This window comes from Meleagris gallopavo, chromosome Z (genome assembly GCF_905368555.1).
Source record: "Meleagris gallopavo chromosome Z, MGAL_WU_HG_1.1, whole genome shotgun sequence".
Classification (NCBI taxonomy): domain Eukaryota; kingdom Metazoa; phylum Chordata; class Aves; order Galliformes; family Phasianidae; genus Meleagris; species Meleagris gallopavo.
The window spans coordinates 24,247,660-24,387,117 of record NC_139435.1 but is presented as its reverse complement, the minus strand read 5'-3'; the positions used below and the strand labels follow the sequence as shown (position 1 = coordinate 24,387,117).

At 39.7% G+C, this 139,458-nt stretch overlaps 2 protein-coding genes and 1 long non-coding RNA gene across 8 annotated transcripts; 1 reads left to right on the top strand and 2 right to left on the bottom strand.

The window, feature by feature from the left end:
- Positions 1–59,619: 59,619 nt before the first annotated feature.
- Positions 59,620–77,483, bottom strand: GCNT4 (glucosaminyl (N-acetyl) transferase 4). Of its 4 annotated transcripts, XM_085213648.1 has the most exons (5): positions 77,352–77,483; positions 76,590–76,709; positions 63,227–63,386; positions 63,030–63,141; positions 59,620–62,733 (listed from the first exon to the last, which is right to left on the bottom strand). In XM_085213648.1, the coding sequence occupies exons 4-5, from the start codon at positions 63,083–63,085 to the stop codon at positions 61,365–61,367; spliced, it is 1,425 nt and encodes a 474-aa protein (XP_085069774.1). In that variant the 5' UTR covers positions 63,086–63,141; positions 63,227–63,386; positions 76,590–76,709; positions 77,352–77,483; the 3' UTR covers positions 59,620–61,364. The 4 variants fall into 4 exon arrangements, with proteins under 4 accessions (XP_085069774.1, XP_085069775.1, XP_003213540.2 ...); XM_085213649.1 differs by lacking the exon at positions 63,030–63,141; XM_003213492.4 differs by lacking the exon at positions 76,590–76,709 and having other exon boundaries at positions 77,352–77,462.
- Positions 77,480–92,936, top strand: LOC146542170 (uncharacterized). Its single transcript, XR_014880523.1, has 3 exons — positions 77,480–77,607; positions 85,394–85,553; positions 91,996–92,936. It is a non-coding gene; the product is annotated as an uncharacterized LOC146542170 (long non-coding RNA).
- Positions 79,865–135,098, bottom strand: ANKRD31 (ankyrin repeat domain 31). Of its 3 annotated transcripts, XM_085213635.1 has the most exons (24): positions 134,777–135,098; positions 134,194–134,240; positions 132,377–132,466; positions 131,705–131,760; positions 125,943–126,569; positions 123,293–123,564; positions 122,864–122,985; positions 120,282–120,461; positions 118,179–118,321; positions 115,745–115,889; positions 113,404–113,465; positions 111,506–111,965; positions 110,635–110,877; positions 106,470–106,604; positions 105,146–105,288; positions 102,711–102,870; positions 100,413–100,540; positions 99,589–99,670; positions 97,132–97,228; positions 94,277–95,201; positions 92,531–92,671; positions 91,580–91,676; positions 91,051–91,122; positions 79,865–81,428 (listed from the first exon to the last, which is right to left on the bottom strand). In XM_085213635.1, exons 2-24 carry the CDS (start codon positions 134,216–134,218, stop codon positions 81,277–81,279), a joined length of 4,557 nt encoding a protein of 1,518 aa, XP_085069761.1. In that variant the 5' UTR covers positions 134,219–134,240; positions 134,777–135,098; the 3' UTR covers positions 79,865–81,276. The 3 variants fall into 3 exon arrangements, with proteins under 3 accessions (XP_085069761.1, XP_085069762.1, XP_085069763.1); XM_085213636.1 differs by lacking the exon at positions 125,943–126,569 and having other exon boundaries at positions 134,194–135,096; XM_085213637.1 differs by lacking the exon at positions 125,943–126,569 and having other exon boundaries at positions 131,705–131,757; positions 134,194–135,096.
- Between the last annotated feature and the right edge of the window lie 4,360 nt (positions 135,099–139,458).

Below are 139,458 nucleotides of genomic sequence, written 5' to 3'. Positions count from 1 at the left end.
CACTGCTCTCAAAGAGCTGCTCTCTTCCATCTCCAAGGTTTACTGATGTTTGCTTTGTCTGAAGTCCTCTCTGCTGCTGCTGTATCTTCTGCTTATAAGAATCATTCACTAGTTTATAAGAACTTCTTCCTCAAATGCAGAGCAGATGCTTTTGGCATTGTGTTACTAGTAACACCTTTACAAACCATTTGCTAAATCAGCATAACAGTCTGGAAGTGTCTGAAGCTCAATGATAGATGTGTTGTCCTCAGGTACCCTATGCAGTTTTCTGAGAAGGCGGCACATCTCACAGGCAGGTAGAGTCTGTTTGTTCAGTGATACAGTTTTGAAAGTGACATCTTAAATTCTAGTCTCAAACTGATCTTCATGTTTGTTCTCTTTAAATTACACACATCTTTACATTTCCAAATATCAGACTGAGGTTTTTAACCTCTAAAATCAAATATTCAAGAGGATGAGGAAATGGATAATATCCTTAGGCTAATTCCTAAGGATATTTGTTCTGTAGTCAATATTCACAGCAAGCCAAAGAAAATCAACTTTCTTGATTACTAGGAGCAGGTAAAGATTTACTGTCTGTTTTTAGAGGGTTTTTTTATTGTTTACAGTGCGTAACAGTATGTAATTAAGTACTTGTGTACATTCCTGCAAGACCAGGTCTGGAATTAGAGACGGTTAGTGAGAGTCTTGGCCAGTTACAGGAGGAACTCAGATTTTGTTTATACATAGAGATATATTTCCCACCAGTAAATCCTCATATAGATCAGCCAGAGTATCATAGAATCTTCTAGGATAGAAAAGACCTTCTAAATCAAATCCAACCTTCAGCCTGACTTACCAAGTCCATCACTAAGTCATGTCCCTTACTGTCAGATACACAGACAACACCCAATGACCCACGTTCTTCTTTCTTCGTGCTCCTACCTGTCGGCCTGTGAGTCTGTCAATACACACTATCTTCTGAGTTGTGGTTCCCCACTACTTTTTCTCACTGCTTGCACAGGTCCAGCTGGATGGACATCTAGAAGCATCAAATTCGCTATTAAGCTGCTTTGTACAAAGGGCAACAGGATGAGGCCATTGGTGTGACTAGTGTTTGCCTATATGATGTCTTCCACATGTGTCCATCTGTGAGACCAACACTGTGTATATGTGTATGTCTGCATGTGTGCCAATGGGAATGGTATGCTCAATATTGCTCTGGATTGGACATGGGAACATGGAGCTACAGTGGCTTCACCTTTATATAGGACTATTAGATTTATTCTCTCCATTACAAATTTTTTATATCAAACGAGCAGTGTTTTTATTTTATTGCAAATAAAGAATTTTTAATTTATTTATAATAATAAACTATTGTCTCATTTTAATAAAGTTTTGAATGGGAGAGAAGTTGGCTTTTCATTGCTATTCAAAAAAAAGTCCAAATATGGAATTTTTAATGAGAAGAAATGTCTTAATGACGTGTATCTCCAAAAAGCTCTGACAATTCCAGAAAGGGTAAAAAAAAAAAAAAAAAGAAAACTAGAAAATTTGTATTTGTATAAACTTACTAGGCCATACTTGAGATCAAAAAGAATTGCCATAGTTTGAACAGTGCAATTGTGAACCAACCCACAAGGCAATAATGAAGTACTGGCATCCAAGTATCTGATCATTTCAAAAGGCCCAGGATGATCTGAGGAGAATATCCTCATTTTACCTCTGCCAGTCATGTTGCAATTGAAATGTTGTCCTAGTTCCACTGCAATTAAGACTCCGCTCACTAGATCCAGGGATGATTTCCCCTCTTACAACACCCCTTAAGTGCTACAATAAATGAGGAGTAAGCTGTTCTGATATCTCTGTTGACTGTGAACTGATAGACAGTGGAATGAATGTACAAAATCCTATTGCTGATGGAGCTGGGAGAGCAAGCCACTGTGACTGTAAGCAGCTGTTTAGGACAAAAAGAGGCTAACATCCTTGAACTGTAGGGCTAGGCAGAATTCAGCCATCCATAATTCTAGCAGAGTGGACCAGTTTAAAAAATAGAAAAAGCCTTCTTTTCTCCCCAGAAAAGTTGTGAGAACATCTACAGAACTTTCTTAAAGATTGAAAGGAAAAAAAAAAAAAACAGTAGTTTATTTCTACTTTTATATTTCAGATTTGTCTACAGGTTTCTTAGGGTTTCTGATATGCTATATGAATGCAGTTGTAAAGTACTAGTTAATTTTTTTTCCTTTTATACTATACCTAGAGCTCATCTGAAAGTAACAGTGGATTTTCTAAAGAGGCTGATTAGAGAAGATAATTACTGGTATCCTAACTAGGATAAAGTGTGCTACAAAACAATCTCTATCACTTTGTAAATGACAAATCTGTGACACCTTTAAATTTAAGCCATAAAGTTAGGTGTTAATGAAAATTAATTCCCCAAATCAAAATAAATTGTCAAATTCAGAACATGAAGTGTAAATATTAATACAAAATATTACTCTTGTGTAACTTCATGTCCAAATACAGTCTTTTAAAGTAAGATCAGTGCTATGCTAATTGGTATAGTAAAGTTGTCTTTAACATGACAAAATTAGATCTAAACTGAGGTTTTTGAATGCAAGTAAGTAAATCTGATGTAGTGCTTGTACAGTTTTGTTGATTACAGTCCTTCTTTGATCATGTGTTTGGACATGTGTACGTTTTGAAGACATATCGCCTTCTCCAAAAGCTCTGAAGGTGTTTGAAAGATGGTAACTGAGGCTGACTCGAGTGGGAGGACTTTGCCCCGGCTTCTGTTGATCAACAGCCCCAAGGATTTGGTCTTCCCTGAGAGCTGTCCCGACCTAGGTCTGGTTGGGTACTTTTACAGAGCAGTTCCCTTGGATGGTGAAATCTTCTGGTACTTACAACTAGCAGCACAAATACCAACACTTGCTGAACTCTCAAATTCTCTACTATCCCGTTAGCCATGATCCAGTACAGATGCACGAGGCTGTCAGGAGGTGAGTGACTCCATCACTGTTGTTGGGCAATAGGATGAGAAGCAGGAGTCAGATCCAATAAAGGATTGCCCCAATGCTCCAAACCGCTGCCCCTTACTACCCATGGGCAAGGATAGGCTAGGCAAGGGAAGAAATGTACTGGTTGTACTGGATCTCCACCTTTTGTTCAAGGAGAAAAATTGCACCAAGCAGCAAGAGGCCTGAGAGAAGGGGGAGAAAGTGGGAGGTGGGGGTCGCAGTGCTTCAACTGACACAGGCATTTTCCAAGGAATCAGAACACCAGACCTTCCACATAAGCCCAATTCAGAGTTTTGCCAAGGGGGGAGGAAGGAAGAAGTTTCAGTTTCAGCCTTGCAGATGGACGTCGTTCTGTGTTCACAGAAGTGCTTTGTGCCCTTGATACTGAAGGCAGCCACCCAGAGCTGGGGAATGGGTGCACAGCCCCTGAACTCTGACCAGCACAGAAATCAGGAGAAAATAATGCAGTCACTGCTGATTTTTACCGTTTTGACTCTGCTTTAAGACTCACTGCAAAGTTTCAGAAAAAGTGTCCCCCCAGAATAAGAAAGAAAAGGAGCAGGGTTGAAAAGGAATAGGGTTGGTTTTAATTGTTTTTTGTTGTTGTTGTTTGTTTTAAAATATACAATCTGACTATTGTGTTGCACTGTCAGTGGTCTCAGACAGTTCCAGAAGGAGCTCATCTGCATCCACAGTGTCCTCATCAATTTTTCCTTCCAGTTTTTCTTCTGTCATTCCAGCAATAACTTCTTGATGTCATCATCTTCTGAGATGAGTTCTTTCCCGGCCTTTTTGCAGCTCAGCTGGTGCACCTTATCTGCTTCTTGTGCAGCATGAGATGTTGTGTTTGAGACCTCCGACTGTACCACGGAGTCTGCCTCACTTCCTGGAAACAGTTCCAGACTTGGGAGGACAAGGAAGACAACAGTCAGTACACTTCTAACTGGAGATACGCCTTCAGCAAACCAGCTCTGAGATCAGTAGTTAACCCCTCCTGCATCTCACACTCACATAAGGAGGGCGATTCAGTTAACCTGAGGCTGCCTTTAGAGTGCAAGATACCAGCAGGTACATTTTTCATAGTGGGAATTGGTCTGTACAGATAGAGCAAACGGGGTCCAGGTTTTGTAGCAGAAACACACTGCAGCCTCATTATTTTGACTGTAAATATGTCAAGAAGTCATCCTCTGCAGAAACCTGTTTACTTAATGGATAAAGAGCACTGATGAAGAACAAATTGTGGTCACCATCTGCTTGGAAGTTTTAGGACTTCAACACTGACAGGGTGTATTCAGGAGAGATTGAAGCAAGAATTGCCTAGGAAGAAACAAGACAGTGTGTGTGAAGCACAGGTAAAAGATTCTTAAGTAGCTCTTTTTTCCCAGAGAAGTTGTGGATGCCCCATCCCTGGAGGCATTCAAGGCCAGGCTGGATGGGTTTCCAGGCAGTTGGATTTCGTGGCTGGCAACCCTGGCCATAGCAGGACAGGTGTAACACTAGATGATTTTTGAGGATTCCTCCTCCCTTCCCTGGGCACTGCTGAGCCTGAACCCAAATACAGAACCGTGGTGTTCCTGAAGAAAGCGTTCTCTTAAAGGTTACAAGTGAACATGGGTGTTTTTGACAGCACAGCATCAATGGACAAAATCCAGAATCACAGTCTTACATAATCATTGCTTTACATCTAATCAAAATAGAAAGTTTCCACAAGTACCCTGTGAGACATCTGCTGCCTTCAAAGGAAACAGAAGACCTGTAAAAATTTCTACCTTTTCTACAAGAGTAATGTTAATCTTCCATATGCACTACTACTTTTTGCTGCTGTTCTCACCATAGGTAGTTTTCTAGCTGGGGGCTCATCTGTGTCCTCAGCAGCAAATGGTTGCATCTATGTGTGGAGGGACATGGTTTAGTGGGAGCAATTGGTAATAGGTGAACGGTTGGACTGGATGATCTTTTAGGTCTTTTCCAACCTTGGTGATTCTGTGATTCTATGATTCTATGCTGATTTTTGTTTCCTTCTCTGCATTGAGGGGAAGGTGACTTTCCAATTAATAGGCCTCACACACACCTTGCGTCCATCTAAAGTAAAAGGAAGAGATTGCTGATATAGTCTTGCTGTGCCGCAAGAGAAATCCGCATTCTCTTATCATTCCCACAACCCTTCCAGGAAGTTAAATACATTTGACCAGCAGAATTACATTGCCATGTCCAGCATTCTCAGCAATGTTTTTCACACAGTCATCTTTGCCCAACAACGCATCAAAAGGAGCAAAGAAACCCAAGAACTGCAATCAGTAATAATCCAGGGCAAGGAAAATTCTGATACAGAGCAATGGTAAGTGACAGCATTATTTTTCTGAGGCACTGTAACAAGCTCCTTGTGCTCACCCTTAACTCTTTTCTTGCAAGGCAATTCCTTTGCTTTTCCTTTCTTCTCTTCAGAACGCTTGCATTTTCATGCAGCCAGGCCATGAGAGGAAGTTGGGATGTCAACTGCAGAGAACAGTCCTGGGAAAGAACAATCAGAAAATCTTAGAAAGACAGTGCATCAAACACAGATGCCTGTTTAGTATCCGTACCTCTCTTTGGTACAGATACTAACCTCTGTCTGGCTCCTCAGACTTTCTGCAAGGCCACTGTTCAGAGGAAGGACACTTGCGTCAGCTTCTGGCAGAAAGAAAACAAGAAATAAGTGAAGAGCATCTCTTTGGAGGAAGGTTTCAGCACAGTCAACCACAAGCTTCAAGTTTTCAAGCATAGTTTCTTACATTTGCCTTTCCGCTGCTCAAATGTTGTGCCATTTCTGTAGTCAACACAGACCTGCAAAATGCATTTACCTCTCTCCAGAATAAAAACACCAATATGCAGACAACCAAAACAGAAACTAATATTTCACTTATCATGACTCTTCCCTGCACTCCCTAATGAATGGCTACTTGATATCCTGCACCCGCTCAGAAGTAATATTCATAATTAAGTCTTTCACACTTCATGCCATCAGAAACTCACTTTTTCTTGGTGGTAAGGTCAGTCCATTCCCACCATGTTCCTTCAAATGAAGAAAAGCTCAGTGGGCTTTCTGGCAGCCTCCTGGCTGATTCTCCCAATTGCAGGGAATCTCACTGTACTTCTTTTGAGAAAGAAAGGAAGGGTCATGGAAACAGGCACATGAGGTTTGCAAAGAGATGCAGTGTTCCAGGTCGTGCCAGAGATAGGACTGTCACAGTGCTGAAACATCATTTATCACTAAAGGAAACATCTGGGAGCATATTCACAACATCTGCATACACTGTAAACACTTGGCATTTTTCGCTTTCTTATCCTTCAGGTAGAGCAGACAGGCACTCTCAGTTCAGGGGGTGAAACCAACGCACCTGCAAAATATTACTATTATTCAGGAGAAACAGTGTCTTCAAATGCTGTGGTTAAGTCCATCAGAAATGGCCGGGCAGAGCCTTAGCTCTTTACCATCATCTCTTACCCCACCTTTCACTACTCCAAGCAGCCAGAACAAACTGCTCTGAAGAAATCCAGGACACACAAAGCCTGAAAAACCACAACCAAACCCCACTGGCAGGAGGGCAGTGCCCGCTCTTTCCTACCACCTGCTCCAGCAGGTTTAGGAGGCTGAGCAATGCGGTCTTTTTGCATCTGGGGAGAAAATGCCTTTGGCACCTAATGCAAACATCTCTCACTAAGATATACATAAGGCATTCTCTTCCCTCTACCTCCTCCCAGTCCCCTCTAGAAACAGAAACCAGTAAGATTTTCCCAGCAAATTTATCTAGCCTGCTGATGTGCATTCAGCCCTCCTACAGCAATGAAAAGTGGTTTTGTAGACTACCTTGGAAAGCACGTCTTTAGTTAAATACTCACATAAATTCTCATGTGTCTGAACTTGCAGTCGCTCCTGAAACAGCAACCCTCCATCCGAGTCAGCAGACTTGTTCACTCCCCAAAGCCACTTCACAGTGATGGAAGGGACAGCTGTCTCCCTGCAAGCAAAAGGAAACCACACAGGAAAATAAGAGTACAGCCTGAAACATGTCTGTGCTGTTAGCCCAGGTTGTTAGCAGCGAGCGCAGTATACCACTGGTTATGAAGGTAATGCACAATCAGTAGGTCTCCCCCTCCTCCACCCCTTTCTCTTAAAAGTGAGGAAAAGGAAGAAAATCCAGGTAAAAGACACCCAATCTTACCTTAAAACAGACTGAGTAGAAATAGAAATAGCAGTCATCTCCCTGTTGAGACATGGGGAACTTCTTAGAGCAAGTTTGGGTTGTCTCCAAAGGAATTCCCCGCTCTTGAAAAGAGACGACTGCACTCTTGGACTGTTTGGACTCTTGGACAGGATCCCTACAGAAAGTATCAACAAGGGAAGAATCATGAGGAGTAAGCATTTTCCCAGCTTTCTTCTTTTATGCTGTGTAGATTCTTGAGGAGGGCAATGTCTCAGAAGCAGATGGTTGCAAGAATGGTGCCAACTCTAGATCCAACTTGTGTCTAACTACCATGACTTCTCCCAGCAAGTACTGTCCTGCATCTCATCAACAGTTGTATACATTGCAGCACACATTTTGTGTTCCTGTCATGAAAAAGACTCTATCTTCTCCTCTTGCTGCAACTGCAATGGATGCACTGGTACGACTCACGTGTTTGACAAACCAATGGCTTACCCAGGCACAGCTGCAGTCCTTCTCCCTTCCAGCTAATGGCTGAGCAACATCATCAGTGAGAGCAGGCAGCACTCGTCAGCCCCACCACTGTCACTGCCAGCCGAGGACGAGGGACGAGGGCTGACACAGCGTGTCCACACTCCTGCGCAGTGTTCACGGCTGTGGCACTCACTGGTGGCAGCCAGGCCCCAAGCACAGTGCTTGTAATGTCACCATGCTTGTGATGTCACCAGGTAGTCCATGTCCCCAGCTGAGCAGCTGGCTTTCCATCTTGACTTCAGCAGGGTTTTGTGTAAACACATGGGCAGCCTGGTCTAGCATTAGATATAGAGGTTGGCAGCTCTGCCTGCAGCAGGGGGATTGGAGCCTGATGATTCTTGAGGTCCCTTCCAAGCCAAGCCATTCTGTGATTCTGTGATTTCTGAGTTCATTTGGGCTCCCCAGAAAATGGTCAGAAGCATTGGGTTGTAGCCTTACTTGTACTGTGATAATCAATATGAAAGCATAATGTACTTACCTCCACTCCCTCAAAGTTATCAATATTTCAAATTACTGAAGTTTATATTTGTAAATTGATACACCTTATATTGAGGGAAAGAATAGTCCTGGGTGGGGTATGTAAAATGAAGGTTGGAACAGAAAGATTTGTGTCCCTATATCATCATACATTTTTTGTGCAATGTGAAGTCAGGGTATTCAGACATATTAGACATAGGCATGTGAAAAGGAGCTCAAATTTCCCATTGTTAATTCACCTTCCTGAAAACAGTCACATTACATTGTGTAATTGTCTGATGCTCTTTTTAGGTGACTGGAGTAGTGGAAATATAACCCTTGTTTTTAAAAAGTGGAACACCAGAGAACTACAGGCCAGTCAGCCATACCTCTGTGTCCATCAAGATCAATCACAGAGCAGACATTCCTGGAAAATATGCTAAGGAACATGAAGAACAAAGAAGTAGTTGGTGGCAGTCAACATGGTTTCATTAAGAGCATATCGTGCCTGCAAAATTTGATGGTACTCTGTGATGGGGCTGTAGCACTGATAAGTAAAGGAAAAGCAACTAACGCCATCCAGTTAGACTTGTACAAGGCATTTGACGCTGTCCAACATGACATCCTTGTCTCTGAACTGGAGTGATATGAGTTTGACGGATGGATGACTCAAAATTGGCACTCAAGAGTGGTGTTCCTCAGAAGTCAATATTGGGACAGGCACTACTGAACACCTTTGTTAAAGACAGAGACAGCAAGTTTTCAGATATCACCATGCTGTGCACTGTAGTTGATACACTGGAGGAAAAAGATCACAGCCAGAGGGATCTTGACAGGCTCAGGTGATGGGCCCATGTGAACCAAGATCAAGTACACTCAGGTCAGAGCACCCCCAAACATGAATACAGGCAGGATTGTATGTAGACAGAGAGAAGCCTTGCAGAGGATTTTGGGGTAAGGGTAGATGAAAAATTAGACATGAGCTGTCAATGAGCACATGCAGCCTAGAAAGCCAGTCATATCCAGGTGTGCATTAAAAAACATAGGGAAAGTAGATTGAGGACAGTGATTTTCCCTTTCTACTTGGCCATTTTGAGACCCTTTCTGGAGTACTGCGTTGAGATCTGGTGCTCACAGCACAACAAAGACACGGAGGTTCTGAAGCAAGGAGGTCCCAAAGATCATTAGAGAGATGGAGCACCTCTCCTATGAAGAAAAGCTGAGGGAGCTGGAATTGTTCAGCCTGAGAAGAGGGGGAAGAGCTTATTGCAGTCTTTCAGTATGTAATGGAGACTTATGAGAATGCTAGACATTTTTTGCAAGGGCCTGTAATAATAGAAGGGGTAATGGTTTTAATTGCCAGAGGGTAAATACAGATTATATGGAAGGAAGAAATTTTTCATGATGAGGATAGTGAGGAACTGAAACAGGTTGCCCAGGGAAGCTCTGGAAACCCCATCCCTGGCAATGTTCAGGACTAGATAGATGGTGCTTTGGGTGGCTGATATAGTAGCAGGGGGACTGAAGCAATGTTAGATCACTCCAAAACTAATGCCTCATTTATTTCCATGGAAACAATGGGTACAATAACTCTATTAGATCAAGAAAATTCTGAGTGAGCACAGAAGCGAATGTTTACAGTCTTCTCCACAATATTTAAAATATCACAATTCACATATTTATACATCATTTTCAGATAACAGTTGTTCAAAGCAGCATAGACTCTGAGATAGAAAATTGCTTTTCTGTTAAATAAGTAATATAATAATCACAATTATATGTTCAGTTGAATCAAATGTCTGTCACACTCCTTTAGTTGTAGGTTTATTTTAGGAGAGAATCTTTTACACCTCATGTATCATCTTAGGGCAGCAGCAGTGAGACAGGGATTGTGGGAGCACAGAACAATGCAGGGGGAAAGAGAGACAGATGCTGTTTTCCCTATGACTGTAAAATGTTCTGAAGAAAAATGAATAAACAAACATTATTTTTCTCTCCATCATCATTAAAGTCTCTCCCTCTCTACTGGCTCACTCACCAAACATCTTGTGTCCCTAACCAGTTTGGCTGACAGAGAGGAAGGATCCTGCTGTTAACACAATGCAAATCTGATCATTTTCACACAGGAACTGTTCATCAGCATCTTGAAAAGGTAGTAGTGGCCTGTGACTGCAACAGCATGGAAGTAAATAGGCAATGAATTGTGAACACCTCCAGAATCTAGATCGCTTTGGGGTCTGCAGGCTATTCTCACATTTCTTACTCCTCTCTCCCACTTGCCGCTGCACAGCAGATTTCCCCTTTCTTACCCATACTCTCCCAGAGCACATCCAATGTCACTCACAGCTCAGTTCTGGTAGCAACAAATCCCTGCTGGAGCAGCTGGAGCAGGCTCTGATCTGACATGGGGCAGTGCAGGGGTCTGCTCACAGAGGCCACTCCTGGAGACTTCTGCTGCCAAAACTTTGCCATGGAAAGGTAATACAATACAATATAACTAATGATGTACAGAGGGAAAGAGAAATCAAAAATACCAGAGAAATGAAGAAATTATTTTTTCACATTTCTCTGGCTCGTTGCTCCTTTCCCAACTCAGTAGGCAATGTGAATAAGGGCATGATCAGCTCACATTTCTCACTTGGCAGCCTTGTGGCTTTGCAATCTGTGGGACAGCCATGAAACACAAAGTACTGTTTGTCATTTACACCACCAGCATTGTCTGTGTGCTTGGACATCTGTTACAGAGAGCATCTTTCTCTGGGACTGCCTTTCATTACCCAAGAAACAACCTTGTTTTCCATATATCACCGAGACACTTATGTTTTGCAAGTGGCCTGAAGAGCAGTTACTTTCCTTCCCAGTCCACTGATTGAAGAAGGAAGGGAGTTCTAGGAGTGGTCCTACCTGTGTAGCACTCAGTTCACTTTGGTAAACTACCTTTCCTTATCGCTTACTAGAAGAATAGTTCTTTTCTCTCTACCTCTCCCAGCTCAAAGCAAGCAAGCCATACCTACTGCACAAGAGGATTAGTAAAGCTGAGAGAATTTAGAGTCCTAATTGGCCAGCATTAGTCATCACACTCTTCTGCTTGTGCATCATCTACTAATCTCTAACGTATTTCTGTCCATGCATTATCACTCACACTGAAAGGTCCCTAATTGTGTCCCTAATTGAGAAGAGACCATCCTAGCAGTCACTAATGAAAAATGATGGAAGAAGCTACCAATAACACGCAACACATGACAACACTTGTTAACTCTCTGAATATCTTGATATATGTTGAAGCCACTACTGTACCCATTTCAGGCTTCTCTAAGCCTGAAGAAGGACACACAGCTGTCAGGACACAGCAGAATGACAAATTCCACAGGAAGACATGCTGAGCAGACACTGTCAGAGGGACAGTTCTGTCCTCCAGGTGGCAAGGCACAGATATCACACAGTTCACTTCCTGCTACTTAACAGCAGTTCTGTAGCAATTACAGCAGTTTATATTCTGTTTCATTTGTGGGCTGTTTTTTTTGTTGGTTGTTTTTTTTTTTTTCTTTAACTATATATATATATTTTTAATAATAAGAACAATTATTTACTTACTAACTGTACATTACTAACTGTACATTACTAACTGTACATTTAATTTCCTCAAAGCAAAAAGGCAACCATATCCAGAAAGATTTTGGGCAAAGCACTTAGTACATCTCTTTTGAGCTGCCGGTGTTTCACCTACAATGAAACTGAGCTCAGTTCTGTGTCCTTGTACTGTACTTGTACTGTGTCTGGCTGGCAAGGAGTTTGCTTTCCCCACGGCAGATTATACAGTTCTGCACTCCACACCTGTGACCAGAGCAGTGTTGAAATCACACCAGTGTTTTGTCTGCAAGCAATGCTAACATAGCACCAAAGCCGCCTTGCCAAACTCCCAAGACCAGTTGGCTGGGGTGGGCAGGAGGTGGGATGTATTCAATAGGACATTGGCAGTGAACTGACCTGAGCTGATCTGACTGAGCTGATCCTGACTGAAGTGTTATTCTGTTAAAGCTGTTCCTCCCTTTCACGAAAGAGAACAAATAACGGTTTTGTTGAAATTCCTTTATTTGACCTCAATAATGTAACATTTTGTGGGAGAGATGTAAGGGAATACAGCAGAGATGCAAGTGTCCTGGGAAAGGGTCAGCCTGAGATTCACAGAATAAGAAGAACAAGAAACAGAAATAAGACAGTACTGGGGTATGAGCTGAGATCCCAAACGAACTGATACCCACTCACTGGTAGTAGTTCATGACAAAACGTTACGTTGGAAACTACACACTCTACTCTCACCTCTTTGAGAAGAAGCAAAATTGTTAACAGTGTCTTATTGATAAAACTTAAGACACAGATGGATTTTCTTTTTTCTCCAAGGGTTATGCAGATACCTGTGAGACCCCTAAAATGCCCACATGCAGACCTATGTGACTTTAAACAGCCTGGTTGAAGCATTAAAACTGACAAAGCAGAGGATCTTGCCCTGTCTCAGCAGCTAGCTGCTCTGTCTTGAATCTTGATTTTGTCTGTTGAGAACAAGATTCAGTAAACTCTCAAGCACTGAGTGTTGCTGTTGGAGTAAGGAATCATCTCCGACTCTAAGTGAAGATGTTAAGTAAAAATACTAAGGTATCTGCAAAAGAAAAGGTTGTAGCATTTCATTTTACCAGTAGTTAAATTACTTCTTAGTAGACAACTGAGTGTGTGTTCAACTGCAGTTCAACAAAAGCCACAAAACCACAAAAAGCATAATAAAATAGCCACCAAGGACAATGCAAGCAACTCTAGATTTCAATAGTAAAATCCACCAAATTGCCAAGTATAACACTTCCAACAGTATTATTCAAACTGTTCCCACAGATTTAATAATTAACTGGCTATCTGTCAAATTTGAAGATGTCTGTATATCTCAATATGATAAGGTTTGCATGATAGAGCACTGCTGTGACAAAGTTTGCCAGAGGCTTCATCTAAAAAATATGGTTATCCAGATTATGTTGTTTACTTTCATTTTTGTTCAAGTGAAATAGTCCTGATAAATAGTTCCTTAATAAAATCTCTTACAAGGATATAAACAGGCGCATTCATGTAGCTGTTTGAGAAGAAAAAGAAAATATACATTTTGACTGTATTTATGGTAAGAAATACTTTAACAGTATTCTAAATTGTTTCAAACAGGAAAAATGTACGATTTCCAACTTAGCTTCTGCCAAGACTCCTACAAACTATATAAAGTTATAATGTCTCTCCATGCAAGTGCAAACATACCAACTTTGTTATTTTCTGTAATCAATATTCTTAAGTTTTACCTCAGATTGAACTTTTTCGGTGTCATTAAAAGCTGTTAAGAGAAGAAATATGTTGTGTTCTGGATGTAATGTAGTAGCTATGCATTGACTATTGTGCTAGGCTGCAGCATGAGCAGCACATATAAGGAAGGTTCCTGTAGAAATTAAAAAATGAAAGAATAAAAGAAAAAGAAGATAAGAGAAAAAAAAAAAAACAAAAACAACACCCAACAACTTTTGTTCCAGTAACGTCTCTCTAAGTTTGATAAGCCTCAGTTTCATTCAAATAAAACCACTTTGCTTTGTCTGGTTTGAGAGTCATAATCATACTAAACAACCATGTTTTGCCAAACACAATACATAAGACTAACATCAGTCTAAATTTGTCTCACATTTTTTTCCAAATTCAGTAAATATTTATGGCAGGTTGGACCAAGGTTTGAGGTTTCTAATTGATTCCCTGACTATGTTGGGTCTCCTTTGATGGCTTGGTGCCAAGAGAAAGCACAGTTATGCTAAAATCTAGAAGGTGGTGACCATGAGAGGCGGATGCATTCCAGATCCAGAATTGCTTAACTCATAAAAATATCTCTATAAAAGTGTTCTACTGACAATTAGCCATACGCGTGGTCATAGAAGTTATGAATATTTTGATGGCATCTGAAAATCCAAATCCCCCACGTGGATGAGTTATGCTATTCAAGTCCTGAGTGGCACTGAGTAAAATTATGAAACCCTGGAAGTGGCTCTGGGCAGCCTGGTCTAGTGGCTGGTAACCCTGCCCATGACGAGAGGGTTGAAACTAGATGATCATTGTGGTCCTTTTCAACCCAGGCCATTCTATGACTCTATGATTCTATGATACTATGATTCTGTGATCCTATGATATCAACATATTGCAGACTAGGAGACACATCTGCTTTCTGAACAACAGTATTATTTGTTAATTTTAATTTTTTTATTTTTATAGTTTTTTTACTTTCAGAAAGATGATGAACTACATGATAAAGACTTTAGAGAAAATGTGAAAACTTATTCTGTTGCGTTGACCTTGGCTACCGGCCAACATAACACTGACCAAGCTGATCTCTCCCAGTCCTCAGCAAGACAAGGAGAAAAATATAATGAAAAAAAAAATCATTATTTCAGTTAAGAACATGAAAATCACATGAATTACCATGACAAGTAAATCAAACTTGGCTTGGGGAGGAGGAATTTTATTTATTGACAACTGAAAATATAGCAGGGCAGTGTGATCTGGAAAGAATAAGTAAGATAAAAACACTTTGCTTTCTCTGCTTCTTCCCAGGCTGAAATTCAGTCTCAATTCTTCTGCCTCCCCTCAAATGGCTCAGGGGAATGAGCAATGCGGGCAGCAGTCAGCTCATAACACTTAATCTCTGCCACTCCTTCATCCTCCCCCAGCCCAGGGCTGCTCCTGCAAGGACTTTTCATGATCTTTGGCCTCCTCCAGGTCACAGCCACTGCTGCACCATGTGCTCCTCCTTGGCTGCACAGAGACATGAGCTCTGTGTGATGCTCATCAGCTGCAAGAAGATAGCCTGCTCTCCATGGGCCTCTGTAGGGCTGCAGGGAGTTGCTGATCTGCCCATGGAGCAACTCCTGTCCTCCTGCACTGACCTTGGGGTCTATGGGCTGCAATTCTCACATTTCTTACTCCTCTCTCCCACTTGCTGCTGCACAGCAGATTTCCCCTTTCTTAACCACACTCCCCCAGAGCACACCCAATGTCACTTGCAGCTCAGCTCTGGCAGCAGCGGATCTCTGCTGGAGCAGCTGGAGCAGGCTCTGATCAGACATGATTCTATGATCCTATGATATGGGGCAGTGCTGGGCTCTGCTTGACAAAGACTGCTCCTGGAGTCCCCCTGTGCCAAAATCTCACCATGTAAAGCTAGTATTCAGTAGCAAGTTACTAGACAAAATGGTTTCAGCTAGCCTTCTGAGGCAAATAGCCTCTCTGAAGGAATTGTAGAATCATAAAATCACTCGGGTTGGAAAAGACCTTAAAGATCATCAAGTCCAACCACAACCTAGCCATACTACTGTAACTCTAACAACCCTCCACTAAATCATGTTCCTGAGTACCACATCCAAACAGTTTTTAAACACACCCAGGGATGATGACTCAACCACCTCCCTGGGGAGCCTATTCCAGTGCTTAACAACCCTTTCTGTAAAGAAGTGTTTCCTGATATCCAGCCCAAACTTACCCTGGCACAACTTGAGGCCATTTCCCCTCATCCTGTCACCTGTCACCAGTGAGAAGAGACCAACCCCACTCTCGCTGTAAGCACCTTTCAGATATTGGAAGAGAGCAATAAGGTCTCCCCTCAGCCTCCTTTTCCCCAGACTGAACAGCCCCAGCTTCTTCAGTCTCTCCTCATATGACATATTCTTCAAGCCCTTCAGCAGCCTTGTTGCCCTTCTCTGGACCTGCTCCAGCACCTCCTTTCTGTACTGAGGGGCCCAAAACTGAACACAATACTTGAGGTGAGGCCTCACCAGTGCCGAGCACAGGGGCAGGATGACTTCCCTAGTCCTGCTCACCACACCATTCCTGATACAAGCCAGGATGCCATCGGCCTTCTTGGCCACCTGGGCACACTGCTGGCTCATATTCAGCCGTCTGTCCATCAGAACACCAAGGTCCCTTTCCATCAGGCAGCTTTCCAGCCACTCCTCCCCAAGCCTGTAGGGTTGCCTGGGGTTGTTGTGACCAAAATGCAGGACCTGACACTTGGCCCTACTGAAACTCATACGGTTTGCCTTGGCCCATCAATCCAGTCTACCCAGGTCCCTCTGTAGTGCCCTTCTCCCCTCTGGCAGATCAACACTTCCTCCCAGCTTGGTGTCATAGAAGGACAGGACATAGAAGGTGTCAGAATAGAAGGCATGTCCTCAGTTTTTATGCTGATGTAGCTGCCCTGTGCATGGGTCACATTTGGTTCATGATTACATGGCATGCACTGGAAACAAACATGTGTGATGTGGAAAATGGCTAAAGCATGGGAATTCCACAACTAAAAACCAAGACTTTTGGTCACCATCAAAATGAATGACAGTAATTTTATGAAAAAAACGTGCATTTAAGAAACCTATAAAATCAAAGCGAAGCTATGTTCTCCCAAGTCTAATAAAGAGTCATTTCCAGGAGATGGCGCTGTTTACAAGTCTTTCGCAGCTTCTCTGGGAAACATCCATGTTTGCATCATATATCATTAAAATAACCCGTCCAAACATTTTTTCTGAATTATATGTCTGCATGTTGAAGAGCCCACACCCCCTAAATCCTCCAAAGAGATATCGTGTCTGCTCAAGCAGGAGACTTCATGAACCTACATGAAGGTAATCACAAGACTCAACACTCCAGAATTTTTTTCTTTGCTTTTCTTCCCCAGAGTCAAATCCTTGTGCCTTATTTTGAACAAGAAATGTAAGCCAAGGTCTTTAATGAGGGTGATGGCAACCAAGTGTCACTGCACCAAAGCTGTAACTAATCATTTCCATAGAGATTCTTCAGTGGGACTTAAATGCTATAGGAATTACATGCTTCTGACTGAAAAGCCCAACAGGCAGCATGTTGGATAGAGAGGTGCAAAAAGCAACCTGGAAGCTGATGCCATATGAAGAGATGAAATTTTGCACACACTGAACCTTCACAGCCTATACTGTGATCTTGGTCACTTCTGTGCCTCCAACACAGCTTTGAGATGCCCTGTCCTTCAACACCAAATAGCCAATACACAGGCTGAAGAAAACTTGGCTCCTGTTCTCTCTTTTGCCTGAGATTACTAAAACACTCATATCCCCCAAAAAAATCCAAGATACATACTATAGGCTGTTTTTCAAGATAGAGGCTGATTTCATGGGAAAAGTCTGGCCACTTGAGAGGAATGTAGGAACATTGTCAAGGCATACAGTGATGGAATGAAGAAGGCTAAAGCTCACCTGGATTTAAAATTGGCTAAGGAGATCAAGAATAGGTATAGCAATAGCAATAGGAAGATAAGGAAAATGTGAACCTGCTGCTGAATGAGGTGCTCTGGTAACAGAAAATGCTGTTTCTGTTGTAGAATTTTTTGATTTGTGAATTCCTTGTGGAATTATGAATGTCTTCTTTGCTTCAGCCTTTAATGCTAAGACTAGCCCTCAGGAATCCCAGATCCTGGAGGTAAGAGAATCTGGTGAAATAAAGCCTTCCCCTTGTTTGGGGAGCATCTGGTTAGAAATCACGTAGGCAAACTTGGTGCACATACATCTGTGGACACCTATGGGATGTACCCATGAGTACTGAGGGAGCTGGCAGAAGTGATTTATTTTTTTCTTATTTTTTTCAGTTCTCACTTCCCTGCTGGTTTTTTCAGTAAATAACCTTGAGAGGTTCAGCAAGGGCGAGCGTACAGTCTTACACCTGGGGAGGAACAACCACATGCATCAGTACAGGCTTGTAGGTGTCCAGACAAGTCTTGAATATCTCCAGAGAAGGAGACTCCACAGCCTTTCTGAGCAACTTGTTCCAATGCTTTATTGCCCTGACAGTAAAGAAGTTCTAAAAAAGTATTTCATTTTCATTCAAACAACAACTCCGATAAAAACTACTCTAAAATAGGTTAGATTAGTTAGCTGGAAGTAGCTTATTAAAAATGCAGAATCAGGACTTGAATCTTGGATTGCCATTCCACAGGATGATTCCAAGCCATATGACTGCTATCAGCCCACATCAAACCTTTACCTTATTTATTTTTTGCCCTTAGCAAGACTTCATGTGGAGAGCTAGGGCATTTTCCCCAAAGTGTACTTCAAACCAAAGAGCCTTTTGCTTGATGACTAGAGCAAAGTAGCTGGGAAAGTGAGAGAACTGAGATGAAATCTTCCATGTCAAGCCATAAGAAAGAAAAAGATGTTTTTCCTTATGCCTTGGTTTCAGCTGGGATAGAGTTATTTTTTTTTTCTAGCAGCTAGCATGGAGTTGTGTTTTGGGTTTAGTGTGAGAATAATGTAGATCACACACCAATTGATAACAACCACTAGTTGTTGATGAGCTGGTCTTACACAGAGCTCATGTGTTTCACCTTCTCTCACTGCCCTGCCTGTGAGGGAACTGGGGCTGTGCAAGAAGCTGGGAGTCAATAGAATCAAGACAGCTGACCCAAGCTGACCACAGGGATATTCCATACCATATGTCAACATGTTGACCCATAAAACTAGGGGCAGTTCACCAGGAGCAGGGAGGAAGCAGGTGTTGCTTCCCAGAGGCTGGCTGGGCATCAGACAGAGTGTGGTGAGCAACTGCTTTGTACATTGCTTATTTTGGAGGTTCTTTATCAGTGTTATTATTATTGTTTTTACTTTATTTTCCATCCTATATCTGAACTCTCTGTTCTATCTCTTTCCAGTTCTCTCCTGCACTGAGGGGAAGTGAACCCATAGTTGTGTCGTGCTGAACTGCCTGCTGTGTTAAACCACAACACTCAGCTTACTCCACAAGGAAGAAACTGCATTTTACTGGGAAAATAATGCAGCCTGTGTCTCTGTGCTCACATGAGAAATGTTCCTTAAAAAGGCTAGGGGAGGAAGCAGAAGTTATGTGAATGCTGACAGGTTTAGTCTTGATGTGCAAGCTGATCCATGCAGCAGTAGGAACCAAGTGCTTCTGGACATGCCTGGGAGAAATCTTTCAGGGGTCAGTGTAACTTGATTGTCAAAGTCTCAGTACTGACAGGCTCAGACAGCAAACAGAGGGTTTGCTAGATTTTTGATGTTGCTGCTGAAGCCTTCTGATTTCCCTCAAATGTGGGGGTTTTTATCTGTAAAAAAGGAAAGTGATTTTTATCTGAGTCTGCTGCAAGACATGCATGAATAATTCACCAATCCTACTGAGATCCATGAACTGCTTCAGTAAATGCAGTGACAGGACTGGATCTAGAACCTAGGCCATGAGGGAATCAGAGCCTCACGATTTTCTGTCAGCAGTATTCAGGCTTTGAAGGAAGGACTGTATGTAGTGTCAGCTAAACGTGAAAAGTCACAGGCTTTAGTTTTGTTTAAAGAAAACTAAAACTTTACATTTATGACTATTGAATACCAACAGTTTGTGGATATTTTTTATACAAAAAGTCTGAGAATTTTGGTTCACACCTGTGTTTAAAACAGCTAAAATCCTCATTTTTGTCCAGTGAGATTTTACCAGAGCTGAGCATTAGAAGAAGTTTTTGCAATAGACATCTGTATCTCATGGATGTTTAGTGACCTTGACAGCGCATTTTTGGATGAGATAAACAGATGGTCTGTTGTTCTTGTGGTCGCTTCTATGCTACTTGCATTGCATTTTCATTGCTCTTCGTTTTGTGTGTGTATTAGACGCTCTTGGCTGCTTTTCTCATAAGTTATGTGTTTCATTGCCCCTTAGCTAACAGCAATTGTAAGAAAGATCATTACCGGAGACTTGGTATACATTTGCCTGGGGACACTCAGGAAAACTTAAGCCAAAGAAAACTTTATTTTACTATCAAGTGAAAATTTCACTGAAGAGTTAAACGTGCTTCGATTTGGGTAGTTTGCCTCCTTCAGGGTCTCAGTAGACAAGCTCCTCTCAGCTCTCTTTGGCACTAATTTGAAAAGTCTTTTTGCTCTGAAAGAATATTTAAGCATATGCTTAAGTTTATAGTGTGCTTGAGGCTTGTTGCAGTAGTGGTTAAACACTTTCCTGATTATTTCAGCTAAAGAACTGAGGTCTCTGGCTGGTTTATATTTTACTTACTGAGAAAAGCCTTGTCTGAAAGAAATTCCCTTGTCTGCAACAAGAAGCTGTAAACAGTGAATTAGTGAATCAATGTGATTTTAGACCAGGAAGCTGCTCTGAATTACATTTTTCAGCTTTCACAAAATTGCATTAAGCTCTGCAAATGAGCCATTGGGGATACAAGAGTGGATCATAAAAATCCATTATGAGTATATTAGTTGCATTGGATTTTAGTGCTGTAAAAAATAGTTTCACTGCTTGGTTGAAGACTTACTGAAAAAAGAGCACAGAAGCATCTGTTATTCCGTTCTATTGCTCCTTACACCATATGTGAATGTGCAAATAAAATAGAGATAGTTCTGTGTGATTTGTTCAATATGCTTAAATTCATCCATGCAGTACTTCCGCTGACTTAAAAAATACGGTTTACGTTTGGATCTGTATCAACAATGTAACAATGGAGAAGTGTGGTAAGGTGGTTTTTTTCTTTATTTTATTCTTCTTTGCTGTTATGGGAAAATTAAAGAATGAATGAGCATGTTCATTATTGTTGGTGTAGCTAGCAGAAGGAACAGCTAATAAGCAGCCTGCACAAAACAAACAAACAAATAAACAAACAAAAAAATAAAATAACAACAGAATTAACTATTATCCTTAACACTTTCATATGCAAGCACTACAGCTCAAGTAGTACAGTGTGCAGTGCTAATGGGAACAAGTGCACCTCCACAAACTGCAGGTGCAGAACCCTCTGCTCTGTCGCTGTGGAAATACTGGTATGACGTGGTCTCTGCCCAAATTATGGCTCCCACCCCTCAGACTGGGCATACTGTACTAATTTTCACCAACAGATATACAGATATTGCTCTAATAAGTAAATAGCACTTTCATTAAAATTAACGGGGCTTTCGTTGACGTAGGAAGTCCAGAGTAAGTACTATAATTTAGATTAGAACCTCTGTGCAAAACTGTCCCTGTTTTCAGAGAATATTTGAGTACAATTTCCACCGAACTTTAATATAATTCAGGTTCTTCATAAAGTACTAGCTAGGGCTTTCCACTAATAATGTGTTGCCTGAGAAATTCAAATTTACATGTGAAAAAATTTAAGATGTATATGACTCACCTATTTGCAAGCTAGACAAAAAAATCTCAGTTCAGAAAATCCAGTTGTTCTCCTATTATCCCTACTGCTCTAAAACTACCGTAATCTGAATATTTGTGTGTTTGAATGAAAACAGGGCCAGATGAGCTCTTTAAAAATTTGTGTATTTTAAGGTTTAATTGTATTATATCCTGACAGCCTCCTGTTTATTATCTCCTACGCATAAAACACAAAATACTCAAAACCACAGAAATATTTACTAGCTGCACAACAGAAATAAATAGAAATGGAAAAAATAACTCCAGAAGAAACTTCTGAGGATCATCTAGTCTAACTTCTGTTTAAGACATGTTGGGTTAGATCATGCTATGCAAAGCCTTGCTAAGTTTTGATTATCTGCTAGGATGGAGACTGTACGTCCTCTTTTGGCGGTCTATTCCAGTGTTTGACCACACTGTTGGTGAACATTTTTCATTAATCTTATCAGAAACTCCCATCTAACTTGTGCCTGTTACCTTTTGTCCTGTCACCATGCACCTCTAGGACAAGTTTAACTTCAGCTGCTACACAGTATGGTTGAGGCACCTGAAAACAAGAAGAGGATGTCCTCTTAGCCTGCTCTTCCTGAATCTAGAGAAATCTAAATCTCTCAGCCCCATCTCATATGCCATGTGCTCCAGACTCAAGCAGATATGTTCAATTTTCCCTCTTTGTTCTTTTGTGCTGCTGGCCAGGCTCTTCATACAGCTTCACAGAATCACAGAATTGCAGGGGTTGGAAGGGACTTCAAGACAATATCAAGTACATCTCGCCTGCTAAAACAGATACCCTACAATTGGTTGCACAGGTAGGAGTCCAGACAGGTCTTGAATATCTCCATAGGAGACTCCACAGCCTCTCTGGGCAGCCTGTTCCAGAGCTCCATCAACCTGACTGTAAAGAAGTTCTTCTGCATGTTTTTATGGAACTTCCTGTGTTCAAGTTTTAGGCCAATACTCCTTGTCCTATTGCAACACACCACCAGGAAGAGCCTGGCCTCATCCATTTGCCTCCAACCTTCTTTTAGATATTTATAAACATTTATCAGATCCCCTCTCAATCTTTTCTCCAGCCTGACAGACCCAGGTTATTCAGTGTTTCCTCATATCGGAGATTCTTCAGACCTTGAATACTCTGTTTCCCTCTACTGGTCTCCTTCTAGCAGATCCCTTTTTTTAATTGGGAAGTCCAGAACTGGACACAGAGTCTAAATGTGGCCTCACCAGAGAGCAAAGTAGAGAGGAAGGATCACCTCCCTTGACCTGCCAGCCACATTCTTTTCAATGCATCCCATTTCCTTGGCGACAAGGGCTCATGGCTGGCTCATGACCAACCTGTTATCCACCAAGACACCCAGATCCTTCTTTGCAGAGCTCCTCTTCTGTAGGTCACTGCCTAACCTGTACTGATGTGTGAGGTTATTCCTCCCCCAAGTGCAGACTTCTCTTACCCAAACACTCTTTTTCCACTCTGTCTCCTCACTGTCATTCTCCAATGCACAATGCTTAAGCTATTCAAAGCAGTTGAAGAAAAATAATCAGATCCTCTTCCCTGAGTTCCAAACTTTGAACGCAGGTGAACATGTCTGATGTATGACAACTGTGAGCCATGTGGAACCATTGTGAGTCCAGATCTGAGTCCCTTTCATGATTAGCAGGTGCACTCCCAAGTAATTCAAAAGCCCAGTCAGTCCCCATTGGCACAGTTTACTCTCACCAACATTGGGCCATCCACTACCCCTGAGTTTCCCTATCCCTTGAGCATAGATTGCAGTGCTCTCCTGTAATGAACAATAGTAAAGTGCAGTTTGATGCCAGGAAGTAAGAATTTCATGAAGAACATCATATATTGTCAAGCTTGCTTTGAAGCATTGAGTATTGGCAGCATTGACTGTTTCCAGCACTGGTATTCATGAGAGACCCTTACTGCTGGCTCCACGCTCTACTCCATAAAGCATAAACAGGAAAAGCTGCCCGAGCAGGTTCTCATGTCCATTCAGCAGTACTGCCCCTGTCCGGAGCGAGCGTCGCAGAGCATTATGGCTATTCTGAGGAGGACAGAAGTCCTACCACTTGTCTGAGGAGCTTCAAATCAAATTTGTACAAGATAGAGGTAACAGGAGAAAATTTCACTGCTGGACTATTTCTTATGTTTACAGTTAACTGAGAAGACAAGAGGGCTGCCTTACGGTTCTTCTGTGTTCACTCCACAAAGTCTTATAGAAAGACCATCATTCTACACAAACGTTTTAAATGAGTTTTAATGCATTAACTACATTTCAATAGTTTCTGCTCTGCAGCTGCTTGCCAGATTTCACATTATCCCCAATTTTAGTCTGTTTCTGCTGAAGTTGGGCAGAGACTTGCTCTCACTGCTAGGGTAGGAGAATTGGTTCTATCTTTTGGGACAAGTAATGTGACATGAGGCTTACACAGAAAGCTCCTTCTAATCTCATCTCATGATATTATCACAGCCTACATCTGCATGTAGGGCAATGCTGCCATCTGTTCAGCTGTGCTGGTGCAGATGTTTCTAAACCAGTGGGTAACAGGTTCTGGATGCAAGAGCTGTGTTTGACATCAGGATACAGGGGACTAGGAGTTCCTCAGTGCCACTCCTGTCCTCTCAAAGCACTTTCTGGTGTATTTCAGTGTATCAGCAAGTTAAGCAAATTCAGCACAATGTCAAAACATCACTTTTTCAATAAAAACACATTTCACTGTTACTGTTTTCCACCCTGAGCTTTTGTGAAAGGGCACTACACAATCCCTGGAATATTCCTTAGTACTGAAAGCTACGCAGATGCAATTGCTGATTATTTCCTAAGACTTTTATCATGTGGTCAGTTTTTATGCTGGAAAATATATTTGATGGAGTTCTTTAAGGTTGTGTTTGGTTTATGGTGTAAATAAAACTGCAAGCCAGTTCATAATTCATGATAGGATGACAGAAATTGTAATGGATGCACAGAACTCAGAAAATGAACTAGCCACTAGGGGACAGCAAGAATCCTAACATGATGACGCATAATATATAATAGTCAGCTATAATGCCACAAATAGACGTCAAAACCAAATGCACTGTGGTATCTGCCTGGACTGAAACATCTATCAGTTTTCACAGGGGAGCAGCCTATCACATTTAGTTAGTTGGATGGTATAACAATAAGAATTGTTTAAAATATTGCAATAAAAATGTAGTAATGAAACCCTAAAAAGAATAATTCTCAGTGTTTAGTTCTGTTAGATAAAAAATGTTTGCCTTTGTGCCAAATTAACAGACAGATAAATTGATCTAGTCTGTAAATCTCTGGGCTGAGGTGATAGAGTTAGATTTCTGAAAATAAATTAAAAACAGTCATAGAGATGGAGGTTTTTAATAACTTAAAAAAAAAAAAAAATAGCCTGAAAATATTTGTGGATAAAAAAGAACTTTTAGGAGAATGATTTCCAGAAAAAAAAACATTTAATTGCTTCATGCTGTTGTTAGTGGAATACACAGCAGATAATAATTTCCTGAGAAATATTTCTGACCAGTTCAGCTGATTCTTTGCTCAGAACAGAGATGTATTTTTCTCCACCGAGGCAGAAAACCTGAAAAGGTCAGCATGCTGCTGAGCATAGCTCACAGAGACGTGGCACAAGCACTGTCAGAAGACAATGTTACATCCCAAACTCTCACTCCCAGCAGCCAGGAGCCTGCCCACCCTTTGCTGCACGGACCTCATCCTCTGGAAAGGCACTGAACCGTGTTTCTTCAAGACTCGTTCCAAAGTCATAGTTTGTTCACATTAATTGAGGAAATGTTTCATTGGCCATTAATGGATGTTTAAACAATGCGGAGTTGGCTAATGTATTTTGCAACTGCATGCTAAGATCAGTGCCAAGACGCTACCACAAACGTAGTCTGAAACCATCAGACAATAAATAATCTATTGGTACTCCCGTTATCAGATATTGGCTTGCAACCTAATAGCATTTATGGTTTCCCATTAGATTGCTAGCCATTTATTTAGTCTGCAGGAAAGGGGTGCTCTGCTAAACGAAGGAGCAGGAAGGATCTGATCTCCACAGCGTATTCTATGTCAAGGAAAATTAACTGATCGTTCTGGCTGGAGAGTTAGGAATGTCACCTTCTGAGAACCACTAGGCAGCATTCAAATATGTCGGTGAGGCAGAGCGAGCAAATCCAAACACTATTGCACCACCAGCCAATCCAAGAGAAAAAGTTTATCTGTACCCTCCTCCTCTCAAGAATGGCATAAAATATTGTGACATAAAATAACAAAAAACGGATATTTATGCCTGCTTTCTGTTCTTTGGGGCTTTGGTTTCTCAAGCCCTCCTCCACGAGCGGTAAGGTTTCACGCAGCAGCTGCACCAGGGCTTTGAGGAGAGCAACGGATGCTGGTTTTGGTGTCAGTTTAACCATAGATTAATGAGACAGTAAAAATTCTTAGAAAATTATAGCATGCCTTTCCGTGCAGAGTGCATCCACATATGTAATCTAAATGAAATCTTAAAATTTGTGCTAATGTGTTTCAAAAAAAGAAACACGTAAGACTTTTTCTTATAACTGTGTTTATACAGTAAGTGTTTACAATTATAAGATAGATGCTAATGAGCAGGGACTCTCCTGGAATCAACAAACAACACTGTGACATTGAGAGCGCTTTTGAAAGCAAGAATCTGGCAGGTGCAAGAAACTTTGCCCAAATATTTTGCTGGCCACTTTCTTTCCTCCAGTCACAGCAGATCCTCAGCAATTTGTTCTCTGTAAATCCTGCATACCCATCCAAGAGCTCCTGTCTCTGAAAAGTCATTATTTCTTGTGATAACCATCTTATCTTAGTGAAATATTTGATCTTATGTCCTGTTTTCAGATGGGGACAGAGTTGATTTTCTTCATCGTGTCTGATATCATGCTCTTTGGCTTTAAGAGAAAAAAGAATGTTGATAACACACTGACGTTTTAGTTGTTGCTTAGCAGTGCTGCACAAATCCAAGGACATTTAAGTTTTCAGCTTCTCATACTGTCCTGCCAGTGAGGGGCTGAGGGTATGATGAATTGGCTGGGGTTGAGCAGCCTCTGCTCAGGGTCCGTTTAGGCATCAGTCAGTGGGTGATGAGCAATTGTATTGTGCATCACTTGCTTTGTAAATACAGGTATTATAATTGCTGTTATTTCTCTCTTCCTTTTCTGTCTTAGAAAATACAAGTTCTAGGTTTTTTTTTCTTTTTTTTTCCCACCCAATTCTCTCTGCCATCCCACTGGGAGAAGGGGTGTGAGCAAAGAAATACGTGGTGCTGAGCAGTCTGCTGGATTAAACCACAACATCTTAAAAATGAAACTTAGATGCCACGGAAATTGATCTTTGATACTAAGGCCTGAGACGATACTAAGAGACAGGGAATGTTCTAGTATTCTAGAAATACTAGAATAGTATTCTAGAAATACTGACAACACCTAGGAACACAGTCATATGCCAAAAATGGTTTGCTGGCACAGACATATTCCTACTGCAGAAATGTTGTATGACAATATTTGAAAGACTGCCTGAGTCAGTTTTATTTCCAGCCATCCTGAATTTATATTCAGGAATAATAATTTCATTCTGAAATTATATTCGCCAAACCTCTAATGTCCCAAGAGTATCTATGGATTTACTGCAGTGTCTATTGGGTTTACAGCAGTAAAATCAAAGGAAACTGACTCCCCTAATCAACATTTCTTCTTGCAAGTTTCTGAGTTTTTATATATAACTCCCCACAAGAAGACAATCTTTCTGAATTCCTTTGTTTTTTTAAAAGCCTCTCATCATTTCTGAGTACAGGGTTAAGGCCTGTTTGCCTTAACCTCCCTTTAATATCCTCTTCTAACTTTATTTCAGTCTTATGCCAACATCATCCAAGGTTTAACATGCAGACATAGGTCTATGAAGTTCTTACACATTTCTCCCAGAATTAGCAGAATTTTTTTTTTCTCAAAAAGCAGAGGCCAGTCATTCATGTTCATAAGTACTGTCTATTTATGCAGTGGTTTGCAAATCAGAAATTGGCAAATCAGAAATAGACATGAGAAGATAATGGAGGAGTTACAATGTGATGCGGGATGGGAAGCAGCTGAGGTTGCCCTTAGAGGAACTGGAGGTGCTGCAGCAGGTGAGAAGGCTTAGGAGCATGGGAAGGACCTAACACTGCCTTCGGGGTACATTAGGAGAACTGGAGAAGGAAGGGACAGAAATCTGCAGGAAACAAGTCTTCACTAATTGCACTGCTCATAGAATCATTTTCTATAAATACGATTATCTCAAGAGTTGTTAGGCCATCTATCAGACATGTTAATTAACTTTCTGGGATTTTCAGTGACATTTCAACTTCTGGAGACATAAATACATTAAATTTAATTTCATGTATATAACATCTGTTCTGTTTTAAATTATATTATTTCATCCCTACAAAGATCACAGAAATTGATATTTTCTTATGCCAAAAAGATTCCAACTCATGGAAATGAGCAATATTTGTTGTTTTTGTACTTTCTGCATGTCCTCCCAGATTTCTATGAAGCTGCTACAATGAAAAGCAATATTAGTTGCCATGAGAGGACATCTGAAATGAGCTAACTGATTCTCCAGGAAATGAAAATAGAAAGAAAATCACCTAAATATGAAATAATTAGTCAGATCTATTTCACTGTATTTGGAAAAGACAATGGGCATTCTCATGTGCAGGTATAGGAAATGACCAGGCCTGGTTATGTCAAAGAAGCGTTGGGCAGAGAGGACCCTCATGAAGTTCAACAGGAGCAAGTGTAGAGTCCTATACCTGGGGAGGAGTGACCTCATGCATCAGTTCAGGTTGGGTGATGACCTGATGGAATGGAGCTTGCAGAGAAGACCTGGGTGTCCTGGTGGACAACAGGTTGGCCATGAGACAGCAGTGTGTCCTGGTGGCCAAGAAGACCAGTGGTACCCTGGGGTGCATTAAAAAGAATGTAGCCAGCAGGTCAAGGGTGGTGATCCTCCCCCTCTATACTGCCCTGGTGAGGCCACATCTGGAGCATCTGGAGTCCTATGTCCAGTTCTAGACTCTTTAAGACAGACAGGAAACTATTGGAGAGAGTCCAGCTGAGGGCTACAAAGATGACTGGGGCCTGGAGTATCTCCCTATTGTGGAGAGACTGAGAGATTCATCTGGAGAAGAGAAAACTGGAGAATCTTATCAATGCTTATAAATATCTGATGAATCAGTGTCAGGTGGGTGGGACCACACTTTTCAGCGATATGCAGCAACAGAAGAAGGGGTCACAAACTAAGGCATGGGAAGCTCCATCTGAATGTGAGGAAAAATGTCTTTACTTTGAGGGTGACAGAGCACTGGAGGAGGCTGCCCAGAAAGGTTATGAAGTCTCCTCTGGGGATATTCAAAACCCATCTGAATGCTTTCCTATATGTAGCCTGCTGTAGAAAATCTGCTTTATCAGGAGGTTGGACTAGATGACCTCCAGAAGTCCCTTCCAACCCTGCTGGAATTCTGTGATTCTATGAAAATACAGAACAACTATAAATTAGCAAAGAATTATCATTAAAGCAAGAATGTGATTTTAATCGTTGTGCTTATCTTGCTCTGGGCTTGAACAAAGGTGGTATTTGAGAAACTTGCTTATGTGGCTGAACAGACTGGACATGTGCAGTTTTGCACCTTGCCTGGTAGCCTAAATGATGCCTGGGTTGTAGCAGAGATCTTACAGCTTGCTGCTGTATCAGTATAGGTGTTGTTTCAGATGTCATTTTTAGGTTTGATATTAGGAAACCTTTCTTCTCAGAAAGAGTGGGGAGGTATTGGAACAGGCTGTCCGGAGAGGTGGTGGACATTCCTGGGGGTGTTCAAGAAACATGTTGATGTAGCATTGAGGGTAATAGTTAAGTGGGCATAGTGATGGTGGGCTAATGGTTGAGATAGATGATTACTTAAAGTTCTTTTCCAACCTTAATGATTCTGCCTCTGGCAGGCAGATTATTTATGAAGCTGTTACAGTGAAAGTCCTTGAAAGGGCTCTGACAAGCAAGCATTGGCTTTGGGAAGTGGCTGCATATCTTATCAAATCATTGACCAAGTTTGGGATTAATACAGGGGTTATTTGCACCTAGACTCCACTCTGAGTATCTCCTGGCAACCGGTCTTGTTTGAGCAATCAGGCATCATTCTTTTTTTAAAGAGCTTAATGCTTTATTATATATGCTGTGAGTCAAACATTAGGCCCATTAACAAATAACATTCATTTCTTAACAAATAGCGTTCATTTCAATCCTAAATATATCTTCAGTACAGTGTTTGAACAAATAAAATTCATTATGTTTTTAATCATAGAATCATGCAGTTGCAGAATGCCTTGGGTTGAAAAGGGCCTTAAAATTTACCCAGTTCCAACCCCATTGGAGTAGATCAGATAGCTCACGGTCCATCCAGCCTGGCTTGAACACCTCCAGGGATGGGGCACCCTCAGTTTCCCTGGGCAACATATTCCAGTGACTCACAATCTCCTGAGTAAAGAATTTCTACCTAACTTAGTCTCAAATTTATTTCAAATTAACATTGGAGTTATCTATTTCCCTTGTCATTTATTATTCTTATTTCTTCTAGGAAATACAGTACTAGAAAAAAATACTTAAATGATTAAGAAGAATGTCTTAAGAAATTTTAGCATTAAAGAAAGAGTAAATCCCATGTATGCTTTCTTTCTGGTTTCAATTTGACTTACACAAATGGAAGTGAACAGAAAATCTCTCCAGTGCATTGTGGCATAACCTACATAATACTGTCAGCCATACAGCAATGGTTTGTTCATTTCTAATTCCTCATATATTTTCTTCTGCATTTTCCTCCAAGACCTATTTCCAAATTTCTTGTCTTCTCTTCTAAAGTCTGCAAGTCATCCAAACTTCCAACAGATCAGTTCTCTAAACAAATTTGTCTTCATCTTTAACCTTTTTTCAGTAGTACCAGAGGAAATTTTGTGCAATATCCAAGATAAAGCTGATTTTAGTGTCTCATTTTATAAAATCTTATCAGAAACTCTAGGCAAATTCATAGATTCAATCATAGTTCCCATGATATGTTGTATAATGCAAGAGGAAGAATTCACAAGTAGTTAGTAAACTCAGCTATGGAATATTTTCTCAAAATATTTTCCATCTCAGTCTGAAGTCCACAAATGAGAAAAAGATTACATAATGTTGATGAAACTCTTAATTGTTCTGAGTGGTAAGAGAAAGCAGGCAATCCTTTCTTCTTCCTCCACACTTAGAATTTCCTCAATCCCCACTTTCAGCTCTTGTTATGAATTATCTGAATAACCCCTACCCTGATCTAACAGTCTAATTGTTAGAGAATTTGATTTACTACCACATGATTTATACAAGGTTTTACTGCAGCTTTTTTACTACAAAACAGAATTGTTGTTAACTGGAAATCTGGCATAGGATGTCTAAATACTTGAAACTTGTCTTCTGCCTTTTTACTGTTTCAGAACTGATATTTTTTTTTTAATATCCTCAAAATGTGAATCATTCTCCACAGAGGTCAGCCTGTCCCAGTGTCTAAATATTAGTTCTTGTGAAACAGTGGGAATAGCACATTTCTAAGAATCAAGAAAGGAAGGACTGTTAAACAGCCTGTAGTTGTTGCGCAGTAACTCTATTTCAAACTGACCTGAAGTCTTCATATAGCTTACTTCATTATGCAGCTTGTTCTTACTCAGTTGAATTGCACAGATCATCATGATCACAATTCAGGTTTATTCAGGCTCAGAAAGAACTGCTAGTTACTGTTTGTGCTCAAGAATCACTTCTGGACATACGTTTGATGAAGAGAAATTAGACTAGTAAAAACAATTACAAAAAGAGAGGAAAAGGTAACTCAAAATCAAATGAAAGCAACATGCAGCTTTAAACTTACATAGATCGGTTAGGGAAATTTCTGTCTTCAATATATCAGACAATAATTTTGCACTGGCCATTCTGACACAAGAATCACCAGCAGTTCTGTGTGACTGTCTCACCTGCAATTAGTCAGACATCTGAGATTGCCAGGAACTGTGCTGCTGCAGATGAGTGTTAAACCCAGAAGTTGACTTTCTCCTTGAAACAGCATGAAACAACTATCCACAGTCTTATTTGCATGACCATAGCACAGGTACTCACAAAGAAGATACAGCAAAGTTTTTGTTTTCTGTCTCAGGAGAGGATGACTTTGGGGAATCTACAAGCAATCAAAGAACTATGGTCCTTGTTAGTCATGAAACTTCTTGAATAATTAATAGGGTCAGAGGGTCACCACTGAAAGAATTTCTGATATGCAATCTGCAATAACACAGCTGCAAAGTATTCGGAGATTTCTGCATGCAAAAGATCAATGTAGCTTCTCTCTCTCAGTGGCATCGCTGCTTACTTCCTAACACAACTGCCAAGAAGCTCCTTCCTTCCACCCTGTCCATTTAGAGTTTACAGGAGTGAGTTTAAAAGCTACATGAACGATTTAGGGACAAAAGCCCTATTGACTTCCAGAAGACCTTATGTTCTGGTCATAAATCCTCTAGATGCTTCTGAGTCTCCCAACACACATTTTTTCAGTGCCTGAAGTATTGAACCAGTGCACTTAGTCCAGAATAGTTCTATCAGAAATAACAAAGAAAAAAAAAAGAAAAAGAAAATCACCAAAGTTCCATACAGATTTAGGTATGTAGTTCCCAGTTCCTGATACTAGCTCTTTGTATCTGGCTTATCTCTGTATGCTGCCTATCTATAGTTCCTTGTATTTTATGAGAAAGTACTGAAATACTGGTTTCTAAATGTGTGTCCCTTATTTCATTATATCTAGGTGTCTCTTTATGGATGTATGTCCCAGCAAGGGTACATAATTTCCATCAATATAGAACACTGAGCTGGAATATGAAAGCATTAGAAGGGAAGGGTCAAAGGCCCCTCTTCTCAGGGAGGACAAAGAAGAATACAAGATGGGAAAAGACTGTCAGGGCCATCAAGCTTCATGAGATGAAGCAAACTTAGAAGACATATAATGCAGAAGGACTATGTCCATCAGACAGCCACTGTACCCATTCTTAGAAAGTCTCAAACACAGCTTGACGCTCTTAAAATATGAAGGAACTTACACTGAGAAGAGTTAGAGTTGGCTGTCTTGTCTCTCACGGAGATCTCATTTAATCTCTGTAATAAAGCTCTAGATCTCCATAATAAAACTGCTCAGAAATGATTATTAGCAGCATTAGACTCCAAGCCTCCAAGCACTTCTCCTGTGTGTGAGAAATCAACATAGTTCTTCTGCAAGGTGGACAGTTCCTTTGTTTTGAAAATAAATGCATTGAGACACCGAGAGTCTTAGTATTTTGACTGTGGCAGGTCACACCACACTTCTCAGAACTCTTAGAGAATCAGAGTGGTTGAGGTTGGCAGGGACTTCAGGGCCCATATGGTCCAACTCCAGCTTGAGTTGAGACACTCAGAACACTTTGCCAATGAACCAACTTCAGATAATACAGCTTTTGAACAACTTCAAGATGGAAGAATCCACAACCTCTATGGGCAACCTGTGCTTGGTCATCCTCAAGGTGATTAAATGCCTCCAACTGTTCAGATGAAACCTACTGTTTTGCAGCTTGTGAATCCTCCCTCACTGAATCTATACTGATTACTTACAAACACTTGTCTTCTATATGCCTGGAAATGTTTGCCAGGATCAGTTATCTTATCATCTTCCCAGGGATCAAGGAGAGGCTGATCAAGCTTTCATTCCTTTTCCTAATGAGGTCAGAGGTGCTCAGTGACCTCAACAGGTTTTAGTTAAAGTCACGAAGTTGAGAACAGAAACCTTGCCATTTAGTGCTCTTCTCAATGTTACTGCAATTGCCCTTGCTGACCTGGTAGTTGTCTTCCTTACCGAGAACAGGTAGAGCTTGTTGTTTGAACCAAAATACTGAGGTTCCTTCCAGTCTCACTCTTGAGGAAATTAGCAGTTAAAAAGGATGTACTAAAACAGACTTACTAGGAAATAGCTCAAGACTACAAGTCTGCCACATTGCAGGGGGATTTCCGTAACTCGCTGGCCAGCACTTAAACGGATATGTTTCTCCCCAAAGCATAAAAATATTCTTCCTGCAGTTGACTGGCTTTCCCTTTTTTGGTCTGATTGCACATTATCTCTCACTTGTATTCCCCCCTCCTTTCTCTTAACTCTGCAGTGAGCAGGCACGTTCCTCCTTTCATGTTCCTTTTCCAGGCCTCTTGGTACTCAGTCTCTTCTATTAAAATCTCATCTAGCTTCATTATTTTTTAAATATGAAAGGGAAAATCTATCCCCTTCCCATTGCACTAATTTATTTTTTGACTGCATGCATCATTCAAAAATGTAGTCCAGTTGTAAGAGAGCAAGATGGAAATTCAGTCTGCACATCACATCTACAACTTCTGGGTTATGTGGCCAGGAATAGATACTAAATATAGAAATTAAATAGCTTCCATAGTTAATCTAGATTAAGTTAAAAATGTAATATTGAAATTAAATATCTAATGTAGCATTCAGTCAGTAAACTAATGGGATCATATTTCAAAATATAAAACAGAAAATAGAATGTTCAATATTTTCCAACAGAGTCTCATTCTTAGAACATGTAACAATTTTTGCTTAGAAGCCTGTAATTCTCTTCATAAACCTTACCAGACAAAGCAGTTTCAAATCATGGGAAGATTTGGCTATAGCCCAGTTGAAGATCTACTGCTGGGTCTATTTTGGCATTTACAACAGCTGGCACAGAAAATCACTGTATTTTCACTGGCTGAAAATCAGCTAGGGAGTCACTGCAAAAGCAGAAATGGTGTCAGGCCAGCGGGAGGTTGACACCTGGCCTGAGCTACTCCATGCCAATTTAAACCCAAATCTGCCCCAGAACAGCTGTGTTCTGTTGAGAGGACTTATTCCTAGTGGGATGAGGAAGACAACTTGCTCTTCCACAAACATCTGCAGCCGACAGCATATTAAATAACAGAAGACCTTATGCCACCTCAAAAAGTGCTGGAAACACTCTCAGCTGCCAATACCATTCCCTTCTCTGGACAGTCCTGTGCCTTGAATGCTTCTGTGCTCCATCTCTCCAGGATTCTGGGGATCTTTGATCCCTTTAGCCCTGCCTGCCCTACAGATGGTGACTGACATGCTTTGTGCACAGCCCTGGCATGGCAGAACATGCCAACAGGCTCTGGCAGTACTGTCACCATGGGGCCATGGGACCTGGATGTAGTGATACCACATATATTAACATACATAGCAGTTTTCTCTCCTAAGGATTTCTTGAACTTTTCTCCTCCAGCAATCTACAAGTACTGGTATACAAATCTAGAAACCTCACATTGTTTCCACACTCCATACCTCTACACCCTTCTGGGTTTTTCTCACTGCAGTTTGGACAGTGCTTATATCTGGGTTCCCCAGCAAACTGTGTTCTTCAAGGTACCCAAAAGCTCCCTGATTTTCTTGTCATAGTTTTGCTAATGCCAAAGGCCTGACAAACAGTCTCTGATGTTTATTCCTGCACCCAGATGCTTAAATAATTTATACCATCAGAAAGTCATAGTGTTGACACAGAGATGCTTTAATATTAAGTTGCTGTAAATCTGGACCAGATATATTCTGCTCAACTCAGTGAAAGGCAAACAGCAACAACATGACAAGGTAGCTGAAATATTCAGCACATTTGGAAAGATGCTTGGAAATTCAAGCAGCTTACCATTTGTCTGTCTCTTCTGCAGACACTAAAGGAGGATACAATTTGGCTGGACGCAAGAGTAAGTTAATGAAGTCAGAAGTGTCTATGTACTTATAGTACATAATAGTGTTGCATAAGGGAGTAAACTCCTCAAGAGGAACAGTGAGGGTGGTGAGACACAGAACGTGTTACCCAAAGAGGTGATGGATGCCCCATCCCTGGACACATTCAGGGTCAGGCTGGATGGGGCTTTGAGCAACCTGATTGAGCTGTAGGTATCCCTGTTCATTGCAGGGGAGTTGAACTAGTTGGTCTTTAAGATTCCCTTCCAACTAAAACCATTCTATAATTCTATGTGCTTTTTTTTTCACTACAGGCTATAGAATTGCAAAGTAATTCAATCTCTTCTGCTTTCAGTCATGTCAAGTGCATGACACAGGAGAAAGAAAGTGAGAAAAAAAAAGCCATCTGAATAATCTAAGATAATCTTCAGTGTAGAGTGAAAATGAAGTAGCCTCGTATGACTAAAGCCAGTCATATTATGTAAAAAAAAAAAAAAAAGAAAGAAAGAAAGAAAGAAAAAAGCCGAAACACTACAGAAAGAAAAGAAAGGTAAAGTCTTAAACAGACAATGTGAGAGCTCCCCAGGAAAATAGAGAATAGAGTGCAGAATCAATTCAAACATCAGTTTAAACATCAATTCTCACAGAGAGCCACCTCTAGGGTAGAATATAGCAAATTTTAATAGCACAGAAAAACATCCCAAGTTTGCTTTGGGGCAGGAAGTAGGAACATATAATGTAAGAGGCACAAGGCATAAAACAGTGACTCACTGTAAGCTTCTTTTGAATGGACTTGTTTCATTACCAGCAGCAGGAGTGGTTTTTCAAGCTGTGACATTTAAATTCATTTCAGTGAAACATAAACCGTGTGAGTTAAGAAGATACAGGGTTTGTATGTGAAGAAAATCAGCATTTCAGAAAAAGATGGATATCAAGCCAAAAATGTACAGTGAGAGAGCAGTGTGGTGGATTTTAGATAACATCAGCATGCAACCACCTCGACAGTGTGAATTGACCTTTAAGGTTGTTCACAATACACTGTGTATTTACTTCAGTGTTGTTGCCATCACAAGCCACTGCTACTTTTCAAGACGCTGATGAACTGTGTCAGTTGTGAAATTGGTCACATTTGCATTGTATCCTTCCTCTCTGCCAGCCAAAGTTATTAGGAATACAAGTAGGGGGAGAGTGATGGTCGCTGTGGGAGTCAGTAGAGAAAGAAGACACAGAGAGCTCTGGCTGCAGAGCATACTTTCTTTCTCATCGTGCTGAAGAAACAGTGAGAGAGCTGCATGGTGGTGCTTGGCTACTGACCAGTGCTGAACCGTCACAGTAATTTAATATTCGCTTTCATCGAGTTCAATGAAACCTTCATCACTAAACTCAACAGGTCCAATTCACAACATTCAAAAACACCACCAAACGTGTTTCTGATCAGAAAGTGGTGTATTCTGGCTTTGTATTTGATTTTTGTCCCTGTCTTGCCTGATCATAGTGGCTGTAGCACTCCGCTACTCACAGCTCACAGCTTCCCTCTTAAGCGCACGTGATAAATGTCAGCCTTTTCAAGCTGATCTCCTCTCACAGCTGTGCTTTTCTGCAGACAGGAATGTAGCTAGAAAAGCAAGTGGGGAGCTGTGCTTTATGAGAACTATGTATTTTTTCCATTTAGCTATAGAGACAGTTAGACTAGAGGCATACAGAGATCAAGTAACATTCATAAAGCAATAATAATCAAAGCTAAAGATCTGGTCCCCAAATCCCTATGCAGAGATGTGAGATGAAAAGTGGGTTTTGCAGAAGTATTCAGCACTGGGAAAATACTGTACCCATCTCCTGGTGATGAGGAACACAGATACCAGAGAGAAAAAGAAGATAGCTGATAAAACACAGTCCCGCTTTCTGTTTGGAAGTGAAGATCAATTAAGTGTGAACATCTTTGAGTATTTCCCCCCTTGGAAAAGAAAGCACTGCTGGAGAAACTTTCATGTACCAAATGAGCTGTTTAACAAGTTCCAGTGATAGCTCACCAAATTAAGCTTGACTCTTGTTTATTCTTTTAGCATGAGTAAATGAAAATGATAGTCTGATCAGATTGTCAGACCTGGTGGATCAAGACAATAGGAGACAAATTTCCCATACAGGCTTGATGTCAACTGCTCCACTAGTCTGCTGTTACCTTAAGCAACTTCAGGAGCTGTGTGCCTGATGTGTTACGAGTCCTCCCATAGGTATGAGCCTGGGTTGGTGGCTGCAGAAACAAAATGCTGCTGTCTCAGTGCCATGGGGACTGTCCTTGGGGAGACCTCTCAGCACCCCTCTCGTCACAAGGAGCATGGTGGTATGCAAAGGGGTCACAGAGGAGACACCAAGGCAGCTCTTTCCTCCCAGAAAGACCTCCTGTTACATTTCAGCCAGTAACACCTTGTCAATTTTCAGAGGGCAGCTGAGAGAAGCCAGGCAAATGGAAGAGGACACCAACAGGGATGCAGGGGTTTTATTCCACCATAGCAGCAGAGAAGCCCTACAGAGCAAAAGATGCCCATCCAGGAGAATTCTGAGCTTTGTTCTTTTCTGTTGAGCTGCTTGGATTAATAACCTTTGCTGGTCTATCCTAAAACATGCAGCATAAAATCCATAAGCTTGTATGGTAATCTCCCCTCCAGGGCTAGGAAAGACCTAGGGAAAGACAAAAAATCAGAAAACAAATTCTAAAGAGAGGAAACCTGTTGAATGATGAAAATTCCTTCCTTTTTACATTATTACCTCAGGGAGAGATACACATCCGGCTTTCTTCACAAAGGCCAAAGTGAGGGTGAATGTGGGGGTGGTTTGTTCTGGCTTCATTTTGTCCATGTTGCTGCAGAAACATGAAACTGGCCTGGTGAATCATACTCCCTAATCACATTATGCGTCATCTAATTCTCACATTTGCTCACAGTCTCAACAGTGAGGTAAGAAATCTGTAGGTGCTTTTAGGTTTTAACCATCATGTTGCCAGATGGCTGATGTGATGCCTAGGAAAACTGTGAAGTCTCCAACAGGTTTTGGTGGGAGGAGCCCTGCTGAACCTCCTCACTTTCCTTTCCTGCCATTTATTTTGAAAGATATGCAAGAAAACAGGTACTGTGTGCAAGCACAGATGCCATACCTGTCCTGAGGGTCCTTTCACATCGCAAGCACTAGCAGGTGGCCCTGAAGACCAGTTTGGCCTAGCGTTGTGCACAGGAAGTGGCACAAAACACACTTTGCATTCTCTTTCTGGCAGAGGTGGTCACCGTGTACTTTTTGGCTCCACCTCTTCCTGTTAGTCTCTCTAAGGTCTTCCACTTGGGACTTGAGAGCACAAATCTTTGATCAGCGCATCACTGTCAAAGGCTTGCAGAAGCCCAGGTGAATGATGCACTACAGTTAGGTTTGCTATTACTATTACTATTAACTGTAGATCATCAGAGACAATTTAATCAGACACAGTTATTAATATCAGTGAACTGAGAAGCAGTTCTGGATCAGGTCAAGAACTTGTGTCTTCTGCTTTTGTCAATGCATATATCAAGAAATAATCATTTGCAGCAGGATGGCAAGAACTGGTGGAAGCAACAGGAGAATCAGATGGATTGTAAGGACTTGCTTGTTTTTCTGCTCGCTGTCACTGTGCCACTTACAGAACATGTAACTGGTTCCAATTTGGCTGAGGGAGAAGCCAGCAGAACAGCCACATGATTTGATTTTTGGCAACAAATGCTGCTATCTAAGTAAGGAGAAGCAGGCTCTCTGGTCAGTCAATGGAGCTCCCTTCAGACGTGATTCGGTGTTACACACACGTTTTGTGAAACGTTCTAATGTAATCTGACTTTGTGACTCCTTTAGCTAGAGTCATAAAAATTTGCCTTTCTCATTACTGTGAAAAACAGCTACAATTTGTGCCTTGCACATGTTCTAACTGCCTTCAGTCCCCACCTCTTCTGGATGAACTTGCCCACACCTTGGTTACAAACATAAGTTACTACTTAAATTAGCTGTGAACAGGAAGTTCATAAAACAAACAAAAAGATCCAGTGAAATACCACCCTAGCATACTTCTCACCAGAGTCTCTATTAACACTCAATAACAGCACTAATGGGTGTTGTCCTGTTCACTGGAGATACAGATCACTCATCAGACCACAACACAGCGGCATCAGTGAAGAGCTCAGGATATGCTGACATCAGTGCAGAAAATACTGAGAATGACATCAAGTCTTCCATTTCTGTATCTTGCATCACTGTAGGAAAAGCAACAGTGAAAGACAATAGAACACGAGAGGTGTAGAAACCCTTTTGAGTATCAGAGTTAAACGTAATAGAATTGGCATATTATCTGATGAGACAGGATCACAGGTATTTCTAGATCACAAAGCAAGTTATGATGGTATCAGTCCACAGTGTGTTGAAGAGCTTGCAACTTTCACTTAAGGCCAGGTAGAAAAAGAATATCTGTAAATGATTTGAGAAGAAATCTGATTAGCATCCAGGACATTTTTATTTAAAATAATGAGCTCTATATTCCGGAAGTGCTGTCACTCCTCAGATCCTTCTGTTCCTGATTGTCTCTCTAAAAACCCTCTACAAGGAGTGCATACAGGAGCTCCATCAAACAGTTGGGTTTAATCTGACCAGTGACCTGTAGAAAGCATCTTTATTCTGGATCACAAGGTAGGCTTTAGTCTGCTTGACTGAGGCCTGTTAATAATACCTAAATTCTAGGTTTATGGGAAAGTGTCTTCCGAAGTTGAATACCTGTGTTCCCTAAAGGAAGGTCAACAAGCTATAGGGAAGAACCAGTCATGCCAAGACTGGCCATGTAAATAGGGCTGAGTATTAATTTTTCTCATTTGGGCGCTGAGCCAGACAGGTCCTGAGTTTAAGGATGAGTTTTATTTGTGAGTCACAGTAGAACAAAGGAATACAGAATTGACCCAGAACTGATCACTTTGTTTTGCTGTGCAGGGAAATATAAGGTATCTCTAAAAAGCTCAAAAGCAGACAGCCCTATTTCCCTGATTGCAGTGATCTTCTTGACTTCATTACTGCTTAACGCTTATAGTCTTAACAAGGGTAGAGTTGGGTCACAGAAGTTGTTGTCCAGTGTACTTTAGCAACACAGATTATTCATAATAATAGATACATTCAGCTTTTCTGACTAACACAATAGCTGCAAAATCACAAAGACTTTTCTGTATGCCTTATCTGACCACCAGGGATACAGTCTTCTTGGGGAGCAGTCTGTAAGTTATTCTGCTGCTTGTGTACAACAGAGCTTTCTTTCATCCTCTTCCTTCCTTCCTTCCTTCTTTTCTTCCTTCCTTCTTTTCTTTCCTTCTTTCTTCCTTCCTTTCTTCCTTCCTTCTTTCTTCTTCTTCTTTCTTTCTTTCTTTCTTTCTTCTTTCTTCTTTCTTTCTTTCTTTTCTTTCTTTCTTTCTTTCTTTCTTTCTTTCTTCTTCTTCTTTCTTCTTCTTCCTTCTTCTTCCTTTCTTTCTTTTTCTTCTTTCTTTCTTCTTCTTTCTTTCTTTCTTTTCTTTCTTTCTTTCTTTCTTCTTTCTTTCTTTCTTTCTTTCTTTTCTTTCTTTCTTTCTTCTTCTTTCTTTCTTTCCTTCCTTCTTTCTTTCCTTCTTTCTTTCTTTCTTTCTTTCTTTCTTCTTTCTTTCTTTCTTTTTTCTTTCTTTCTTTTCTTTCTTTCTTCTTCTTTCTTCTTTCTTTCTTTCTTTTTCTTTCTTTTCTTCTTTCTTTCTTTCTTTCTTTCTTTCTTCTTTCTTTCTTTCTTTCTTTCTTTCTTTCTTTCTTTCTTTCTTTCTTCTTCTTTCTTTCCTTCCTTCCTTCCTTCCTTCCTTCCTTCCTTCTCCTTCCTTCCTTCCTTCCTTCCTTCCTTCCTTCCTTCCTTCCTTCCTTCCTTCCTTCCTTCCTTCCTTCCTCCCTCCCTCCCCCTCCCTCCCTCCCCCCTCCCTCCTTCCCTCCCCCCCTCCTTCCCTCCCTCCCTCCTTGCTTGCTTGCTTCCTTCTTTCCTTCCTTCCTTCCCTCCTTCCCTTCCTCCTTCCCTCCCTCCTTGCTTCCTTGCTTCCTTCCTTGCTTCCTTGCTTGCTTCCTTGCTTGCTTCCTTGCTTCCTTGCTTTCTTTCTTGTTCAAAATTATGATGCATACATATCAGGTTGGTACTACACAGAAAGGCCTGCCAGCAAAGGGTGAAAGCCAGCAGATGCATTCTGCTCGTTTTAATGGCCTCCAACCGAATACAGCTGCAGAGCAAGGGGGATTTTGTTGTACTTGTTCCTTTGATCAATTAATGTTAGTATGACACCTTCCAGAGAAGTCAGACAGGACCTCAGGGAGGTAGCTAAATGCAGAGCTCCTCTGAGCATGGAGTTCACTGCCGTAACAAAAACTGCCCTCAATAAAAAGCTCGTTATGTTCAGGCCTTTTAAGTAATTAGTATTTTCCCCATTGACAATTGTCTGAGACTGAGTACAATAATGAACTTTTTTCCTGATAAAATATAGAATGTATTTCAGAAGTATATGCCTATGCTATAAAACAGGCAGATATGCAAGTTCTGTCGGTTGAGAATTTCTATGTCTTTGTTTTCTATTTCCATGCACAGTTCCATCGCTCTCCTGGGTCCCGCAAACAGCCGGCAAAGGCTCTGGCATCAAACAGTGCACAAAGACCGGGCTTCTGAGCCCTTGACGTTGCTGGTGTTTCTCACTATGCAGCATTCAGACAAGACTGTGAAAGGTTTGTCTGGAAAACAATTTGTCTGCACTATTCACAGTTGATCGATTGCAACCTGTAGTTACATCTCCATGGACAGAACTGCTCACATTCATACACAGGCTTAAGTTTCATGTTCTGCCAAATGGACGGTCTGGGCTTTTAATAGGACACAAGCTAGAAATGCCTAAGTGATAACCTGATCTATTGATTTTCCCCCTCTACATTTTACAGTCAGGTAGATCCTTCTTGATTCTACTTAGTTCTTAGCATTTCTTCTGCAACATACACACAAATGAAAATAACGTCTTATGATTTTTTACCCTCTGGTATCCATAAGGAGATTATATGAATTTTCCAAGTTCTTTTGTAGGTAATTATGCATATAACATTTATGCACCAGTGAGTTTACAATCAAGCTGGTGCATTTTATGCTCCTTGGTCTTATGAACGATCACTTGCCATAGAATTAACTTATTTTGGGCAAGTTTTTATCTCCTTCCATGTAAAGACAGTTCACATCCACAAGACCCACAAGACCGTACTTTAAACTATTGTTTTGTGAGTGGCAATAGCAAACACTGCAGCAGGAAAGCCTTTGCTAGGAAAAGAGGATATAGTCAGCAGCAAGAGCTTATGGATGTTGTGCCAGGCAGTGACAACATTTTGAAGGTTCTGGGAGATTTATTGTCTGAAGAGATGATCAGGACTTTATGGAAGAAATGTGCTATAAAGCAGATTTCTGCTATCTGGGACACACCAGAACCAGATGTGAAGAAAGAAGTTTAAGAGGTTCTGACTCCTCTTAAACTGACACTAGAGAAGAGAAAGGGAAAGAGGTTGTGCATATGTGTCGTACAGCAAAAAAACAAAGGAGCAGTGTGAATGCTGACAATTCACAACACTTCTCTTTCTTTTGAACTTTCAAAATTGCTAGTGAAAATTCTAGGAAACAGCAAGGGGAGATTCCAAACGTTGGATTTATGTAATAGATATAATACAGGCTCATACAGGAATAAGGTGTCACTCAATGAAATGGAAAAAATCAGCCGAAGTTAATAAAACCACTTTGTAGTGATGAAACCTGCTGCTTAGATCAGAAAAAAACAAGATAGGCTTTAGGAGAGGAAAGACAAAAATTTACATACAGTCTGTAGATTTCCTTTCTGAAATAAATAAACATAACAGAGCTGACAGTCCTATGTATCCTCCTGAATGAAGCATCCAAGCAAACCCTTCCTATCTGCTACTCTCCTCCCCACATCATCCTTGAATCTCTTATCAGTGGCTGAGAAGGGATAGTGCTTTTGGCAGCACAGGTTCAGGATTTACTATGATTTTGCTGCTCAGATTGCAATAAGATGAACCCCACAAGTTCAGGCCAAAGCCCCTGTGCCTAGTCTTTTTTGCTTTCCCGTCTGTGCTACTTTCTTCAAAAGGAGCTCTTCATCCTGTGGAACACAAAGAGTTTAGCCCCTTGCCTACTGCTGCTAGCTCCAAATGGAAACATTTCTTGTCTGAAAGGACAAATATTCACCGCTGGAAACAGCCAAGCACAGAAGGCTACATCCTGCCACACGGTATATGTGTAGCTCCTGCTGAAGTACTTTCAAATGCCTTCATCAACTAGGACAATCAGAAATGCAGTGTTTGAAGCCGTGAGCATCCGTAACCTTTCAAAAGAGCTGAGCTATTCAAAGTCTCATGGGGAATATGCAGAAGCATCTCCTCCAGTCCACAGGTTTGTAGTGTCCATGCCCCTTTATACCACAATGGGACTTGCTTGTGGAGCCACAGATAGAAGCAGATATATCCCTTCAGAGGACAGCATCTTTAGTAATACTACTGCCTTACCTGTATTCCCTACCGTGGCTCTTACATAACAGTATCTTTGTTCAGGGCATGACTAAACAGGGAGTTTGAAAATCTTTTCCTACAGCCAATACTCTATCCCAGACAGTAACTGGACTTCTTTGAATAACTGAAAACAAAATTAAATCTTACAGGAGAGTATTCTCCTGCTTATTCCATAGGATGTTTTTTGCCACTCACCAGGAAGCTCAATTAGGTGCCATACACTGAAAGATTTTTCTATTTGAAGTTACACATAAATATTTGGGTCTCTTGATTTTCTCAGGCACCATATAGAGCCCAAGTCAATTTTGCAGGGGACAATGAATGAGATCTTGTTGGAATCCAAACTTCTGCTCCACTTTCCAGAAACAAAGACTATGGTCTGCTGCAATGACAGAAACGTGCAGTTCAGGTTTCTGGATAGCAATAAACACAACTTGTAAGAGTCAAAACTACAGGTTGCTGGGTACAAATTTATTTACAGAAATCCAGTCTAACTCAACTGTATACTGAAAATTGGGCTTCTTCAATTTCTAAAGAGGTATTACTTCATTCTCTAATGTGCTCCTTATGTGCATACAACCCCAAAAGCAAGTTCTGTTCTCCAGCTTTTCCCTACTGCTATCCATTTCTGTCTCTAGTTTTGCTGATACTTTGCTCCCTTTGGCTTTGTCTTTGCTAGATCAACTCAGTCCTGAGCTCTGAATCGTCTTTCTTACAGATACTGACTTGCTTGAATCTCTCTCATCTCCTGGCTATAACCTACTCCTTATATTCATCTGATTATCCAGGTTGAATGCAGCTCTATTTAACATCATTTGCAGTGCTCTTTCCTATTGTTTTTTTACTCTCACCAGAAATAACACCTTTTTGTCTCTTTGTTGCATCATACTTGTTGCTTATTGTCACTACCAACCACTGGAAACATGGCAGGAGATTGCTATCTCAGGAGCTCTGTGGAAAAAAAATAAGCTGAGTATTGCTCCTCCTCAACAAATGAATGGGTTTCTGTGTAGGAAAAGAGGAGAGCTGCTGCAAATACGTGGAATTTTCATGCCATTTCACAGAAATCTTCTTTGTGATTATAAATGTTCATGACTAGCTGGGCCACACTGCAGCACCCTGTTCTATTTTTAATTTAATTTTTCACTAAATTAATCATATTTTTCTTACCTCTGCTCTGGCAGGATTATGAGCAGGTTCATTTGTCAGAAGACCTAATTACTCAGGGATGGATTACACAGAATGAGAAGATTCTCCTAGGCCATAGCTATCTTCCTGCAAATCATAGAGTCCCGGAAATGCTCTAAGCAATATCTTAATATCCTGTACATGAAACAAATGGACATTAAAAGCTGGAGCTTAATGTTTGTTTGTTTGTACAACAGCTAATGCAAATGAGTGGCAGCAATTGCATCTCACTGCCAGCTCCCAGGGCTGTGTTCACCGCACCATGCCTATGCAAAATGCTCAGCGTCACAATGTGAGGAAGGTTGTATGAACCTCTTCCCACCGAAACCATTTTTCCTGACTGTAAGCCTTGTATTTGATCAAGATGTTTCCTAGGAATCACCAAGTGCTGCCACAACAGTGGTTGCAAATTCAGGAGGTTGAACCTCTTTCTCTTATCACGAACACTGCAGCCACAAAGCTGCCCTCCAAGCTGCTGTGCAAACCACACAAATGCTCTGTAGGTCATACACTCGCCATGCAGGAATTGTGCCCCAGGAGCTCAGACCCATGACAGATTGGTTGGATTTTGCCCTTCATAAAGAGCTGTCGTTCACAAAAGCATGGGCTTTGATTTTATTTGAAGGAAGTCTGCGCTTGTTCTGAATTGTGTGTCACTGGCTGACTCACTGCTCTAGTCAGCTGCTGAAGAGGCTGCTAGATGAAATTGAGGCTCCAAAGCCCTTCCTGGAGCTCTCACAAACTATCAGCAAAGAATGAAGCCATTACCACAGCCCAAAGAATATTAAGTGACCTTCACTGTCTATTCTCTACATTAAGACTAAACCAATCTTTCAGCAGCTCTGGCTACCACGCCTTTTAGAAAGGTGCGCTAAGTACCCTTTCCTTGTACAAAGTAAGAGACATTGTTTTTCAGGGAATTTTCCTAATAGCTTTTCCTAACAGGGCTGTCAGAGATGAAAAGTGAAGTGGAGCATTGGGCTTGCTAAGTCAGTAAACCGCTCCACGATGCATTTGTTCTACTGCTGCTGCAGAAGACAGCAAGCTAACTGAACTATTTATTTTTTACAGCAAATTCTGCTACTGGTAGCTTCTGGATAGACAAACTACCCAAAGGATATATGTCACAGCTTCCTCCTCACATGTCTCTCACAATAACCTTATGTACAAAACTCAAGTCAGCAATTTTCAGGAAATAAAACTTTCTGGTATTTCTCATTTCTCTTATTGCATGTATTTCTTTGCTTGCATTCGGTACAGTAATTTTTTCAAGATTCATTTGCACTATGGTTGTCCTACTTCTTGGCCCAATAACAAAGGCCATTCCCTGAACTCTAGGATGACCTCTGCATGCTTGCAGCAGCCAACTCCTAACTTTGTTGCATGAGAGACCACTTGACATTAGCAAACGCAAAGCACATTTTCTTAAGCAAAAAAAAAAAAAAAAAAGTTTAACATATTGTTTTGGAAATGGTAGAAAGTGCTAATTCCCACTAATGTTAGCTGGAAGATAAACTGATTCAATAAGACGGCCGATCAGGAAACTCTCTAAGACTCAAGTTGGAGTGTTAGAAAGCAGACGTTCTTTAATAGCAGTGCTGGATGCATGGAGGTAATCCTTCTATCATGCATGGCTTATATGAAAGATCTTCAGTTTATATACATAACTTGTGCTCCATATGCAGAAGTTTTCCAAGAGGTATGTTATGTATGCGGGAGTTTCTCAGAGTTGTGTTATTTATGCAAGTTTCCCAGAAGTATGGTGTATAATTCTATGATTCTGTGATTCTGTGAACAGTGGCTTCTATTTTCAACACTGGCAAATATCTACTTACTAAGAAACTCTTAAGATACAAAAACAAAAGGAAACAAGACAAGGAAGCAAGACAAACAGACACAGATATTCAGTGACTGATTCCGAGCAGCACCTCGTATTTCATTGGTACAAAGACTCAGCAAGTCTTCCTTGGTTGAGAGACACAGCTCCTTCTGTTATCTAAACAAATTGCAGGGCAGGGGTTTCCATCAACGAATGCTAGCAAGATAATAATACTGTTACCACTTGCATCACCACAAGGGCTCAAGGAGCCTACACCAAACAGGTCTGATGCAGAAACCAGTTTGCTACAGCGGTAGGAAATGTAAGAAAGTGGCTATGTGAAAACAGAGAAAAGAGCAACAGATGTAAAAAGAAAAAGGAACAAAGATTATAAAAAAGAAACACTATGAAAATACACATTTAGGACAGTTTTTTTTAGAAAATGTATCTCCACTTCAACGAGGGTTTGGGTATATGCAAACATGAACTTTTATGTCCATAGGTATAGGAATACAATCATGGTGCCATAACAGTTATTTATTATCTTGATTAATTATCTATATTACTCCTATCATGTAACAGTGTATGATCACAGCATCTTAGTGAGACAAAAGTTATATTTTCTGGGAAGCTTCTGCTTCCTACCACTTCATGGAATCATAGAATCACAGAATTGCATGAGGTGGAAGGGATCCTTAAAGGCCACCTAGTCCAACTCCTCTACGAAGAACAGGGACACTTACAGCTAGACCAGGTACAGAGGTACCCCATCCCAATTGACCTTGAGTGTCTCCAATGACAGGGTATCCACCACTTCTCTGGGCAACCCGTTCCACTGCTTCATGACACTCACTGTAAAAGACTTTTTACAATCTAAATTTCCCCTTTTAGTTTGAAACCATTTCCCTTATCCCATCACCACAGACCCTGCTAAAGTCTGTCCCCATCTCTCCTGTATCTCCCCTGTAGCTACTGACAGGCCACTCTCAGGCCTCTCCAGAACCTTCTCTTCTCCAGACTGAACAACCCCAGCTCTCTCAGTCTGAACTTGTGAAAAGCCCAGACTCAGACATTGTTTGGTTGTCATTTATTAGCTCAACATTAAACCAAGCTATGTTCTCTATAATGTTTATTTATATATACTAAACTGCTCTTGCTCTGGAGACCCACAGTCATGGTATTCCCAAAACAGGAAGTTCTGGTTTCACCAGTAAATAGATACACAACCTGCATGGAATGAAAACTTAGTGTTATGCCAAAGAGGCTGCTTCAGCATTGCAAATTAGGACATCTCAAAATCCATTGCTCTGTAAAAGCTCTTCTGTGCTACAGTATATAGCACAGAGTTTCCTCAGATGTTCTTCTTTTTTATGTTTGTTTGGTTTTTTTTTTGTTGTTGTTGTTTTGTTTTGTTTTTTCCCCCAACAAAATCTAAACCAAAGAGTTGTTATTTCTCTGAATTGTTATCACCTAAATTGTTCCTCTTTATTTCAGTGAACTACAAAAGATAACCTTCCTCTCCTCAGGAAAAGGTTTTCACAGTTGCAAGCAATTACAACTGCAAAACTTAATGGACACACATAATCCTTTCCTTTCTTACAACTCACCTCGGAGGGATGGAATGTCTAAAGGAATACAAGTCTCAGCTGGCCTGCAGGCAGAAGACCAATTACCTCCTTGTAGTTACAACCCACATCTGCAGAGCACAGAGTGAGCTCCTTGGAGAGCAGATCACTGGGACAGGATAAGGAGCTGTACCTGTTAGCTTATAAAAACACATATAGCATTTATAGGAAGTGTATACAAGATAGCTGAAAGTAATCTATTATAGAAAGATAATGAGAGAATTTCCATTAGGAAATTATTTTGGTTATAACTTAATTAGATGTTGAAGGGCAGTCTATGGGGTTTGCCTATGCTGTGTAAACATCTGTAGCAGCATTTAATGCATTTGTTAGCTGCATTCCCTGGTCCACTTCATGTTCCCCAGTTCTGCTGCACTCCAGATGCTGAAGGATAAAACGTTTATTCTAGCCAAGCTCAGCCTTATCAAAGTCTGCTGTTTGCTGCCCCATGCTCATAAGCACGTATGAACTGATTGTGGGCTTCTTGGTAAAGGCTAGAAAGAAGTAGAAAATAAACAATGGACAGGCCAAATAAGGACAGAAAGTCTCTAATCAGATCAGTGAGATCACAGTGAAAACACACACAGATGCACACATACAGAGGGATTCTCACATCCATCTGTTCATACCCACCTATGTTACTCATTAGAACACACTGATAAGAGGTTTTTTCCTGTTAATACTGTGGAAGGAAGGTTTGGAGCAATCTGAGAAGGATCCTTAGAGCAACTTTTCTGGGCTGGCATATGCTGCAGACATTTGCGAAGACAAAGGAAAAAAACATGATTCATTTTCATAAATTATTGAACCAATACCAACTTTCTGCATCCAGAAATAAGTAGGACTTTGGTAACTGCTGTACCATGCACTACACAGGAGGTGATTGAAAAGCTATGTGCCAGTCGGTACCTCAAATGTTTATTCATGAGAGAGAGAGGTAATAAGGAAGCATGAACACTCATACAGACCTACAAAGTGTTTGCCAGCAGCTTACTTCCTGTTAGAGGTTTATCATTTGTTGCTAGCTTGCTTTGCAAGAGTCCTGCGTGCTTTTTATACTAAAGTTGACACTGAATCTCAGAATTTCAGTACACACTCTGAGCACTCTGGTCCTGTGTGTGTTGAGTGGGTGGCCAAGCCAGAACTCCCAGCTCCTGTTTGTATATTGCTTTCTTACTCATCTTAAACCACAGGTTTGAAGACTACGTCAGGGAAGTTTTCTTCTCCCCTGCCAAACACAGTACATATCTGAGTAATTCATTCATATGCAGATGCAGAAAAGAGTGCCACACAGGACAAGCCTGAAGGGAAAAATGAGCAGGAGATTTAAGAAGAAATAACAAATTTTAGAGAATATTTGAAGAATTATCAGTAGTTTTGGTCAGACTCTGCCTTGACTTCTCTGCATAACTTTCATTAGCACTTCCATTCAGATTATTTTGCAAACATGAACTGATCAGTTCCAATATTTCACTACACATTTAGTGACTAGAGGTCACTAAAAACTGAGGAAATGTTCATCCGAAAGTTTACATATTCAAGAAACAACAGAGAGTTTTAAAGCTTCCCCCTACTCTCCCTAAAGAAGTCAATATGGTTGCAGAGAAAATAATCAAAAATACAGTATTCTGTAACACAGCAGTTTCAGCAGATGTTTTCTGTCAAGTTTACTGGCAGATCATGCAAATCCTTCAATTTGCATATAATTCATGCCAAGCTCAGAGCCTTTCTTCAACTCAAAATGTAACTAACACTCAATTTACATTATTTAAATGGCTTTGTCATAACAGAACCCACACAAAACTCTCTTCCTCGTACTTTTAAACTTTTTTTTTCCCAGGGATATGTGCATCTGTGATGCTATTGTCTCTTCTTTGTGGTACCAATATAGGCTGGTTTAGCAATAGGGATCAGTATACTAGTTTAAGGACCAGTATATTAGTTTAGCAAAAGGCAGCAGCGAGTGCTAGTTCTAAAACTTTCCAGCTTAGCTTTGCTTGGTGTGTGAGCAGCCTTATTTTGTCAACAATCCTTTTTCACTGGAGTACTGGAATCACAGTAGACTATTTTTATCTTTGCATCCCCAGGTGCAAGGACTTTTTCCTTGGATTTCACATATATTGTTTTGGGTTATAGTGCATCAAGATAGAAAGTTGGTCATTGTGACATAACAAGCAATGGAAATACAATAAACTGGGGAAAACCAGCAGAAGGTTGGCCAAAAGTCTCCAAAGTGAAGCTGATGATGGAAAAATGAGGAAGAAGTAAGTGGTCTAAGACCACCAGAGTCCCCCACCACATATGCCCATTGGTATATATTAATGAGTCCTTGGAAAAGACTGAACATGTATGCCAGTGTATTGCACATGTACATCTTGACTGTTTAAATCCATATTGTGAGGAATAAAAGAATGTCAGCTTCCTAATACCACACTGGAGTTAGAGAGCTTTCTTCCTGGATTTCAGATGACAGTACCACTCATGTTTTGGTCTCACATTTGGTTAATTCCTGTATCCATGGCAGAGAACAGCATAAATTTACATCTTTGTACAGTTATAGCAGGGGCCAGTAATAAAAACAATACTGCTTCTACTGTATCTCATTTAAGAATGATGAATTCAACACGTACAAAATTGTTTTGGCTGCATTTAGGACCTCAGAAGTTAGTATTTCCTTAGTTACATATCTAGGAAGGAGATAAGGCCTCAAGCATGCTATTATTGCATTAGCCCGGATCTTAAACTAGAGGTCATCTTAGATAATCTGCATTTTTCAAAGCAATAAAAGTTAAAATGGAAAAACACTGGCAGAAGCAAAAACAACAAAATTCAAAAAGATTAAAAAGAAAACTGTTCAGATCTTATCTGTAATTTGCAAGCAAGTCCACACCAGCTCTCCCCTGCCCTTGCTTTTCACCCCACAGTATAAGTGGTCCCACGTATCCCTCGCAATCCCCAGCCTTCCCTGCTGCCCTCTCCAACCTCCCTCTGCTTGGGCCTCCCTACAGCACCCCGTCCTCCAGCCCTGCCATCAGTCCCGGAAGACACTGTTGCCTTCACAAAGTAGCTCTGCTCCCAAAGCATTGTTCACAAACATTTTGTTTACCTCTTTATTTATTTATTATCAGTTTAGCGAGGAAACAAATATTTCATCAGCTTAAGTTTTTGTATTGTCCAGTGTCCCGAGCAATGTAGCTGGAGAATCATGGTCTACCAGTTGAGCACTACTGATGCTGTCATACAACAAAACAGAGTCATTGGATACTTAAGTTTTTTAGAAAAGCACTGGTTTGCCACAGAGGTCATTCTCAACAGTTGAAAACAAGGAGAACCCAGTGTTTATGTAGAAAATATGCCTGTCACAAGAGCTGCAAGGACGCGGGAGGCATTTCTTTTGGGGTACAGGAAAGACAATTTCTCCAGAAATACGAAGTTTGCTCTGAAAGTAATACCTCCTACTTTATTATTTTGTCTCACAACATCAGAGGCAAATATTGGTGATTGGAGCAGCAGAGGTTGAACCTTCCCACCAATATTACATTTTGTTGCCATGTGACAGATGGCAGCAGAGGGATGATCTGACAAAATGGTGTCTGGCATGAAAATGCATATGAAGCAAAGGTGTGTCACTGAATTCCTTCATGCAGAAGTAATAGCACCCACTGACACTCATCAATGCTTGCTGAATGTCTGTGTTGACCAATCAGTGGGTGTGGGCATAGTAAAGTGGAGGGTGATGAAATACTGTGAAATGGGGTCACTTCCGCTGGTGTTCTTGTTATTCACTGTGCAAAAATGCATAGCTACACTTGGTGACTGTTGAAAAACAGTGCTTCATAGCTGAGAACTGTCTCTATCAAACAGTGTTATTGGGAGCTTTGTATCTGTTGTAGTTTCCATGGAAATATATAGGAGGCATTACTTGTGGATCAACTTATAGACTTTTAGGAAACCCTTTTCTTGTAATTTTCAGAGCAACCTGGTGGCAAGAGTGAGACTCCAGCCAGGACCAAGGAGCAGCAAAGAGAAACACGTTGAAATGTGACACAGGACTTAGATGGGAGAAGCAGCAGTCACTTTACACCAGAGAGTACTTAGGGTGTGACTACGCAGCACTGGCACCTCTCCCTTAACTTCTACTTGCAGACAGTGCTTCTCAGTAATACACAACTCACTGAAATCTTCTGCTTGGCTTTCAGAATGAGTTTTGAATCACTGACCATGATTTTCTTTTTAAACTTGTACAGTAAAGCTCCTAATTACGGGCATTTCACAGAAGGCTGTAGCATGAAGGCTCACATGCATCATGCTATTACTGCAAGACAGCAATCAGAAGCAAGATCTGCAGACATTTCCCACTACCCAAGCTGGGAGCATTGTTGGTTGCACTTGAGCCCCAGTATTCCAAGTCTCACAGCCCACAGTTACCACTAGCTGATGACTGGATGGATGGATTTGCACCATGGGTCCAGAAACCTGAGAGTTCTAAGATCTTCAGCACCAGCATCTTTGATTAAGCTGATGGCTTCTTAGTGGCACAATTGTTTCAATTTGTGTTGTACCTTCCCCTCCACTGCCTGTTCTCCTTCATAAAGAGAATAAAATTTGTAAGGACAAGCCAAGTTAAATAGGTGTATCTGCTACTACTATAGGGCCTTCAGCTGCTTCAATGAGAGCACTGTTTTCACATGTAAACCATCATCATTAGTGCTAATTAATGCAAGGCCCAATGGTCAAAATGAGCAAGCTTCACTCCTACTTGTATTTAGCTGTTTTTTCTTCAGTTGATTCTACAACTTTACCTGAGGACTCGATCAAATGTAGCCTGCCTCCTGCATAGAACAGACCATGAGAAACTGAAGTAATTCCCACAGCAAGCCTTCAATTATAGCTGAACTAGCAATATTTTCAAATGACACGGGATCAAACATAATCCTAGGTAATTTTTACCAAAGGCAAATTCCCTTGCTGAGAAAGAGTAATAATTTGAATTTTATTGCTAATACCTGGCATCATGTTCCAGCCACTGGATCTTCTAGATGAAGCAATACTGCAGTAGCTGATTTGTTCACTTTCTGCATTTATGGCCTAAGATCAAGTTACTTTTTGCCTGGGGCCAGAAAAAGACAGATATCTCAATCTCTCAGAAGCACTGACATATAACTTCTTTTGGCTGCCTTCCCTTCCCTGTGGGTGTTGTTTTACTTTTATCTGGTCAAGTCACTTATCTATAACTCAATTTTTATTAAACATTCAGCACATTGTTCATCTGCATCAGTGAGGTCAGTCAACTGCAACAAGGAGACATATATGGCTTTTTTTTCTGCAGATATCACAAAAATGAAGAACGTGATCAAACAGTTGATCACAACAGATTCAGTAGAAAATACCTCATCTACAGCGATTTTCCAGGAGCTTTTACCCAGCAAACAGAGGGAAAGAGAGCAAATCCGCTATTAGAAAAACTTCAAGACTGGTTTGTTGTGAAACAATTGTTATCACCCAGGGCAGGATTCAGCAGCTACACAATACCCTAGCCCCCATTTTGGCATTCCAGCCTTCAAACACACCTTCTTCCCAACCCTGAAGACAATAGAAGCTGTTGTGAATCCTTCCCTTTGAGAGGCCAGAGCTGAATTTCTTTCTGACTCCTTGCAAAACCTGTCAAACCTTAACTGTTCAAACTGAGTACGCACAGTAGGCACCTCCCTCATTGCTATGCCGCAGCTGGATGGGCAGATGTGATCTTTTCAACCATGTTGCCAGCAAATGCAGCTTCGTCCAATGAGCTCAATCAACAACAGTTAATTGCTTCCAAAAGGAGATCCTCTCCCCTGTCCTTTACAGTCCAGTAGTCACAACACCACTGTCTGGAGCAGAGGGTTCAGATCATATCCCTGCCTCATCACAAGCTGCACTGAAGGAGAAGGCACCAGGCACCAGGTAGATGCATGATCTCCTGCTGGTAGAGTGCAACACCTTTCTTTAATGCACTTCAAACATCCACTTTCTGCAGGCAGCTCTCACTGGTCATCTGAAGGGAACATCTTTGCACAGGAATGTCTTCTTGTTTCTGAAGGGAACATCTCTGTTGTATTTATCTGCTACAACAGCCTTTAAGTGCTAATGGTACTGCCCAAAGCATTATTTCTAGAGCTGCAGACTCTTCCATCTCTTCCTTCCCATTGCCCATTGGCCACAATGAGCAGTGCCTCAGCAGAAGTGAGAGCACAGGCTCTGAAGACCTGAGGAAGAAAAGGTGCAGTGGTGTCAGATGGGGAAGGAGGCACAGTGCCAGCAGCACCTCTGTGATGTGTAATTTGCCCAGCAACCAAAAGTAACTCCTTTCACACAGACTGAAACAAATCTTGCCAGGTAACTGCTCTGGGTAAGTTTATATTAATAATTTCACATTTTGCAATTTGGATTTATGATGTGCCTAGAGTTGCTGAAACTGGATATAAAACTTTCCACCTGATGACCAGAGAGAAGCAAAATTCTGCAACTACTTTATTTTAGGATGACTCATTTTTTCATATCTTCAGCTCTTTGTGGCTTTATGAATATAGAATCAGAGTTGGCTGCCATAATTTCAGGTAAGGACAAGGCATTTAGTACAAGACCTACCGTGTCTATTCCCAAAGTGTACAGAGATTTTGAATTTATCTTCATTTAAGAAAGCTGCAAGAGAGAACTTCAAGATTACAAACTTACTCCAATGAGTTCAACAGAGATAATACAATTAGCTGGCTGGTTTTGAGAACTGTAATCCTGATAGGCTCTAAGGAAGTGAAAGAGGAAGTTGTTTGCTCTGCTGGCTGAGCGAGCTGACTCCTGCTCCAGCTTGGTTTGTTGAGAGGCAGCCCCATCCTTGAGTGGATGTGTTGTTTTTGCTGACAGCGAGATGCTTTTCTGTTTATTTCCCTAGGTTTTTGTTTTTGTTTTTGTTTTTGTTTTTTTCTGTCTTACCTCAAAGCTGGAAACTGAGGCCTGGCAAAATAATGAACTATCTAAACTTCATGGTTTTGCACAGTATATCTCTATTTTGCCAAAAAAGGGATGAAGCTTTATCAAGTGCTGGTATTCACATTCTAGTTAAGCAAAAGCTTGAAAATAAGAATTTGTTTTTTTCTTTCCTTAAAAAAAAAAACAAACAAAAAAACAAACAAACAAAAACAACAAATGCAGCAGCCAGAGAAGAACTCTCCAACTGGCTTCATATGATAATAGCTGTGTGCATTTTATTTTTATTCTGTCCCCAAAACACCAATTTCTTGAATTTCCTGAATTTTCTAAACTTTTCTTCCCATTCTCTAATGATGTACATGGTTGTGCTTCTTTGGATGCATCTTATTGATACAGGCTTTTAATACATATCTCTGCCTCTACCAAGCAGAATATGGAGAAAGAGAAAGAGGTTGCTTGGCATAGGAACAAAGGATTATTTTTCTTTAAAAGACAAAGAGAATAAAATTTGGGTAATCTCTGTGATGGAAGCTCCTAAGTTTTGTACCAGTTCAGGCCCAGAGTAGCTGAGCATATGCACATGTCCCATCAAAGCCCATTAAATGGAAATTCAGCCATTCCATGCATTGATTGTATTAGGAGCCCTTGCAGCTGTTGTTGGAAGAAAAGCAAGGTCTGAACTCCAGAGCAGCTCAGAAGAATTGAGAGGAAAAATTTAGTTGATATGGGTACCTTGAGGACACAAAGGACCTGGGACTGCATTACTAATAGATAAGAAGGAACCACAGGAAACATGGGACTATTATAAATCTTAGAGAAAATAAAAACAGGATGCCATCAATTCTGCCATTTTGGACTTCTTGCTGGAAGAGTACTTCTACTTTTCTGCTAAGTTTTGTCTATAGCTAATATTTGTCTGTCAGAGAAAGATGCAGATCTGCCTATGTTATTGTTATTCATAGAATCAGAGAATCACAGAGTGGTTCATGTTAGAAGGAACCTCTGGGTCCATCTGGTCCAACCACTGCTCAAGCAGAAACACCCAGATCAGGGTGTCCTGGCTCATGACTAGGAAGCTTCTGAAAATCTCCAAGGAAAAGAATCCATAGCCTCTAAGCAGCCTTTGCCAGTGCTCCAACACCCACATAGCATACAAGTGCTGCCTGGTGTTCAGGGGGAACCTCCCGTGTTCCAGTTTGTGTTGTCCTGTCACTGGGCAGTGTTTTATTTGCACTCTCTCTTTAGGTATTTTTCGACGTTGAGGCTCCCCCTGAGCCTCCTTTTCTGCAAGCTGAGCAGTCATACATCTCTCAGCCTTTCCTCATAGGAGAGATGCTCCTGTCCCATCATCATCTTGATAGACCTCCACTGGACTCTTTCTGCTTGACTAGGTCTTTCTTGTACAGGAAGGCCTTGGTTCCCACAGCCATCAACATTTTAGTGCTAAAATATATGCAAGTAGTCATTCCAACTGTATGATTTCCAGTCCCTGCTAGCTTTGTGAAGAAATGGTGCCTTTAACCCTTATTGTCAGTGATGCAGTTCTGATTTCCCAGCTGCTCTGCTGTGGTGGTAGTAATGTCACCTGCAGAATCTCAGCGTATTCTCTATTCTCTTTCTCATCGCCCTGGGTAAAGCTTAGACTTGCCATCCTTTCAGTCTCAGAGAACAAATTCAAGCAGTAAAGAAGTGCTCAGCAATAGGAATTTTAATTAAATCACAACAAAGTCTCTTAACTGTAGCGCAGAGAAGAGACTTTTAAATAAACTTGAATGTGTTACAGCTAACACTCGAGATGCAAGGTAGAAGTCAGTCACATATTTTTCACATTAGCACTTGACTAACTAGTCAAGCTGCAGTACATTTTCACTATTTTTCCAAGTACTTATTTCTTACAGGAATAGAAGCTGACACAAGCTCTGAGCATTTTCTCTTAAATGATTTCCACTTTCAAAATGCACTTAGCACAAGTCTTGCTTATCTTTATCAGAGATGGTAGCAGCAACTTATGCTATAGCTACTTCCACTTAAGCCATTCTTTGTTAAGACACGTATGTGGCAGTTCTGTAGCAAGGAAACATATTTTCCCCATCTTCCTTTCCAAAACGCCTTCTAGCTCCTTTCTATCTATGAAATTTTCCCAAATGCTGCATGGTACTTACTTTCCCCCTATTCTAAAAAGGATTGCTGCTCTAAGGATTAGTATAGTTTAGCCATGGGAAACTCAAGAAGCCTGGTAGTCTTGGAAAGAAAGGGAGCAGAATAGCGCACAGCTATTGGTTTGAAAGACCAAATAGTGCTGGGGTATTTCCAGAGAAGATTTACTGTGTGTCATTAATGGATAACACTGTTCTGCAGTTGCTTTTCAGTGAAATGGGGAACTATCACCATATCACATCACAGACAGACATTGTACCTGGACTAAAATTTGAGATCACACCATAAATACACAGATGCCACTTAAGCTATTTGCTGTCACAGAACTGCTTTTCTCACAGTCATACATTCTGCCTTGAATGTCACAGCAGTGATGTAGTATCTGCAGAAATGCTCAACTGATTGGGTGTTTTCTAATTACAATTACAGATTAGGTGTCTAAATTGTAGTATTTCCTTTCACAATCTTTTATTCTAACATCAAGGACAATACACAGTGAAACATTCGTTCTTCTGTATTGCCCCCTTCTAACTCCGTGTTCAGTCTAAGAAATTCATTAGTGAGACAAGTTGCACAAATGTCCCACAGTTCTTACTTTAAAGCACATTGTTTCTCACTGCCCTTCACTTAACTTTTCATGTTAGGACACATCCAGCAGCTGTTTCCAACCACTAATAAAGCAGCAGGCTGTACCTGTACTGACAGCAGGAACAACATTAATGCCCTGCTTTCACATCCTTCCTGCATAGGAACACCAAGTGAACTGATAATCACTGTGCAGCTAGCAAGGGACTGGATGGGTGGAAAAAGGACAGTGTGGGGCATCTTGAGCAAAACAAAGAGTGAACTATCTGACATGGCAAACATATGTGCATTTCAGGTTTAAGAAATAACTTACAAGAAGAGTGAGGAAGAGGAGGAAAGGAGAAAGGCAAATCTGGACTTTAGTAAGGCAAAGAAAAATCAGATAGTGACAGACTATTGCCTATAATCAAAGTTGCAGCCCAAATCAGACATTTTTTTTTCCCATAAGCTAGGTTCAGTTACTTTTCTCACTGAGAGAAAGGTATTTACAGATCATGACTTAGCAAAGAAAAACCTGCCTGTGTAAAGAACAAAGGTGGTGAAGTCAAAGGCAAATAATTAAGTTGTTCCCCAACTCCACTATGTAATCACTTGTATGATCTGAACTATGATACAGACATCAACTTTGCATCTACATTGCTAACAGCAAAGAAAAAAAAAATTAAACATAATGTTATTCAAACATTAAAGAACTTATATGTTAGCAAATTTTGAACCCAGGAAAATTGGGATGTGTTGCCTCAGAAAGTGAATTAGATGATCTCTAGCCTGAACGATCCTATGATTTTGAGAACTACCTTCTACAGGCTTGATTAGCCTACAAAATTACCTTCAAAAATATGTATATTTATAATTCATTAGAAAATTTGCATTTAAAGAAGAAACCATATATAAACTGTACTTTTCCAGCTAGCAGACCTAACACTGTAACAGGTGATGGTGTCTCACTTTACATCATCTTTGCATTCACTTCTTTGTTACCTAGGAAGCAAGCACTGCCTTATTTCAGACTACTTAAATCAAAGACATTGTTCAACCCAATTCAGTTGAAGTAGCACAGAGCTGCATGTTGATCAAAATTATTTACTTCAATTAAGTTCATTATGCTGATGGGTTTTGTTTATAGACTTATGATAGAACAAATAACTCAAACACAAATGAGAATGTGTGTATGTACTTACACATAAGTAAAAAGTCATCAGCTAACTAATTATACATCAGTTTACCTGTACTGAGGCTTGCTTGACTTGGCTGAGCTTGGTCCTCTGGAATCCCAATATCTGTTGCTATTAACCTCTTTCCATGTGAAAAGTCTGTTTTTTGTGTATCAGTACTGATGTATGCATCTGTAAATACTGTCAATGTTCCATGTTCTGCAAAATATCTATAAATTGCATCAAGTCAGCTGTGAGATGCAGCAAGTCACCAAAGTAAGCAGCATATACACATAAAAAATAATCCCCATTTATTTGAGAAACAGTACATAAAAGAAATAATCAACTTGTACACACACAGACTTAATCATAAATAGCTTTGATCAATAATTAGTACTGTGCAACCAGCCCACAGCAAACATCCATAGGTTTCTAAATGCTTGACAAGGTAGCAGAGCATTGTTGTTCCCATTTTATAGCTGGAACAGAAGTCAGATGATTTGTCTGAAGGCTCAAAGGAAAGCAGTGTCACAAATGGGGAAAAGGTATGGACTCTCCATTCAAGCCCAAACTCAAGCCACAAGCATGTTGACCATTGACTAAATTTTAAAAAGCTGATTTTTCAAAAAAAGAGACAAAGGAATGAGTTGGTTCCTAAAACTCAAAGAAGAAACTAAGCTTTCTTGTGGGCACAGGACATGATCATTGTTGTGGCAATCTGAGATTCAGTAACACCACATAGCTTGATAAGTGCTAAATATGCAGAAATGGCACCGTAGCACAGAGCAAGTATAACTGCAAGGCCCACTGGAACCACCAAAACTGAGCTGGTGGCACAGCAAAACTGCGGAGAATCCCCAGAAATGCCAAAGGGCATTTCTTAGTCACAAAGGTTCTGTGCTGACCAACACTTCCCTTATACTACATGACAACCCAGCTGAGAGGAGGCTGCCCAGCCCCTTCCTATGGTGCGGACCATGGGTAGCATGGGTTGCCTTGGGGCACAGCTACTCCAATGCTAACCTGCTTTGAAGCAGAACTTCCCTGGGCACAGATCAGCCTGGGACCATAGATGCATTCACAAGGCCTTCCTATCTGCAGTGTGACTGTTCGTATGATTGCTGCTGGACATAGCGTGTTTTGCATTTCAGCATAGCACCACCAAGCTGAATACTGATTATAAATAGCAGTTTTACCCACTGCATATAAAAATGCTGTCTCAAAAGAAGTAGGATTTCACAGGAGGGTATTTCCATTGGCAGGGATAGAAATGGAGGCAGACATCATTTGGCATGGTTACCTGTACTGCCACTGAAGAACAGTAAAGCATTATTCACACATGTGTTCACACAAATTGCTTCAATCCACCACCACCCATTCCACAGGCACAGCACACTCCCAAACACAGAAAGACAAAGCATGCACAGCAAAGCTGGGAGAAGGACACAATGCTATTGTGGCATCCAAGGGTAATTCTTCCTTTGTGCCATCCAGAAGAGTTCACATTGCAGTCCTGTCAGCACCTGCAGGTGGGAAGCAGCGCACTCCAAGCTGCAGCAGGGGCTGCACGGCCCAGCAGAGTCACACTGGTCTCTTAGTTATGCCTGCAAGCGGAGCACTTCCAATTCTCCTGAGGTAGCAGATGCAGAGGTCTTTGTTTCATACCTTATTGAAAAAGTGCAGGAAAAGGGGACAGGAGAACAAGCATGGCGGGGTTTCTTAGGAAAGACACAAACACACAATGTAAAACAGTTTTCTGAAGTATTCCATTAGGGTAGACAGTACCAGTGCTTCCAAAAGCAAGCCTTACCCTTCCAGAATCACCTTGAAGAATAGTTATGGGATTGTTGTGGCAAGTTAAAAAAACAGTCAACCAGAGAGTTGCTAATTTCACAAATAGTATCCAGATACCTCTCTCTTCAAAGTCCTGAACTTAATGCAGAAGGAACTCCTCTACAGCAGGTCAGGGCTGGAGAATCCCAGGCTCCAAGCTATAGCAGTATACAGTACCAGCAGCTGGAAGAATAGCATTGCTATAGGGAGGCATTTGCAGGATTGATACGCAGAAAATGTTTGTCAGAAGACAAATAGACCCACTCTTTTTGTTGTTCTGCCAGTTTTTCTGCCAAGCATTTTACCAGGACAGGATCTACTTTGGAGTCAAACTTATTGGCAAACCAGTGCCCATAATTCATAAGCCATCTTAATTCTGCGGCCCCATAGATGCAGACACTACGAAGGTGGGTACCAGTGCATGGAGGATACAAATGATCTTCAAGATAATTCCATTTCACCAAACGAGTTTTGCTCTGCAAGTCTGTGATGTCTCGGGCAGACCTCGAAAGTTCCCCAGGCACTCCAGGAACACGCACAAGAGTGGCCCAGAAATGTTCATCTGGAGAGTAAGTATCCCTCGACCAATCAAAAAAGTCTTTTACAAGAGAGCTGCTAAGGATGTACTGAATGAAAGCTCGACTTAAAACAAAATAGGCACTGCCAACAAATACCTTAATATTATGAGGTGGTGGGTTTTTGGAAATGTTGGTTTTCACAGGTATCTGCATGTATTCATAAGGCACTTTCATGAGTTCATAATGATAAGTAAATCGTTCTCTTTTGCTACTACTGGGCTTTATAGTTTCCAGCATGTTTCCCCCACCGAGTTTCTTCAGTTCAGCAACCAACTGGAAATTTGATCTCAAAGGGAAATCTTGGCCACACAAGTTAATAACATACTTCCAGGGAACCGCAGAGTTCATCAGATCAGACAAACAATTTAAATCTGCTTGCAGTCTTGAAATATGTGCATAGTTCACCATCTCCAGTTTTGATGCAATGAAAATATTGGGAAAACATTTAGCTAGATTGTTCATAGCAGATTTAAAACTTTTTGCTGCTTTTTGGTCATAGTGAATGCAGTATATATTTTGATGACTGTACAGCGAATGTATGAGCCTTTCAACCATCACTGCATCTTTGTGGACAACAAAAGAATAGGCTATTGGGAAACTCTCTTCCTCCGGAGAAACAGGTATCAGGTGGTATTTCCTCAGTGTACGATACATGTCACAATCATTTGTCATTGCAATGATATCTTCATCATCTAAATCAATTATATCTTTCCTTCTTATCTCTAAACTCTTGCCGATTTCCTGAGGATCTTGCTCATATATAGATGAACAGTTAATTTCATACTGGAAGTGGTTTCTAAGATAGGAATATCTGTTTCTGACATACGAAGAGGTGCTCAAGAAGTGCTCGACCAGATAAATACTCCTAGGTGGAAAAAAGTGTCTTTCAACATGGAGGAGCTTCAGGAGTGCAATCACCCACCCTGTGAAACACAGGATCAAAATCTTCTTTCTTGTGGGACACCTGTAGGGAAACTTATGCCTCTTCATTCTGTAAGAAAACAGAGATATATCAATATTTTACAAGAGGAACAATGCACTAGTGGCAATTATGTCTTTACAACATAAACACCACCTTTCTTCTCAATCATCATGTTAATTCAAAGACAGATTTTGCCACAATAATAGGCAAAGATTTCATTACTCCCACTATCTGACTGAAGGCAATAAAACATCATTGATTTCAAATAATAACCAGCTAAATAATAAGAGTGTTGGACTCCTGCTGCATATTTTTCAGAGCACTTTTTTCTTCTATTTTTGTGACACAAACAGGAGTATAGCAACCTTTGCGTTGGCAGAAACATGCTTATCCTCTTAAGTGAGCGGAATGGAGACTTCATTTTCTGAAGCAGTTCCAGAGAATTCAACAGGAAGACCAAGTAACTCTCTCATGAGTCTGCAAAAGTCATGTTTAACAGTAGGCATTAGGACAAAAAAAAAAAAAAAAAAAAAAAAAAAAGAGAGAGAGAGAAAAGATATACTTGAAAGCCTTGGAATTCGGTCAGAGCATCCTCACTGTCTTTAACACTGGGACTGGACAATGAAGTCCAAAGAGAAACGAATTTCCTTCCTGTCCCTTCCCAGCAGGGTCTGACATGTCCGAAGTCCAGATTTCTTTCTTGAAAGTACTGCTTATCTGCCCTGAAAGAAAGAGACGGATGAAGACACAGCACTTCCTTCCACTGCAGGTAATATATAACACAACCTTCGAAGCCAGGTGGGGCAGCAGTGAGAAACAGTGCCTATATCTTGCTGTGTGAGATACCCTCAGCTGTGACTGCAAAGCAGAGGCAAGGCTCTTTTTTTAATGAAACAGGATATATATCACCATTTCTGTGAAGCACTTTAGCAACTGAGGTATTACAGCAATGAATGCTCAATATAGTGTTCCTGTTTCCACATATTCTTGCCTTACCTGCTGAGTGCAAGCATAATTGTTGTTGTTCCTGAACTAGTTAGACTAGAGGCCACATCCAAGTGAAGCATTAGCTTAAGTCCATTTCCTTGCTACATTGCACTGTTACTGTAGAACAACTCCCTGCATTTTTTGGGGAAAGAAACTGGATCAGAATGCTTCATAGTGCCCACCCACTTTGCCAGCTATGTTCAGACCTGTTACAGGCTTTGAAAATTTATACGTGCACAGTCAACAGAAGAATGCATGTAACCTACTGTAAATCTTATGCAATGCTTTTGCAATGACAGGGAGGCTTCAGATCAGGACAGGAACAACATGGTCTTTTGCAAACCAAAGAGATGATTTGGAGATGTTATACAGCTTCATTCTGAGAGATTGCCTACACATAGGGCAGCTTGCCTCTAGGTCTCTCACGTCATTCTCACTCTGCTTCCTCCTTGTTGGACAAAAGACAGAGGACACAGGACACAGGCAAGGCAGAGTGTGTTCTCTGGCTCCTGAAGCCGTGTAACAGATGATGGTGCCATGACAAAACAGCCTGAGTCAGTTTCAGCATTATCCATACGGATGGATACCTTTCTCCTACAACTCTTCTCCTTCATTCCCTATGACAAACATAAGGCAAACACCTACAGTGTTGTGCCTTCTCCTCAGCTGTACCAACCTCAACAGGAGCTATGCTTCCACATGGAACACCAATATCAATCCTTCAAACCAAGTGCTGGAGCTTCTCTGCACCTCTTCAAGTTTTCAAATGTGCTTACAGGCAGGAATAAGACAATGCGATTACCAGAAGTGACTCAAATGCCTGCAGATTCCACTTAGGCATGTACAATCAAGGACTGAAATGTGCATGCAACTCTTACTAAGAGACTAATGGGTATCTTTAATGTACCCATCACGGCCAGGTCTTGCAACCTCTAACTTCACAGTCTTAGATGGAGCTGTTTCATTAGTCTATCTCCCCGTGCTTTTTACCTGTTATTTCTTCCCTGGGAACAACAGAAAGGAGAAGGAAATGTCACCTTCCCTGAATAGATGCATGCAGCTTTGATGCAAGCTATTCATGCAGGTGCCCACTCGGGTTTACCAGGCCTGCCTGATCCCTCGGCATGCTCTGTGCTTCACCTGGAGATGCTGGGAAGGGACTGGGGAAGGGACTGCACAAGTATACCCAATTTGTAAAAGACAGAGCTTGGCAGCTCTCTATAGGTTGTACAAACAGCCATCAAGCATACTAACAAATGATGAGAAAAAACAGGTCTGACCCTCCAACACTCCATTATCACAAAACCAATATACTACTTTCTCCCTTAGCCAGCACTTTCTCACCTTCAAGCCTTCTTCAAACCAATACGTAATCAATGTCTTAATGTCTAATCCAGATTTCCCTTTAACCTCTTTCTGTAGTTTCTTCCTTCTCTCCTCAGCTCTTCCTTTGCAGGAAGCAGGAATTTAGAGTGTGATCTCTCTAGCAGCCCACCTTGTCACTCTGCCTGGTCATCTCCCTACCCACTAAGGAGAACCGATATCACACTTGGCTGAACGAAGCTACTTTTTTCACAGGTGCAACTGAGAGGCTGGAAAAAGAAAAATAAAGCAAAACAAGCGAACATGTTCTCCAGCGCTCCAAAAATCCTATATGTACATTAATCCTGGTCAGCTCCACCCAGCATCAAACATTCTGTTTCTAGGTGAACCAACAAAAAAGCCAAGGTGACAGCTACCTGCTTAGAACTACCATTCCAGACAACCAGATTCTGGTGTGGTGTGGAGACAGGTCAGGTTAAGAAAGAAATCACCTGGATAGCACCGATGTTTTTATATCTTGCAACCAATACCGACTTGTGGAAAATCAAACTCCATAACCACGAAGTGGTTATAAAGCAAATATATTTGTAATTACAGCGCTGTGCACATGTGCTGGGTGCAGAGGGAGTAGCTTCTCCTAACCTGCACACCATAAAGGGACCATTTAAGCGTAGAGACAAATTATACATGCGTAAGAATATGAGAGGATATTACCATTGATTCTAAGAAACTGAGCATAGAAAGTTCTGATATTACAATTAGAATAGAAGGAGATATTACAGTTCCAAGAAACTAGCCGTAGATTATTCTGATATTACAACTAGAATAGGAGGGGATATTACAACCAGTTCCAAGAAGTTATTATAATATTCTCCATCCCAATTGCTGAGTTACTGTGACTTGCAGATTTTATTCCTTGCTGTAGTGGCACAGTTTGAAACCAATAAGTGAGCACGAGTGCTTGGAGTGGCATGAGATAAGGCTGCATTCCTTTCCTTATCCCACCTAACATCCCTCCCTGTAGCACGTGTTTTGCCTTTGTTCGCTGTACACCCCCTTGCCTAGTTCATAATTAAGCGAAATGCTGTTCTGAAAGAATTCTAAAGTAATATGTTCCACATCATCTGTCTCTTCCACATGAGAGAACACTGCCGAAGGAATTAATGGACAGTGGCCACATCTCATAACCAACACACACTGCACGGCTACAATAAACACATACACAGTATCGGGTCCAAGAATTCACTGGGAGGGATGCAAAGCATTGAATGACTCAGAGGAGACAAGTTGGTGTTTTATTTATCCCTTGCATCTGTAATGCAAGAACAAGGGATGTTCAAAGAAAACAGACATCCAACAAATACAAGGGAAACACATGCACATTGTGTAAGAACACACGCATGTGTTTAGAGTTTGTACATGCGTTTATACATGTGGTTAGAGTCTGTCAGAAGGCATCCTAAAGACCACGAGCTCAGCAGGTTTCAAGAAAGAATTAGGCAATCAGTTGGCTATTGGGAGTTTCTAGAGTTACATTAGCCAAGATATAAATATGGATGAAATCTCAGTTCTCTGGCACCGAGACTTAAGGCAATTAGCAGCTGCCAAGAGCACTAACTGGAAATTTTTACCAATAAAAATGCTTACTGTGTCTATTGCTCTGTTCTCTGAATTTCCTTTTATTTCCTTTTGGACCAGAATAGGGACTGATCGTTAGATTCATTATAACACTATTTCCTTCCACCCAGGAAATAGCTGGGTTTTCTGTATTTTCCACCCTGTAAGAAGTCATTCTGAGCAGCTTTACACATTCAAACTCTTATAGCCATTTGCTTTATGCAACGGTGAAAGCTGTGCAGTTGCACCAAAAGACAAACAAAGGGAGAGTTTCACACCCCCGATGGACTTCAGCCATGCGTCAAGTCTTTGGTTCAGAGAAACATGCAGGATGTTCTTGATGAAGAACACCTTTTGTCAGCAGAACTAGCTCTCCTGGGTGGGACTAAGGGAAGCCTGAGCTGGAAGAGAAACTGCCTCTTCACTTCCACTAGACTAGAAGGGCCCCAAAAAGCATGGCACTCCACACTCGGGCAGCAGAGCTCTGCTCTCACCTATGGGCTTCAATCCAGTGTGCATGTTTCAGCTTTTGGGAACCTGCAGAAGAGTTCTGCAGCTCTCCTATGGCTTGCAAATCACTCATCAAAACCTGTGAAACCCACACAATCAGATTATAGGTTTTTTTTCTTCTCTCTGCCACTGAATATTATCCAAGCAAATGGCATTTTGACTCATCTCATGGCAGCATAACTCAGTGTTGCTGGAATTAAAGTGATGGCAAGACCTGTAAGAGAGGCTTCTTTAGCAGGAATTGTTCCTGAGCCTCATGATCTCACAGAGAGAACTGAACCTGTTGAAAGTCATGAGCAGGGCTTGGCCAGCTGAGGAAAGCATGGGGAGGAGGGCCCTGTTGGAGGCAGAAGTACATTAGAAAATGCACACTTGGAATTGGGCAAGTTTGTTCTGCCACGGGAACATGTAACCAAGAAAAGAGTTAATAATACGTGTGTGTTTTCATATTATATGTATTTTGGGTAACCAGCAAAGATCTGGGGAAATGAAGTATTAAAATGACCGCAGAAAAACCATTACTGTCACAGTCACTACTTGCTGCATTCGGCTGACTGTGCAGAAATTTACCTTCCTGAGGAAAAAGATGTTCCTGCTTGCAAACTGGTCAGCTGCAGAACCCAGAAATGTGTCCTGCAGTGTCATCGTGCATGTGGAAAGCAGAATTTGCACTTGTACGCTGACCAAAGGCAACCCACTTGGGTCCAGCACGAGGCACAGCTGACACTGGTCTCATACAGGAACACTTTCAGAGAAGCAGAAGTAATGTTCGCCAACACGGCAATCAAGGCAAATTGAACGAGTGTTTATTTCTCTTAGCTTTTACAAAGCAGCTTACTACAATACAGCAGAAAGACTTAGATGTGTGTAATTTCTACCAAGTGACCGCAGCTTGTTGAGATGTTAACAGCTTACAGGATGAAACCCATGGAAATGCTAATTGAGGGTAAATTAAAACCCACTTTTAGTATTCTTTTGGGAAAGACAAAAAAGAAAAGTGTTAAACTAATTATAATTCCAGCTCAGCAGGCCCACAGTATTTTAGGCACTACTGGGTACATACTCTGCAAAGTGGCTCTCCCTTTAACACTGCGGCTTGCACTCAGACCGAATGGGCAAAGTAATCCAAGGTAATCACATTTGGTCTTGTTTTTCAGTTTAGCTCCTGAAATTAAACTGGATCAGAGCAAAATTTGTTTATTCGTTTGCATCATTTTAGTCAAAAAGATGTTACATCATCCTCTGTAAAAAGAAATTATAAAAGGTATTGGTGGTAACCCTGGTCCCTAGGGCAGAGTCCAAGGAAAAGCAATGATTGGCCTGGCAATAAAGCACTCTTGCAGCTAAGCTCTGTGTAGATTTTGTTGCATTATTCTCTGAAGACAACAGTTCAAACCATTGTGAACTACCACTGAGGCAGTCAGGCTTCTCCAAGTAGCATTTCTAACTCTCCTATATTACATGCCTTGTGTTGTTTATAGCTATACAACATCGAATATCTACAGTGCTGTGAAAACAACACCAATCAGTGCAAACCTGATTTAGAGAGTGCCTATGTGAAGTTTGGCTGTTTTAATTACATCTTTGCAAAACTAGACCTTTTAAGCTATTGTGTCTTCTCAGTGCTATGAGGGCAAACAAACCATCATTATTCAGATAGTGAACTGCAAATCTGGGGTAGCATAGGACACGTCGCGCAGCCCAGCATCTCCTTCCTCAGGACCATGCATAAGGGAAGAGGAACAGGAGAATATCCACCTCTGTGTGACATGATGGCCCTGGAGAGAAAATCAGGAGGTGGGAACAATACTGTTTGAGAATGAGCAGAAAACTCAGAAATTAATCTGCTGAGACACAGCATTATACAGGATGTTGTGGTCCAATGGTAAATCTCTAAAGAGCCTCACGAGAACAAGGAGCATGCAAGTTAGTTTATTGTGAACCACATTTGAGACAGGATACATACCCATTCCTTCAGAGCAAAAACAAGTTTAAGGCACCACATGGGAAACCATACTACTGTGCTGTCATACATTACTTCTGAGTATTGCCCCACAATGCCCTCAAGTATTTTGTGACAAGGAGCAAAACTCACCATGGTTCAAGCACTTAGAGTGCCTCGGGATTTGTTTCCAACGAAGACCAAAAGAGGATCTGTCCCATACAGCAACTCTGCTTGCAGCCCAGCTGGCCACCCCTCATGCCCCTGTATTGGCAGTGCACATCAGAAAGTAGCAATGCCTGCTGCCTTGCTTGCTCCCCTGAAGAACCATCCCCAGATGTACCCTCTTAAGAGTCTACTTAAACCCATCCAAAAGGGCAACCACATTATTGGTCTCGTCCATGTAACTCTTGCACACCTCCAGTGACAGTGACTCCAGCACCTCCCTTGGCAGCCTGTGCCACTGCCTCACCACTCCTGAGAATAATTGTTTCCCAGCACCCAGCCTGCACCTCTCCTGGCACAACTTGAAAACATTCCCTCTCATCCTATCATTTTCCCTCTCATCCTATCATTGTGTGTGTGTATGCAAGAGAGAGGAAAAAACCTTTTCTGCTTGTTGTTCTGCTTATTTTTGGGTGCTGGGCAGCACTACTGGACCTGTTCTTGTGTGTAACCCAACAGTTTTTAAGGGGAGTTAGCATGGTATCATAGTGCTCGTGTAGGAAAGTCGGTGCTGTGTTGCCGGAGGTCCCATAAGAGACTGCTGCAGATGAGTGATTGCACTCTCTCCTCTCCTTCAAACTCTTCCTTATGGGATCTCCACAAATCTTCTGTCTGGCCATCACCTCTTCTGAAAGGCCACTACTTTTTGCTGTTACCTGACAGAAAAGACTAACTCCCACTTTGAATGCAGATCATGCTGACTTGCCAAGAGCATATTAACCAGATTATTTGCAACTGCAAGGAACTTTGCAATTCCTCAGCACTCAGTTTGGTCCTCTCCTCATATTTGCTGTTCGGAGATTCTTGTTGCCCAGCAATGCAGGAGGGGAAGGAGCTCCGGGGGTGGGATTGAGGTGAGTCAGCAAGAGCTGTTTGAGGAGGTTTGCAGTGGGTCTGCCTGCAGCAGTCCCTGCACCACAGCTCCCTGAGGAATGCTGCAAGACACACTCCTGTCAGTACACAGCAGCCCTCCTGCAGTGCCCTCTGCCAGTCCATCCTGAAGGACCTGTTCAGTAAGCAAACAGAATTCCAAGCTCAGCCAGCAGCTATCTGGATATGCAGAAGAACAACAGCTGTGGCCTCCCTTAACACACCTCTCCCCCTAACATATCCTGCTTCTTTTCTACTTCAGTGTGTGTCATGCCAGAGGGCCAGGTGGGAACAACCACCACCTGTTGGCATGGCAAGGTGTGTTGGCTGCTTCCAAAAGAGGGATTTCTGCAAAATTCAAGTCTAATATAGGCAGCACTCCCCCCAGCGTATTTGGAATGTATGGTACTCATGCTAAATAAATACCATCGTGGGGCATCATGATTTTGTGCCTGAACAGATCAAGAGTTAAGGAAAAACATAAACTCCAAAAATGAATCTGTAAGAGGAGAGGAAACGGAGACGCAGGAGAGCAGGAATCCTCCTGCCACTCTGCGCTGTTCTGTCTCCCATGCAGAAGATCTTTTGAGCTGGAATGAGACTCCTCCCCCATCATTCAGGTGAAAAAAGAAAAACAAACACAAAAATGCTATAACTTAGGCATGAGTAAAGTATGAGCAGCAGAAAATAAGTGGGAAAATGATGAAAGAGGAGAATGAAGAGAGGCACCAATGATAATAGGTGCTCCCGTATAAGTGGCATTAAGGAAAAAAATAAAAGCAGACAGCATCCAGACAGGCATGCCATCCAATATGCTGCTTCTCCAGCCTCAAAGGCACCTGAGCCAGAACCAGTCTGCACCATCCCTTGCAAACCAGACCAGCATGCAATCAGCAGCACAACCATACAGCAGCGGGAGCAACAGGAACAATTCTCCCTTCTCCAGGCAAAAACACTCTCTCTCCTCTCCCTCACTGAAGATCTCTGTCTGCTTTATGCAGATCCACTCCCACAGCTGTGCAGATCTGGCTGAGATGTTTCCATCACTACCTGTGCAGACGGGCATAGTTTCTTCCTTTGTTTCTCCCTCTGCTCTGTACAAACCTAGCTGCTGAAATGCAGAGCAGAGTATGTTCCTTGGAGGTGAGGAAGGCAAGGGAAGAGATGTGCTCTGCTAAGTGATTTCCTTCCTGTAGCAAACTACCTGGCTGAGTCAAACATTCTCTACTTGCTTATTCAATGCTGTTGGCTGGAAAAAATAATTTATTCACTTACTGGTGCTTACTGGTGCTAGCTAACAATTTTCATGGCAAATTTATCTATGATAGGGATCTCAGAGCTCCTGGAGGAGTACTTTAAACTGGCACCAGATCTAGATCAGTTGGCTCTATCAGCTTTGCCTGTTTTTCTATCTGGTTCCCCGAGCTGCTTTCTTGCAGTGGAGCCCAGTGCCATGCGCTGCCCTGCATCTGCAGAAGTACCCAGTGCCCACCCCTCTTTTTGACCTGCCTGATGTAATACAGATCTCCGTTGAGGGACTGACGACTGGAGAACTAAGAAACCCATGTTTTTCCCTATTATTTCTGTGCTGTTTTACAGACCTCTATTAGTGGAGCTTATGATGCGGAAAAATACCCCATTACCTTTAGACCCAAGATTATTCAAACAGTAAGCCTGTCAGTTTTAAGATTCTGAAGATCTGAAATAACATGGTGTCCAAAGAACAACAACAACAATAATAAAATCTACAGTTTTTCACAGTCTGATTTGTTTGTGCTTCTGGAAGAGGACAGACAGCTTCCGAGCAGACACCTGAGAAACACCAATTCCACAAAGATTTAGCAGTTATGGATATCACATTTGACTTTGTCATCTCACAACAACGTTGTCATCCCAGCACTAAAGATTAGGACTCTTTATTCATGGGGTATTCATGATGTGTGTTTCTATACAGAATGCACTGCGCTGACAGTATGTGATTCTAACAATCTCTCTGCCCCCAGTTTTAAGCCCTTTAGACAAGAAGACATGGAGGTCCTGGAGAGTGTCCAGAGAAGGGCAATGAAGCTGTGAGGGGTCTGGAGCACAAGTCTTATGAGGAGCAGCTGAGGGAGCTGGGATTGTTAAGTCTTGAGAACAAGAGGCTCAGGAGACACCTCTCTACAACTACTGGAAAAGAAGTTTTGGCAAGGGGGGTGTCAGACTCTTCTCCTGCGTAACAGTGATACGATGAGAGGGAATGTCTTCAAGTTGTGCCAGGGGAGGTTCAGATTGGATACTAAAAAGAATTTATTCTCTGAAAGTGTGGGGATGCATTGGAATAGGCTGCCCAAGGGGGTGACTGAGTCACTATCCCTGAAGGTGTTTAAGAAACATGTAGATGTGGCACTGAGGGGCACGGTGGGGATGGACTGATGGCTGGACTAGATGATCTTAGAAGTATTTTCCAACCTTCACACACACAGATGTGATCCCCATATTCATAGTGGAATATCTAGCATCATTTCCTGCATTCCTGAAACACACCAAAGGCCAGGGAAGCCACGTCCCTACTCTCCGGTCAGTGCGTGGGGCAGGTGATTTTGCTGAGGCAGTGCAGGATGGCATCCCAGGGGAACAGTTCCTGGCTGCTCTGCATTCCCTGCTAGCCTGGGGTGCTTCAGAGCAAATTCTGCTGCAAGCTGCTCTACTAAGTGTCCAAGAAGAACAGCCTCTCACCAAACCCCTTGGTATGCTCCAAACAGTTCTGCCCTGATAGCTGGTGGGTTTATAGCCCAGCACAGAGTTGCACATTTAAATTTCTTGACTTTAAGAGGCGGGAGTATCCCTTTTTTTCAAGGACTTAATGCACCATAAAGGCAGGAGTCAGAGGAAAACTACAAAGATAAATAGAATTTATTTCTATTGTGGGGCGAGCTGGAGTTAACAACTTCTCTCTGACTCATATAGAAGTTTAAAATAATAATACCCTATGGTGGAGTGAGAGTTAACCTTTACCCCCAAACTACTGCACAGCACAAAAATCAGGCCCGAAGGGGCCAGAGCTTGTGTACATTGGCAGCGGCACTGGCACGACAGGGTTGAAGCTTCCTGTTGGAGACGAAGGCAGGAGAAACCTCACTGTGCTGCAAGAGGCTGCAGCCAGCATCCGGGCGCGTTCCTCTGCTTCTGCAAACGGGTAGAGATGCTTTCACCTTTCTCCTCAGCCTCTCTCTGCAGACCTCACTGTCACACCCTGCACGTCAATTCCTACTGAGTCAAAGCCTTCCCTGCCCGTCACAGCTGTCACATCAGTCACATCACTCACCCTGCGCTGCAGGCCCCCTCCTGGTGTCTGTGCCCTGGAAGCAGAATGGGACGCTCTGTGCAGGGAGAGCTGTGTGGGCAGCAGTCAAAGCCCCGCCATCGGCTGCTCTCCCAACTCCATGTCTATCCATGCTGCAGATGAGTGCCACGTCGGTGTACAAATGCACAAGGGTAACTTCACTGACTGCAAGGATTTTTTTTTTAAGTCTGAAAATTTAGCTGGCAAATAGTGAGCGCAGGCTTGTTCAATAAGCCATAGGAGAGGAGATATTACCTATACAATAAACAACTGTTTGTGTTTGCTCACACAGCACTTCTAGGCACAGAAAGGATAGGGAAAACAAGCATAAAAAAGAGCAGATCACAGAATTGTATGAGTTGGAAGGGGCCCTTAGAGGCTGTATAGTACAACTCCCCTGCAAGGAACAAGGATACCCATAGCTAGACCAGGTTGCTCAGAGTCCTACCCAACCTGACTTTGAATGCCTCCAAAGACTGGGCTTGCACCACCTCTTTAGGCAATCTTTTCCAGCACCTCACCACCCTTACTGCAAAAAACTTCTTCCTTATAGCCAGCTGAAATCTCCTCTCATTTATTTTGGAACCATTTTCCCTTGTCCTGTCACCACAGGCCCTGCTTAAGAGTCTGTCCCCTTCCATTTTATGGCCCTCCTTTAGATACTGAAAGGCTGTTCCTAAGTCTCCTCTTCTTCAGGCTAACAGCTCCAGCTCTCAGGTCCCAGGTTCAATCAGGACAACCGAGAAAAGCTCAGGTTAGCTAGGCTGCTCCCCAGGAGCCAGGCTGAAGTGCCAGCTCCAGGAGGATGCAAGGCCATGTGGTGCTGCCTCCAGTTTCTTGCAATGGCTTGTCCCAGGGGCCACACCTTTCCCCTTAGGTAAGGGCATGACAGCCATCCCAAGGGCGGGAATCTGAGCTTTGTGTCATGCTGATGGTCCCAATGATACATTCTGAAGCTTTTTTCAAGCACAATGATCTGCTCTGCAAGTCCAGCTATAATATAAAAACATTCTATTATGTTTGAATTTTGGGTGGTGATGTGAGGAGCCAGAAGTCCCTTCCAACTTGGAATAATATATGACCTGTAAGTACCTCACCTCTCATATGATGTCTCTCATATGACAAGAAACTTTATTGCCAGTATACATGAGGTTCCTACATATAACAAAGAAATTTGAGGAGCCTTGTGTTGTACTATTTACATGTACGTTAAGAAATGCCACAGCACTTTCTGTTGGGACATTGCACATGCAAATTTCTTCCACTGGCACCTTCCACATGCCATCCCTCCTCGCTGCCAGCTTGCCCACCAGTGCCAGCCCACGAGCCAAGGGTTGACATGTGCTCTGCCACTGGGGTGCAAAATGACTGCTTACCCATTAAGTCTGGGTGTGATGCTAGCTGAGAACTCGCCTTTTGTCAGAGTTTCCATCCTGAGCTGGAAGAGAAGGGACTCACGAGCAACACATTGCCCTGTGAGCTCTTCACCTGCTTGAACTTCTCAGTCAGAGATCTATCAAATCTAGGGTCACTGGCAGAGATGTGCAAAACTTACCTCCCTTGCCAGATTTGGCACCCTATGTTTATGTTCTAGAAATGAGCATTTTGTGACTCATCTACCAGATCTCTTAGCTCTTTCACTAATATTTCCTGGGAAACCTTAGAAGCTACAGCCACATGGAACTCCTGATGCCTTTTCTGTAGCCAGAAAGCTATACCAAAAGCTCTACCAAAAGCCCCTGGGCACTGCCTGTGAGTGAGATACAACCTCCTCACCAATCAGCACCAGCAGCATGCACAGCACAGCCCATACTCCTGCCTGAAGTGGCTTTTTTTGTTGTGTATGGGCACAGAAAGCACCAGGAAAAATACCAACACCTCTCAGGTCCTGGTGTTGAGCAAGAGCTATCACATCTCCAAAAGCCCCTTCTGATATGCCTGCATTGTTGTGTCCTGAAATCTGAAATCTTTTAGCAGAAGTCTGAAATGCTCTCTTTCTGTTCAGCTAATTGACATGAAACTCTCACAAGGGAGATGCATAGATTTGAGTATTTTTCTTAATATTGGGCTGTACATCTCAAGCACCCAAAGAGGCTCTCAGCAGAAAGCACAAACAGCTGGCAGGCTGACAAGTTCTTGGGACTTACCTGTTCTCTATGAATGTTTAAACTTTTCCTTGGCTTGCCTGAATCCTGTACATCAGTGCTTGCCAGTTTCTTTACTCTAGCTGATAGCATGCTGCTTGACCCTTTGTACTTTCTGAATTTTACCTTTGGTTAATTCGCCTGGACCACTTCTGAAGAATTCCAGACATCTGGTCTCAGCCAAAGAGCTATTTTTAAGGTGATCACTCACAGTCTGTGGACTGACCAGCATAATTTGCACACATGCCAGGAAATAGCAGAAACAGCACAGATAACCATCCACAAAACCTAGAGATCCATCACGCGAGTGGGTTTCAGTATCTGGTTTTGGTCTTCTGCATTCCCACTGCAATCCAACACAAGCAATCTAAAGCACAGCCAAGTTTTCCATACCCCATTACCACTTTCTACCAAGTTCTAACTTCAGAACTGCTCGCTTATTTGGATTGTGCAACACAAAGTGCTAGCCATTGTTGTCTGTGATTTTGAATGACTCTGCAAGTGGGTAGCATACACAGAAATGCACAAAAGCCAGACCAAAGCGAGTAGCCAATATGTGACCAGCAACCAAAGATGCACAAAGACAGCAGGAGCCCATACTCCTTCCTATGCTGTCATGTTAGAGCAGGCACATCATTTCACCTCTTACCCACAGGGCACCCCAACCCAGGCTGCTATCCCTGTACATAAAAGCAGGTTCTTGGAAAGAGTAAAAAGCACAGAAGGATAACAAGAGCCCCCCCAAGCTCTTTTCCACATACACTTTGCAAGTATTCACAACTCAGAAGTTTACAAAGCTGGGGGCTGCAGCTTTCTATTCCACACTACCAACATCCTGTGATTTTCTACCATGAATATACCCAGTTGCTTTTGATGTAAAATTTCTGATATGCAGGACACTGTGTATCAGAGATCACTGTACAGCTGATCCCAGTGAAAAAACACAGACTCTTATACTTGCTTTCAGACTTCTACTTCCCACCTCCACTGGACTGTTGCAGTTCCGTTTTTGGAGGACAGCAAGTAGTGTTTTCCCCATTCGCTGCCTTCACTTCAGCCACGAGTTTAAGTGCCTTGTCCTCTCGACTGTTCCTTCCCCAAACTGTCAAGAGCGAAAAAAAAAAAAAAAAAAAAAGGCTCAGCAAATGAGGGAATCACAGCAGTAATGCTGCTGCCGGATGGAACAACTTAGGAGGTGTGCAGCAGAGAAGGTGTGACGCATTGAACTGCTTAACCCCAAAGTCACGTTAGCAGAGCCTCAAGGGGATGTCCCTTGCGGGTGTCCCTTCGGTGCCCTCCTCCAGTACCGAGAAGTCTAAACCCTCGAGAAGAAAAGTTGCCTCCATCTCTTCCAAAAGAGAAAAATCAGCAACAAGAAAACTGCGAGCCCGTTCCTTTCTGACAGATCCTCGCCGTTCTGTTACTTCTGTTTCCCAACAAGTAACGAGAACCGTGCTAAAGGAAACGAAGTGAGTGCACTTGGCCGGTTAAGCGCAGCACAGACTAAGACACGCGCTTATAGCCATTTACGGAGCGGTGACACAACAGCGGAGACTTCAGCCAACACCACCACAGATTCGCTCCCCGCTACAGATCCGCCTGAAGCTGTCACCGCTCTGCTCGGGCGCAGCTCGCTCGGCTCAGGGCTGTGCTCGGCTCCCGGCGTACACCTGCCCTTCGTCTGCCTTCAGAGCCTCCACTTCTACCCCGCCGTTAACTTTTCGTGCACACGGCGCGATCTTACCGGAGCTCCTCAGCACGCCTGCTGGCAGCACCGCACCGCACCGCACCGCACCGCACCGACCTCCCTTCGCCGCGCTCTGCCCCGCGCACCAGCGCGCCCACGCCGTGCCGCGCCCCTTCCTCCTCCTCCTCCTCCTTCCCTCCTCCTCTTTCTCCTCCTACCGTCTCTTCCTCAAACTCCACGGCCGCTCCGCTCCCCGTGGAAAGTTGGGGTCGGGCCAGGGCCGCTGGCAGAGCCCTCGCCGCGGCACCTCGGGGTGAGTGGGCATGTGTGCGTGTGCGTGTGGGCGAGGCCCCCAGCGAAGAGTCCGCTGCCTTCTGCGAACGCTCTCTGTTGGGCAAACTGCGGAATAAAGCCACCCTGACAGCGGGACATCGCGGTCCTGCAGCTGCCTCCAGGCAAAGCACTGCGCTGTGGGGCCGAACGGAGCTGCCAGCTTTGCCCCCGGTGCGGCCGCGGCCCCGGACCTGCGCTCAGTGCAGCGGCGGGCGGCTGGGACCGCTGGACGCGCCGCAACTGAATTGCGCGTAACCGTGTGTCTGAGCGCCTTCCACGGTAACAAGCAGAATCGGGAGGCGTCTGTCGGACGCCGATGCTGCTGCTGCTGCAACGATATATCAGCAGGAAAACTTTCTTTCAGAGCAAAGACTATGTCTTAGAAAAAATATATATACATATAAATGGGAGGGGAATGACTGTTTACGAGGGTCAATAGTGACAGGACAAGGGGGAATGGTTTTAAACTGAGACGGGGAGGTTTAGATTAGATCTTAAAAGGAAGATTTTTATATAGACGGTGGTGACGCACTGGAACAGGTTGTGGATGCCCCATCCCTGGAGGCATTCAAGGCCAGGCTGGATGTGGCTCTGGGCAGCCTGGTCTGGTGGTTGGTGACCCTGCACATAGCAGGGGGTTGAAACTAGATGATCATTGTGGTCCTTTTCAACCCAGGCCATTCTATGATTCTATGATACATGTATACACAAATTCGAAGGCCCTTTGAAACTTCATCTCTGAACTGTTACACTCTCTTGCTGTATCAGTTAAGCTTCTTATTCTTTTCTTGATATGGCCAAAAACATAAATTTCAGATCACCTGTATAATAATTTCTGACCAAACTAGTCATTTCACTGCTGATGAACAGAAAAAGTGCCCAAGTCTCACATATGAAGTTGCTGGAATAAAAGAAGTCTTTGCTCTGTGCCTTGATCACAAAACGCTCACAAACTCCAGCTGCTCGAAGAAATTACTCGAATTCTTATGGTAAGATTATTTTGGTCTGTGTTTTGCCTGCAGGCCCACCCCTCCTTCAACACAATTTGCAGACACCACCACTAAGTATTTGCACCATACAGGACCTGTAATCACTTTCCACAGTCAGCTTTCATTCTTGCATTTCTTTCACCTTACGTGTCCTTACTGGTTACAGTTCAGCTTTGCCTGGAAAGAAGGAGCATTATTTGTGCTGATCCTCCACCAAGTACAGCTTTATCCACATCTTTGTTTCCTGCCTCATTTTCCCTTGCCTCCTTTGCTTTTGTCGCGTGATAACCTACAGCCTATGCTATGCAGGAGATTGGATTTTCACATTGGTCTCTTCTGGCCTTGACATCAACAAATCCCAGCTGTATTGTTTGCCTCCCAGGTGCTTATCTCCTCCTTGCTCTCATGCTTTTGTTTTACACCTTCTATTCTTCTTCTTTTACCTATTGATATTAATCTTACCACTGATTCTGTTTTACTCCATCTTGGCAAAACATAAATGAGTAAATCGGTGTGAATACAAATCTGAAGTTGTGGCTTTTGTTCACTACATCATCTCTTCCTCCTCTTCTTTTGTGTCTGAATGTTAACAGCAGACAGAATACCAAGGGCTTTGTATTTTTTCATGTTTCTTGTCCTCTCTTCTGCACGGCATAAAATATGCACTAATTCACAGCCCAGCAGTGGAGAAGTGGTTTTCCAAGTAAGAGAACTGAATCACAGAAGAAGCAGGAGGGGACGTGTGGACCAATCACTGTTTGCCACTTGTGAGTAGATGCACTCTTATTCAGCTGTAGTCAGGATCACTCATAGCTGCCCATCTTTGACCAGTGGTAACAGCTTGTGTTTTTATGCAATAGTACACGTAGGAAAAAAAAATAATCAAGAAAACATCCTTTTCACAGTGGCATGGCTTTCATCATCTCTGAGTGGATCTTTACATTAAGAAAAGGATTCCAGTATGCAGAATATGAAAAATTCATGATTGTAAGACTTAGGAAGCAGAACTCTACATTTGTTACTCATATTAAAACAGATTATGTTGTCAAGCTAAGATGCTTATATACAACATAAATATTGAAAAGTGTGGTAACTTTTACGTAAGATGTCAATGAGAGCTATTTCCATATAACTCCATTTTCACTCTTTGCCCAACTGGAATCAATCAGACTTCTGTTATTGTATCTTTGTTGCCTTCGGGCATGGAGTCACCCTGTTGTAACAGATAGAAGTATTTGTCAGCTCCTCCCAGTTTTTCATTATAATTTTATTAAACAATTTGTAACACAAAAAAGACATCACACATAAGTGGCTTTAACAGTAACTTTTACAGTCAAAAATCTTTCACTTTTGATGAAAAACTACTTTTCTTCTCCAAGGGTGCTCCAAGCAACAGTATCTGAATGAACAGCTCCCTTAGACCAATATTTCTTCAGGTCTGTTTTCCTGCAGCAGCTGTGGGAATGTTCTGTTTACTTCCTGCTTGCAAACTGACCTTTACTAAATACCCATCACTCAGTAGCCTTTAACTTTCTCTGGCTTCAAGGCACTTGGTTGTTTTTTGTTTTGTGTTTTTTCTTTTTTTTTTTTTCTTTTCCTTTTAATCCTTACAGCCTAACAGGCAATGATTGCTCATGCATGCGCAGGCACATTAACTCTCTGACCATCAGAAGCCTCTCTCCCCCCTAAACCTCTTCCTGTTTAAGACACTAATCAAATCCCTGCAGAACAGCTCTTCACACTCCAAATAGCAAGCTGAGTATGTTATGTATTGACAGGAGATATTTCTCACCCCATTCACTCGAGTTAGGAATAGTAGGTATTATTATCTCAAGTCTTCTTACAACTCAGGGAATGAAAGAGCTAGAACACCACTTGCATGTGGATAATTCTCCTAACAGTCAAATATATTATAGACATGCTACTGAGGCAGATTCACACTGTGCGAAATCAAAACAAACAGAAATCCTCCAGTAATCAGGCTGAAAATCCTGGATGTTACTAGACTGAAAAACTTGTTTACCAGAATCACTGTACTTCCTGTCTTGTGCTGGCACATTTTTTGACTGTCAAATGGATTTGGTTGAATCAACAACTGAATTTCTATGAGCATTTTCAAAGGCTAAGAGCTCTCTTATAGCTTCTCCCAGCATAGATCCCATTCTCAGTTGTTTGTATATAACCAAGCCTCACAAAGCAAAGTTGCTGGTGATCATTCAAAGCTGCCCATCTTGGATTTTGCTTAATAGCTTATGTTATTATACAAACTCTTGCAGCCACTTCTGACAGCACATGCTTGGGCAGACTGGTTCAACACTGAGATGTGACAAGTGGCCATCAATATTGATATCTATCTGGATAAAAAGCCACAGAAATCAGTGGAGTTTCATACAAAGCTGGTAACATAGAATACAATTTGTGGACCAGTGTATAATAACTCCTGTCCATTTCAGAACATTAAAGCACAAAATTCAATCGTGACAGTTACCCTCACCCGCTACAAAGTACTCTGCAGTTAAACCAGACAATCTTTCAGCCCATTACAAGTACAGGGCAAATGATTTATCAAAACAATAGTAACAAAGCACTTAGAAGCAAACATTTGTACATTTAGAACTAAATGATGATGGAAAAAAAAAGTGTTAGCACTTTAGAAGACTTCAGAATCCAAAATCTTCACATGCCCTGTAGAAATTCCAGTGCTTTTCCATTAAAGGCCATGGTAGAAACTCCTCTGTACATATGATGAGTAACTCAGTGAACTGAAGAAAACACGTTGAACTTTCTACTGAGTTGAACTGGACAGAGAAACCTGTTAAAAAAGAATGTGGATGATTATACAGTGCGTACTGACACAAGTGGAAACATTCACTGGCTATTCACTGGTATTATCCACACAGGTGTCAGTATCTTGTTGGAGCTATGAAGGCATGATAGACTCCAGTGGCCTAGATGCTTATGTCCTAAGATCTCAGCTACCTTATTTGCGATGTTGGCATAGTACTTGCACCAAGGTGATGCAAGGCCAGCCAGTGCTATGTGCTTCAGGGCTCAGTGTGAGAATCCAACCCTCAGCAGTCATTTCCAATGATACAATGGCTCTCACTGCAAATTGGTATGGAAAATGCAGTTGTTCTTCAGCCTTACTTGAATGTCATATATTCTATACATAAACAGATGACATAAACAGATGAGTTCAGTATACCTCCCAAGAATTACAGAATCTCTCTTACCATGCCCTTCCTATAGTCTGGAACTTATTATATAAAAAGAGAGCTTTATTTAAAAAAAAAAAAAGAAAAAAAGAAAAAAGCAGTACTTAAATATCTGCTGGACTGAAGCAACTATTGCAGTGCATGAACTTAAGGCATGCATGTCACTAACTGAGCATCTGAACTTGTAATTTTCACCGACAAAAATCAGAAGCATAAGAAGCAGAATAAATATCCTGCACCAGTAAAAGTTACAGTAATCTTTCCTGTAGGAACACGCGTCAGATTGGCTTTTGGGGCTGTTGCTTTTGAAGTTACCTGACTTTGTTCATCTCCCATCCGCACTTTTTCCATTCAGTACCAGAAATGGCACATGTATTAAGACATTAGTAAGAGAAGGATTGTCATGAGAGTGTTGATGGCCTCCATTTAAAAAGAGTGTTCAGACAGTATTTGATATTTCAAGTGGATAGGTATTCCAAGATGATTAGATCAGCCAAAATAAATATCTCTTAAAATGCAGAAAGAACTTGTCTGAAGCAACAGCAGTTGGTAATTTACCTTGCACTTATTCCTGACCTACACTATGCCATACCAAGAATTTACCTTTCTCAGTTACCAAGGTTTTCCAGCTGTGCCACTTACATCAATCACCAAATGCATGATATATTCACTGAGCTGACAACATTAGTAGGTCCTAGTGGTGAAAAATCAGTGTATCTTGTAAGTAGTAGACATTTCAAGTCTATTTCTCCCACTCAATGAGGATTTGTCTGCAATGTCCTGATTTCAGGGAGCTCACCAGGCAAAGCAGAGAAGTAGCACGTTACTATTAAAAGTAAGAGCTCTAAGTACAGAATTGCAAATAAACAATCTTGCTCTTGATGACGTGTTGTTCCACTCCTGTGACATTCACAGTTACACTTCCAACTTCAGTGAGAATAGGATATCATTCCATGTTTTACATTCTCAGTATTTCTTCTGCATACTCATGCCATAACACAACAGAAAATGGAACAAAAAAAGCACAACAGAGCTATAATCCAATGTCCAACATATATTTAAGTATCTTAGACTACAGCAAGTGAAGACATGCAGGCTGAATACATGACATCTCTGAGAGGTTGCATTACAATGTTCCATGCACGAATCCATAATCTCTTATGAAAGACTAGTCAGTCACACCAGAAGAAGCCTCTTACATACTCAACTGGAAACAATGTTTCAAAGAGTATAAATAGGAATACTGGAATGGGAAGTCACAATACAGTTCTAAGGGTAACACTCTCAGGAAAAAAAAAAAATATCTTCAAAGTAAGCCTGGGAATATTTTGATAAAATAAACTGGCAGAAGCTGAGCTGAAAAAAGAGCAGTACTAGAATGAGATGACAGGCGTGACTTTAACCTGTTTCGCTTTGTGGAAAAGAAATCTTTTCATCCTGAAATGCCCACAGATTGTAGGTTAAGTACAGAAAAAATTCTTTGCAATGTTTGAAGTTATTTTAAAATCCTTTTTTGAAAGATCGTAATTGGAGAAGAGACATTCATTTTTTACTCTTGGGAACGGTCCTTCTAGTGCTCTTGCTGCAACATTCTATCTCACAAAAAAAAAAATCTAAAATAGCATCCGAAGGTGTCATAAAGTTATGACCATATAAATCTATTGATTTGGTTTTTTTTCCCTTGGAGTTGATGGTTTTCTTTGCTGATTCCTTCGGGTAAAACTATCTTATCCATTGGATTAAGATTCTGTAAATGAAATACAAGTATAATATTGTAAGTACAACCTTACTGGAGCGCATAATTAAAACCTGAACAACTCCTGCATCTCTAATTTTCCTTAATTTTAGGTAATAGTCAACAGCAAAATCACAGTAACATATACACCTCAATCTTGTTCTCCTTGGTACTGACTTTGGTCTTCAGTAACAGAGTTTTCATATCCGCATACAACATCTTTTTCTCCAGTAGGAATTGATCAGTTTTTTAATGTTTATTCCTTGTGCTCCTTAATCCATATTCTGAAACAGGTGACTAACATTCTTCCTGTTCCCATTTTTCTTTCTCAATTCTTCTTCCCTTTTCTCTCTTTGCTTATAATTAAACATTTTAATACACACTTTGAAGTTTCCATTCTCCCTTTTTCTGTTAACTCTTTTCCCCTTTTGAAAGTTGTCTTTGTAAGTGACTGGCAGCTTAGATGCTTTTAGCAGTGCAGAAGTGCTTCCATATTGCTATCCAAAACTCTTCTGTAGGCCTTAGGTGCAGAAAAAAAAGCTAGATGGATGATTTGCATGTAGGCAGGATCTTCTCCGTTTTACTATCTTTGTTGTCTTGTCAGGTGCTCTTGGTTTTCTTCCATCTTTGCAAGCTGGAAGATAGAGTGTCAATCAGTATCAACATCAGAATGAGCCTTTTTTTTTTTTTTCTCTCTCTCTCTAAGCCTACGTGCTCTTTCCATCCTGCCTGCCAATGGCTTTTACATCTGTGTTGGCATCCATTTCAGCCTTATAGCTTTGAAACTCTTCTGAAACAGTTTCAACTTTTATCTTCATTTTCTTACAGCTTTACAAGACATTGCTTCTGTGCTAAGAACCTGAAAATGCTATTTAAGGAAAAATTCCCATTAGTGCTGCAAAAATCATAAGTGTCAGGCCAGAATTTCCAGCTGCATAAAGGTTAGTCACAAAAGATTGCTACTTCTGTGCAGTCATCACATTCTGATCATTACAAAAGAAAAGCCAGTTTTAAAAATGTCTATCCCAACACTTTTCCCAATAAGATAGTGCTGGAATCACACAGACACTGTAAATCACACTGTAAATCACTTTTTAACTATTATACTGTTTGAAATTATCTGTAGAAGGAATTTAAATGTTCTTGCACTTCAACCACCAGCATATTTGGGTCAATTTATAGGTATTAATCAATCTTAGTCAGTAGTCAATATTTCCATAACGCAGGTGAAGATTATTACTACAACTGAGAGAAAGCCTAACTGATTTGTGATATCAATAGTGAAGTCACAGAAGATGTTATCCATCTGGCTCAAGTCAGGTGCAGTTAGTTTAGATGTGGCCTACAGGTGCATTAGTGAAGAGAAGATCTAAGGACAACGCACTTAAAGACAACAGCATTTAATCTAGAATTCCACTCTGAATATTTGAAACAAAAACCATCTTAAGAGATTTGAAGTTTCTTGGGCCTCATATGCGTTCCACTCAAGAAATCAAAACAGAGTACACCTGGAATCCCAATAGGCACTGGCCCTTCACACTAAGTAAGGACTGGGAAACGACAGCCAGCACCTCACACAAACAACATTTTTAGATACTGTGACTCTCAAAATGCTGAGACTGAATAGAGGCATACAAATTCTTCCCAAGTTAGTGGTAATTTTGGAAATGACTTATTTATAGTTGATTAAGGCCTGGTATCTTAGAAAAACAGATATCTGTGGAGACAGTCATTGTTAGACCAGATCTTTCTCTCTATGATTCCCTGATCTCTGTTATTGGTTTTGTTCTTTTTCCCCCCCCTCAGAAAGCTTTTTCTTTTTTCCAGGTCTCTCTACATTTCTTGATTCACTTCACGTGTTGGATATCTTCATTCTGACAGATTTTTCCTTCTCTGTATGCTGAAGTCCAAGGCTTTTGCAAACAAATTAGTAAGGAGTGATCCCTTTCTAACAATGAGACATGTCATTTAAGTCAGATATCCAAAGGTAAGGAAACCCTAGAAGATACAGGTCAGCATGGAGTTTGGCTATTTTGTGACAGTTTGTGCCCAAACCCGTATTTTTCTTCAAAAGCTAACTTACCAGATGCTGCATTTTTGTTAACATCCTTCAGAAAAATTTGAAGACTATTTATCACATCTTCTAAAATAAGTCATTTCAGTTTGGAAGTTACTTAGTGAACTATAATGATGAGTTACTTTGTTGTACCACTAAAATTGTACCAGAATTTGCACGGCAATAAGTTGGAATTTAATTAATGCTTCAGAAATCATTATTCTATTAAGTTGCTGCTAGAAAAAAAATGTTAGATTTGAGAAAGCAATGTTTTTTCCTCTACTTAATAAATAATAGCTTTTCTCATAACCTCATTCTTTCTTTTTGTCCTCCAGCAAGACTGACAAAAGCAATGTCATAAAGCAGGAAAAAAAAAAAACAAAACAAAACCAAAAAAACAAAAACAAAGAAAAACACACAACAGGTATCTAGATTCACTTTTCTTTGAATGTATTTCAAATACATGGAAGTATTGTTCCTACAATACAGACTGGGAGACCTTATACTTTCTGGAGAGATACGGTTACTATAAAACCTGTTTCTAAATGTTCAAACAATGTATTAATAACACTTCACAGCTTTCCTCCCTGCACTGCCTAGATAAGTGGCACAGAGACAATATGTCATTATCCATTAAAACTTTTGCCCAGGTCATAACCTTATACAGTAACTTTTTTTCCTCTCTACTACATACATTAGGTACATGCATGTTAGCCAGTAACAAATATTCTACATTATATGATACCGTATGAACTGCTACTCAGTGTCTTTGTAGCAGTTTATTAAAATATTCTAAATTTTTTATTTACCAACATGAGGAACTCAAACCCTCAAATCTATTACAGAAATAGAATGTTAAAATATAGAAATACAACGTTACCTATGAGGATAGAGAAAGAACAACCTAAGTATCAGCAGATTTTACTGACTTTACTGCAGCTGTAATTTAATTTTTCCCAAAAAGTTGAGAGGTATGATTGACATACATGCTAGTATCCATCTTAAAATGTATACAACTTCCCATAAGAGAATATATCTTCAAGATTGAATCTATTATGAAAAAAAAAATTAAAACATGCCCAATTCCTTTTTTCTAACAAATATTTTTTACATAGCTGCCCGATGGACTTTAAATTCCTGGATTGAATCAATGATTCAAATATCAAATTACTGAGATCTCCAACAACAAATGCATACACTAGCATCCTTCATTAAGAATATGATTACTTGAAAAAGGATTTGGAGGAAACTACTTCTTGTCCTAACCAACACTATGCAGGTTCCCATCACCAGTTTGTCTCTTTTCCGATTTATTATTTTGATTTATTACTTTACACTTTACCAGCCAATAATTCCCTTGCGTAATCTTTCGGAGGATAAATACACAATTTATACACTTTAAATTATTTTAAGCTTTCTATAAAATCTGAGTTTTATATGACAAGTTAAGAACCAGCCCCAGGGCCAATCTTGGGTAATTAAAAAGTAGCACTTCAAAATTCCCACAACTTACAGCACATTGCTGCAGATTAGGAGAAACAGAAGACAAAGTATAAGTCTATTTACAGCTCAGGTCAAAATTGTTATTTAGTAGAAATCCTATAGCTTTCATTCACTAGCAACATCCAGAGGAGTTGTGACTTGCTCAGTGGATTTTTAAGTGCAGTCTCAGAACAATGAGGCTTCCCCTAAGCTCATAAATAAATTTTTGTGTCGTGCTTTAAATATTGAACTTTTATTCTGTAGGAGATTTGTTCCACCTTTGTTAAAATTCAGTGCTGGGGAAAAAAAAAAAAGTGTTATGATCAGAATGCTCATCAAGTTAAGGTATTTAGGTAGTCTCTTAAGTGCTTTAATTTGACACTATCAGACCGTGGAGTCAAAAAAAGTCTCCTGTTCAAAAGCATCACAGCAAGCCTTCCTCTTACTGTTAATTGCACTGCCTTTCTTTTATCACTTTTCTAAGTAAGACAGGAAAAGACAGGTATACTAAGAAGGTTATCTACAACAGCTCTGTTTTTCTCAGTCTCTACATGACCAACAAAGCAGATGAAAAGCAGCTGCATGCAGCTGAAAGGCCAGATATCAAAGCATTTCTTTACAACTTTAAAGTAAAAAGGCCACACAGCCACTTTAAACTTTAAGAGCTTTAAACGCCCTTTGGAGTCAGTTTACTTTTAGTGAGGTTTCCTAAGGAAATAAGATTCCTGTACACAGGAAAAACAAATCACCATCAGTGACCACATGGTCAAGTGTTGGAACAGCTTGTAAAGAGATGCTGTGCAATGTACATCCGTGAAAATACTCAGAAACTGACTGGACAAGGGCTGAAGCAACATTATCTAACTTGTAAATTAGTCCTACTTAGATCAAGAGGCTGGACTGGAGACCTTCAGAAATTCTATCTGACCTACATTAACCTATGGTTCTGACTCACCTAGTTACCTTTGAAGTAATATGCCAGTTTCAGGAAAAAAAAAAACAACTAAGAGGTAAGAAATCACAGACATTAAATTCTTAGAACTGGCTTCTATGACATTACATCCTTTAGAATTATTTTCTTATTTTTCATTCCTGGTCTCCTCAAAAGTGAATTTTGTTCCGTTCTCATTATCCACTCAACTCAATACACAGTCACACAATCTTCTACCTTGCTGATAGTCACATAAGAGCAGGAAGAGGATTTTTGGAAACAAAGTGTATGTAGATGAAGTAAGCCTATACTTCAGTCAGGGCATAAAAAGTTACTGGAAAATGCAGCTTTGTAAGTTTTGCTGACATAACTATTTGCTTCTTTGTACAGTATGCAATTACCCAAAGCAAATCTCTGGACCTTGAAAGTACTGGGAAATATTTTTAAACATTTTGTCTACAAGGTACAAAGGAGAGAATGCATTCAAACATAATAAATTTTTTGAAGCCAGAACTCAAAGAATAGCCTCGCCATGAAATAACTCTGAGATGGAAAATTATTCTGGATAGAAGTATTTGTTTACAATCTCACTGCTTCTAAAATATGAAATACAAAGAATTCATAGTATACGTTCCTGTGGATTACAGGAATGTAAATAAGGACACTATCTAGTTAATGAATATTTTACTATAGTATCTATGTATTTACATATATTTCTACATTTCCAAGTTCTTCTTTTATTCCTTATAACTGTTATTAATGGTGATTATGCCACTAATACCCAATCCAAAAGTCAGATATGAAGGGTCAAGCTCCTTTAGGTCATGACATTTGTTTTAGAAAAAAACCTAAACTTCGGGTGCCCAGTTCTCATCCTGATTTTTGAATTACTAAATAATATTCATCATCTTTTCCACCTTTCTTCCAAAAATACTAATAAAATAATACCAAATCTTATCTGTGAAAGTAGTTTCTGACATAATTGTTTAAGCCTGGGCAGAAACTGGAGCTCTGAATTAGAACTCTGAGGAGTTCACAGTTTAAGATCTAAAGGAAAATTCTTGCTAATATGCACATGCATTATTTACTTGTACTCCAATGTTATATCTACATGGTATAGAAACATTTAATAGTTTTGGTCTCATTCTATGGAGCACTTATTTGGATTTAAATATTCTCCTGCCCCATCAGCAACCTCAGTACCAGAACTCTGTACTGCACAAGAATAACAAAACAAGATCAACTAGCAAGAAAACTGCTAGAATTATTCTTTTATCACTTCCCAGGACTAGTGAAGACAAAAACAAATACTAGTTAAAAGTCAACTTAAATCAGTTGAGCTTTGCATTTAGAATTTATTCGGCATGAAGCAAAGAAGCAATGGCATTGTGTATCTGCATTTGTTTCCTAAGGACCACTCAAGAGGCAAACAATACAACAAATTCATTCTTGGGCTATGTAGGTTCTGAAGGCACTTCCAAAGCTTCATTTAAGAGACTCAATTAAACACATGAGATAAGCTTTTGAAGGACTTTCCTTCCTAAGTGAGAGTTATTTTTCCATAGTTTGCTTTCAGAAATATTTTTGGTAAGAAATCTGAAGTTTCTCCTCAAATGAATACAAAAAGCGAATAAGAAAGGTTTGGGTTCTATAAGCTAGAAATGTGGAAACCATTGGTCAAATTTCTTTAAGGGTATCCTGTGCACATTCTTCCTTTACTGACAAGAATAACTGTATTAGATACAAAGAAATCTATATTTGAACCAATATTTCTGTGAATTTTGAATTTATTTATTTTATTGTATTACAAATTTTTATTTTGCATAATCCCTACCTGTATGTCAGAGAATATCTTTGTCTACAAAGTGAACCTCTTGCTGTAAGTTTCCAGATAGGACAGGGCAATCAAATAATAGGCTGACAACAACCACACATGCTACATTACAGGAAGTTAGCTGGTAAGCAGAACTACAACGAATAAGTTGAGAGAACATGAAAGTGGCTGGATGGTCATTTGTTCAGTAGAGATATACAACTCCTATGAGCCGTAACATGCAACTTTTCAGTTAAAATCACAGGGAGTTCAGTCTGTTAGGGAGTTTGTTTTATTGGGTGTTTTTGGTTTGTTTGGATTTTTTTTTTTTTCTTTTTTTGAGTGTGTGATTTTAAAAATGGCAGTTAAGACATTCAGTTTAACTGCTCACTGCTAACATCCATACACAACTTACAAAAAAATAAGCTAACAAATTATTTTTTGCAGAAGATTCTCTGCTCCAGAGTTTACTGCATCTTTTGCCCTGGAGCTGAAGGCATTGCAGATGCTTAAACAACGGCTTTGCAATGTGAATACAACTTCAGTTCATAGTGTCTGACACAAATTTAGACACTTCACCTCTCATATGCTTGTTACTGTTTCCCACAGCAGACCTGACTGACTGCAGTGCAAAGTTACACTGCCCATACAGGATTTGAGATGGTCATTTTGCCTTTGCACTGCAGTTGAACTCTTGGTCATGCCTCTTTGGTATAATCAAAGGCAGTACAAGCAGAAATGCTACCTCAAATGCAGTAAGCACAGCTGAATACTGTTAATACTGCCAACAGGGTTTAATGTGCAACCAACACAAAAATGGAATACTGAAAACACAAACTTAAAAGCTCAGTGAACTCCCCAGAGATCTCTGGATCTTTAGTAACATTTCCATTCCTCTCTCTGAATTAGACTATATTTCATTATTCCACAATGCTGTTGTATCATATTTCTCTACCTAAAAGCAGGAATTGTTTGTCTTTGTCCTTACTCAGTGGAGACATGCAACTGAACACTTCAAATGACATTGAGTTATTTTGTTAACTACATGAAAACAACAAGATGTTTCTAATTTGGATTCAAGAGAGTAAGTAGAACATACGGAGCTTGAAAAACTTGAGTATCTCTTTCAGATCAATCCAATCCATGAGCAGAGCCATCATTTTTGTTTTTTTTTTTTTACCAGTTAAAAGCAGAAATCTTACTCTTTAATTCTCTGGCAGTGGGGAGACTTTCAGCTGCTCCTCCTTCAGTGGATGGAAATGTTTTCACAGTTTCTGTTTGTGACAACAATGAAGTCCACAATTAGTAGTTGCTTCAACATATTTGGATTTCCAGCAACACACATTATTTGCGACCTTAATATTTACATACAATTAAAAGCTGTGCACATAACTGAGTTTCCAAAAGAAACAAAGTATGAAATTAACTTATTAAAAACTTCACATTCTCTATATTAAATATTTTTAAACAAAATTTTACATACATGTTTTTATATAGCAATCAAGTCATTAGTAATTATCTCCTTCATGCAACTACTTTCTGAATGAAAAGTACTTCTTTGAAGACCACAGTTATTATGTCACTATCTATGTTTCAGTTCAGGGATCTGATATATGAATGTAGCCCAAAATAAATCAGGAAGCAATGGATGAATTTTGGAATTTAAGCTCATGAAAAATTACTTTCTGATGCTTCAGTCATGGTGAATATTAGATTTTAAGTGGTACATACCTGCAAACTCTCTCTGTTGTGATGGTATTTCCAGGTCAATAGAAATAGGAGCATCTTCAACAACAAGCTTTGACAACTGTGTCCCATGATAAGCAACCTATAAGCAAGATCTAAGTGGATAACTGTTCATTTTAATTGTTTTTTTGTTTTTTTTTTTTTTTCCCCTGATAGGTGAACAACTTTCACTTTTCTTTTAAAATTCAGTTTATGTACTTAATAACCTGCATCCGGCAATATTAAACAAATTCTGCTGATTAAAATTCTTATTGGAAAAATGTCATTTATCTACTAAGATCTCTAAAATAAATAAATAAGACTATTTTTGCAACATTTATCCCTGACATTTTGACATCTCAAACTGTTGACTGCTTCTTTTTATTCTCTTATTTATTCTCTTTATTCTCTTTTCTTCACAGTGATGGTGACAGAGCACCAGAACAGGCTACCTAGAGAGGCTGTGGAGTTTTCTTCTTGGGAGATATTCAGTACCCATGTGGACACCTGCTCATGCAGCTAGCTGTACAGAGCCTGCTTTGGCAGGGGATTGGACTTGATGATCTCTAGAGGTCCCTTCCAACCCCTACAATTCTGTGATTCTGTGATTAACTACCTTTCAGCTTTTTCAGTCAACTTCTGAATCATTTTTAAAACCATCTTCCAAAACACTGACAGCTTACAGACTAGGTTTTTCACAATCTCTGAACAGCTGTATCTAGCTCAGCACTGTATAGCTACTCCTCTTCTGGAACTACGTACTTCTGTTCACAGCACTTCATTAGCAGTAGGAAGACTTTAAAATTTAGGCTTGTACCACGCTTATATAACTAAGAAATGGAGATCAAAAATAGTGAAAATATTTCCTGACTGCATTTCACCTTATAATTTATAGATTTGTTAAATTTGTTATTTGCATTTATCAATATTATTTCTGAGAGTAAAAATCAAGCATACCTTGTTCCATGCATACTTCCACGTCACATAAATATCACTTCCTAGTAGGTCTTCAACCCACCGAACTGGATTCTGAAATATTTTGTTTTTACTTGTTTTGATCTTGCCATTTGTTAAGAGTGTAGCTTTGCAAGTGAATTCCTGAAAAAGAAAAATAAAGAAATAGTTTTCAGCTTATAAAATAAAAAGCCTGAATTAAAATCCCTAAAACATGGAAAAAAATGTTGGACTATATAGCTGAAGAGTTGTAGCCAATTTTTTTTCCCCACAATAAATAAACAAAAATTCTTATAGCTTAACAGTTTTTTACACTAAGTTAAATTGTTATACACAATACTGGCTAATATTGTTTAGTATGTACAAAGTTAAACAATCAGAATAAAGGAATGCTCCATCAAAAAATATTCACCCACCTTCCGCCATAACAAATGGTTTGACTCTGTCTGTAAGAATGTAAACTATGATGTTTAACTCAAACACTTTGATGAACATTAAATCTAATTTGCATTTATATAGCATGGGTCTATAGTGTTAAAAAAACACGCTGCCTGCTCAAAGCTAATTTAACTAGGTATTATGCACTAGCTGTATGTTTTTTCTAAGTATATATAACTACAAAGAAACTTGATGAATCACTTCTTTGCAATGCAACAAATACTGGTCTCTAAATTTCAATTTCTACAGCACTCATGGTTTTCTAAGACACAAATGAGTGACATTTTCATTCTACTAAAATCACTGACTTCTCTAAAGCCACATCAACATTTCAATATAGGGTTATTATTCCTTAGGACCAATACATAATAAGTTGCACTGACAGATAACAGTCTTCAGAGAAAACAGCATGCTAAAATCTTTATCCTTCAATTTAATTATCTTAGGGTTTGTAGGAAAATTACGTGTCCTCCAATAAAAAGAAGAGTGTATATAGATCTATGACATAATCCAGTGTAGAGGTTTGTAACTTGCTAACGCTGTCTTATGGTACAAAACATAGCAACAAACCAGATGCTCTCAGAAGAAAAGCATTCCTGAGCAGACTGTAGGTGCAGAAGAAGAGGTCTTTTCTGCATTAACTAACTACATTTGATTAGCTGAAAACAATCTTTCACATTCTAATTAATATGTTGCACTGGAAATTAACTAGCTCAGAGATGGGAATTCAGTCAATAATTCCACCATTTACTCAATACTAAGTCAGGTACTGAGCAGCTGTCTTAAAAGTCTGCTTTGTATTTGGAAACATGGGGGCGTGTTTTCATATTAAATAGAGGTTGATTTTTCTTCATTTTTTTGCAGACATGGTTTGTATCAGATCCCAGAACCAGCTAGTGAGAAATCTGGCACACATTCATGTGTACCATGACACAGAGGAAATCCTTGATAGATGCTTCAAAAAACTAAGTCATGAAAACCTTAACATTCTCCTCCTTAAAATTTGAAAAACTAGCAATGCACAGCCAACAATTCTACTCTGACTTTAGCAATAGGAAACACTAAGAAACTGATAATGCAAAGTTAAACACTACTTAAGCAGTATTTTGTGTGTTAAAATCACAGGCTAACCAGAAGACATTATCCGTAGCATTTTGCTTTACAACTCATAGAAGATCACATGTAATTAACACATAGAATTTTTCACTACTAAATACTGACGATACAGACTGCTGCTTCCCCATTTTAATGTTGTTTTTTTTCCACCACAATTATTTATTAGTATTAGCATTATTATATCTCAACAATTACCTTCAGTGTGAATTCCAAAACATTTTCTCCTGGCTTAATCCTTCCCAATTCAAGAAGATCTATCAGCTGAAGTTTTTTTGTGTTTTTTCTCGCATACTTCCTTTGTTTTTGTTCACATTCCTTGTAACCATAGTTCTGGAAAGATTTCTCACTAAGGTTTACTGGATAATCTGCGTTTGATGCAAAATTTGCATCCACTGATGCTGCATTGAATGAGTTCCCATGACTCCGAAAGAACATTTGATGCAGATTAGGAAAGTTATCTGTGGACGCTGATGTTATTACTTGCTGGTGCTGCTGGAAAGCTTTTTTCTTATTTACATATCTGTGTACATCCCCATCAGCAAGAACGTGCTGACAGTCACCACCAGGCTGACAAACACTGTTACTGGCAGCAGTGCTTTGGGCTTCTGAAATACTTAATGTGTTGGTCACTGAAGTGGGATCTAATGACTTGTTTCCTTGCTCTCCAACTGCTATGTGATCAATGTCTTTTTGCTGCCAACGGTTAGTTTTAGCAGTGGAAGCTGCAGGTTTTGGAGGCAATGCCACTAACTCTATAGCATTTGTCAACCCTGACATGTTATAGAAGTAATGTTTTCTTATCCAGTTTTCAGATGCTGAAGTACTATCAGAAACCACTTTGCCTCTTACTGCTTCTTTGTTAGTTTCTGTCTCAACCAAGCAGTTGTTTGGATTCTGGTTGCATTCCTGAGCTGAAAATCTGTTTTCTGAAGAGAGATGTGCTTTTACTCTGTTTTCATTAGGCATACTGGCACCAAGTCCCATAGCGTGTGTAACTACATTGGGATTCATGATTTGCTTCCCTGAATCTGATGCTCTGAACACTTGCTTTGTTTTTCTATAATTTTCTATTTTCTGGAGTAATTTCTTCTGGTTTTGGACAACAGTCAGATTCTTTTGCCTAGAAGAGAGGTTAGCTACTTGTTCAATCCATGCTTAAAAGATTCTGCTGAAGCCTTACGGAAAATTTAGAAGTAATAAGAAAAAACTACGAAGTTACTGTGAACACAAAACACGAACAGCTTAACTCACTGAAAATAGGGATTTGTTTCAAAGGACTTTCTCAACCTCTAAAATATGAACAAAGCTTTTTTTATCATACCTAAAGTTGGTAATATATTAAGTTTATTGTTCAAATGCAAGGCTTTATGCACAAGAAACTGCAGAATCCTCTCTAAAAGTAAAATGCAAAGCATCAAAAATGCAGTAAAAACTTTATATCACTTCTAACTCATCGGGTTTGTATTATCACTAGTCAGCCTTTTATCACTGCAAATCCTAATAGTTCATTGAATTCAGTGCCACTGCCGCTCAAATTTGGAGTCTATTTTACAGTGAGCTCAGAATAAATTCTTGAAGTTATTATCACATATTTTTTTATGGTCTTTCACCACAAAATGCTTAGTGAAAATCAAAACTGTAATAATGCTACCATAACCATTCAGACAAGGGGCAGAGCAGTTTAGAATGTTATACGCTAGCCTGGGAATCTCTTTTCTTTAGGCCCAGCTTCTTGGTTGAACTTGTCTCCCCTTAAGACTTCTTTCCAGGGATTTCACCTCCTGCCGAAATCAGAATTCTTTATTTCCACCACTTCGGCATGAAAACCACCAGTATGATCCCATATTCTTTTTTTTTTTTTTTCCTAATCCCACCTCATAAGGCAATTGATTGCAGCACTGCTCTGACATCACACAGGAAAGATAGAGGAGTACCACAAGGGGTGAGAAAAGGAACAGCAGCAAGATTTGCTTTAAACTTCACCCATAGCACAGATATCATGCAAGTAGCATTATCTCACACTGGGAAGAGAGAGAGTGTAGAGGGGTTCAAGACAGAGGTATAATAAGACTAGTTGGTATATAATAAGGACAACTAAATTACAGTGTGACTGTATTAATGCCCAATACCGTGATATGATTAAAATCCATGATATGAGCAACATATTCAACATGATCAACATAATCAACTTATTATCAATCACTAATATTACTGAGCCTTCACAACTACAGAATCCTGGAGAATACTGTGACACTCCAGTAATTTTTCTTTGGTGAAGTGTTGTTGCTTTATTGCTGTATAAATACAGAAGAAGCTGAAACTAAAGAGAAAATATGAGGCAAAAATGGTGTGACTGGAATGTCAAGGGCAAAGCAACATACAAATACAACGTTTTTTTTTCCTCCTCATTTTTCTTAGGTGAGAAAACATTTTAATATCTTCAAAGGAATATACAGAAATTGAGATGTAATATATCTTCCTGTGCCAACTAAGTGAGCAACAGAAAGATAAAAAACATGATGCTTCCTTATCTTCTGTACATTCATGTCTTGTGTGGCAAAAGATTTTTACTTCATTAAAAGCAAACTTTACATCATACAAATCATTAAAAGGAAATATAATATGATTTGGAATTAAGTTCACTACAGTTGGTGGACAGCTGATGCATTAGGCATAGAGTATGTGCAATACCCAGAAATATTTATCAGCTTTCTCCAGAACACCTTTTTTCCCTCAAGATTAGAAGGCAGATTAAGTTTGTGAAAATAAGTTTTGTCTTTGTTTTTAATTCATTCAATACCTTGTTCACAATAATAGTTTGGAACACTAAATTCTCTTGTCATAAACATTCTTATTTTCTAATAATTCATGTAATTTGTGTAATTCTCCTCCTACTGGAGGTAACAGAAGTTAAAATGGAGCAAATGCAGCAAAGGCTGAAAGAAAAGATTTTGTTCTGCTTTCAAAGCACTGTTACTAATCTCCTAATAACCTCTGTCAGTACTGCTTTAAAAAAAACTCTATAAATACAAACCTTGTATTCTACATACCTGTATTTTTTATCAAGGGCAGCCCTGTCTGCTTTCTGTTCTGCAAACACTTTATTCAGAGTACCTTCTATCTGAGACAGGCCTTGGGTAAACACATCTGTCCATTATTTTGATGCAAACAGAAGGATGATGGTGATGGTTGAAAATAATGGTAGAAAATAATTGCAGCGATAACACATTTAATATAGCAAAAAACACTGCCCAACTATAAAAGCATTGCTACAGCTTTACACGGCCATTCACGTTAAAAGCTATTTACAAACAGAGTACTTCTAGAGATATTATTCTCAGGAAAAAATACTAAGTACAGGTTTAATTTAAAATTAAATAGCCCAAGTATCAGAAAAGTTTGAAGTATCAGTGCCCAGTCTAGGAAGTCATAAAGGGAACAAAGCAGATTAAAAGAACTGTCCCATGGCTGAGAAGCACTGAAACCTTTTTGAAGTTCTTGCAAGGAGCTGCATAACATAATTATATCGCAGAATCATAGAACGGCCTTGGTTAAAAAGGACCATAACGGTCATCTAGTTTCAACCCTCTCTGCTATGTGAAGCAATCTGCAGAAATTACACAAGCTTAAGAAGGCAGCTAAAACATTTATATCTGAAGTATACAATAATTTGATAATTGGAGCTGTTCCTAGCTAAAAATATGCAAAAAGCATACGTACTTTATTCTTACTTATCTTCAAATATGTGTTATAGAATAAGATTAGAAATCATAAATTCTTATTCACTATATTTTTCTGTAATAGGAGAAGCAGTTAAAAATTTTTCTCTGGATGCTCTCTTTTCTTAGATATATATCATAGGAGAGAGTTCATAAGTCATGCTCAGTAGACACCACAGGAATAATACGTGAAACATACAATCCCTGAATGTATAAAACAGGAAAGATGAGACTTCATTATGGAAAATGGATAATTATATGACTAAAAAAAATGTATTTACATTTCGAATAACCTATTTCATAGTACCTACCAGTATTTATTAAATTAGAAAGATATTAAATTACTACTCTGATTTATCATAGAGTCACAGAATGGTTTCTGTTGGAAGAGACTTTAAAGACAGTCCCATTCCAACCCCCAAGGCAGGGTTGCCACCAAGGTTGTTGGATTGCTGCCTGTCCAACCTGGCATTAAATGCTCCCACAGATGGGGCATCCACATTTTCTCCAGCCAGCTTGTGCAGGTACCTCACCACCCCGAGTGGGTTTAAGGTAGTTTAACAGAGAATCTTAGAGTAGTTTGTCTTGCATAGACACACCTCATTCTCTACTGCTAATTTGTCAATATATGACATATTCTTGTTCAGCCTTGTGCTTCTTCACAAGTAATAATTATGATTTCATTTAACAAGTAGCTAGATGATTAATACTTTAGTCAGAAGTGGTAACAAATCACCATGTTCATCGCTCTTCTATCCCTAAACAGGAAGTCTGATACTTCTTATTTTCCTCATTCATGAAATTGTACACATCTGTTTCACCTTATTATGCATGAAGCTTTATCATGCATAGAGAATTCTGCCTAGCATATGTCTAATACAGCAAATACTTTTTAAGCAAGTAAAATTTTAATTAACAGTTCGAACTTCGTAAATTTGACTTAGAAGCTATAAATCTGTGTAATTCCCTATCTCACATTTATTTTTGAAGAGATAAACTGATCACTTTAAATATAATTTGAAAGCTTCACGCTATTTTCAGGGAAAAAAAGAAAATAACTTTCCTTGCTGTTCTCCAGCAAAACACTCTCATGGGCGTGAGCTGCCCAAAAATATAGAGTTCTGCCTAGATAGCAGAGGCAGTCTGGGAGAGAGACACTGATCAAAGGCCTTTTTGCAGCAAGCTCTGCCACTTCAACAGTCACAGCCTCATGATCTAGGAAGCCAGTGTCACTTAGTACTGTCTCTTGAGATTAATCTGAACTGAGATTTGATAGGCCAAGTCAAATTACACAAGCAGGCACCAGCATTTCTGAAACTGCCCATTATCGACAACACCTACTTTAAGATTTCTCTTTCCCCTCTCATTAATTATTTTAGGCTGCTGAAAAAGCAGCTGCAATAGAACAAAAATGATATAACCACTATTTTTACATATAAACACCTGTTCATGCTCATGGGGGGGCTCTAGAAGAATCCCATGTACTTACCACTGAAGAATGCTGCCAGTAGTATGCATTTTTTATTTGATGATTCTTTTTTTATACTATTAGTTTGATTTGAAACAGAATATTTCTGTGCTGCCAAGTGGCATGCTTTCAATTTTCCATTCTTAAGCTAGAAGCATTGTAGGAAGAACAGCTGCTGGGAACTGGAATTAAAATCTTACTCTCAAGTTGTAATTTCTAGAGGAGTTATCCAAACAGGTTACTTGCAACACAACTTCTAAAATGATGATATTTGATATTTACAAAAAGATAACTGAAAAAAACTTGAATTTTACATCTACCTGCATCTTCAGAAGTTCTCAGTTCAAGTAGCAACAGCTCTTTCTGCTTCTTTTCAACATCTTGTATGGCAGCAACAGTATTCTATTAACAAATACATCATAGCAAGAAGTAGAGTCAAATGCACTGCATAATATACTGATTATGTTACATGGCGTGAAAGATAAGTATTGCTGGACTCAAATTATTCCAGAGAGGGAGCAGCTACTATGTGTAAGCCATGGGGGCACTGGTATGATATAAATACTGTGGAGGCTGCGCTCTGTAAGGGGATATCACAGCCTGGGTTTGCCCAGTCATTCAAACTAGTCTATTTTAGAGTCCACCTCCGGGTTCACCACAGAGATCAGATAGTGAATCTCACCATGAAAGCAACACCTAGACAACTTAAACATTACCTGTAAGTATCAGTAAGAGTTTTCCTAACATACAAATTATGCAAAAATCTTTGTGAGTCTTTTAAACTCAGATTAAACGATTTCTAAATGTCTTCATTGTGAAGAAAAAGCATCACACTTTCTTGATGGAAAGCCTAGGATTCCTGACTTTTTTATATTCAAATAAGCAATAAAAAATATGTATGTGTTGCCTACTATTTGCACAAGATGTATAAATGCGCGGGAGTCACGAAGAGCGGAAAGTGATAATCTCCAATTTTTTCATATGCTGTAATCCACAGTTTACCGATCACGATACTGTTCTTTACGTATACTCTGGAGGGTCAATTATTTTAATGATAGTTTTATGCTATTCAGCCAGTAAACAACACTATACAGTAGCACACTATGGAGCAATACAACAAAATTCTCCTATTATCCATACTCACCACACTGTATTTCTCACTTTGTGGCTCCAAAGATGTATCACCATTTTCACAACACTTAAAACAAATGTTTTTTTGTCTTCTTGACCTGTAGTACATTCCGTCTTCTTGACCTATAGTACACTTTGCAACTAAGAAAAACAAAAATAATAAATATCACTTCAAATGAAATTGCAGGATCACAATGTGTTAGACAAGCTAATACAGGTTACAGAAATAAAAAGGTAGACCAAACTACGATAAAAACATCTTGCATATGCAAATGAGCTCAAATTTAAGCAGTATGAGGAAATAGTCTTTAAAGCTACAATTACAGATTATAACGTGAACCATGTTATGTTATGTTATTCCTCACATTTTCAGGAAAACACCCTTACGTTTCCTATTTCCTAAAATATAGGAATAACAATCAGTTGATAATAAAGTTAAAAATATTTCACAGAATCACAGAATTGTAGGGGTTGGAAGGGACCTCTAGAGATCATCGAGACCAACCCCCCTGCCAAAGCAGGTTCCCCACACCAGGTCGCACAGGTAGGCGTCCAGGAGAGACTTGAATATCTCCAGAGAAGGAGACTCCACAACCTCCCTGGGCAGCCTGTTCCAGTGCTCTGTCACCCTCACCATGAAGAAGTTCTTACGCACATTCATGCGAAACTTCCTATGCTGCAGCTTATGTCCGTTTCCCCTCATCCTGTCTCCACGTACCACTGAAAAGAGACTGGCCTCACCGCTATGGCCGCCACACCTCAGATATTTATAAACCTGGATCAGGTCTCAGTCTTCTTTTCTTAAGGCTAAACAGACCCAGTTCACTTAGCCTTTCTTCACAGGGGAGATGCTCCAGGCCCTTCACCATCTTTGTGGCCCTCCGCTGGACTCTTTCCAAGAGATCCCTGTCTTTTTTGTACTGGGGAGCCCAGAACTGCACACAGTACTCCAGATGAGGCCTTACCAGGGCAGAGTAGAGGGGGAGGATCACCTCCCTCGACCTGCTGGACATGCTCTTTTCAATGCACCCCAGAATGCCATTGGCCTTCTTGGCCATGAGGGCACACTGCTGGCTCATGGCCAACCTGTCATCCACCAGGATGCCCAGGTCCCTCTCTGCAGAGCTCCTCTCCAGCAGCTCATTCCCCAGCCTGTATTGGTGCATGCAATTATTCCTCCCTAGGTGTAAGACCCTACACTTGCTTTTGTTGAACCTCATCCGGTTTCTTACTGCCCAGCTCTCCAGCCTGTCCAGGTCTCGCTGAATGGCAGCACAGCCTTCAGGCGTGTCAGCCAATCCTCCCAACTTTGTATCATCAGCAAACTTGCTGAGGGTGGCCACTATCCCCTCATCAAGGTCATTGATGAAGATGTTGAACAAGACCGGACCCAGCACAGACCCCTGGGGGACACCACTGGTTACAGGTCTCCAGCCAGACTCTGCGTTGGTCATCTCCACCAACGACGACCCTCAGCGCTCTGCCAGTCAGCCAGTTCTCAACCCACCTCACTGTCCACTCATCTATCCCACACTTCCTCAGCTTTGTTATTAGGATGTTGTGGGAGACAGTATCAAATGCCTTTCTAAAAATCAAGGTAGACTACATCTACTGCTCTTCCCCCATCCACCCAGCATGTGACAGCATCATAGAAGGCCACCAGGTTGGTCGAGCACGACCTCCCCTTAGTGAACCCATGCTGACTCCTGATAACCTCCTTTTCTCCCAGTTGTCTGGAGATGGTATCCAGCACAAGCTGTTCCATCACCTTTCCAGGGACAGACGTGAGGCTGACAGGCCTATAATTACCCAGATCTTCCTTTTTGAAGACTGGAGTGACATTGGCTATCCTCCAGTCTACAGGGACCTCCCCTGTTATCCAAGACCTCTCAAAAATGATGGAGAGCGGTTCGGCAATGACCTCTGCCAGCTCCCTCAGCACCCCATGGATGTTAAGTACTAAGATCCCATGGACTTGTGGACCTTAGTACTGCCTAGGCGCTCACGCACGTCCTCTTTCCTGACTAAAGGGAAGTCTCCCATTCCCCAGACCCTCTCACTAACCTCCAGGGTGTGGGATTCCTGCAGGGGAGCCTTTTCACTGAAGACAGAAGTAAAGAAGGCATTCAGTATCTCTGCCTTCTCAGCATCCCCCGTTACCAGAACCCCCCCCTCACTTAGTAAAGGGCCCACATTCTGTCTAGTGAGAATGTTCCAGACAATATGCAGCTCTGTACATTGTATTCTAATGTATAGTTATGTATTGAGATTACAGTGCAATCTTATGATTAATATTATAAAACCAACATACCTGTAATGTCACTAGTTTCAATAGGAAGTACATATTCGACAGAACAATAAGACATCAGCAGTTCTTTCATTTCATCATCACAAGCTTCATCCAAAGCACTTTTCCCAGAATCATTCCTCTCACATGGGTTTGCTCCATGCTGCAGTAGAATCCTGGCTGCCTATTACAGAGTGTTATTTGTACTGTGGTTATTCTTGATGTGGACATATGATACAACTTATAAATGATAAATATTATTTATCATAAATCACAAATAACAAAAATACGAATAAAGCTGTCACACCTGCAGTCTCAATTAAAAAAGTAAGTGTGATTGGCTCTTCTATTTCTAATCTTTCCACACATATAATTTACAACTTTTTGTTAAACTTCCCTTGCCTATAGTAGTGTTACATACAGCGGTTACAAAACATCACAGATCTAAATTAAAAAAAAAAGGTGAATTATGAACGAAGTGCAGAAAAGAAATGGGTTGTTTCCTCTGAATATTTAACAGTGGTTTTATTCTTCAATTATATGCACTAACATTTTTTTTTTTTTCTTTCCAAAATCCAAATCACTTTACTTCATTTTAAAATGCGGAAAAGTGATTTGTGACATTGTTGGAATTACACACCCTTTAAAATTCAGATCATAAGAAAGCATCAGGGAGGTAGAGCTTTAATGATAAAGAATTTCCACATGTATGATTTTTCATATTTAGCATTTCTAATTTTCTTACTGTTGAATACTAGAAAGAATATGGAAGTTCAAAATCTGCTGTGTTGTTTCTAGAGTAGTGACAGAACCTCCTCTACTGGTTTCCCTTACAAATACTGAAAACATGTAAAATATTGTTTAAGAGTCCTACTGAGAGTAAAGTACTAACACAGTGAAATCACCTCTTCCATTTTATCTTGCCCCAAAGAAAAGATAAATAGGATGCCTCACAGATAAGATAAATGAGATGGAAAATCAGCTCTTTTGATAGGAATAGAGGGTTAAGTTAGAGTCAACCTGGCATCATCTGCTTATGCTCAGTTCCTTGGGACTCACTGTGCCAAAACATTCTACTTATTTGTTCCTTCAAATAAAAGGCAGACATATGGCTGTCTCCTTGAGGAGTGTGTTCATTTCACCAATTCTACATGGATCCAAAGCACATTCCTCAACTATATTTCTTCACCATGCACGTAACAAACACCTAGTCTATGGTATGAGGAATTCCCAGTCATTTAGGACTTTCCAGTGTGAGAGAATCCAAATGTTCCCATTTCTACAGCTACCTATCCCAGTCCATGCTGGAGTTGCGTTAAGCCTCTACTACTCCTGATGAGTACCCTGGTCTACTCCTTTCCTTACACTGGCACAGTTCTTGAACAGGTTCAGCAGGCTCTCCTAAAGAAGGCCTTGTTTTTAGAGGACTACTTCTCCACTTGTTCAACATCCTAAGCAAGTTTTACGCATAATCACTGAAGAGCTCAACACTAAAGACTAGCTGGTGACCATTGTTAGAGACAAGCAATGTTAAGCAGTCTTACAAATGTATCATTCCCTTTGCCAACTGGAAAGAGCTCACCTTCTCTCCTACACTCCTGAAGTTTAAGTCAAGTTGGATTTTATTAACAGTAAATGGAAATATTTTTAAATGGGACTGAAGAAAATATTTATGGGTAAGAAAAAATTTACAAAAGGGAAAAAATATGACAAGATATTTTTAACTGCTAAACCGGATACTTCTTTTACTCATTTTAGATGCTGTAAATGAAAAAAAAAAAAAAAAAAAACACAAAAAAAACACAACTAGAGAAAAGAACTAAGTCTATTGTTCAGTAATCAACTATTTTTTCATGAACTGGAAAAGATTTTCTTTTATTTACCAATAAAACTTGTTTTCTTAGACAGTATCTTGTTTTCTGATACATCTGTTCAACTCTGATAGGTTTCAATGGGAGATGTAGTCATGAAAGCTTCTGATTAATAGTCTCTTTATTAAAAACAAAATAAAAACAAAAAAAAAAACAACAAAACCAAACAAACAGAATGTGTGTCTACCAGAATTAATCACTGATTTTTTGCCACATCAGGGAAACATTTTGAAAATTTTGAAAAAAAAAAAACTGTTCTTTGTTTTTAAATATAATAACTTGCTTTTAAAAATCATGTTTTGAGTCTTAAACTTGTTTGCTTTAATTTACTTTAATAGGAATATTAACACAAAACACTGTTTTTATTGGTTTACTGGCAAATTCAGAATGCTCTGCGTTTCACTATTACTTTTAAAAAGTCCAATATATGGGAGAGAAACATAGGTTGCTACTGAACTTTTCTATTTGTACATCGGTCTGAAAATATCAATTAACTGTACACTCTCAACATATTTAAACCACTATTTAATTTGCTGGCCCAATACTGGAAATTAGACTCAGGTAATGTAATTTACAAGAAAAACATACCTCCAAAGAATTGATATAAACAGCATCGTGTATGGGCAAAATACCATCCAGACCTCTGCTGTTAACATCAGCACCAGCTTTCAGTAATTCTGAGATCACTTCAGTAAATCCACCAGCAGAAGCTTCATGAATTGCTGTCCAACCTAAACAAAGCAGGATGACATGTACAACATGCATCTGATTTCAAAACATCCACAGAAACCACTAACTAGCAACTATACATTTTGGTGTAAAATTTTCTGTAAAATAAACACTGGACTTCTAGTCTTTAAGATTAATCTTAACAGAATCATCTTGAATTACTAAGGTAAACTATATCCCGTGAATTCAGCTTACTTCAGAGAAAAATATATCCAGTATCAACCAGGAAGATGTTTTCTATTTTTCTATCAAACTACTAAAAATAATACAAGAAACAAACAAAAAAGTAATTAGAGTAGAAAGAATTTAAGCAAATGATTTTTAGACTTACTCCCAAGAAAATAAGATACTGTGACTGTTTTCATGCAAAGATATATATTCATGTGCATATGCATCAGCTCCCCCTGATCTTTCATGGGCACTGGTCATTCAACAAAATTTAATAATGGCTGTAAGGTCTCACACATCACAACTTATATACACTGTCTGGTGATCTACTCATCAATAGAGGAAAATGACTTGATTATTGTCCCTGCTGAGGGAAAGGTTGCATTGCTCTGCGCTGAGACACAAATCCAGAGGTTCACAAACTGCTTGTACTAATTAAATGACTTCCCCTTCTCTTTTCCCAACTAAGAATTTTGGAATCAAATCCTAAATTGATACATGTATGAACAATTTTTTCTTACCAATAGCCTCACACATCAAGAGAGAAAAAATTAATTTCAAGCTGCCATAAAGACAAGAGTGTATCACTCTGTTCCACAGTTTATCATACACCCCATCACGAGTTTCATATAAATGCTTGTACATAAGGAATGTGTGCATGTATGTATACCTTTATAAGCACATATGCAAATATAAAAGCATTCTTGCTGTACAGAGCACCAGCGTGTAATTCCAATTATTCCTATGTGTTATTTAAAATTGTTATAGAAATATTTGAACAAAATATAAGAAAAAAGTTAAAATCCAAATCAACTGTGTTTATTTAACAAATAAGAAACAATGACAAAGAGAAGCTATTTTCTATAGCATTATAGTTGAACAGCTTCAAGAGTCACAAAAATAAATCGAGACTCCAAAACTATATTAAAATTACACAAACTGTGTAAGACCGTACAGACTGTAAATGATATTAAATTACATCTAAAACAAATTGATAGGAAAGCAGTCCTCAAACCTGCATTGTCCTGTTCATTTACAGGAATTCCAGACGATATCAGACTTTTCACCAAAGATAAATTTCCCCTCCTAGCAGCAACATGCAGCTCAGTTTCTCCTTTTGCACTTTTCTTCTTTCTCTTCTTTGTCTCAACTGTTGTAATACAAGTAAAACAAAGTCTTCTTTTATTTTACATTACATACATTACTCTACATTATATACATGAAAAATTATATCTTCCCTTCTGGTAGATAAGAAACATTCTACAACACATACTGGATGCTCATTAGCAACAAAAAAATGCTTCATTTTTAAACAAGGACTCAAGCTTCGTAACTAATTTGAATTAGTGTAAACTTGTGCCTTAATTATTCAGTAATATCAACTACATCAAAAGTTTAGAAAATAACATCAAAATGGTGTGGATAAACTAAGCACCAAAACATTTACAGTTCAGATCAAGATGACTTAAGAAGAGTACAATCGATTATTGATAGGACAAGGAGGAATTTAAACTAAAAGAAGGGAGACTCAAGTTAAATGTTAGGCAGAAATTCTTTACTCAGAGGGTGGTGAGGCTCAGGAACAGGTTGCTGAGAGAAGCTATGGAGGCCAATTTGCCCTTGGAGATGTTCAAGGCCAGGCTGGATGGGCTCCCGGGCAGCTCAATCTAGTGGTTGGCAACCTGGCTCATGTCAAGAGGACTGGAAGTGGATGGTCTTTACAGTCCCTTGCAATCCAAGTCATTCTATGATTTGATGATTACAGATGAACAGGAAAGTTAACAAGGTTGAAGAGTTTAATACTCTACAGAGTTAGGAAGTCTGTTGCATTTCTCCACAAATTTCTTATAATTTACCATGCCTGCCTGCCAAATATATAAAATATATAGAAAAAGATATTTAAGAATGCATTTAAAAGCGAAGATTACCACTTTTCCATTCTGGATTCTGTATCAGAGAGGACATGGATTTCTATGGCAGGTATTTTTACAGCTGTGGTGTGACAAAGTCCTGTAAACTGATTACAAATCTTTGACTAATGTCAAGTGGCATACCTTAACTACTTTTTAATTAAAGTTGAAAAGCGCTTGATTCATGATTGTTAATAAATTTTGTTTAATCCTTCTCTTATCGGTTCACAGAACAAACAATATCTACTTTAAAAAGTATCATATGGTCATGAAATAATCCTAATTCCCAGGCTTCAAGTAACAGATACAGAACTGGAAGAAATATAAAGAAAAAGGAACAGATCTAAAAAGTATTAATCTGTATATAAAGTAACAATGACCTTCTCCAGCAAACTGCAAGAAAACAGACATGCATGTCTGTGTCATGGTGTCAAATTTCAAAATGTCTACCATGCATTTTAACCTTTTTTTCCCACTCTTGTTCTCAATGCTTTAATACTATGCCATTACATTTAAAAATCATCATCATCATTTGTTTCTTTTCCTTATTTCTTAAAAATATGGAATTTATTAAAAAAAAAAGGAAAGTAAAAAGTATTTTTCAACTCTTAGCCATGTTTTTTTAAAAAAATTATTCATATGAACAATTAGTTCCTGCATCCCAAATGTTTCCTCTTCTCATCAGACAAGCTGTCTTCTCAAATATTTCCAGCTATCAGTATTCATTACTATCAAATATCTTCCATGATTTGACAGCTGCCTTGCTTTAGGTTCTTCCTAAAGAAAGTCTTCCAGAAAAACTATTTTTCCAAGGTTTCATTTAAGGTAAACTACTGAGCTTGTCATCCAGGACTGTTTGAAAGCACAGGAAAGACATACTGTCACTATATAAAAGACAGACATGTAATGAGGATGTATCCACATTAACTTTAAATTTGTGCAGGTCCTGCAGCATACAGACCATGACAGCACAGAGCTCTACATTGGCTATTACAATCTGTCAGACAGCATTTGCGGGGCCAACTTTGCAATGGGTGTACTTGGGTCACACTCTATGGACAACCAAAGGAGCTAAAAACTTTTTGCAAATGAAAACTTTGATTAAAGAGCATGCAGAAGGGGCACATTATTGAAATATTTCTCCACTAGCCTGAGACCTATACTTCTGTAAAATAACACACTGTATTTTGTCTACAAGCTTCTGAGTATGAACTCCCAAAGTAATCATTTACTTTCTGCTTCCTTTCTGCTTCCCTCTTATTCATGAGACAGTGTCCTAGGGACTCTTTTTAGAGATATAGGGGAGAAAAAAGGTACACAACCACCCATTAAGTCAACAACACTTAGTAATAAAGGCTGCAAGTGAACAGAAATATTTGCAATGTTTTCCAGTTAAGTTGCCGTGCACTATTCTTCATGCTTGCTAGGAAGCATTTGAAATAGCATAATTAAACAATGGCATAATTAAACAATAATCAAAGTTCCCCATTAAGTACATTGCCTGGTGACTGATAAGCAGGAAAGTTTAGGACCTCAGCACATATGTAATCCAGTGATTGCATGAACAAAGAAAAGGCAGAGAGGCTAGAGTAGCCAACAGTTAGGTTTGATTAGGCTGCAACATTTCAGCAACTTCTTTAAAAAGGCACTGGAAACTTCACTACTGGTCTGTGAGTAATTCTTTTCACAGGCCAAACTATAAGAAAAGCAAGCTGTTTGTGCCCTCATTTTCTGTAAGCAGAGTAGGAATGCCAAGAGCCTAACAGGTGACTGATTGGACTGAAGTAGCACTGCGCACGTGATCATCTAGGAACAGGAGATTTTCATTCAAGAATGGAATAATATAAGGAAAGTCATTGAGACACTGAACAATCAGATAGGATACAAAAGCCAGTTAAAGGCAAAAATATCTGAAAACTTTGCAAGCTATAAAAACATTATCCCATCTTTTTTTTTTTTTTTTTCCCCTGCTGCAACTGGAATGCCAGTCTCTAAAGCTATTATTAATGCCTTCAGCTATAAAAAAAGCTATACTTGCTTCCATGACCTCTCAAAACTGTAACATTTCTCTACAATAGAGGGAAATAATTAAATTTTAGCTGAAAAAAAAAAAAATACGGCCTGCAAAATCTGCCTTGGGGAAAGAGAGTTATCTGTGAAATAATGCTCTAGAGGAGATTGGAATGTAAGACCTTTGCCTAGGAAGTAAAAAACGTTAAGGAAAAAACATCCCATTTGCTCCACTATAAGTATTGAGCAGAAACATAAGAGATGCAGAAAAGGACATTAATAGGAAAATGAATGATTTCCATGTTCGTTATTTATTCTTGCAATAATTAAAAGCAGATGGTGACGTATTGAATGTGCAATGTCCAAGAATGATATAAAAAGGAATTCATACAAGAGAAGGAAGCAATCTAGAGATAGGAAAGCTACGTACTGACACCACCAAATACTGGAGAATAGCAAGCAGCAGGGAGCACCTATTTCTTTTCATCTACTCCTTCACTTCCAAAGGAATACAGAACCTTGCTCCAGAAACTCAAGACAACAGAAACTTGAGAAGGATTGAAAATTAGTAACCATCTGAGAAAGAAAGAGGAAAGAGCATTCTGTACAACTCAAGAGAAAAGAAAACAAGAAGCTTGCGACTATCAAAGAAAAAAGATCAGCAAGAACTTTGCATGGTTTACTGGTTAGCTTTTGTCATGACGTCAAGAATGCTAAAAAACACTTCAGAGATTGGGTGCTGATTTCCTTAGTTTAACATATTAAGAATAGTCAGCATTCGGACCAAACTCATAAAAAAAAAAAATGCAGCTCTTGCCAGAAAAGACAGAAACAGAAATAATAAATAGAAAATGCATGTAGGTGTGCCAAATTTACAGAAAGCCAACCTTTATTTGATCTGTGATGCGTAAAGTACTTAATGGAAGACCAACTTTGCGTTATCTTTAGCTCTCAGTTAAGTGACTTAGTTAATCAGGGATCAATTTAGTCTTATTTAAAAATTTACTTATGATTCTGCGTTCGCTCAGTTAACACAACAAAAAAAGACTGACAAATGCAACAGACGAAACAGAGCAAGAACATCCTTTTTGTAAAAATGAGTAAGTTCTGGCAATATTTCAAGTATTTGGAAATCACTAGATTATTTGAGTACGCTATTCATACTTTTCCATGCTTTCCCTCCTACATTACAAGAGACTTTCTACCCATATGTCTGGGAAATAAAAACTACACTGTTTTTACAAAATATTAACTTTTTACCTGATTTCTTAATTGTTTGCTCTGCTGATCCTTGATTGAATTTTGAATGAGTAGATGAAAGCTTTTTTATCCTTACACTACAACACAAGTCTGTCTTTTGTCTTGTCTCTTGTGGGTCTAGCCTTAATCTCTTCACTTGGACTTCTCCTTCAGAGAACTGTAAGAGCAAATTGCTCTTTTCACTTCCTTCTTTATTCTTTTCTGTGCCTTCTGTTCCACCCATTCCAGCGAATCTTCCTTTATCTGTCAGTCCAAAAAAAGAACTTGAAGAATTTTCAAAAATTGAATGGGTTACTGCAGAGGTTGCTTGTCCTGGACTAGGTGGTAATTTTGATTTTAACGTCACTTAACTCTTTACTGAGTAACAAGTTATATACACTTATATAATACTTTATCCACCCTTCACTGTATGCTAACATAATGAGATTAAATCCAAAACATTTTAAAGATTCTTTTGTGATAATGAGACTTTTATGGATTCATGTTGCTAAAAAAAATTAAAGTGCTTATAAATTTTATTCTAATTAACAAACACAGTGGCCATATTTTGATAAATTCAATGGGAATTTTGATCTAAAATAGCTCCTAAAATACAAAGAAAAAATGACCAAATAATTAATGTGGCATTGTGGACTGTATCAGAACATATTACATGTTTTTGCCATTTTTGGTACATGCTCTGGCAATCCACAGTTATGGTGTTGTTCTTCTCTTTAAATAAGGTACACAGAATGCTTACAGCCAATTGATAAAATGACTGTTTCAAAATAAAATATAGCACTCGTTTCCTGAGTAGTTTCTTTCCATGTATTTTGTACCTTTTGAAATGAATAAGGAGACTTTTTCTCTGTATAAATACTGAAATACAAACCTGACTTTGAGTTGGTGTCCTTAAGATCTTGTCTCTTCCATTTAATTTGACATATTTTCTTGTCATGGAATTGTAAAGCTCTGAACAGTATCTCTGAACTATGAGCATCTTTAGTTTCCTTCATGTGACATGTTCCAGTGCTTTGTTCTGTATTAAGCAGGATTTCCACTCTTGTTTCTGGTTGTAGAGCCTTTTGCTCACTGTTGTTCAGTACACCATCAGTAGAATTAGAAGGACTTCCAGAAGAACTCACTTCACTAGTAGTTGCTAAAAGCTCACGCTCTAGAAGTGTTTCTGTATTTACTTTAAGAGTGCATTCCATGCAGCTGGTTCCATCATCCAATATATTAGCATAAGTGTTTTGCACCTCATTTTCAATAGTCTGTTGCATTACGTCTGCCCTGCCTGAGTCAGTAAGATTTGCACACGCTAGTTCTGACTCATCTATTTGTAAGAAACCCTTAAACAAAGCCAAAGAAAGTTACAAAATCAGAGTTACTCTATTAATTTTGTTTCCATCAGCAATAGATTTAACTTGATTTGGCAAGTCTTGCAAAGAAATCATTTGTTCTGAAGATATTCTCATATTAGTATTTAGATTCCTATCATATTACCGCCATTACTTAGTGATCAACCCTTTTGAGATGAAGTCAAAGCAAGTGTCAAATGAGAATCTGCTCTGTTAAATCAGTAGTCTCAGAAAGCTGTACAGACATTTTTATTCAGAAATTGTTTATGCAGAACAACATAGGCTAGTGATCACCTCCTCTATTACAACAGAATTTGCTGAGCTTCTGTCATTTTTGTTCTTCTACAGTTTTTCTGTTGCAATTCTGCCTGATTTACTAAGCTCAGTTTTCATACAACTTTAACTGGAATGCAACAATTATAATTAGAAACAATAACAGAGATGTCCATTGTTAGGACCAACACCATTGGTTGATCCTAACAATTAATTAGGGAATTAAGTTTTCCCTGTATTCATTCCTTGGTATGTAGATGGACAAAAAGAAAAGAAATACTTATGTTTATTCTTTCTGATTGAGATTACTTCTGAGTAGTTTTATCTTTGGCTCTAAACTCTGCAATATTAATAACAGGTATTTATATTTTTTTAATGCTTATTTTTTGTGGATTTTTTCCCATTCAGTTTTCTGCCTTCAAAACCCTGAAGAACTGTATCACACCATCACAGAATTGTAGGGACTGGAAAGGATCTCTAGAGATTGAGTCCAACTCCCCTGGCCACATCAGGCTCCCTAGATCAGGTTGCACAGGTAGGCATCCAGGCAGATGTCTCCAGAGAAGAGACTCTACAACTTCTCTGGGCAGAGAGATCTTTTGGTACATTTCACCAAATTCATTCTTCTGCTTTGTTCATGTTTAACACATATTTCCTTTGGTGCTTTAGTTTTTTCATGTTGAACTGTGCCACCTGCAATCCTGTCCAAGGCAGTTTCCCTAACTTTTTCCTATTTGAACCTAATAAAAACAACTTACTGCACACATGCAAGCTATCCAAGTGTTACCAGTCAGGCAACAAGTGCTGTGCAACAGGCAACTTTTTGCTGTTTTAGCCATGTTTCTGAAAGTCCAGAGAGGCACTAACATACCATTTTTGTTGTAAACTACCGCTGTAGCACTTGCAAAAACTCAGTACGAAGCACTGTGCAAGAGAGAAAGCTGACTGCCTCTGTCATGCATGTTCACAAAACTGCAGATTACTGTAATTACCATCAGGGATCAGCAACTATTTATCAAACTGTTTGCTATAAAGTTGAATGTCATCCTGCTTCAGCCTCTGCTGGATATATAACATCTAGTACATTATGTGCTGGTTTTGAAATACGTAACAGTTCAGTACCAAATCAACAAGGGGACTGTTTGTAAAGATCTACCTGGTGCAGGTTTCTATCCTCTGTGCTTTGAGCACTTAATGTATTCTCTGCACCACCTCCACCTGAAATGAAATTAAGATGGAAGGAAAGCATTAATGAAAAGGGACTATAATTTTTTGTTTTCTATATATAGCATCTTGTGTCTGTAACCTTATGTATAACAGTATCCATCACATTAACTATTACAAAAATTATCAAGCTATAGGCACTCTATAAGGTGTACATACATATATACATAATAAGGTGTACAAACATATATATACATAAATATTTATATATTAAAATTCTGGGGTCTGATTTTCATTGTAGAAGGGATTTTGTACAAACCATGAGAGGGTGGAGTAAAGTACAGAACTATGTTTACAAACTTTTCTGAAGCTTAAAGACTTGAGCAATTATTTTTGGAACTTAATAGGAGTTGCTGCATTTCTCTAAATTATAGTAGGCTTCTCTGGTCCCAAGAGACTTCTGAAGCCAGTAAGAGTGGAATAATTATGCCTCTCCTTGTATAAATTGGGCAGAGAAAGATACAGAATAGCTAAAGTCAAGTCTTTAGTGGAAAAATAAAGAGGGATATTTCCCAGTACCAATTTAGTACCTTGATGGCATGTTTTAGCTTTCCAGCTACTTTCCATGCTGATAAATTGATATGTAAGTAGTACAGCAGCTACCAAGTTCTGACTCTAGTATTAATATACTTTATATATCCATGCAAAGCATTCTTAAAAGTATGCTGGTCACAAAACACTGAACCCAGTTCATTATACTTTGCCATTTTTACTACAATATGTACGCTACTCCCAGCTCTAAGGTTTGCCCAGCAACCCATGCTGGAACCAGCTTAAATTAAACAGGCATTTCACTGCATGTCAACTCCTTCTCCAACACTTCTGGGAATCTCACCTACCAGATGTCAACCCTTAATCGTTAGGACCACCTTCAGTGATCCATTTCCAGCCCTTCCAGTCTTGGTCCCAAATCAAGCACAATGGTGCAGCTATTGAACACTGATTAGGACAAGTTCTAACCCAAATCTTAATTTTAAATGTAATTCAGTCCCACCAATCTTAAAAAGGCTCAGAATATCCACAAGACCTTTGGTGGCTGGAGCCTGAAACTCTAACCACAGGACCTTCCAAGCACAGAAATTCCTGCCAGCAGCTTTAATCTTTATTTACCTTATATTTCAAGCCAGTAGCTTCTGTGTATTCCTTACAACCCGACTCTAATCTTATTCTATAAGCTTATTTGCCTCTGTAAAGCCCCATGTGGCATACTGTGTCCAAACTTGGGACTCCCCATACAGGAAGGATGCAAAGCAATTGGAGCAGGTCCAGAATGCCAAAGATGATCAAAGGTCTAGAACACTTCTCCTTTGAAGAAAGGTTGAGGAAGCTGGGCTTGTTTCGCCTGGAGAAGAGAAGGCTCCTGGGAAACCTCATTGCAATGTTCCAGTATTTGAAGTGAGCTTACAAGCGGAAGCGAGACCAACTTTTTCCACAGTCTGATAAAGATAGGACAGGGAGGAATGGCTTTACATTAAAAGAGGAGAGATTAAGGTTAGAAATTTGGAAGAAATTTTTTACTCAGGAGAGTGGTGAGGCACTGGAACAGTTGCCCCGGATAAGTTGTAGACCCATTCCTGGAGGAATTTAAGGCCAGGTTGGATGGGATCCTGGGCAGTCTGAGCTGGTGGGTGACAACCTTGCCCATGACAAGAGTGTCGGAAATAGAAAATCAATAAGGTTTCTTCCAACTTAAGCCATTTTATGATACTACTTCAGGCATGCCACAGCACAACTAGCTCATCAGTATCCAGCAATCCTAATTCTAACTCTAATCAAGGTTTATCTTGTGGCACTTCCTTATACCTCTCCCCCATCCAAACAACCCTGTCTGAACATTCCTCCCAACTCCAAAGATCATACAAGATCTTACAAGATCTAACTCACACCTTAATCTAAACATTCTCCTACCAACACCTCGCAGGCTCAGCCTTCACCTTAGTTCAGCTACAGTAATACTGTCCCAAAACAGTAATGTTACCCTAGTTTCTACCCTAACATGAGCAACCACGGATAAGCAATTAACTCTCTTGCGTTAAGAGAGAGACAACACCTCTTGTGCTCATCTTTATTTCAAATATAAAAATAGCTCTAGTTCAAGAAAAAGAAAAATATTATTTCTTGTAATACTTGCAAACATACAGCAATCGTGCTGGGTAAGAAGTGGTCACTAGAATATCGGTCAGCAAAATCCATGGAATTACTAGCTATATTTAAGGAAATAAGTGTGCAACAGATATTTGGAACTCCTCCATTTAATAATTATTCTCTCCTACCTGATACTGAATCTCTTTCATATCCTGCTAGGTGGCGTTTTAACAGTCTCTCCATGCACAGGTCAGAAGCTTCATCTAACGCACTCCTTCCCATCTCATTTTTTAATAAGGGATCAGCTCCATAATGGAGTAATAATGCTGCTACCTAAAAAACCAAGTTTTTCAGATTGTTTCTCTTCTGTCAGCATTTCCCACAATCCTTGCTTATACAGGCTTCTCCTTTACTTAAGAATATGAGCAACAAAAAAATAAACCTAAAGTCTACAATAAATAACTACTTCCTATGTTAGTTATTACATCCCAAGCATTCCCTCTAGATGCACCATTATCTTACTATTTTTACTTTCAAGAGTTGTTTCATGATGCCTCTAAGCCAAGGTCTCTTAAAGCAAGATAGGATTCATCACTCCTTATGCTCATAATTAGTGCAAAATAACAAGCAATTTTAGTATATGAGTCTGCTCACTCATTTAAATTATATAGTTTAAGAGAATATAATTTGCACTGCAGGTGTGTACTTTATTGTGACTCCTGTGTATGCAAAGTAAATTGACAGCTATTTCAGATGTACAATATACATTCAGTCAAAGGAAACCCACTCAAATGGTCTTACCAATATTTCAGATTCTGTACAAACTGTAAAGCCTCATAGTGCTGTTATTCAAAAAAAGAGCACTTGAGCAAAATGTTCCATCTGGTTTTGCAGAATACTTTTTAAAGACATTGAAATTTTACAATCTGATGATCTTTTCTATCACCGACTGCAGTCTTATTCCAACACTAGCATGGCTATACGTGTATCTCTGCCTTTCTCTCGTCAGCATCTATTTTGATCTGTTATCCTACATCTGTGCATTTAAGGTCCCTCATTACTTCTAACAAGACTTTTACTGACAGAACTCATAACAAAGTTTTCTCAATTCTTACATTCTCCTGACAGCACAGTAAATAAAGCAGCATTCAATTCATTGCAGAACCCTCTGATTTTCACTAGTTGTCCCAAATCTACAGACTCTTTCAAGCAAGGAATATTAAGAACTCTTCCTTAGCTGCACATCACATTTGTCTCTCACACTTAACAAGAAAGTATTGTAGTTTTTCACATTCTTACCCTTTTTTTGGTGTGTGAAAGAAGAAATTAATTTTCCCATATTATAAGTGGCAAAAGGGATAAAGCTACGTTTCCAATTTACAATAATAACAATCTAGAGAAAGTAACTTTGAAAGAAACAGCTACACCAAAAGTCAAGTGTGCCAGGTCACTGCAGCGATACAACTGTAATGCTCCTGAGCAAACAGAGACCCAGTGTGCAAGTACCATTTCACATGAATATATCAGACCACATAACAATTAACACAGCTCTAAGTAGAATGGTGTTGATGAGCTCCAAGTGACCTAGCTGAGAGCTGTGTTTTGCCAATACTGTTAACAGTTACTGACTCTTAAAATATCACTTGTGGGGATGCAGAGTCTTTCATCTCTACCCATGAACTTTGATACTTTCTTTGATACTTCCACAGACCTCAGAAGTATTTCATAAATCTCCAAGGAGTCAGCAATCCACAAGCTGCAAACAAAGCTTAGGGCTCAAGTCTCAGGGAAATTATTAACCCTTCTTCTTTGCTCTAGGGAGACTCAGGGGTAAACAAATTAAATACTATCTTGGTTGTAAAACTGAAAGAGAGCAAATGTTTATGGACAAAACTTACTGCATCCCACAAAAGTGCCTAAGGGGAAAAAAAAAATTCTGGAAATGAATAAAAATAGGCAGCAAATTTGCATTTCTAGAAAACTAAACAGTCAGCAGGTAAAAGTGGTGCACAGAACTACGACAAATCTGGACCACCCTATGATCATGCATAGGCAGGTGGAGACAAAAACTACCAGACTTAAAGAGGATCCAGAATTCAGACATGAGCTGTGAAATTACAGCATCTGGCAACATTAGTTATAATTTATATTGATTATTCACTTGGCTTTCTGCTTATAACTACACAAAATACAAAACCATATTCATAACTCTCCACAAGATTTTTTTTAACATAAAACATATCTGTTCGTGCTTGCAGATGCACACCACATATCAACGTTTACCAAAAAACATTCATGAAAACAAAAATCATTAATACTCCAGTGGACTGATTAGGTCATAAAACATTTCTGCAGTGATTATAAAGTAAGTGAAACAAAGAGTATGAAAATAGTAGGAACCTACTCATCAGTACTTCGGTCACAGTCCCAAACAGGAAAAAAAAAAAAAGTAAAGCATGGTAATGGCTGGAACTCTTTTCTAAGCAGAAAAGAGTAATTTACTCCTGAATTAAGCCATAATCTGAAAGGACAGGCCCACATGCAACAAGACTATGTGACTTTCTGGACTAACAACAGAATTTATATTCTTAAATTATAATTTATGTCCAAACTGGAGTATACCTTATAATGGCCTTCTTTAACTGCATCTTGCAATGGTGTTATTTGTTCATGTCCTCTAGCATTGACATCAGCTCCTGCTTTCAAAAGCTCCTTTGCTATCCAGTAATGGCCTTCTAAACTTGCTTCATGTAGTGCAGTCCAGCCTTAAGAAAAGAAAATTTGAAAACTGATAACATTCACATTTGGGTGAAATATTTCATAAAAAAATGCATCAGTTTTAGACTTTCTATTTATAATTTATCTATAAATATTTCAGAGGGAGATAATAAAAGAACTGATTGTGTTTTACAGTGAATTGTATAAAGAAATGCTTACTAAAAATCTCAGGTGTTGGGAGCTTTCATTTTTTCGTCAAAATTTGCACTCACTGAAGAAACAGAGTATGCAGTAACATTTGCCATTAGACAGCACTTTTAAAACTTCTTTTGAAAAAAAAATAACAGAAATTATTCCTCCTATACCTTAGTAATTTCTTCCTGAATGCAACATGTATGCTATTTTAAGAACAAGGTATATTTTCATTATGATCTTTTATCTTTATGACCATGATAAAGAAGGTAAGAAAAAAGAGACAAAAAAAACCCAAGGATAGCCACGTCTTAGCAACGTTTATTTGCAACTAAAAATATAAGGCAGCATGTCCAAAAACATTTTAATGCTTTTCAAATTTCTAAAGAAAGCAGTGTAATATTCCATATCCGTTCTCAACTATATGGAATAAGCCAAGATGGCAGCTTCACATGGGTCAGCTTCATGACCCACAGAACAATTATGTCCCAAGAAGAGGTGCTAAGGAGAAATAAAAGATAGAAAGCAAGCTTTTGATCTGGGTTTAGCATAAACTTGAATCAGTTCCTTAAACATCCATTACAGCAAAGGTCTTTTTTTCGTAGAGTGAGAAAAAAAAAAAAGAGAAAAAGAAAAAAGATCTTCCAGTCCCTTGCATTTTATCGCGCACCGAATTAATGAAGAGATTCTAGTAACTCCATATTCTGGAGCAAAAGCTTGAAATCATTTAAGGAAAAGAAATGAAAGTTTCACTTAAGTGAAAAAATCTATTTCTTCCTACATTAGAAGTATTTTCTGTTTAATATAGTAATAATCTCCTGAAAAATTGTACCTGGAACACGAGTTCCACTGCTAGAGCTGAGCAACATGATTCTCCAAAAACTACAGAGAAGACAAAGTTTCACTGCAATTACTTTCTAACTCCCTTAAAGGGCTTCAAATAACGATCCAAACTGAGACCACAGACAGTATTTTTCCCATGTTCTCCATATTCTTCATACGTAAGATCCAGAAAATAAAAAGGAAAAACAAAAATCAACCTCAAGTATTCAGTAAGGCTCTGAAGCACAGTAATGAAGTGGAGGAGGAATGAAAAAGGTTAGGTAACAGTAGGTAACAAATTGAATAACAATTGGTGGACAGTTTTAAGGGAATAGACAAGGCATAGGGCTAGAATATAATAATCAGAACAATGAATATCCAAAGAGTAAGATGAAACTGCCTTTCAAAATGTCACAGATCTGTCAGTGCCTTTCTTATTATGTTTTCCTTGCTACAAAATAAGTCAGCAGGGCCAGGTGAGCTTCGCATCTCTTTGAGGAATTTTCCTAAATCACATTTTATGCAGTTGGGTTCCTATCCAAAAGATAACAACCTTTAGCCACAGGACAATGTATTTTTTGTTCTCACAGAAAAGCTGTGAAATCTCAGCCACCACACAAAATGGACACATTCCAGGAATGAATAAAATATCTGTGAAACACATTGTACTGATTATATATAATTAATGGACTATACTGTGATGAGAATGCACAGAACACTGAATTAAGGCTAAGTAAATTTAATCACAGTTTTTTTCTAAGCTTTGCAGAGCTTACTTTTTCAGCAAAATTTCCTTTTTTTTTTTTAATACACTTTTATACATAGGTCTATTTGTCTTTTCATGAAGAATTAGCAAACTAAACCAATAAAATCACAACAATCTACTGACTAGTCACAGATCTAGTCTTTTACTGCTCAAACTCATATTATGTACTTCCATTATTATACCTATGCATATTTTGAAAATAGTACATTAATACAGCTGCAACTTACCAGCATAATCCTTATCATCTACATTTGCACCAGCTTTTATTAGGTTATGTACACGGTTTAGATCTTCAGTAGCAACAGCTCTGTGTAGTAAGGTCTCACCATATGCATTCCTCTTATTTATTCTTGAAAGCATAACACGGAATTGAGGATTTGTGAAACTCCTATGATAGAATTCTAGTCCTAAAAAAAAAAATTAAATTAAATTAAATTATAGCTCCACTCAAAAAAGATGTCACGGTGAATACCATAACAAAACTCCAAATTAAATTCAACATGCAGGAATATGACTTCATTAAAATGTTTAGTTTATGCTTCTTGTTTTTTTTTTAATGACATTTTTGCGAAGGGCATTCTTTCCTCGCAGTTGATGAAGCTAGTTTACAACTCATTACAGATGAACAGACTTCAAAAGCTAGTCAATAACTCAGTAACATGCATTAACTGTCAAATTTATCAGTACTTTTTTGTAACTATTTACATGTTAAAGCTTCTACTTCACAATCCAGGAATATTTACAGAAGAATAGAGAAAAAATTAGCTCCCTCAAGTTTCTCAATTATTTCACAAACAGCTCAGTCAACTGTGCAGTGAAGAAAACTGTTGGACCAAAATCATTAGCTATCCAACAATAATTCTCTCTGCTTGAGAGTCAGAAACCTAACTAAAGGATACTATTATTAATTCCTAGTTCATTATTTTACAAAAGAAATGCTGTCTTCCACTGTGTATTCACTGTACTGTATTTCAGATTGGATGAACTCATTTCTGATACACAGATGAGCTGCACTGCATTTCACAAGCAGCACATATCGCACAGTGGAGATGAGCATTCTGGCTGCTGCATCCCTGAAAAACAGGGAGGAAGGGGAGAAAAAAGGAAAATACAGGAGGAGGAGGATGGGCTGCAGTAAACCACATTCTAGTGGTTCAGGCCATTAGTTGATCTACTAGTGGGAAAAAAAAACAAACATGGTTTGTAGGGACCGTATCTACAGTGTTCTTCACAGTCTGTACTAGATGCTGTTCACTGTCCTGACGGTGTTAGGGACAGAAATTTTAAGCAAGCCATAGTTCTCTAAAGGCTGTAACTCACAATACCTAATGTGTCTACTATTTTGTGAATTGTGATACACTGTGAGCTCAGACTTAAGTCGTTCCCAAACTTCTTAAGTGCTCAGCTCTGCATGTATTTTTAGAATCCAGTAGGAACGGACTCACCTAGCACCTTCTGACAGGTGAATAGTTGGAGAGTATTTCTATCCTATGTGTTCAGTCTTGTGAGACGATCATTCACAATACATTATAATACAGTGTTCAAAGATTATTTAAATCAGCCGAGAAATTTAGGAGGGATTACACTACACAGACAAACATAAAACAAGGTGCAGTTTCATGTTATACTTAACAGAATTTAACTAGACATTGTTACTTCAAGAAGTCCTATTACTTCTATCCTACCTTACCTTCGACCTTCCTATTGTCAGACTGATGCCGAATGATCCAAACCATAACATTAGTGAAGCTTTTTTTTCAGTGAATTACCAACCTAAGACATCTCAGAGTCCTGATTACTAGACCTCATGTAAAAGGGAAGTGTTTGTTAGGTTAGAGTAACATGAAAATACCTCTACAGGCAATGCAATTCCTTCAGCAAAAATTGTGCTAAAAACAAAAGCTTATTCTTTAAGTAGAAACTAAGTCATTAAGTAGATTAGTTTGAATCTCACAAAAATGGTACTCCTATGGGGAATAATGAAAACCCTGTGATAAGAGTTGATAATTGGTAGTAGAATTATCGATATTTTCCGAGATCTACAAGATAGATGTTACAGTTTTAATACTTACAAACTTTTTAACCTATTTGAATGATTGTAATTGCACAGATAAATCCAGACTGAACAAACTTCTAAGATCTCAATCTTAAAGGTAGGCTCCAAAGTCAGCATATAAGTATGGGAATTTTGTATTCTCCTACCACTCTAATGAGTCAAAAGAGTTTGTTTGCATCTTCAGAGTACGAAAAACAGCAAACTTCCTTTCTGACAAAGGCCACTGCAAGGAAGAATACTTCAAAGGGCAGTCAGTGACAGTAAGAGGGAAGGTCAATAACCTTGCTTTATACCTGAATAGAGTATCAGAAGAAAGCCTTTAATATAGGATAAAATGCTTTGTATAGGTGAATTCTTAAGGATTGTGCTGCTCTCAAAGTGAGGTTGCATAGCAAATACTAGATTATAGAATTAGGATCTACTTTTAACTCTGTAAGAAAGCAATTTTCTTCTCTTCCACAGACACTGAAACATAACGTTTCATATATTGTTGTATAATAAAAAATGCATTCTGAAAAAACTCTCATTATTCTTACTGAGTTTGTGTACACAAATAAAGTGCTAGCTGGTAATAGGCAGACTTAAGCAAAGTAAGTTATTGATGACTTTAATTATTAAAATAAACGTTCCTATCATCTTTCTAAAAGAAATTCATGACACAATATAGTGGAAAGACTTTGAATTACATTTGGTTCAGTATAGCTGTTTAAATGAAAAAGTAATTGTCTCATACTTATCAGAGAGACATCTTACTCATTTTATCTCTGATTCTTTTGCTCCTCCTTCTCTCAGCTTTTCTATCCTCGTTCTTAGATACTTCTTGGAACCTGTTGATTTCCAGATCTTGCTTGTTTTCAGAAGATTTCTGTATTTTACTGTCAAGAGATTTGTTTAAATTAACAAAAACATTCTCTAGAAGAAGCTGTGTTTTCAGAAGATCTGAGAAGATTAACATATTTGACTGTAAAATGAAGTTTCTAACAGTGTGGAAGGACACATGCCAACTTAGTACTGAATAAATGGAAAAATCAGGAGAGAAATTGATTTACGTATCTTTAAAAAGAAGGAAAAACCTTACTTCTGGATCACCTGAAGTCATTAACATGAAGAATATGTAGTTGGTATGTGTTGCACATTAACAAAAAGAATAATTTAGGAATATTACACATGCCTTTGTCATACCTAAAATATTTAGCTTTACTTCTTATAGTGAGATTGTGAGGCAGTTTTTGCAGTTCTTCTGGCATTTGTTCATGACTGGAAACACTATCTCTGTACCTTACTGAGGAAGTCTCTCTTAGTTCCATTGTTCTCCCTGATGTTGTTTTAATGGTTTCTGCACATAAAACAGCCTCTACTAAATGTGAACTTCTCTTTCTAGCTCGTTTTTCATTACAGGTGGCACTCCAAAAATTTGAAATTACTTCTTTCCCTTTCTGATGATCACTCACAAGCTGTGACAAAAAAAGTATTACAAGTAACTGGTAAGCATGCAGTTAAAATAAGGACTGTAGATATAAGAACTTAAAGAACATTATGCTATGAATTATTTATGTGCTATTGTGTTATTAAGTAACAGATAAGTTTCTTAATAACTTATATTAATATAACTAGAATTCTACAGATAGCGGAGACAGAAGTTTTCATAGGGGAGGCACTCCTAAGGCAGTATGCCACATCAAGGGAAATACAATACTTCGTATCACAACGTAAGCAATACATCTAACCTGGATGACAAGGAATAAAAGTTGTTATTATCTAAAAGTTCTTTAGCTGGATGTGTGAAACGACTTAATAGATTAGTTTCAGTTTCTTATGAACATAAACTCCTGTCCTGAAAAGACAATATAATACATGACATCCTAAACTAAATCATCTTATCCCACTCTTGATCTAGTCTAAAAAAGTGTGTAAGATCAGGAAGCATGTTTCACCTGAATGAGGTTCAGTAACTACCAGCTGAGATGTTGATCTGGAAGATATACTAATCCTCATCTACAGCCACTACAGAAGGGAATCAATTTACCTACAGTCTTCTAAAAGCCAGGTATCTAGATGGCATTAGAGATCCTGGCTCCCCTAGCACTGATGAAGGCCAGATACTTACTGAGTGATTCATTTCATTCCAAACGGTGCTAAGTGGAACCTAAATTACTGCAGAGGCGTATCTCTAACAACAAGTGAGCCAAATGCCATCATGTGGAATTTCACTTGAGTTAGTTGAGCTTATTCTGTGTTTTAGTCAAGTGTGTGTGATATGCTGCTGAGTATCAGTCAAGTTGCTAAACAGCCGGTATTCATTAGGTTATTATACACTTGACTAACACTGAAGGTCTTGGGGCACACCCACAGCACACATGCATGTAAATTCCTTCAAAGTGATGTGGGAGAATTTAGTACTTCAAATTCCTTCAAAGTGATGTGGGAGAATTTAGTACTTCACTGGGACAAAAAATAGGCTATCTTGATTACACCTACACAACAGTACAGGTTCTCCACTTTTGAGTCCTTGTTGAACAACAAAAATCCTCTGAAAAAATAAGGACAAGAAGAAAAGGGAACTAATACACTGCTAGAAGGCAATATGCTAAAACAAGTACCTATTTTTCCTAATTGTTGCCCTTCCTTTCTGCCCTTAAACACAGCAGATGAGAACAACAAAAAAATCACTCTAAAAATAATTATTAATTGACAAGAGATTATAGATTACATCTTGAAAGGACCCTGTTTCACAATCTTAACTGAAAGCTTTTGAAAGTTGTTGTTCTAAGACAAGTAGCCTAGACATCCTTCAGCACCTTTACATTAGCTACCTTTGCAGCACATTTGATTACATGTTGTTTTACTCAATATTACCAACAAAGACTGAATCAGTTGTTAGCTTTCGGATGCTTTGTATCATCCTAGGGAAGCAGAGTGACTATAAAACCAAGAAAAATACCTAGTTATTGTATTTTGAGTCTATATTTGCAGTTCCAGATTATTTACAGACAATGCAGATAACTTGATTTCAGATTTACGAGGGCATGACATTCCATAGCATAAATTTACTTCTCCTATGTTCCCTTAAATATTAAGCAATAATAGTGTTTCTTTCCCTTTATAACCCTCTCTAAGCACAGGGTTTGAGGAAAAAAAAAAAAAAAAAAAAGGCTCAAATGTTGTATCCACATGTTCTTCAGGGGAGGGCATGAACACCAAACTATGTCTCAATTGTTTTTCAGACATTCCTGTAGACTCAGAAATAAACAACAGAAATGCAATTCTTAAAACGTTTGTTAAAGATTCTCAAAAGCAGTCCCGCTAGTCTCTGGAAGAGACACAGCTGTAATTTCTTTTTGTAATACTTGCCAATATAGTGGCAGGAATTCTGAAAGCAGAACTCAGCATACTATAATATGGGAGGAAAAAAAAAACAAAAAACAATACCAATTGTTTTTTTTTTTTTTTTTTTGTGGCATAACAGAATAGTGGAATAACAGAAGAGTGGTTCAGAGCTTTGTAAACAATATCACACAAATAAGGTATGCAGAAGTACCAAGAGTTTTTGAAACTCCTGTGCTGACTCCAGATTTCCACGTGAGCCACTGATTTAATTCTACTAGGATTTCTTATAGCACTAAGCTTGGCTATTTTCATAATATGAATATATTAAAACAGAAAAACACCTCTAAACTTGTAAAACAAAAACACTGAAGATATATTAAGCATTTAAATCACTAATGCCAGGTTTTTCTCTATTAAGATTTTTATCTCCAAGTAATTTGACTATTGCAGGAAATATTTTCTGATAAGCATAACCTTTCAAACACTGATTAAACTACATATGCACCTGCTCATATGTTGTCCTCTGCAAGCTAGATCCTGTTGAAGTTTTTGATTTATCCAGCTGAATCACAGGAAGCTGAGGCTCAAGCATGCTTGTTATCTGTGTACAGTCATCCCCCACTTGCCTGGCAATATCGTGTTCTGAATTTGCCTGCTCTTCCTTGGTGTTAAGCTGTCTCTTGCTTGGCACTACAGGTATGTCAGGCTGCACTACAGATCCTAACATAGAATTCAGATCTGCCACAGGCTTTACTAGCAGAGCATCACTGTTCTTATCTGCTGGTGCATCACTGGAAAAGACATGATCAGGATACTCTAATATCGCTGTAGGATTCCCAGAATCACTGAGAAATCTCAACCAATCACTGATTTCAAGTTCACCAGTCCCTAAGCTCTGTTCAGTGAGTGACAGTGATTCCATAAGAATCTTCCCAAAGGCTGACAATGAAAGATCTTTATGATTATTGGAGAGTTGTTCCTCTGTGCTGTTATCTGTGTCAATCACAGTCACGGTGGGCCTCAGGCAATCTTCTAAAACATGTCGAAATATATCTTGTGGTGTTACTATCTCCTCCAGAAAGGTATCTGGACACAGAATTGCCTCTGGAGAGAGATCTTCATAACTTAATTTCTGTGAAATTTACACATTAAAAAAAAATGTTTTCAAAAAGGAACATAACCACTCTTTCTAAAAAGCACATAATTAACACTCACAAGTTACTGGTTACATGTTTTGTTTACAGTTTTTGCATAAATTCTAAGACCTGTAAGCCTACCTTAAGAGTTCATTTAAATTTGGACAGAAGCCTCAGTTTCAAAAGAGCACCTGTTGACTTCTTTTGCAGTGAAAATCCCGAATAAGAGAGACTAAAATTGCTATAAAATCAAAGATCTTATGCCATTATTAATGACTGGTAGTGTTAGAAGTCTTCAGAAGAAAGACATTACAAGTTTTTTGTCCGAGAAAAAACAAAAACATACAACATAAAAATATTAAAACACTGTATAAGTTTTAATTATGTATTTATGTGGATCCCAAAGTATGGAGCATTTGTGCTTCACAAGCATCAGGTCAAAGTCCTAGAAGTATCATTGGAGGCTGCAGGTTTGAGTTTTCATGCTGAATACAAAACCACAAAACCTTATTTTTCTTATTTTCAGAAAATAAATACTGTTGTTTATTCTCTACTTATAGTTGCTTTCATTTTTATACCATTTACAACTGCTTCTGCAGTCCTAAAACATATATTTCTATGTGTCTATAACAGTGGTGTTGCTTAATAAATACTGAAGCTTAAAGGTAATTTACTTCAATACATTTTTAGACTATTGCTGCCAGCAAGTGGCAATACTGTGTACTGCTAGCATGCTTTAACACAGCTGGTAAAGGAATTTGGAGAACGCTCACATAATAAAATAGAAAGGGCAGAAAATTGTGTTGACTCATGTTCAGTTTGTAAGATATTACAGATGTGTGATGATTTAAGTTTTTTTTACCCAGTCTGCTGTTTCCTATACTGTATTCATGCAGTAATTTTTCCTTTTTGAGTATTTACTACATTTTATTTAACCACTTAGTTTTAGATTACTCTTTTTTTTTTTTTTTTTGCAAACTTCAAGCAATTGAGGAAAAGAGAAACGCTTTATGTACAACTTTCTGTGCTTGAAGAATTGTAGAGTAAATGGCAGGTACGTATGCGATTATGTTTCTACAAATAAGGTTTGATGCACCAGCTGAAAGGTAGGTATAACTGACATCTATATTGCTGGAGAAAGATCAGTCGGGCACAAATGTCTAATATGTTAAGAACATGAACACCCAACACCAAGTGAAATCCATCACTTAAATATGACTAGTGTTCTATACCTCCCTCCATTCTAAATACAAGTGCCCACCTGCTAGCAAAACCCTGTGGGACTACAAACAATTTAAATCCACTGAACATAACTTCAGCATCTTCCCTCTCCTTTCACTGGTCTCAAAGCCCAATGCCTACAGTTCCTATATCTACAACAGACTGTTGAAATAGACAGAAAAGATGGTGAAGGAATAAGGCTAAGATAGCTGGCAAGTGGACTGAAGCACTGGCAGGATTCTTAAATAAGAGCTTTTTTTTGTGCACCCCAGTCTGGTGAATATGGTCTGAAGTGATAGTATTTTCAATCAAGGGAGGACAGCAGGATTCCTCCTCAGGCAGTAGGTCAATAGCAAAAAAACAACACTGTGGTTGACACAGTTTCAGGTCACCCTCTTCCAGAAGGGCTATGCTTCATGCAATTCATTTCACGAAGAAATACTACATAAGAATGAGAAACTTGGCATTACTTTAATACCAGCCATCATGGTATTTGTGAATCTCTTCCACTAAGCAGAAGCATGGTTTAAAAAAAAAAAAAAAAAGAAAAGAAAGCCTTGGTTCAAATCCCACTACCTTCATGTCTCCATTATATCTGGTACCATTCCCAAATCAAGGTGCTCCTTAATCTAGACTGAAAAACTGCTCACCGTCTAGCAACAAATCAGAACCTCATTGCCCCAGTCTCATCCAGGAAACACACACTGATTAACAGTTGAGCATGGCCATACTCCAAATCAGAAACTCACATAGGAAGAAACAGGACACTGAAATCAAGTAGAGTTCTCATCTAAGAAACCTTATTTGACCATGGATATAGAAACTGTGGGTTAATAAACCTCACTGCACCACATAGCTAAGCCTCAAAGCAAGGCTTAGGCAAGCCCTACAAGTTTAACTCACCCTACTCACTGTATGAGTAAGCTGGAAAGAGGCACATCACTTCCAGCAGATGGCAGTACATTCATATCATCTTTGTGAATCTTAATATAAGGACTTTTTTTTTTTAACATGTTTGAAAACAAAAAGTTATTGATATTGTATCTTGCAAATGTTACAAAGGATGAAAGTGGACTGAATAATACAGAAGAGCAAACAATGAAGGTGCACTGGAAATAAGTTCTCCTGCAAAGTTCAGTCTTTCAATACACACACAAGAGAATCACCACAAAAGAGTTAAGGCTTAGGAAGTATCAACACTCCCAGCTTTTGGGGGAATGCTGAGCTGAAAGTTATTGCAGTATAATGGGACGTAAGAGATTCAAAGAGAGAATCACAGAATGGTTGAGACTGTGTTAATTAATGAGCTTCTCTTGTATTTTCAGAAGAAGATAAACAAAAATTAGTGTTCCCAACCACTCACTGCTGGTTGTCAAGGTCAATCCCACCCTTTCTTCAAAATAATAGAAGCTTTGGTGGCCATAGGTTTCCTTGCAAGATCTTTTCTTGCTGTTCCTTGACAGTGCCAGCATCAGCCAATAAGGAAAAAGTACAATTCATAGTAACCAATTCCAGTCTTCTACTACAGGCTCCCAAAATATCCTGTGGAAATCTTCTCAGTGTACTTCATCTGGCTATTCCACAGAGGCACAGGCATTTTTTGTTCAGCTCTGCAAAATGGGAATGTTTCATTTGCTAATCCCCACTGCTGTGGTTGGATATTGGTTGGTTGCATAGGTTTCAGAAAGAAATACTGAAACTGGTATTTTATTATAAGTTAATGGAAGTTTTCCTAAGAACCTGCAGATGACAGCAAGGATTCCATTTACCCACTAAAATCTTGATTTCTCTAAGACCTCTAGATGATGTCTTCAGACCTGCAGACATTCTTATGATGGCCCATGACATACTAACAGAATTGCTGACACCAGCTATTTTTTTTTTTTTTTTTTTTAAACTACAGACACAGCAATACATATGATTTCAATTGGAGTCTCCTTGTCAAGTATCTACGGACCTGAAAGCAATAACCTGCTCAGGGATGAACTGAAACAAAATCAAAAAGCAGAAAGATAGCCTTCTGCCTCAAAAGCCAATAGCAGGAGACAACCATGGAGAGACAACAACAAAGACATGATACAGTGGCAGATGCTAAGAACCTCTTCATGCCAGCAGTCCCTCTGTCAGACAGAGATAAATAAGCTCAGAAATTTCATGACTGCTCAGACTTCTATGACCACAAAAGCCATGACTGGAGTGTGCTGGAAGAAAAAAGGATAAAGGAGGAATGGAGGGAATATTTGACTACTGCATGTTATTATAAGTGGTTACAAAGAACCCCTGCTTAGAATACTCCCAGGTTAGATGTTTCACATAATACATTATTGATATTATGGTTACAGTTTCCAAAAGATGCAGGAGTGGGGTAACTCCTTCTTCCCTCCAAAGTTTACTTCATTTTAAAGACAAAAAAAAAAACACACCTGTTTGCAAAAAGGTAATGACTAAAATAATTAGTATTACTTTTGAGTTACATTCATAACACTCAGGTTGTATTCAGTTTATCTAAATTAGCCTTACATCACTGTCAGCAAATATAAGGCTGAGATTATAGCATTATTTCCACACTCTCTCATGCTGTATTGGCACTTACCAAATCTTCTGTGGAGCTGCTTTGAAAGGATAATCTGGCTAAACCAACTTAAAAATTGATGAACAACACCTGACAGCTACTGTTCCTACTGTTATTCAGAACAGTGGTCAAACAAACACTAATGCTGGAACAGGAAGCAGTAAAAACAGATGACATGGAAAACATGCAGCACCTTGTAATATTCAATTAGATAGGCTTACACAGAACAGAATCATTCCCATCCAAAATCTGACACATCAGAGAAAAGGTAGCTCAAAAGTCATTTTCTCTTTTACCTGTCAACAGCAAACTCTACTACTCATGAGCAGCACTGGGATTAGAAAAGACACATAAAAAGACCGGTTCTACACACGCGAGTACCAACAATGATGAAGAATGACAGCTCAGTATCATTCTTCCAAGCATTCAGTAAAGACTTAAATTTGATACTGACACCATGCTGTGGATAGCCAAGCTGCCAATGGAATGATAAATACATCTCACAAAAAGAAGTATTAAAAACTTGTAAGAATTACAAAAACTATTTGCTAGTGTACTTAGGGGTTCTTTGCTTTTCTGACACTCCTGATAGGGAAAGCAAGTTTGTCCTTTTCAGACTTGGAAGAATCCCTCATTGAGATGCAGACTGGCTAAATGGTTTCAAAAAATGGAGAAAGGAAGACCTGGAAAACTACAGACCACTGAACTTTACATCTGTGCCTGGGAAGATGATGGAGCTGATCCTCCTAAAGCTATATTAAGGACGTCACAAACAGGTGAATAGCTAATTGCTTAATAGAACAAAATTTAATAAGCTGACTACCATCCATGCCAAATTCATTAAAAACTAAGCTAATTAGCAGATCGGGGAACTCAGAATTACACGTAGATTAGACTACCCCATCATTGTGCAAACAGACATTTTATCTGTCTTTTATATTATCCTTCTTTTATAAAGAAAGGATTATCCCAACACTGGATCACAGCTAATCTTATGATGAGTATTCCAGCATGGTCAACCGAGATTTTTATATTTCAGAACCTGAGAAGAATGCAATAAAAAGTTTGTTATCCACAACATCTTCATCTTTTCATTAGACTTGTTGCTAAAATTTGAAAGGTTGTATTGTCATGAAATATCAGGGACCAGACTTTGATACATTACTGGAGAGAATGTGCTACACAGGTGAGGACAGTTTTCCCAAAATATTCATTTAATTCGCAAGCCACTGGGCTCTTTCACACAAAAAAGAATAGAAGGTCCAATTATTTCATTAATAGTTAATAGCTACATATTTACAACAGGAAATGTATGATTTCTGTAGATAGCCCATATACCTGGTTTTCATATGAAGGATCAGGAGCTATACAGTTGATTTCTGGAGAAAAAACTTCTAGGGGAAAAAGAAGTACAGCAATTAAAGGCAAGTAATTAAAGGCAAGTAATTAATTTCTGTCCTACTGTTCAACACATTTCTACATGTATCAAATTATTTGATACTGAATAAATATAAGTGGTTTATCTCTCTACAACATTGATCTTGAAACTACAACATTGGAAAGATTAGAAATAAAACAATTTGACCAAAATTATTTGTACTACTTAAAAAACTAAACAGAGAGAAAACTTGGAAAAAAAATATGAGAAACTTTCAAGTTTGACCCTTAGGCTATAAAACTACAATACCGATATGGAAAAGTACTCAAAATTAATGTCTTTACCCAACCCACTGGCTTCATGTGGCTCAGTTTATCTCATCCTACAGCTTTCAATTTATGTTTGCAACTTCATTTTCATTCAACATACACACATTACCTGAGAATTTTCAAACAGAATGTACAGAGTTGCAATCAGAAACACAACTCAAAAAAAAGCCCCACCAAAACACAAAGTTACATCTCTTTACCACAGAGAATTAAGCCAGATGTTTCCACCCTTGACATTATGTAAGTTTGTTTATTCAATAATATAAAAGCTGGATCCTCTTGTAGTAACTTTGGCAACCTCACCTACAGATGGACACATCACACAGGACCTCCCAACCGCCAGGAAAGCTTCTCCATCTCCAGTGTAGCCTGTGTTCCCCAACAATTGCAGATCTGGATGATGGCAAAGTATTAAGGGCAATTGACATGACTCTTTCCTAATCACTACAGATGACCTTCCATAGTAATGATTAGAATAAAGCAAAACAAAGTAATGCACCTATCTCATTTCACTTAATATTTCATTGCTTTAAATGTAAGTAAAGATAAATATTTCTTCAATTTGGAGTCTGTGTCCTTTATGCTGACCTAGTCCATTGGCAAAACAGAAATCCTCACTCCCACAAACTGAAGAATGAGTCAAATAAGCACATCTTAAATGATCTTTATTGAATGATGCCAAGTTCTTCATAACTATGGAAGGTTCTGCTTCAGGAAATGACAGCAATAAGAAAAATTTCCTCAAATTTTAATGGATTGCAGATAAAAAGTATACTAATTGAGTAAGCTGATTTCAAAAAAGATGCTTTTGAATACATTTAGGTCTTTAAATTGGCAAAAAGATAAACAAAAAGAAACCTAAAGAAAACTAAGAACACTTTGTGTCACTTGGAGCTAGTAGACTGTTAGAATAAAACAGAAGGAAATTAAATGAAGTCTGCAAAAAAGCCAAGGAGGTTATAATACAATTATTATGTATTATTATTTAACTACTGCCTTCTCCTTCATGCAATCTCTTTCAAGGGAATTAAGGAATATTTTAAAGTTTTAAATGAAAGTAGACATATTTATATTTAAAATAATAATGCAGTTAAGTATCTGAAGAGAACATATATTTAACAATCTTAAAGCTTTATTCAATAATATATGCTACTGTAGTTATATATGACTACCTATTACATGGATGTATATTTCATCTATATCTTTCAGTTCGAGTACTGCGTATCAGAATGAAAATAACATTTCATACAGTCCCTAAGCTCATTTTCTCATTTAGGAAATGAGCAGAAATTAAGTGCAAAACAATTTTTAAAACACTGGAAGTGTGCCCATTTTTTTTTTCTAAACTACTAACTAAAAAACACAGATTTCATGAGAGCACTTGCAGTTCATATAAGTGGATAGAGGTGTTGGTTGACACCCAGTTAAACATGAGCCAGAAGTGTGCTCAGACAGCCAAGAAAGCAAATGGCATCCTAGAAGCCAGCAGGAGCAGGGTGGGCATCATCCCTCAGCACTGAGCTCTGGTGAGGCAGCACTTTGAATACTGTGCTAGTTTTGCACCCCTCTCAAAAAAGACTTTGAGGTCTCAGAGCATGCCCAGAGAAGGACAATGAAACTGTGAAGGATCTGGAGCACAAGTCCACAAGGAGTGGCTGAGGGAATTGGAATTATTCAGTCTGGAGGAGGCTCAAGGTAGACATTATCATCCTACAATGTCCTGGAACGAGTTTGTGGTGCACTGGGGGGCAGCCTCTTCTAACAGTGATTGAACAATTAAGAAGGGTTATGCCAGGAAAGGTTCAGGTTCGATATTGGGAAAAATTTCTTCTCAGATAGAGTGGTGAGGTACTAGAACATACTGTCAGGGAAGCAGTGGAGTCACCATCCCTGGACGTGCTTAAGCAAATAGCAGATGCAGCACCTAGGGACATGGTTTAGTAGACAATATTAGTGGTAGATGGATGGTTAGAGCACATGATCCTAGAGGTGTTCCAACCCTAATGATTCTATGATTCTAATATCTAATTTTTGTTGTTGTGAACCCTGGCAACATCCACAGAAATGGTTTGCTGAGAAGAACAACCTGGAAAAAAGACTGAGAAAAGAATCTGTCTTACCTCCTAGTTCAGTGGTTAAAGTCATGCTGGTGTTAGTAAGAGACAACCTTAAAAAAAAAAAAGTCAAACCACTGCATTATCTTCTATTCACACCTATAAAATCGAGGAGGCTAATCCTGTCAGCTGCCTTTGGGTGCTGCCAGCCCCCAGCCAGTCTGAAAGAACGGCACAGCATCTCACAGAGAAACCCAGACCGTCCGTCCTGCCGCCCCTTCTCACTGCACGCCTTACGTAGGGGCACGACACTGACGGGACACCTGACAACAGCTGCACTCAAGGTAAACGCAAACAAAAGTGCAGCTGCTCGGCAGTTCCAATTGCAATATCTTAAAGCACACGAAAGAAAGCACCGTGAAAACGACATTAAAAGCTGCAGAGAAGTAACAGCAGTGATAGTATTTGTTGGTTTTATTTGTTTGTTTGTTTCCTTTTGAATAGGATTCTCACACCTCCACCGACTCACACGTTACCGATGTAGGTAAGACCAGTGGGTGCAACTGTAGGGCGAGGAACCACTGAGTCCCAGGTGTAAAAAAGCGGCCCGAAAAGAGGACGGAAGAACTCCCCGGAACCACACACCCACCAAATAAATTTCAAGACCTGCCGTTCCTGCGCTGGGCTGCCGGGTGCCCGTTGCCTGACCCGGACCCGCGGCCTCGCCTCAGCGCGGCACGGAGCGCGCCGCTCGCGCGTTACCACCTCAAGCTGCTAAGCTCCTGCTCCTCCTTCTCTGCATCGCTTCTCGCCACAGAGCCCCGCACGCCGCTCTCATCGCAGACACTATACCCACACCGATCCGACACTGCGCTACTGTCCCACTTCCCCCTTCTCTCCTTTTGTCTCCTCTACTGCCCCCGCCCTGCACTCCTCACTTGTCCTGCCCCGCACTCCTCACTTGTCCTGCCCCTCCCCTTCTCCTCACTTGTCCCGCCCCTTCTCTCCTTCACACACGCGCTCTCCTCCCTTTCCCGTGCTCCCTTCCTGCCACAGTCCTGCGATGATCTCTTCCTCCTCAGCGGCGGTGGCCATTTTGTGTGGGCTGAGAAGAAGGACGAGAGCGGGAGTGTTAAGATAGAAGCCGTTAGTCGGGCTGAAGAGGCGCAGGAGAAGCTGCTCGCCCTTCGTAAAGGGCTTTTGCTCCCCTGGGTCTTTCAGTACGACTAGCGTTGGACTAACTCCGGTGGTGGGCCTCGGGCTTCTGCCACATGCACTCTTCTCCAGAGCACAAAATTCTTTGCCCTCACTTCTCTGCTTCTGTGGCTGTGTGTAAGGAGCTAACTGAATCTTCTGTCCAGAGCATGATGAATTTCTTGTGGCGTCAAGACTAGGAGTGTGTTTGAAACAATATTATCAGTCTTGAGACAAAAGAAGCAAGGACAACAAGTCCTTGCAGACAAGTTGAGCTGAGGCTTGCAAATTCCTCTCCATATGGTGGCTGTAAACTCACCAAATAAGGCTTCACTTACAGAGGTCAACCGACAAACTATGAACTTTGGACTTACTGCATGCGCTTAATAGGCTAATTAATATTAAATTTTTACACTTTGGGCAGCATACGGTTAGAGCTAATTGTACATGTGATGTTTGATACACAGGGTAGCTTACATACATGGGGGAACATGTATTAGGCGGACTGGGAAGACTCTAATCTCCAGGCAGTTCAGTCACAGAGGAAAGGAGAAGGGACAATACGGCTGGGAAATAGAAGTAAGTCTGTGACCTCTGGTAGGTTGAGAGACCCTTTTGGGAAGTGCCCCTAGTAGATTCTTTATTTGAACAAGGAAAGCTAAAGACCCTCCTATGTCTCTTTTTGCAATAAAGATAATTGGGCAAGCCTTCTTGAGAAAAAAAATTCCCAACAGTCTCAATGCTGAAAATATTTATACAGAATTTGTAGGTGCACTCTCATACATAGCCCTCTGACCACCTTTAGTAGCATCAGAAGAATATCTCAACGCTGCCTCAGCATTGCCCCTCAGTGTGGTGTTTTCATACAACACTGTATTAATTGTTGAAAGAGGGAAACTGAGAGAAACTGGAGACACAATTAGATACTCTCATGATGAAAACCAAAACCTAAAAAGAGGGATGGCCTATAGGAAGAGGGAAGTGATTGTCGTCTTCTACTCTGACTCGTTAGGCCCTGGAGAACTGTGTCCAAGTCTTGAGCCTCCAGCACAGGAAGGATGTGTAGCTGTTGGAGCAGGGCTTCTATGAAGAGAGGTTGAGGGAGTTGGGAGTTGCTTAGCTTGGAGAAGAAAAGGCTCTTTGGAGACTGCATCGCAGCCTCCCAGTATTGAAGGGAGCTTACAAGTATGAGGAGGACTGACGTTTTACATGGTCTACTAGTGATAGGAAAAGGGGGAACAGTTTTAAAGTATAAGATGGGAGATTAGGTTAGATGTTAGGAGGAAATTTTTCTCTCAGAGGGCACTGGAACAGCTTGCCCAGAGAACTCCCTTAACCTTATGGCAACCCAAGCCATTCTATGAATCTATGAGTCTAAAAATAGAACTCAGGGAGCTTAAAATGCTGTTGATGTCAGCTGGAAGAAGATAAAGCCAACTACAGGAAAAATTAAATCTTTTACTAAACCAGACTCCATTCTCAGTCTTTGCTAAACAATTCCACAGATTAACACATTCTGCCAATTCCAATACACGATGGGAATATCTGGTGATGACACCCATGAACCAGTGGAAAACTTGGATTATGATCTTACCCTTGAACTCATACATGTATAACTGTTTATCAAAATCAAACCTATTATTGCTATATCAGGAGGACCAGGAAGAATTTTTACAAATTTTCTCGAATGTGAGGCCTGGTCACCATAAAGTCAGATTTACAAGGATTGGTTTGGTCATAAAGGAATGCCTCACAGCAAAAATCACTCTGTGGCTCCTGGGAAGATTGCACTGACCCACACCAAATGTTTTAGGATTTGCTCTGTAGTGTGTCAAAACGTGGAAACTCTTGATTCATTCTGGAGTTTTGCTGTTAATGGGGGAGAGGATGAGCCTAATGCTGTAGATCTGTTAGATATCTCTGTGCCCGTGCTCTATCAAAAATTGCTGTTGTGATTCAGAACCCCTTGCCAGTGGCCATGTTTACATATCTACTTCCCTTCTACTTGGGAAACGGAAACATTATCACTCATTTTCCCTGCATAACTCAACTGTCTGGTGAAAAAGCTGAACAGACAGTGGTGGCTTATGACTGATTATAGGCAAGGAAACAATTCAGCAGAAGTCAAACATATTATGGAAGGTATATAAGAAAAAGTAATAACCTCAACACTAGAAATTCCTTCAGACACCCCAGAAGGAACAGAACATACACAGAAACCACCTATCAAAAAGGAATTCCAGCAGTTGCTGGGAGCTCTAGATTATTGATGTACACACATAACTGATTTTTCTGTTATTGCTCACCTCTTACATAATTCACATAAAAAAGGAAAATCATGGGAATGGAATGAATAGGATGAGAATGTGTTAGAATTATATTGTGGTTTCACCTGGTAGGTGGCTAAGCACCACACAGTTGTTTGCTCACTCTTCCCCCTTCACAGTGGCGTAGAAAAAAAAACAACCAGGCACAAAGTACCAGGCACCAAGTAGAACTTATGAGTTGAGATAAAACTAAGACAGAGAGAAGGAAAAGTATAGTAATTTTGACAAATACATATGTGTATGTATATAACAAGTGATGCACAATCATTGCTCACCACCTGCATAATGATGTCCAGCTAGCCCCTAAGAAGCAGAAAAGGGAGAGAAAAAACTCCAATTCCTTTCAAAAGTCCTTCTACATTGTGTCATATGGTATGGAATATCCCTTCGGCCAGATTAAGTTAACTCTCCTGATTCTGTCTCCTCCCAGCTTCTTGCCTCTCCCCCTCCTCCCCCCCAGCCCTTTGCTGATAGGAGCTGAGAAACTGGAACTGCCTTGCCTCTGTACAACTCTGCTTAGCAACAGAACAACGGGCTCTTCACAACTCTTCTCAGCAACAACTAGAAACATGGGTGTATTTATCCATGTTGTCTTTCTTGTAAAACCAAAACACAGTGTCATACCAGTCGTTGAGGAGAAAAAAAAAACTCTGTCCCAGCTGAAACTAACAAATTATTAGTAACAGAACTGAGGCCATTCCAACAGCCAGGCCAGGTACAGCAGTCTGACACTATTTATGTAGACTGGGATCTCAGGGAAATGTGGCTCCCATTGTAGTGTCTAGCTAAAAGAAGTATGAAGAACAGAAAGGCTGCTAGAGTTTGGCTCCTAATCTTTCAGTGGCAGTGAAACAAGATATTTAGATCTGGAACATGGTTTGTTGTCCCTACTGTGGACAGTGAAACAGTAGAAAAATGAGATGACGGAGTGTGATTATTTGGGAACCTTCCTGTCTCATGGATTTAATTCACAAGGATATACTGTTACCAGAGGCATTGTTTAGATAGGTCCAGGTGTGACTTCACGCAAACACAACTTGGATCTTGATTCGAGTGACTGTAGTTATGAGTTGGATAATGCGTGTTTTTTATATGAGGTATTAAAAACGCTGGTACCTGGTTACTTCTTGTGTAAACCTTGTGAGGTCAGCATGAAAAGCAGCCGAATGAGGAAGCCGAATGAGGAAGCATAGGATGGTTCTGTTTGGGCTAAGGCATGGGTGTCCAACCTTTTGGTTTGCTAGGGTCGCACAGAGTATATACAAATTGTATTATGTAGATCACTCCAAAAGTAATGCCTTCTATTTATTTCCACAGAAACTTGAATAGATAGAAGAACACTGTTTTATAGATCAAATTCTCAACTATAGAACACTCTTTTTCGACATAGTCACCACCATCAGTGATTCATATTCACCAGCAATGAACAAGAGTATGCATGTCATGTTCATAAAAATCAGCACCAGCGGAAGTTGTTGTTGCCACTGCCAAAACGCAACCACTCGCTGCCTCAGTATGCTCACATCAACTGTTTGGTTCAGCAAGCATTAGTGAATGTCACAAGGTGCCATTTTTTCTGCATGGCGGAATTCAATTTTTCACCATTGTTTCATGTGCACTTCCCTGTCAGATGCCATTTTGTCAGGCTGCTCCTCTGCTGTCAGCTGTCACACAGCAACATGTAACGGAATATTGGCAGGAAGGTTCAACCTCTGCTGCCATACCGCCAACATCATGAAACAGAAGGCATTACTTTTAAAGCAGGTATTTGGAAATATATGATGTTGTCATTGTATTATAAGCAACAGAG

Excerpts from the sequence above, each read along its gene's own strand:
- ANKRD31 (XM_085213635.1), bottom strand. The coding sequence starts at position 134,218 with ATGACTTTAACCACTGAACTAGGAG. Across the intron at positions 123,565-125,942 it reads AGAGGACAACATATGAGCAG|CTTGTGAGTGATCATCAGAA; the intron begins GTGCATATGTAG and ends TTTTTGTCACAG. Across the intron at positions 91,123-91,579 it reads ACAACAGAGAGAGTTTGCAG|AAACTGTGAAAACATTTCCA; the intron begins GTATGTACCACT and ends TGTCACAAACAG.
- GCNT4 (XM_085213648.1), bottom strand. The coding sequence starts at position 63,085 with ATGAAGTCTCCATTCCGCTCACTTAAGAGGATAAGCATGTTTCTGCCA. Across the intron at positions 62,734-63,029 it reads ATGTTTCTGCCAACGCAAAG|AATGAAGAGGCATAAGTTTC; the intron begins GTTGCTATACTC and ends GTTTTCTTACAG.